Source organism: Mchenga conophoros, linkage group LG18 (assembly GCF_057382185.1).
Source record: "Mchenga conophoros isolate Kocher_MC1m ecotype Shallow Benthic linkage group LG18, M_conophoros_male_GT1.1, whole genome shotgun sequence".
NCBI lineage: Eukaryota > Metazoa > Chordata > Actinopteri > Cichliformes > Cichlidae > Mchenga > Mchenga conophoros.
The window spans coordinates 1,720,449-1,836,596 of NC_140543.1; the positions used below are offsets into that span (position 1 = coordinate 1,720,449).

The following is a 116,148-nucleotide window of genomic DNA, read 5'->3' on the forward strand; positions in this document are numbered from 1 at the left end:
CTAAGCGGAAGGAAGGGGGCCGGGGACTGGTGAGTGTCAGCACCACAGTCCAGGATGAGACAACGAACATCCAAGAATACATTGGGAAGATGGCCCCAACTGACCGAGTGCTCAGTGAATACCTCAGGCAGCAGAAACCCAAGAAAGAGGAGGGAGACGAGGAACCATCATGGAAGGACAGGCCCCTGCACGGTATGTAGCAGCGCCAGATAGAGGAGGTGGCTGATATCCAGAAATCCTACCAGTGGCTGGACAAAGCTGGACTGAAAGACAGCACAGAGGCACTAATCATGGCAGCACAAGAACAAGCTCTGAGCACAAGATCCATAGAGGCTGGGGTCTATCACACCAGGCAAGACCCCAGGTGCAGGCTGTGTAAAGATGCCCCAGAGACAATCCAGCACATAACAGCAGGGTGCAAGATGCTAGCAGGCAAGGCATACATGGAACGCCATAACCAAGTGGCCGGCATAGTGTACAGGAACATCTGTGCCGAGTATAACCTGGAAGTCCCGAGGTCAAAATGGGAGACGCCCCCAAGGGTGGTGGAGAATGACCGAGCTAAGATCCTGTGGGACTTCCAGATACAGACGGACAAAATGGTGGTGGCTAACCAACCGGACATAGTGGTGGTAGACAAACAGAAGAAGACGGCCGTAGTGATCGATGTAGCGGTTCCGAATGACAGCAAAATCAGGAAGAAGGAACACGAGAAGCTGGAGAAATACCAAGGGCTCAGAGAAGAGCTGGAGAGGATGTGGAGGGTGAAGGTAACGGTGGTCCCCGTGGTAATCGGAGCACTAGGTGCGGTGACTCCCAAGCTAGGCGAGTGGCTCCAGCAGATCCCGGGAATAACATCGGAGATTTCTGTCCAGAAGAGAGCGCAGTCCTGGGAACAGCTAAGATACTGCAGGACGCTCAAGCTCCCAGGCCTCTGGTAGAGGACGCGAGCTTGAAGGATAAACCGCCCGCAGGGGCGTGCTGGGTGTTTTTTTTTTTTATATGTATATATGTATATATGTATAAAGCTCTGACTTGTATTATGAGTATGTGGTCTGGTAGCTAGAAAGTTTTTTGCAGCTATGTTTTTTTTTTTAAATGCAGCCAATGCGCTTTAAAATAAACATTTCAAACTATTTACAGAACAATCAGCTGTTCTGCATCAAATCTGATGCCACACAAATTATTTGTGCCACTCCAAAAAATAATTTCTGTCCACTATGAGATGAAGGAGAACAACAGCCTGATACCTGCAGGCCTGACAGCAGCAGATGAATCACTGCTGTAACACCTGTAACACTCAGCAGTCGCCTCATTGTTCTGACACACAACAAAACTACTGACTACACTACACACTAACTACACACTAACTACACACTAACTACACAAGATTTGTGCTAAACGACGCAAATGTCTCACATCTCAAACACGGCGTCACTCCTAAAACTTCCTCCCTTCCTAAGCAACTAAATGTCATGTTGCCATATCATTTTTTGATTGGTCGACATGGTACATTTTTCCACCAATAGGAAAGGCTGGGGGGGGGGGGTTGGTGTTGTTTTTGCTCACAGGCTTTTGAGCGTTTTCCTTATAAAACGCCGTTTTTACCGTTTCTTCCCGCAGTAAATATAAACAACGATAGAGTTCAGGAAGAAAAACAAACATTGCAGGTATTTTTATCATAACTCTGGTTTTACGTGGCCGATCAACACAATTTAAAAACTGGTATAAAGTCCACACTTTGTCCGTCAGTTGTTCCGTCTGTCCTGCTCACATCTCCAATGGTTGTGCACGTTGTCATTAACGTGGCTTCACTCCACATCAGCTGCTTTGCTCGCTAAAACACCGGTGTCGGCACATAAGGACGCTGTCATAGCCTGTCAATGACGTTGAATAGCTGCGTATATACGAATGTGAATCGCGTGATTGGGTGGAGCAGCCAGTCACCGGTCACTTACTGACTCACACTGCAAAACAGAATGAATTGTTAACGTATTTATTTTAATTTCAATTCAGGTTAGATTTTTTTTGTGTGCCACGCAGATCTTCTGTACGTGATTGTGCATGCACGCAGCTTAGAGGGGACATTGTGTACACTGATGATAGACTGTCAAGGTAAACAGGAAGTACACAGAGATGCAGACTGGAGAGAGAGTATGGAGGAACGTGAGGAAGAGCAAAGACACAAGGGGGGAATCTAATAAACAAAAATAAACAGAACACCCTAGGAACCATAGAATAAATCCTTAAAATAACAAATGAAATTAACAGTAATACAAAAACACAAGAAAACTGAGAGCGCTGGGTCAAAATAAACCAGGACCATGGCACCTGTTGAGAGATAAAAAAGGGAAAACATGCAAAAATAGAGCAACACAATACACACAACATCACTGCAATAACCTAAATAAATGTAAGTAACAGTAAATACTAAATATTGAAATTGTTGTGCAGCATGCAAGAGCGACTGCGCACAATGTGCTTTGAGGTAGCAGCCAAGAAAGGTGTAGTTTGTGAACACCCGTGTGTACAGCTGTGTGCGCACCTGTCCGGACGGGCGCACTTGTATTAAAACGGTTTCTCCGTGTAATGGTCTGCTAGAGTGTGTGGGGGGCCACAGCCCCGTCCTCCAGGGTATGAAGCAGGCATGGAGGAGATCCAGGCCCCAGGCACACACAGACACAAACGTGCATTCCCACCCTCATGCACACATATGCAAATACTTGGCACTCACCCAACAAGGAGACAAACAGAAATGGACACAATCACATTCCCCACACATACTCTATACCCCAGGTCCAAGACTCAACATTTCTAATTGAATTGAATTGAATTGAATGAATTGAATTGAATGAATGCTTTATTGGCCATATGCAGGTTGCCCCGCAGAGGAATAGGACCCCCCCCCCCCCCCCCCCGAATGAATGAAAACTGTCTGGATCTTTGGTTGATTGAGAAGCTTTTGTCCATTTAGCACCCTCGGCCTGGAACAAACTGCAGAAGGAATGGAAAATGACTGAATTCATTTCATTAAGTGATTTTAAATCTAAACTACGAATCCTTGAGGCCAAGTCCATAACATGCAACTGTTTCAATTAGATTGATTGTCATTTTAACTGACTTTTTATTTTATTTGAATTTTATTGAATTTTATTTTTATTTTATTTGTATTCTTTCACTTATTGTTGCATGTGTGTTGTTGCTGCCTGTGTTTGAGTAATTTCTGTAACTGTGAGACATCTGCTGCTGCCTATCTTGGCCAGGTCTCCCTTGAAAAAGAGGTTTTTAATCTCAATGGGATCTTCCTGGTTAAATAAAGGTTAATAAATAAATAAATAAATAAGCCTGAGATGAAGATTGCTGCCACACAGTCACAATTTTCAGGTGACTAAGCAGGAATATGTGCTTAGATCGCAAGCATAGTTTTGAATATGAAACAGGTAGAGCTCTGGAGCTAAAAGACTGTAAGTATTCAAGCAAAAAACGTCAGAGGGCAGACAGAACAGATATGGGAACAGGAAGTGCTACTGTATGGCAGTGAGAGCCAACAGCATTTGACAGCTTTCCCACATGCTTCAAGAGAACACGTCTGCTTTGTGCGCGCTACAATGTTCAAGTAAATCTTTCTCCAGTGTCTCGTAACAGTACGATTTCTCACCTTTGACCACTGTTGTATTGTTTTTGTGAGAATAAAATCTTTGTTGGTTTGCTTCTATTTCTTTTCCACTTTCAGCTTAAGAGAAGGACATGATGTCACTATAAATGTCATTTATACTTAGAGGGCTTTGTTGTCTCTCACCACTGTAACAGGTAACAAGTATTGAATACATAGAAACATGAACTGAACCAACACTGCAACACTTCAACGATACAATTCTCAAGCCACAAATAACTGGTGCAGACTGAGTCAAAGGTCAGAATATGACCTAAAGAATACACAATTTTTCAATAACAATTAGTTAAAGACACAGAACAAAATAATGGCGGTCAGAGAGAAAAAAAGTTCTTTGGTTAATTTGTTTCCTTAAGGAGCTGAAACACACTTCTGCAAGGCAAACAGGAGAAGTCTCATTAGAGAATTTGAAAGCTTCATCACTGCCGAAAAACAGATATAATCAGGCTGATCCCGCACAGTGTGACATTCAAGAAATCCACTGAAGCTCTACTTTAAATCTTCATTATTATTTAAGCTTGGCTTTACACACATTATTTTCCCAACCAACATTTCAGCTCTATGACCTCTGACCTGTGGGAATCTTCATGTGGACCACTAAATGATTTCTGTGTGTGAACATTTTCCCGCAGGTTTTACAGTGGTACGGTTTATCACCAGCATGGCTTCTCATATCAAACTACGACTTTCAGGCAAACTTTTGCCACTTGTTTAACAGGAATATGGTTTCTCCCCTGTATACACTGCATTATACCTTTTAAGTGCTGATGAGGCAGATAATCTTTTCCTGCAGGTTTTACAGTTTTACAGTGTTCCTCACCTGCGTGGATTCTGATGTGGGCCAACTCCTTATAGTAAAACATTTCCCACATGTTTTACATGAATATGGTTTTTCACCTGTGTGAGTTTTCATATGGGTCAAGAAATTACTATTTTTACCAAAATGTTTCCCACAAGTTTCACAATGATATGGTTTCTCATCTGTGTGGATTCTTCATGATGGACTTTTTCTTACAGACTTTTCCACAAATGTCACATGTCACAAAGTTTTTATCAGTATCAGTGTTACACTGGCTCTGATTCTACTTAACATCTAAACATTTCTTCAATTTCAGCTGAGAAACTCCTGCTACTTTCTCTCTCACCGTTTTTTCCCCACATTGTGCATCATGGAGGTTGGACGACTGGACTACAGAGCAAAGCACAACCAAATAGTAGCCACTGGTGCCTGTCATTAAATTTTGTTGTCTCAGTGCCACAGCTTGTCTTTTCTCTTCCTATTCTTCCCACCCGACCTGCAGAGGCAGATGACTGCCCCTGTCTTAGCCTGATTCTCTTGGAGGGCTCTTCCTGATAATAAGGAGTTCTTCCTTCAAACTTTTGTCAGGCGCTTCCTCTCAGATTTTCAGTTTTCTTTCTGATACTGTATTGTAGTGTCTTTGTCTCGCAGTAAAAGAAGCTTTTCTGACTTGTTGTGGAGCGGGACCAATGAATTAAAAAAAAAATCAAACTTTTAGTGATCACAGAAAGTAAGTCTGTTAAGAACTACTGTGTAAAGCAGTCTATGAATATCACATTATAGCGGCTGTTTTTATGTATTTCTTCTTCTTCCTTCTGTTTCAGTGACTTCAGGTTGTTGAGGAGTGATTGAGTCTCCAGCTGTTAGTCCTGGAAAAAGAAAGAAGAAAAGTAGTGAAATGCAGTCTGTATATCTGCTTAATGCAGCAGCTTCAACTAAACTTTAATCCCTGTTCTTAAACTCACCTATAATGTGAGATAGAAGCAAAAAGAGGTGCAGCAACATGTCTTTGGAGTTATTAAAGCCAGACAGACAGCACATGAACAATGTTCTTCCACTGCAGCACAATGACCAACAAATAATGTCATTGGATGAGCTCAACTTCAGTGGGCGGGGCCATTGTAATAGCTCAGCCAATCAAACAGTTTTGTGCTTCCACAGCAGCTCTGTCTCTGTCTCTGATCTTTACTGCTTCATTTCTCTGTTGTCTTTGTCATCAGTCCAATGACACAAGAATCAGAGGTTTAACAGTGTGTGGCTCCCTCTAGTGGATGTTGTGGAGTATTCTGTTGTCTTTGCTCCAAAGGTTTTTGTACAGAGTTTTGCTGTTTCCTGTCACTGTGGGCTGCAGAGCACAGTAGTACACAGCAGAGTCAGTCACTGCAGCAGAGGAGATGCTCATCTTGATTTCTTTTCCCTCCACTTGAATCTTCAATCCAGGAACTTTTTCTACTCCTACTGTTCCTGAAGGTGAGTGTGAGATCAGGAACTCTGGAGGTTTTCCTGGATGTTGTCGATACCAGAAGAAATAATTAGCACCTGTGGTGTATTTGTAGGTCAGAGTAACTGTGCTGCCTTCTACACTGGACTCTTCATCTTTGACTGGAGTGAGCTGATCACATGTGACACCTGAAGGAAGAGAGAACGTTTTCAATCAATAATTGACGTTAATGAATCATTTGAGTTGAACATAGTTTCCTGTGTAGGTGAGCAGACCTGTGAGAGTGAGAAGAATCAGAGGAAACACACAGTGATGTAATGACAGCATGTTGAGGAACATAAAGTTTGTTTTGTGTTGAACTCTGTTGAATGTGGAGGTTTTTCTCTCTTCTATAGTTCAGTAACAGCTCAGCTCCTCCCTGAATCTCTGCTCCTCCTCTCTGCTCTCAGTCACTCCTCCTCCTGTGCTTCACACACTTTATAACCAAAATGATTTAAGGGAGCCGTGTGACACGTCACACAAGCAGAAGTCACATTAACGATGTAGACAGAGTCAGAGAGTCGCTGATACTCACACAGTTAAAAAGTCTGAAACTTGAGACATTTGGAGAAAAATGTGTAAGAAGTCCTGAATTCAAGAAACATCTCAGAATAGTTTGTGTATGTTGGGAAGGATTTTTGTTCACAACTGTTTGTTCAAATGAAGCATCATCTTATTTGATTTGATCTTCAAACACAAACCTGAGAGACGTCATGTCTGTGGACACGACATGCAGGAGTGTTGTGGTGCAGCAGCAGTCCCAGTTACAGCTGACACTTTTGGACACAACATCTGTTTTACTTTGTGGCTCCTTGGTCAGTTTGATGGTTTGTGATCCTTCAGGAAATATTTAGTTACTTTGCAGTTTATTTAAATGCTACACTTATATTAAAGTATATTGTTGATAAAGCATATAGTTAGAGCTGGACCAGTGACCCTGAATCCTCCTTTAGTTAATCTGGACGTAGCATTTATGTCCAGATGAACAGAACCAACTTTTGGAGATTTACTTACCTGGATGACTGATTGTGCATCAAGACCTCCTTCAGTTACTCTACAGTCGGTGTAGGCTGCTGGGAGACTCCCATGATGCACTGAGATTTTCTTCTTCACTCACTATGTGTTTATACACCTCTCTGTATTGACTCATTCGTTATTATTCATCTCTGCTCTCTTCCACAGTGGGTCTCTGTCCTGTCTTCCTCCCATCACCCCAACTGGTCACAACAGATGAGCCTGGTTCTGCTGGATGTTTCTTCCTGTTAAAAGGGAGTTTTTCCTTCCCACTGTCGCCAAACTGCTTCCTCATAGCGGGTCATGATTGTCGGGGTTTTCTCTCTTGTATTATTGCAGGGACTTCACAATGTAAAGCAACAACTGCTGTTGTTATATAAATAAAACTGAATCTACCAGAGTGAACATTTATAGAAGAAGAAATAAAGAATAAGACCTGCATCAGTGACCTTAAACAATAACATAAACACAATATATAAAAGTTAAAGAATAAAAAACTAACTTGTCATTAAGGCGTGTGTCTTTGAAACACAGCCTCTGTCAAGTCAAGCGACATGAAAAAGAAAATTTAACTGGTCGTCAGATAACAGAGACCCAGACACGCTCTCGGCTCAGTCATCGGTTACTAGCTGCCATCATTTAACGTAGCTGTGATTAAAGCAGCAGTGGTGTCTTCCAGAGGGAGGGGCTAGCAAAGTAAAATGAACTGGATCATACCTGGATCCTGCATGCATGCAGTCCAACACTGTAGCTTTAGCCCACATTAATGTTACCTTTATATTGTAGAGCTTCCTCTGATTGTGTGTCTTCTGAAACTTTTCCTGGACGAGTAGAGCCAGATACAACTCCTTTCCACAGTCCAGAGCAGGTCTGAGGATAAATCACTGACTAGTAGAACCATCGCTTCAGGAACAAGTGACAAATGCATTAATCTAAATCTAGAATAGTAATAGTACACTGGAAAATAAATGAATACTGAACATTACTCATAATAGTAATGGATTGCATTTATATAGCGCTTTTCTAGGCCCTCAAAGCGCTTTACAATGCCACTATTCATTCACTCTCACATCCACACACTGGTGGAGGCAGCTGCAGGTGTAGCCACAGCTGCCCTGGGGCAGACTGACAGAGGCGAGGCTGCCATATCGCGCCATCGGCCCCTCTGGCCATCACCAGTAGGCGGTAGGTGAAGTATCTTGCCCAAGGACACAACGACCAGGACAGAAAGAGCTGGGGATGGGTTGATGTTTGGTTTTCTTGTCATTTGGAGGTCTTATTAGATCGTTTAGTTTCTGTTTAGTTTCTGGGTCGTAGGTTCTTAGTGATCATAGTTCTCCCTCCCTCTGACTCTAATCTTCTCTTGTGGTTAGTCAGTCTCTCTCTGTGTTTCTTCCTGTCTCCCCAGTCGCTGCGTCAGTTTGTGTCTGTGTGTTTCCTGTTTTATTTTGATAGTCCCGTGTCCTGTGTTTAGTGCATTCAGGTTTGATTCCTGTGTCGTTGTATCAGATTAGTTCCAGCTGTGTTTCCCTCATTACTCTCTTGTATATTTAAGCCCTGTGATGTCTTTTGCCCTTTGTGGCATCGTACTGCCTCATGTGTGTAAGTCTCCTTGTGTTTGGTAAATGGACTCATTCTTATATAGCGCTTTTCTACTCTCCTGGAGTCCTCAAAGTGCTGTATACAGCATGTCTCATTCACTCATACAAGCACTTCTAAACACAAGTGCAAACTAAACTACATTCACACACATTCATACTCTGATGATCGGAGGGCAACTCGGGGTGAGTATCTTGCCCAAGGATAATAGGCATGCAGACTGGGGAAGCCAAGAAACGAATCACCAACCTTCCGATAAGTAGCTGCTCCACCACCTGAGCCACAGCCACACTGTTTCAGTTTTAGTTCCACGTTTTCTCGTTTCCTAGTGTGTTAGTTCTTGTTTCTCAGTGTTCTGTTCCTAGTTTTCATGTTCAGGGTTTCACTTTGTTTTTTGTGAGTTTATGTTCTTGGACAATCCTCCCATCAATAAAGCTGCAGCCTTAAGTTTGCCTTTGGTGTTTGAATCCTGCATTTAGGTCCACTTCCTGCCTGCTACAGTCTCACACGACAGTTACTTTGTGTTTATGTCAGCTTTTGATTTCCAGTTAAAAAAAAATGACCTTTTTAGGAAAAACAAAAACATTTTCAGATTTCTGAACGATGATCAGGAAGTGATTCATTTCACAAATGTTGTTTTCTAAATGAAGTAGACAAAAAGTACAGAAACCCAGGACAGACACAGGTGACAGTGATCATCTCTGCTGTGGGTTCAACTTCAGCATGTACAGATGAGAGAAACCATACCACTGTATTTTGTATTTTTGCACAATGAAGCTGCTTTCCTTTCTTGTTGTATTTTCTTGAGCTGTGCTAAAGATGGCGCCACTATGATTGCAGCCATTCCTCAACTCTCTGTGAATGGGACTCATGACCATTGATCAGTGGTTGTTGATCAATGGTGATGGATCAATGGAATTTGCATAATTAAGATTAAGGAACTGACCTCACAGCTCATTGTTCCTTCAGTGTGCTGGTTTCAGTCATTATGCAAATGTCCTGTTTATAAGATTGAGACCTGCAGTCAGCTGAGACTGAAGAAGCCACTTGGATGATGATGAAATGTTTCTCCCACAAAACGCTACGAACAGAATCAACTTTTGGAGATTTACTTACCTGGATGATTGAGATGCATCAAGACATTTAAACTGGTTATTTATGGTTGGTTTACACAGCTTGTGTAGGTTTGTGTATGTATGTTTAGCTCTATATACGTGTGTGTGTGTGTGTGTGTGTGTGTGTGTGTGTGTGTGTGTGTGTGTGTGTGTGTGTGTGTGTGTGTGTAAATTGTGTTGTTTACATTGCTGTGCTTGAGATTCACCATTTACCGAAACCAAATTCCTTGCATGTGTCTGTGCATATACATGGCCAATAAACGCAATTCTGATTCTGATAATATAAATATAACTAAACACCTGTCTAAGAAGCAACATTCATGAAATATGTGTAAGAAAAACATATAGCAAAAATATCTGAGAAACATAGAATGATGGATGAAGATTAAAAGTCACTAACAGGTCTGCTACCATCAGGCTGTGATCTGCACATCTGATCATGAAGAGACAGTTTTAAAGAAACTGCAGTGAAGAGAGAGAATGAATCATTTATGTGAGAAATCTCTCCTTTACGAAGTGAATTAAAGCTTCTGCTTTTATGCAAAAGACATTTTATTAACTGAGTGAAACAAACCAGAGAAGTTTAACAGTGTGTGGCTCCCTCTAGTGGATGTTGTGGAGTATTCTGTTGTCTTTGCTCCAAAGGTTTTTGTACAGAGTTTTGCTGTTTCCTGTCACTGTGGGCTGCAGAGCACAGTAGTACACAGCAGAGTCAGACACTGCAGCAGAGGAGATGTTGAGATCGATTTGTTTTTGATCATCCACAACTTGAACAGACAGTCCAGAGATTTCTTCTTTCATTACACTTCCTGATCCCAAATGAGAGATCAGGAACTCTGGTGGTTTTCCAGGATATTGTCGATACCAGTAGAAATTATCACTTCCAGTTGCCTTTTTGGAGTATCTATAGGACAGAGTAGCAGTGCTGCCTTCTACACTGAACACTTCTTTGTTGGTTGGAGTGAGATCTTCACAGCTGACACCTAAAGGAACAGAAACATGTTTTATTCTTTTATAAATCATCACAATTCAAATGTGTTTCTTTAAACACACAGATTGTAACGTACCTGTTAGAATGGTGAGAATCAGTAAAGAAAGTGCAAAATAGTCCAAAGACAACATGTTGAATGAAGGTAAAGTTTATGGTTTGTGTTGAACTCTGTTGAATGTGGAGGTTTCTCTCTCTTCTAGTTCAGTAACAGCTCAGCTCCTCCCTGAATCTCTCCTCCTCCTCTCTGATCTGGATTTGAACTTCTCTCACTTCCTCCTGCTTTACACACTAGTAGCAGCATCTTCACTTTCAGGTGGGAGGAGCTCTAATATTTTTTGTAACTTCATCTCAGCCAATCAAATACTTTTCTGATTCCACAGCAGCTTAGTATGATAAACAGAGAGTGGTACTCGTGACCATTGATCAGTGGTTGTTGATCAATGGTTGTGACAATTTGCATACTAATGGTCATAAACTGACCTCACAGCCCAGTGTTCATTCAGTGCTGCTGGTTTCAGTCATTGTGCAAATGTCCTGTTTCTAAGGTTGGAAACCTGCAGTCAGCTGAGACTGAAGACGTCACCTGATGATGATGAAACGTTTCTCCCACTGAAAACATCCAGATGAACAGAATCAACTTTTTGGGATTTGCTGGATGACTGAGCGTGCATGTTGGTGTTCCAGGATATTGTTAATATCAGAAGATCATTTATACTCATTGAAGCTTTTTTTCTGAGGTATTCATAAACTTGTTCACGTTGCCCCTTCATGTGGCAGCCCTGATATCACACCATCATCTTCACACAGGAAATATTCATATTAATTTCTCTCCACTACGATTAATACATGATTTAAATCCCTGGAGCAACCTCTCAGTGTCATGATTACAGGAATGCATCGACTCTAACGCAGCCCACATGAGGCTAAAGCTTTACATGCTTTTATTTTGAGAAGGTTCAAAGACAGGGGGGCAGGTAAGTAGGTTTCCTGCAGAGGGACAGAGCAGGGAGACACCAGAGAACTGCCCGAGAGAACAACTGCTGAGTATCAGTGCAGTCAGAATTGCTTATATAGTATTTATTAGAGTCCTTTCTTGTGTTTCACTTTTAGAGTTTCTGTGTCAGGGAGGTAAGTGAAGGCTTCAGAAGGCTGAGTGGGTGGAGAGTGGATGGGCAGGTGAGTTTTCCAGGTGAGTTTTCCAGCTCTGTTACAAGTCAGTCCTTTCCAAACAGCAGACGATGAGAGAATCCTTCAGGTTTCAGGTAACTCAAGTCCACAGAGCTATGAGCAGACACAAGAGAACATGGTGAGGTAACAGAAGCTACAAGCACAATCTGATAAGTCATAAATTAAAGCTGAATTACCACCAGAATGAAGACAACAATCTGACAAAGAGTGGATGTTTCAGCTGGACCTTTCATTCCCCAAAACACGAGGAGTTAATGAGATCTGGTTAGGAGGTTAGCAACACTACAAGCACCAACCAGCTTGCAGCCAAAGCTCTGCACAGCCCCATCAGCAATGAGTCCCCAGCCTCACTCAGACTGCTGCCAAAGCTCTGCTGGAGGTGGGAGTTGAAGATCACCTGAACCACTTTGATACGCCAGGCCTGTCCAGCATTCTCCCCCACCACCTGACTCAACTCACCCCCAGATGGTGATCAGATGACAGCTCAGCTCCTCTCTTCACCAGAGTGTCCAGAACACACTGCTGCAGACCTGATGATGCAATTACAGAGTCAAGCATCAACCTATACTGTGGTTAGCACACAAGTCCAGTAAAACAGAAACCACCATTGTGTCACTCGGACACATAAAGTCCTCAGAAGCACAATAGAGTTACCAGATGATGCAGCGTCCAGGATCCTGCTCAGAGACCTCAAGAAGGCCAGGCACTCTGAAATGTTGTTCAGAGCAGAAGCACAGAGGAGAGTCTGGACCTGCCAGAGGGGGAACATCACAAAGTACCAGAGCAAGACAATGATGAAGGAGAGCATCATCATCTGATGTGATGAGTTCAAAGAGAATAAATGGAACAAGCATGAGATGGTCTTCCTGGTTGGACTTTTAGCTTCATGTGAGAGATTTTACCTTAAAAAGATAAACCTCTGTTACTCTGTTTATTTTGCTTCTGCTGCATTTCTGCATGTCCTCATCCACTAAATATAAAATAGTGTAAATGAGCAGCTTTTGATGTTTGACAGTTTTTATTGTGTCTGAACGTTCCTGCAGTTGGTTTGTGGTTGATGTGGATTTGCTGCTCATGTGAATCCTCCCACAGTGTTTCATTAGCAGCTGTAACCACAGTGACTCTGATAAAACAGGAATTAGCAGAATCCATCTGATATGAAGCTGTGCTTTGAATACCACTTCCCTCCTCTTTGAAGAGTAGTCAGATATCTGTGTTCAGGTTTTTGTACAGCCTCTTCTACACTTTGTATCACTGTGTTTGTAGAGCACAGTAGTAGAGAGCTGTGTCTGCCAGGGTTAGGGCTGCTATGCTCAGATTAGTTGATCGATCTGATGTTTCTGATCGATATCGATTATCAGGAATATATTCACCTGTGTATCCTTGTCCATCTTTCCAGAGTATAAACTGAGGAGCCTGAAGATCAGAATGATGTCTGTACCAGTGTAGGCGGGGATAACCTGTTGTCTCATAGCTACATGTGAGTTTGACAGATTCTCCTTCTGTTTCAGTGACTTCAGGTTGTTGAGGAGTGATTGAGTCTCCAGCTGTTAGTCCTGGAAAAAGAAAGAAGAAAAGTAGTGAAATGCAGTCTGTATATCTGCTTAATGCAGCAGCTTCAACTAAACTTTAATCCCTGTTCTTAAACTCACCTATAATGTGAGATAGAAGCAAAAAGAGGTGCAGCAACATGTCTTTGGAGTTATTAAAGCCAGACAGACAGCACATGAACAATGTTCTTCCACTGCAGCACAATGACCAACAAATAATGTCATTGGATGAGCTCAACTTCAGTGGGCGGGGCCAGTTTAATAGCTCAGCCAATCAAATAGTTTTGTGCTTCCACAGCAGCTCTGTCTCTGTCTCTGATCTTTACTGCTTCATTTCTCTGTTGTCTTTGTCATCAGTCCAATGACACAAGAATCAGAGGTTTAACAGTGTGTGGCTCCCTCTAGTGGATGTTGTGGAGTATTCTGTTGTCTTTGCTCCAAAGGTTTTTGTACAGAGTTTTGCTGTTTCCTGTCACTGTGGGCTGCAGAGCACAGTAGTACACAGCAGAGTCAGACACTGCAGCAGAGGAGATCTCCAGATCTGCACGTTTCTCTGTTTTGTCAATGTGAGCTGAGAATCCCGACACAGCTCGATGAACTGATCCTCCCTCTGTGATGTAGAGCAGGAACTCTGGTCTGGATCTCTGGTATTGTCGGTACCACTGGATATTGTAGATAGAACCATCATATGTACAGGTCAGGTTGATGTTTCCTCGCTCTGCAACAGCTTCTTCAGCACGTTCCTGCTTTATGCTGTTCATGGAGCCCAAAGCTGCAAATGAATGATTCATGTCAGTCAGTCTTTTTCTTCCTTTGTGAGCATAATGAGAGGAAGAAATCTGCTAATAATAACTCTGATCAAATCTTGTCACAATGAGACTTTTCTGTGTTCTAACACTCACCTATGCAGTGAGAGAAAAGTACAAACAGGTAAAGGAACATGTTTCAGGTGCTGAAGTCACACAGCAGATGAACAAAGTTCAGCAGAATGAAAAGACTAAGCAGCCTCTCTGCTGCACAGCCTTCTCCTCAACATCAGGCTGGCTGAAACCATCTCATTGGCTGAGTTCAGCATCAGTGGGTGGAGCCAGACAGAAACCTGTTTAGGGTCTTTATGAACAGCAAAACATCTGCTGGTTATTTTTACAGCTGTCCTTGTTCAAGTCAATTCTGTTTTATTTACACAATGCCAAATCACAACAAAAGTTGCCTCCAGTTGCTTTGCACTATAAGGTAAAGACCCCACAATAACACAAGAAACCAGAGAAAATCCCAACAATTATATGATTATGAGCGAGCACTTTGGCGACAGTGGGAAGGAAAAACTCCCTTTTAACAGGAAGAACCAGGCTCAGGGAGGGGCGGGGCCATCTGCTGTGACCAGTTGGGGTGAGAGAAGGAAGACAGGACAAAGACATGCTGTGGAAGAGAGACAGAGATTAATAACAGATATGATTCAGTGCAGAGAGGTCTATTAACACATAGTGAGTGAAGAAGAAACACCCAGTGCATCATGGGAATCCCCGGCAGCCTACGTCTATTGCAGCATAACTAAGGGAGGATTCAGGGTCACCTGGTCCAGCCCTAACTATATGCTTTAGCAAAAAGGAAAGTTTGAAGCCTAATCTTGAAAGTAGAGATAGTGTCTGTCTCCTGATTATGAAACAGGAGACAGACACTTGGAACCAGTGCTCAGTCCACTCCTGTACATCCTCTTCAGCTACGACTGTGTCCCCTTCCAGAGCAACACCTCCATCATTAAGTTCATTGGCGACACAGCCATCACGGGGCTGATCACTAGTAAAAAGGAGGCTGCTTACAGGGAAGAGGTGGCTCAGCTGCTGTCATGGTGCCTGGAAAATTATCTCTCCTTAAATGCTAAGACTAAGGAGATGATTATTGACCCAAGAATCAGGAGAGAGCAGCACGCCCCACTATACATCAACAGGACTCGGGTGGAGAGGGTGAAGATCTTCAAATTCCTCAGCACTCACATCAGTGAGGATCTCACCTGGACCCATGACACACAGTAGATCATCAACAAGGCTCAACAACAACTCTTCTTCCTAAGGAAGCTGAGAAAATCTGGATTAACCTCTAAACTGCTCAGCAACTTTCACAAATGCACAGTGGAGAGTAGGGATGGGTATCGTTTAGGTTTTATCCGATACCGGTGCCAAACTGGTACTTTTGAAACTGTGCCGGTGCTTAAACGGTGCTCAAACCGGTGCTTAAAACATTGAGAACACAAAATTGGTCCAAAAACCTCTCATGTTCAGCTGTTTTTTTGTGAAAAGATAACAATGTTAGCCTTTTCTGCAGCTGTGGGGCATATATGGTATCACTCTTGGCTGGAAGCAGTGCTTAAACATGGAAAAAACACAAACTTTGTCCTAAACCTCTCATGTTTAGCTGTTTCCCACTTTTTCTTTGGTCATTTTAGCCTTTTTGTCCAGGGTGAAGGGAGTATCTGCCATCAAACAAGAAGACAGCCGCATGTAGCTATGATGATGTTTGCTAGTTCACCTTACATGCATTAATGTAATAACGTGGTTAGCCTACTCAACGTAAATTACACACGAACATTAAGCTACTCACGCAGAGAAGAACGGCTGCTGCTGCATCATCATCCTCATCATTTCTGCTACACTGGCAGGGCTAGGGGCCAGGACTCTCCTCTTCGGGTTTTTGGGGGATGTTGCTAACTCTGGGTCCGATAACAGGCACCACACCCGCAGTAGACGCACTCGGTGTGAGGTCTCGCAGCAAGCTATCAAATACGGCGCATTTCTCGGCTTTTAAAAAAACGCTATGCGTCGCCAGGTGTTTCATCAGATTTGAGGTGTTACCTCCTTTGACAGCATCACAGTATCAGCTTAAAGCACTTGTTGCTGCTGAGTTTGCATCTTTTGCTGTGAAGTACAGCCAGACTTTTGACCGCTTCGCCTTGGGCCTTTTTAATCTGTAGCTCTGCTCTAAAAGAACGTACATACCTGGACCCGCCTACTATCCTCGGAAACGTAAAATGATTGGCTAGAATCTAAAGTGTATCACAGCTCAGGAAAACAAAGCACCGAAATGTGCGCTGCTTTTCGGTCTGGTTACTACCGTTTATGTCAGAACCGGTGCCATGACACCGGTACCCATCCCTAGTGGAGAGTATCCTGACAAACTCCATCACAGTGTGGTACGGGAACAGCACCACTCAGGACAGGAAGGCTCTCCGGCGTGTAATCGACTCGTCTATGGAGTACCCCTCCCACCACTACAGGACATTTACAACACTCGGGTCATGCAAAGGACTCACAACATCATCAAGGATAGGCCCCACCCACAGCACACACTGTTCACACTCCTGCTATCTGGCAGTCGCTACAGGAGTGTGAAAGCAAGGAAGAACAATCTCAAAAAGAGTTTCTATCCATCAGGCTGCTGAATCACTGACTAATTGTCAAACTGTTATTATCTGTCCTGACCTGTAAATTTGCAATTTTGAACTTTTATATAGAATATAATACAACTTCATAGAATATAAAGAATTTGAATATTTGGTTGGACTCATCTGGTTGTGTCAGGGCTCTGCTTTGCAGTGTCATGTTCTGCTGCTCCTGAGGCTGATGTTCAAGGATTATAAGAGAGGACGAGTGTTACGAGTTCAAAATTGGGGATGGATACAAGAGGAAAAAACCACAATAACAACACTGGTCCGGCCGGGTTGAGTCAAACGATGATTTTAATGATCACACGCGTGGGAGATGGACACTGTATGCAGACAGCCTCAGATCTCAAAATGGTGGAGCATTGCTCAAACTTTTATAGCCTCTGGTGCCCCCACCTTATCATAAAAGCCTAAACATTCACATGCTTTTCTCTCACACGGCGCCTAAGCTACGACCTTGGCTCCCCGTTTATCTGCTCCTGCTGAGATGGGGCAGAAAACTCCAGTATATTCTGTTCTCTTCTAATCAGACAAATAGGCGATGACTTTCTGCGAACAGTATTTTTCTTATAACTCAGCAGTATAATGCATCATAAACAATATCCTTCATTCACAATAAATCAGCAGTTTAATGTAATGCAAATCAGTTTAACAAATGCAATAGTTATCACCTTCTTCTAATTCAGGAAAATAATGCAAACTAAAACTACATAATAATTCACAATCTTTAATTAGGGGTCTAACATGGCATAAAATAATATTATAATTCAACAAGAGGTAGCTGAGAACATTATTGCCGAGGCCACAAAAACGCCAGCTGAAAGTTCATCCCACAAGAATTGTTATTTTATACTTCAAATAGTTTTCATTTTAATCATCACAACCTGCATCCTAACAAATCATAGAGGTGTAACAGTGTGTGGCTCCCTCTAGTGGATGTTGTGGAGTATTCTGTTGTCTTTGCTCCAAAGGTTTTTGTACAGAGTTTTGCTGTTTCCTGTCACTGTGGGCTGCAGAGCACAGTAGTACACAGCAGAGTCAGACACTGCAGCAGAGGAGATGCTCATCTTGATTTCTGTTCCCTTCACTTGAATCTTCAGTCCAGGAACTTTTTCTTCTCCTACTGATCCTGAAAGTGAGTGTGAGATCAGGAACTCTGGTGCTTTTCCTGGATGTTGTCGATACCAGAAGAAATAATCACCAGTTGACACTTTGTAAGTGTAGGTCAGAGTAACTGTGCTGCCTTCTACACTGGACTCTTCATCTTTGACTGGAGTGAGCTGATCACATGTGACACCTGAAGGAAGAGAGAACGTTTTCAATCAATAATTGACGTTAATGAATAATTTGAGTTGAACATAGTTTCCTGTGTAGGTGAGCAGACCTGTGAGAGTGAGAAGAATCAGAGGAAACACACAGTGATGTAATGACAGCATGTTGAGGAACATAAAGTTTGTTTTGTGTTGAACTCTGTTGAATGTGGAGGTTTTTCTCTCTTCTATAGTTCAGTAACAGCTCAGCTCCTCCCTGAATCTCTGCTCCTCCTCTCTGCTCTCAGTCACTCCTCCTCCTGTGCTTCACACACTTTATAACCAAAATGATTTAAGGGAGCCGTGTGACACGTCACACAAGCAGAAGTCACATTAACCATGTAGACAGAGTCAGAGAGTCGCTGATACTCACACAGTTAAAAAGTCTGAAACTTGAGACATTTGGAGAAAAATGTGTAAGAAGTCCTGAATTCAAGAAACATCTCAGAATAGTTTGTGTATGTTTTTTTTTTTTTTTCTGCCTGTCCCATTTGGTTCTTTAGCCGTCAGAATTGTTGTCTGAAGACCAACAAGGATACCCAATGGATTTACTTTGCCAATTGGATCATCGTGGCATTGCCGTATTGGTCCATTTGGTCGATTTTTGTTTTTATTATTTATTATATTTTATTTTCAGATGTTACAGACGGGACAGACATGAGTGAGGGATAGGAAAGGGAGAAAGAAAGAGGAAGGAAAGGAAAAACAGAAGGGGAGAGGGACAGTGAGAGAGGGGGGGAGAAAAAAAATAAGAATCTCCTGGGTCACCTGTTGAGAGAAGAATAGAAAACAAGCAAAAAAACAAAAAAACCAAAGCAACATACTAAACACAACACCATCGCATTAATCTAGCTAAGTGTAAACAGCAGTAAATACTAAATATTCAATGTTGTTGTGCAGCACGCAGGACAGATGTGCTTCGAAGTAGCAGCCAAGAAAGGTGTAATTTAAGTCTACGAGCAGTGAACACCCGTGTGCATACCTGTGTGGATCAGCGTGCTTGTATTCCAAAGGTTTCTCCATGTAACGATCTGCTAGGGAGTGTGGGGGAGCCACAGCCCCGTCCTCCAGGGTATGAAGCAGGTATGGAGGAGATCAAAACTCCAGACATCCAGAGGCCCCCAGAACACAAGAGACCATGGAAGACCAACAGAGGGGCAGCCGCGCGACTGTCCCAGTAAGAGCTGAGGAGAGTCCCAGATGAGGGCTCACTCAGCAGCCGCGGAGCAGAAGCCAGGGGGGGTTGCAGTGATGCGCCCGTGAGCTCCGCCGGCAGCCAGCCGTGCCTGAGTGACCGAGCCCCAGGCCGAGAGGCCGGGGGCACCCCACCTCCGAAGTGGTCCGAGCGAGCCCCAGGCTCCAGGCCCCGATAAGCGGCCGCCAAGGAGTGAGCCGGTGTGTACCTGGACGCCCATCCCCGGACACAAAGAACCACCAACGCACCGACACCTGAGGGAGTCCGCCACTGGCAGGGGAAGTGGTGGTGGGTGGAGATAGGCCTCCAAACCTTGGAGGGCCTGAGATGTCCCCAGAGAGGTGGCGCCTGATACCCAACCTGACATATAGACACAGACATACAGGCACACACAGATACAAACATCCATTCCCACCCTCATGCTCTCACTTACTCCACACTCAACCAACGTGGAGACAGACATAAAGAGACGCTGTACACATGATCACACTCCCCAAGCATACTCTACAAACCGGGTCTAGGTACCCTTGCCCCTGGAGGGGGGAACTGCACCCAGACCCAGGTGGTGTTACCCTTTTCCCTGCGGTGAGGAGAGGCAGACCGCCCCGACTCCGTAGCAGCAGGGAGGCCCCACACTCCAGACCACAGTCGGACGGCCAACTCCTCCTCCTAGCCCCCCCCTGCTCCAGCAGGCCGCAGAGAATGGGGGTGAGAGAAGACTCCAAACCTCCCTCCACCCGCTCATTGTAGTGTTGATGCATGTGTGTTCTAAGGTGCATTTAAAACCCAGGAGGGCATGGAGCTACCTGTAAATTTATTCTAAAATGTTTTGGCTTTGAAATCTGATCAGAGGAAGACGTGTGTCACAAATGATCTCTGTTGTGTTATGCATTGAGCAACAGTAGCGTTTGGCCATGACCCTGTCTTTGGCGTATCTTCTCCGGTAATGTTGTGAACAAATGTTTCAGCAGGAATAAAAGAGGAAGCTCATGTACATGCTCGTGCCTTGGGAAACTTTCATCTTTGTGAGCATTAATATGTTCAGATAGAACGTGGATAAGTCTTTGACACCACCTTTTAGGTCATGTAATGTAATGTGCATGTTTTTAAAGTAGGTTAATTATTAAGTCTGGCATTGACGTGTGTATTAGCGAGGAATTTATTTTTCATACAAAAGAAAAAAGCCTTAAGAAGGAAAAGGTTTATAAAGAGCTTCAGTAAAATGAAGAAAAACAAGACTTGCTCCATTTATCAGCTTCAGCTTCCTGCTTCTCATAAAGCACTTTTCTACTTGAGCGCTCAGAGTGCTTCATACAACAGCCTCATTCACCCTTTCACACACATTTATACTCAGAGCAATTTCAGGTTAATCAAAGCCTCCCGTAAAAATCTGTTTTCTAGTTGTAATCTGCTGAATGAATCATCTGCAAGAGCTAAAATCATCTATTAAAATATTCTTAATATTCTGTGAGCAAACAAAACAGAGAAAGATGAGTGTTTGGTTTGAAACAGGAATGTTCCCACGGCTGTGTTTCTTCCAGCTCTGCTGCTCTGCTGCTGCATGACAGGCTTCACCTGAGCTGAACACTGTGATTACAAGACTCAGGAGACTCGTGACGTTATTGTAGCTGCTGAAGTTCACTGTCACAGCTGTGCCTCATTCTCTCAGAGTCTACAGAGGTTTAACAGACTGTGGCTCCCTCTAGTGGATGTTGTGGAGTATTCTGTTGTCTTTGCTCCAAAGGTTTTTGTACAGAGTTTTGCTGTTTCCTGTCACTGTGGGCCTCACAGCACAGTAGTACACAGCAGAGTCTGTCACTGCAGCAGAGGAGATCTGAAGGTTCAGACCATTTCTGTCATCGACCATTCTGACAGAAAGTTTGGAATTTGTTGTGTTTTGTGTTCCAAAGTTAAAGGTCAGGAACTCTGGTGGTTTTCCAGGATATTGTCGATACCAGTAGAACTGATCACCTCCAGTTGCTTGTCTGGAGTATCTGTAGGACAGAGTAGCTGTGCTGCCTTCCAAACTGGACTCTTCAGCTTTGCTGGCAGTGAGTTGTTGACAGCTGACACCTAAAGAAACAGAAATCTGTAAATATTTTACAAAGAAATCGTGAATAATAATTAAAATATTAGGATGAAGTTTTTTCACATGTACCTGTTAGAATCATGATGATTAACAGAGAAGTTTCATAACAGCCCAACAACAACATGTTGGACTGAATCTTCTGTGTTGAATGTGGAGGTTTCTCTGTCTCGTCTGCTCTTCAGTCGCAGCTCAGCTCCTCCCTGAATCTGTGTCTCCTCTGGTTTTTATTTCCTGATCAAATCTTGTCACAATGAGACTTTTCTGTGTTCTAACACTCACCTATGCAGTGAGAGAAAAGTACAAACAGGTAAAGGAACATGTTTCAGGTGCTGAAGTCACACAGCAGATGAACAAAGTTCAGCAGAATGAAAAGACTAAGCAGCCTCTCTGCTGCACAGCCTTCTCCTCAACATCAGGCTGGCTGTAGTTCTGCAGGAAGAGACCATCTCTTAGGCTGACTTCAGCATCAGTGGGTGGAGCCAGACAGAAACCTGTTAAGAGTCTTTATGAACAGCGAAACATCTGCTGGTGTTAAAAGAAACTAAAGAGGTGCAGTTACAAGTACAAGTACATCCAGACAGTGACTTTTACGGCTGGCTTCTCCACATCAGTGTCTGCACAAGTTTCCCGTTCAGACTGTAAAGTTTGGGGAGGAGAGGATTCCCTGGAATCATCAGTGACAGTGAATTCACTGATAACTACACAATTATTTGACAGCAGGGAAAAAAGCATATCTGAACCTGTCTTTATGTTCGGCTGTGATAGTTGTAGCAGTCAGACAGTGAGTGAGAGAGACAATCTGCTGTGTACTTAGAAGCCATTTTTTCTACTTCTGTTCTGATTCTGAGGTAATTTGGGTTGAACCCAGGACTGTATCGGCGTTGGCTGAATAGCAGTGGTGTTCACCTTGCGGTGTCAGAACACACAGGACGCACAAATAAGGTTATTCCGTCTTTACTGTGATTCTGTAGCTTAACAGCGCAGCACAGCAGCACAGTAATGCAACCGCTGAGTGAATTTCCCCACGGGGATCAATACAAAGTGTGCATTATTATTATTGTGTACAACGTTAGCAGCATGAACTAGCCACACAGTTGAACAGGCCAATACACATTGCACTTCTACATCCACTAAATGCCTAAAAGACTAAAGCTGTCCTTTCCAGGCAGGGCTCCACGTCCACTCAGTTCTTTAGCAACGCGCACGACTCACACTGTGTGTCGACATCCCCCGCTGAGTCAGTCCGCTCAAACTCTGATCCCTGGAACATGTGTTCAATAGTGCACCTGTGCCCTCTCGCCACAAGGGGGCTCCCACACACAGTTGACAGCCTTTCCAACACAGAGGACAGATTCTGTAAAATATCGGCTGCACATGATCTTGGGTCTGATTATTGTAGGGTCTACCTCACCATATAAAGCACCTTGAGGGGACTGTTGTTGGAATTTGGTGCGATTAATAATGTTTGAACTTTTAAGGTTGTTCAACATTCGTAGTTCTGTTTTGCATTTTGGAACATTTAGTTGTTTATTATAATGCAGTCTTAAGGCTTTACATTACATATTTTGACTTTGTGTATCTGTGTTGGTAGGCAGGTTGGACTCAAATATATGATTTGTAAAGTTCATTGGAGGCGTATAGTGCTCCAGGGAGTCCAGGGAGGAAAGGAGTCCACACAACACTCTCTCAACTCAGGGTTTGTCTTACCACACACCTGGGAAGATCAAAACCAGGAGTCTACACAGAAGAAACACACAGCAAATATCTTGAAGCATCAGAAGCAGCACAAACACTGAGCAGGAGGAGCCAGGGCTTCACTAATTCAACAGTCCAGTGAAGAATGACAGCCAGCTCAATTCTGCATTTGAGATCATCGGAGACACGTGGGTCAGGTCAGAGGCAGCAAGCTGAGACGAGGCCCACTCAGGAACACGAACAACAACAAAGGAACACAAACAACAACAAAGGAACACAAACAACAACAAAGGAACACAGACAGAGGAGAGAGAGAAAACTAAAGTCCAGAGACAGACAGCAAACAAACCGAGAAATCAGCTGGAGACGACAGAGACCATCACATTTGGCTTTTAATTCAATGTAGGTTTAATAAGTTTTTAGATTGAGTTTAATCATTTCAGTTTAGTTTGCAATGTTTAAGAATATTTATTTTTAACTGTCATTGTCTGTTTTAGTTTTAGTCTTTATTAATTATTATTGCCTGGATGGCAAACGTCACATAAAGCCTCATGAAGCCTCATAAAGCCTCATCCAAAACTTCTGGATGGATGCAAACTGCATTTCGTTGGCCTGTACCTGTGCATGTGCAATGACAATAAAGTTGAATTCTATTCTATTCTATTCTATTCTATAAAGCCTCATAAAGCACATTTTGAACGTTTTGATCAAATTCACAAATATTGAAACTACGGGGATTTCCACCGTTAATCTTTCTTTTCTTTTTTCCAAGTTCACAAAATAATTTCAGGTCTAGTTTTTATTTTTGTTTTAGTTAACCAAAAGGCTTTTCACATGCAGATTATATTAGTTCACTATAATAACCGTGATATATACACAGTAAAGGTGTTCCTCAAAAATGCACTGTAAGTGTAAGAAGTGGACACGAGTGATGACGAGCAGGTCCAGATGCTTCTAAACACGGAAAGAAAGAAAGGAACATTTTGGCTTCATCTCAGGAGAAAGTAGCGCTGACTGAACTGGTTGTTGCTACTGCAGTGGTCTGAATGCTCCCATCTGTTAATCTACAGCAAAAATCATGACATTTCAAACGTGATCCAAATAAATTAGTTAATCCTGTGAAATTACACTGTCAGAGTGAGGGGCTGCATTAAAATAGGTGACTCTGAAAAATATTTGTAACACAAAGTATTTGCAGTAATGTTGTTCACCTGGTTCAGAGTTTAATTTGTTCCCTTTCCGATCGTGTCCTCTCGTGTCAGCTCCCCTAGTTAAAGGTTCTGACGTCCTGACGGTTGCTGGTCTAGTTTTACCTTCTGTCTCATTGCTTCTGATGATCCTCACCTGCGTCTTGTTACACTCTTGTTTCTCCTGATGCCTCTGACCCTCGGGTGTTTAAATAGTGCTGTTTATTCCTCAGTGTCTGTGTCAGTCTATGTTGACCTACCATCATGTGTTCCCTGGTTGACTGGAGATGAGTTTTCTGGAGTTCGTCTGTTGCTGCCTTCTTAGTCAGCAGTCTTATTGCACCGGTCACCCAGGTCACCACCATCACCGCTGCCACCCAGCATTCAAGCTGTGACGCTGGTGCCCAGCTTGTAAGAGCTCCTGTTATTCGGCATTCCAGACAGTTCCATGAATGAACCAGCTTCATCATTGGTGTGGTTGTGGTGGGAGGATGAGGAGCCATGCTCCCTCTTCCAGGAGGAAGAGTGTTCTTGTCACCGGTTCTCCCCGTGGTTCAGTCCAGATGAAGCCAGTGAATGTTGTGCCTGTTTACCCAGACTAGCTCAGTTAGGCACAACGAGAGCAGGCAAACCCTGAGAGTTTCCTGACCCCAGGCAACCAGCGCAGTGTCCGCAGCCTATCAATAAACACTGTTCCAGGTTTATGTAGACGACTTAGCTGCTGCTCCTCTCATTCAGTATTATTAAAGTGAAATTCTGTAGTCTGCATTTCATGTTGTGCAGCCTCATTTAACTACAGTTGGTGCTACAAGTTGTTGTATAAACTTCCTGAGATTAAAACCACTCGTGGCTCTGATCATGTTAATGACTATTACATATCTGGACTTCATATGATTGCTGGGTTTCTCTCTGCGTGTATTATTGTAGGGTCGACCTTACAATATAAAGCACCTTGAGGCGGCTGTTGTTGTGATTTGGTGCTGTGTAAATAAAGTTGAATTCAATTTAAACATCATGATGAATTTCTCATCTAAAGCTCTCATTGAAAGGCTCCAGGTGAGGAAAAACGTGGTTGTTGTATCAGTGACTTTAAAATACTCGAAGCAGAAGAAACACACTTCACACAAAGCACATCAGTAAAGAAAACTGAAGATCAATATATATTTAGTCTCTATCACACAAAGAACATTGTTCAAGCAGGAATTTCTCTTTCTGATCAGCAGTGCAAAATATTTTCTCAGCCCCATGTCAGAAGAGCTTTGGTGCAGAGGTCAGCACCGTCACCTCACAGCAACAAAGTCCCGAGTCCAGCTTCACCTTCATGTGTGGAGTTTGTATGTTCTCAGCTTGTTTGTTTGGATTCTCTCTGGGTGCTCCAGCTTCCTCTCACAGTCCAAAGACATGCAGTTAGTGGAATGAAGTTAATGTCAGCCCTGTCTCAGATTGGTGACCTGTCCAGCTTGGACCCTGGCTCACACTCTACGGTTGCTGGAAGCTTCAATCTTCAGCGGATTGAAATTAAGAAGGAATCATTTAGAGGAGTTTAAAACATTAAATCATTGAATCCATGAATCTGAAAGTGTTTTTGAGTGCAAGATGCAGACTGAAAGGTGTATTTAGCAGTGCTTCTCAGAGTTTTATACTGAACTAAGCACAGACTGACTGAAGAATTATGAAACCAAGCTTCAAATCCAGGATAGAGGTTGTTTGCTGTGCCGGCAGGACGGTCCACATACACTGCTACTCTGTTGGAGGAGAGCAGTGCACATGGACCGGCTTCATTATTCTCACTGAAGAATTATGAGACCAGACTCCAAATCCAGGATACAGAGGTTCAGTGAATGTGGTGTTGAAGGTGTGGAGGTGGATCAGAGAGTCCAAGAAGATATTGTAGAAGGACAGAGTGCCGGCAGGATGGTCCACATACACTGCTACTCTGTTGGAGACAACGTCTTTGGGGATGAAGGTTTCTGTGTTATTGTGCAAGACAGAGTAAGAGTAAGAGCAGTCCAGGCTCCAGGACTGACTGTTCAGTCCAAACAAGCAGTCATCACTGTGTCCTCTCCGTTTGATTCCTTTGTAGCTCACTGCTATAGAAACATATCCACTCCACTCAACCTCCCAGTAACAAGGACCAGTCAGCCCGTCTGTGCACAGCAGCTGAGGGCGGTCAAATCTCTCTGGATGATCAGGATATGGCTGCTGTGCATTCAAACGCATCACCTCTCTGTTGCTGTCAGACAGCTGGATCCATTTGTATACTGTGTTTGGGTCGATTGTGAGTTGATAGGAATCTGATAGAGAGAACAAATAAATCCAGCTGCAGTTATTGATCGATCATCTATTCGTTGATCGGCTCTTTGATGGTGACTCCTGATATCAGAGATATGAATGAGCGACACAGTAGTTTAAAGACGGTTGGATTTGTTTCCAAGAATCATCATAAAATCAAACGTACACTTCTTCAGATCCGAGCTCACCCGTCGGACGCCATCAGGCTCCACCCTGCAGGGAGAGGAGGGGTCAAACCAGCACAGTCGTTGGCAACATGCTAACATGGACATCATCACTCATACTGTCACAGAGGGAAGACTTCATGTAGCTCTTACATCTGCATAAAACAAACAGGCTGAGTGAAGGGATCTGTTCATACCTGTTTAGAGACTCCTTTCCTGCAGACCACTGCTTCACTTCTTCAGGTGCATCTTGAATCAGAATTGCTCTTTTAAAATCAAATATTACAATTTTCACAACACCTACATGTTTTGTTTTTTTGAATGAAACAGAACAAAAGTAGGAAGTCAAAGTGTTTTTTCCTCATATATCAGTTGAGTGGAAGCAGTAAAGCCACCAAGAGACTTTGATGTGCTGACATTCGTCCTCTGCTTGTCATGGTCATTTTTAGTCTACATAAACTACTGAAGAAGATTGATGGATTCAACGCATCCATCAGAATATAAATATGTGTGCATGTTAGATAGAAAGCTCTTATATAGAAAAGGTGAATGAGGCACGTTGTGTTGAGTTAAATAAGAACCAGTCCATTTACCGTTTATTCGATCTAAGCAGCTTTGGAAGACGGCGACTGGACCTCATGAAGCTTTTTGAAGAGGTTTCTCCTTTGGTGTTTAAACTCTAGTGGGAGTTGTCCACTTAAGAGGATCATAGGCACACTATTGATCATGTGCCTCATCACAAGATCCAAGTTATAAAAAAAGGTGTGGGTCATTATCAGCAGAGCTTTTGGATGAAACTATGGTGAAACCTTGCCTCACTCTATCATGTGACCCATTGAGACGCAAGATGTGAGTAGGGGTTGAGGTGCCTGGGAAGACTCAACATAACTGGAGCACGGATGGTACAGTTGTTGACAGCTGGTGTGTCGATCAGGTGAACTTCACAAACACAATGAAACACTGTGAGCCATGCACCGGCTTCCTCAGAGCCTGGACCTCAATATTGAAGCCCTGTGGGATCATGGAGGACTCTCATATGGACTGATGCCACACAGAACTGTCCACGGGGAAATTACAGTTTTTCTCAGTCGCTTTGGTGCGTTCCTCAGAACACCATTAACATTTGCACAGCAGTTAGTGCATTTCCCAAAACAATTAGTGCAAACTGCAAAACCTAGTGGATAGCCTGCAAAAGCACGTCACATGCACAGAATTGATTATCCATACCTCAAAAGCAAGTATCCATGTCAATGAAACTGTCAGTGCCATCAAAATGAAAAGTCTTGACACCATCTTTATGAACAAGATAGTCAAATGGCATTGTCATGTTTCCACTATGACAGTTTATAATTTCAGTGTTTCCCATTGCAAAAACAATTGGTGACACCTGAAAATGCTGACGACAGCACTATGGCCTACCTGTACAGCCATCTGAAATGTGCAGTAAAGTCACTGTAGATGTTATGGGAGTCTTGGGAGTAACTGAGACACTGAATACGTACGTTTCACATTTCCATTGTGTAGAAGTGTTTGTAATCCTACAGAATTGTGCAAAAGAAAAATATGCTACAGTCACCTGTTCACTGTAGAATACATGTAAACATAAAATCACCCATTTGGTAGAGCTGTGCACTAATGTGAACAATAAACAGCACATGTAACAGTACAGTAAATCATTCTGGCACATCCAGACGTTCCTGTCTGTCTGGCCACATATTTTCATCTACATCACAACAGATGTTATCCCTCGCAATGCAGCGAGGAAAGTATCTCCTGGAGTGGCGAATCCATCCTCTGCAGGACCCTGCTGTGATGTCGTCACATGCTGCATCCATGGCTGCTAGCAGGGCCATTTGCTCATGTGGATTTCATTTGTCTTGAGTACTCTGTCAATTGTTGAAATTGGAACAGATTCAATATTGCCAAATACCGTGTAATTCTCTATGACAGCGCTTTGTATGTCTCTCAGCTTTATTGCATTGTTTGCAATGACCATTGCACAAATGGCTTCTTCTTGCTGTGGGGTAAAAAGGGGCCCTCTTCCGCCTCCGCGAGGTTGTCTTACAATCCTATGTGGTGCAGAGTGAACTTTTTGTGAAATTGCAAATACAGTACAGTAACATGTGATGTGTCTGAGATGGCACAGTACAGTACAGTGTATTACTGTTTGCATACTTGTTTTCCCTACGGAATGTTTGAATGATTGAACTGACAGTAGTTCTTCCAATATTGGGTTGCACCCTTCGACCAGCCTCCTCCATGGTGAGGCTGTGATTGACAACATGGTCCACAATTGTAGCCCTTATTTCATTGGGAATCCGCCTATATCTGCCTCTTCTCCCTCTTCCCCTTCCCCTTCCTCCCCGCATCTTCACCCCTCTTCCACGGTGCTGACATTCCATTTTGTGTCACAGAAGTGTAGAAATGGTACACACTAGCTCCTGCGCAGTTTATATATGCTTGCCAATTGGGGATTCACAGGATTCATCCATAATTGACAGTGAACAAGTTGTTTGTCATTGGTTACAACTAAACTTTCACACGCCTCCTCATGAGTGACAGCTGTAATTCACCCGAGATCAATTGTTCAATTTCGGAGACATTTCCAGGAACAATGATACAGAAAGGTATAGGATTTGCTTGACAGATGGCCAATATTTGGCATGTGATAACTAGTTCAACAATTTTGTGTGTGATGACTCAAGCAATGGATGTATGACTATTAGTTTTATTGGGAACGACTATTCAGCATCCATAGGTATGATTACTTTTGACTGACATGACATAAGCAAATGGAAATGTCAGAAAGCAGCAGGGAAATGTATGGAAGCAACTGATTCATGTCCAAAATCATTTGCAGTTTGTTCAGAGAGAGGAGAAATTGCTACTATGATGTGCACAAATGACTGAGTGTTGTGGAGGTTGAACTAATAGTTATGAGAATTTCAATTCTGATCTGAGAAACGCACCAAAGCGACTGAGAAAAACTGTAATGTTGTGGGATGCTTTTCTGTTTTGTTCATCATCATCATCATCATTGCTCTTTAGTTCCATCAGTCGCTCATCGATGTGAATAAACCAGACTGAACATTTCATGCAGTCTCGTGTGTCCTGTCATCCCAAAACAACACAATATCTTAAAGTCACATCAAAAACCTGTAACACTAACTTTGAAACACGTAGAAGCGCTTTGTCAGAGTGTCTCTCTCTTTGGTTGGCATCTGCTCAGATGGGAATTCTTCAAAGCTTTGCATGACCTGTTGGTTAGACTGCACTTAACATGATTCCACACACAGATAGATAGATAGATAGATAGATAGATAGATAGATAGATAGATAGATAGATAGATAGATAGATAGATAGATAGATAGATAGATAGATAGATAGATAGATAGATAGATAGATAGATAGATAGATAGATAGATAGATAGATAGATAGATAGATAGATAGATAGATAGATAGATAGATATGTATGTATTTGTGTATTCCATATATTCCACTTGCCAAACTTACCGTTCTGAATATTTCCTCAATGTCATCTCTAAGGCAGTGCTTTTTGACAGCCTCACAGATGTGTTGGATGAAGGCAGAACCGTATGTTTCATGAGTGTATGAACCTGTGTCTGCAAGCAAACAGAACCAGATCATATCTGTAGTTAGGCGGTGTTTGATTGTTCTAAATGTTACTTATTGGAGGGTGGTGCACTTACAAGTGGTGCTGGAATGAAAAATGATGAAATCCTTTTCATTGTGTGTCCGAGGACCTTTGACAGAGTTCACTGACAGAGATTCGATGTCGTCTGTGGGCACAAATTGTGTCCTATCAAGTAAATCCACCGATTCCTCCCCCACTGAAACAAACACACAGACTTACTGAAACGTGTCGATCTTTTACCTTTTCAAATGAACAAATATTAACAGTAAATTCATTGAAGATTCATTCATGCTGTTTGTTGGGTGTGTGAGGACAGATGAGAATCACCTCCTCTGCAGGCGTGAATAATGACGATCTTTGGTTTGTCCTTCAGTGCAGGACAGTTCTTTGAGTTTAAGTGCTGAAAGATTTGGTCAATTTCAAACTCCTCAGTTCCCGTGCCTCCATAACACACCAAAGTCACAAACACGCTGTCTGTGAGGGCCAGTTTTGGGTGTTCAGAAAATTCTTTCAGAGGTTTATCGATCATCTGTGAGAAGAAACCAGTCACTGGATCATTTAACCAGTTTGTAAAACTGGGTGCAAGTGAAGAAACATTTTCTGCTTTTAAAAGTTACCTTTGCAGTGATGTCCCCACATCTCACTACCTCATATCCAAGAGTTTGAAGTAGACTTTGCATGACTTTCTCATCTTTCGCAGCTCTACATTTGTATAAACTTGTATTAAACGTTTCAATGTTGATCAGCAGGGCGATGCGATTTGACTGTGATTGTTGAGTCACTGGGTAAATCTGAGAGACCAAACAGAAACTCTTCAGATTATTTTAACACAAGCTGATTTTTTTATGCAGTCATTTGCAGTAATTATTATTATTATTGGTTTGGAAGTTACTACAAGAGGCTAAGATCAAACAATCAACATATCTCATATGAATCATACAGTAACATACTTTTTTACCCTGACTGTCTGTCCACGTCTCCATCTCTGACCTAGAAAGAAATCAGAGGACATGTTGAGCTGGAGGGACAGAATGTGTCACATCACATCAGCTCTTGGGATTTTCACTGTGCATCACATCATCTCTGCTTCTTGTGGATTATTCAGGACTGATTTTTAAAAATATTAATGAGAAAATGTATTGCTGATACTGATTAATAGATAATAAGACTTGAGCCTAATAAACCTGAAGACTATTGAATGTAGACACACGGGATCCTAATCAGGCATCAAAGTGAGATTTGGCAGGTGGGGAAACTCTAAGCCCAGGTGCAGTGGGGCAGCGTGGGGGACTTGGAAATGAGACCCTGTACTGGAAGCTCCACTCAGGTTTTCTTTGTATCCAGGTTGTGATCAGCTGAAGCTGCTCTTTGTGGATTTAGCCGACCGAATTCAGATGTTACATATTTCCAGCTTCCAGCCACTACGAAAACCCAAAAAACCTAGAATTTGGAGAATTAACTCAAACAGCACCTTACAGTTAAACAATCTCTGATTAAATGTATGCAAACAGCTCAGCTACTCTTCACCAGTCCAAGTTTACCCCTCTCAGCTTTACCACAGTACTGCAAACTTAACACTTTCACTGACATAAAATCTGAATAATGTCATTTCTGTCCCAAGATGTTTCACAATAAGAACACAAAATAATCATGTTCCTCTCATGTCTTCTTTCTTTGCAACATCCTCCATCTCTGATGTGACAGATGAAAGAAAAACCTTCTTCAAAGTAAAACAGAAACAACATCTGCTGCTGCTGCTGCTAAGACAAATGAGAAATGAAGAATCAGAGACTTACAGCAGAGATGCTGAGTCCTGGTTGTCCTCTGATTAAAGAGCTCAGACTGCTCAGAAAAGAAGGACTCAACTGTACCTGCACTGGAAACACCTGCTGACTGACTGACTGACTGGATGCTCTTTTATACTGAGCTGGAATCTAGTTAGAATTGTTCTTCTTCATGATAACGTGAAGGCTGAGTTCTTTGGAGCAAACTGGTTTTGCTTTGGCTGTTTGGGAGGTTTCCAGTTTCCTGAAAAGAAACTCACCGAACTGGTTTCACAATATACCAGAACAAACACAGGAATGAGGCTCGCTTTCCTTTACACAGGTGATACGTTTGCTTCTTCACCGATTAACTCATGGACATGTTTAGAGATAATTCAGGAACTACTTGATGTAATGTTCCTCCACGAATCTCCACCTTATCATGGTGGAGGGATATGGTGCCAAATGATACCAGGAGCTCTGTTTTCAATGGTAATTTGCCCCTGGTAGGGTCCCTATATGCACACTGGTCCTGAGAGAGGGGTAAGACTAAGAATGAATCAGAAGACATCCATGCTGCATTGACCAGTGGACCATGTCTGGGTACGTGGGATGGGGTTTCTGAGGCTCTAAGCTGGACCAGGCCCAGGGGAGGGGCTCCACAGAGAGTGTGGGTTAGGTGGCAGCCAAAGTTGGAGGCCCTGGCGATAACCAGGGTGGATACATCTGTTTCCCCCAGCTTGATGCCTTTATGTTGGGATTTTTGCTGGTGGACAGGAGAGTTGCTTCCCTGGAACGGGTTCTGGCTATTTGCACTTTTGCACCAAACCTGGGCTTGTGTTTGGTTGTTGGATGGAAGCTTTGTGCTTTTGACAGTGTAGCTAACATTAGTTGGAAGGAACACTGAAATACTGGAAGAGGTCACAGTTTCAGGCTGTTTGTGTCCTGCTTCACTGTCTTCATGGGACTGCCAGGGTCAAAGTTTGAACTAATAGATCGTTTTCTTTTTGACTCCCAGCAGAAGAATGAGGCCGCTCAGCAATGCTGCGTCAAACCTGGCCTGCAGGTAAATGTTGCATTAGGACAGATAATAAGTGTAGATCAGATGATTTCCTGAAGAAGCAGCGTCAGGGGAAAACCCTTCATTAAAAATCCAAAACTTCCTCATGATCAGTGTGTTAGACTCGGGACATAAACCAGACCAAGAGTTAGCTTTCAAGCAGCACCAGTTTGAGCCGCCAAATTTCAACTAACACAAATGTTTGTTTGTCAAAAGATTATGAATTTAAAAGAAAGAAGACCAACTGTTAATTTCTGCTGCTTGTATCAAGCTCAGGAGCTAAAAATGCAGGACCTGGTTCTGCTCGCAGGCTCCGGGTCATCTCTGATTTCCTCCATCAGGTTCATTGACCATGTACCAGTCACATTATATTGACCACATCTAACTGAGCTGTGTGAATGCCTTAAATATTCTTGTACAAAACAATAAGGTGAGAAAATCCCGTCCCCACTGTTCCAGCATGTCTTTAGTTCAAATCTCACAGGTTGTCACATTCACAGCTTCTCCTGTTTTTCTTCTCTTTACTATTTCCTCATGTTTCTGATGCTTCCCCGTCTACCTAATCCTCTTCATTTCTAGTGCTTTCCTTGTCCCCACTTCCTGATAAATTGGATGTTTACTCTGTGCTTGTTTTGCCTTGTTGGTTTCACACATATACAGTAATGCTGTCAGGTTTCCTCCATGTGTTTTCTTCTTGGTTTACAGCAGCTATGTCGAGTCTGTCTTTGCTGGTTCATCAGATTTAAAGTTTGCTATTGTGGAATCCTGCGTCCAAAGTCATACTTTTGTCTTTTATAATCTCTGTAAGATTATAAAATCTAAAGAGGATGTGATGTTGAAATGTTGCTGCAGTTCCTGTGAAAGAAAATATGTGAACTCATGAACTCTGCTGACTGGAAACTCTCCCTGCTGCTGCAGAAATGTGTGAGCGGTCCTCAGTGTTTAGATCAGGGGGAGCCTGGTGGTGGAGCAGGACTGCTGAAGAACTCAGTGGAAGGACCCACAGACTCTGGTCCTGATGAAATGTGTGGGGGGGAGGAGGGCTGCATCCATCTGACACTGAGAGGGGAAACACTTAAACATGAGAGCAGGACAATGATGAAGGAGAGCATCATCATCTGATGTGATGAGTTCAAAGAGAATAAATGGAACAAGCATGAGATGGTCTTCCTGGTTGGACTTTTAGCTTCATGTGAGAGATTTTACCTTAAAGAGATAAACCTCTGTTACTCTGTTTATTTAGCTTCTGCTGCATTTCTGCATGTCCTCATCCACTAAATATAAAATAGTGTAAATGAGCAGCTTTTGATGTTTGACAGTTTTTATTGTGTCTGAACGTTCCTGCAGTTGGTTTGTGGTTGATGTGGATTTGCTGCTCATGTGAATCCTCCCACAGTGTTTCATTAGCAGCTGTAACCACAGTGACTCTGATAAAACAGGAATTAGCAGAATCCATCTGATATGAAGCTGTGCTTTGAATACCACTTCCCTCCTCTTTGAAGAGTAGTCAGATATCTGTGTTCAGGTTTTTGTACAGCCTCTTCTACACTTTGTATCACTGTGTTTCTAGAGCACAGTAGTAGAGAGCTGTGTCTGCCAGGGTTAGGGCTGCTATGGTCAGATTAGTTGATCGATCTGATGTTTCTGAGTTATATCGTTTATCAAGAATATATTCAGATGTCCCCCCCTTTCCTCTTTTCCAGAGTATAAACTGAGGAGCCTGAAGGTCAGAATCATGTCTGTACCAATAAAGCCAAACATCACTTGCACTTGTCTCATAGCTACATGTGAGTTTGACAGATTCTCCTTCTGTTTTAGTGACTTCAGGTTGTTGAGGAGTGATTGAGTCTCCAGCTGTTAGTCCTGGAAAAAGAAAGAAGAAAAGTAGTGAAATGCAGTCTGTATATCTGCTTAATGCAGCAGCTTCAACTAAACTTTAATCCCTGTTCTTAAACTCACCTATAATGTGAGATAGAAGCAAAAAGAGGTGCAGCAACATGTCTTTGGAGTTATTAAAGCCAGACAGACAGCACATGAACAATGTTCTTCCACTGCAGCACAATGACCAACAAATAATGTCATTGGATGAGCTCAACTTCAGTGGGCGGGGACAGTTTAATAGCTCAGCCAATCAAACAGTTTTGTGCTTCCACAGCAGCTCTGTCTCTGTCTCTGATCTTTACTGCTTCATTTCTCTGTTGTCTTTGTCATCAGTCCAATGACACAAGAATCAGAGGTTTAACAGTGTGTGGCTCCCTCTAGTGGATGTTGTGGAGTATTCTGTTGTCTTTGCTCCAAAGGTTTTTGTACAGAGTTTTGCTGTTTCCTGTCACTGTGGGCTGCAGAGCACAGTAGTACACAGCAGAGTCAGACACTGCAGCAGAGGAAATCTGAAGAGTCATCAGTGTTTTGTCTCCACTCACATTAAAAGTTATTCGAGGGACTGGATCTGATATTTTCTCTCCTGTTCCAAAGTGAGAGATCAGGAACTCTGGTGGTTTTCCAGGATATTGTCGATACCAGAAGAAATAATCATTCCCATCAGCAGCTTTGGAGTATTTATAGGACAGAGTAGCAGTGCTGCCTTCTACACTGAACACTTCTTTGTTGGTTGGAGTGAGATCTTCACAGCTGACACCTAAAGGAACAGAAACATGTTTTATTCTTTTATAAATCATCACAATTCAAATGTGTTTCTTTAAACACACAGATTGTAACGTACCTGTTAGAATGGTGAGAATCAGTAAAGAAAGTGCAAAATAGTCCAAAGACAACATGTTGAATGAAGGTAAAGTTTATGGTTTGTGTTGAACTCTGTTGAATGTGGAGGTTTCTCTCTCTTCTAGTTCAGTAACAGCTCAGCTCCTCCCTGAATCTCTGCTCCTCCTCTCTGATCTGGATTTGAACTTCTCTCACTTCCTCCTGCTTTACACACTAGTAGCAGCATCTTCACTTTCAGGTGGGAGCTCATATTTCAGCTCTGTGCTGCTTCAGTCCACAGATGATTCATGCTGTAAATACTTTGTCCACACTTTTTTATACATATCCTACATCTCTGCTAGTTTAAAAACTCATTTGTTAAATGTTCAGTTTCTATGCCATATGTTAAAACAAGATCTAGTGTGATTAAAGTGGTGGGTGGGTTTTGAGAGAAGCCAATTGAGTCTAATAACAGACTAAATGCCGTGTTGAGGCTGTCATTTTTAGCATCTACATGGATGTTAAAATCACCCACAATAATTATTTTATCTGAGCTCAGAACTAAATCAGATAAAAAGTCTGAGAAATCAGACAGAAACTCTGTGTAAGGCCCAGGTGGACGATAGATGATATTAAATAAAACTGGTGTGCAGCCGTCTGATTCCGCTGGGGGCTCAGGAGAGCCACACCACTCTCAACTGCAAACTCAAACACCATCTCAACCAACCATGGCTGCCATGCCACCACTAGCTGAACTGGCAACTGCCACGCTGCCATCTGGTCAAGCTGTATCTCCACCAGCGGTCAGCACGCTGTCCGGTCCTGCGCCATCTCTGCCAGAGGTCAGCGGGCCCTCCTGTCTCGTCTCGTCATGCCTCGTCTGCACTGTTAAAAAAAACATCTTAAAAATATGTAAGAAAACGATCTATTAGTTCAAACTTTGACACTGGCAGTCCCATGAAGACAGTGAAGCAGGACACAAACAGCCTGAAACTGTGACCTCTTCCAGTATTTCAGTGTTCCTTCCAACTAATGTTAGCTACACTGTAAAAAGCACAATATTCTGGCAGCTGTGGCGCCAAAATACTACCGTAAAATAACAGAAAATAACTTCCTCATAAAAATACGGTTATTTCCAGTAATGACAATACAGTTTGTTGCGCTAATTTCACATGGGGTTCTGCCTTTTCAAGTGCTTTTAGACATTAAATTAGGAACATTTTAACGTGATCAAACAATGAAATTACCTATAAACAAGGTCAATAAATGTGGCAATATGAATCATAATATGTAAATGTTCAGAAATATACAGTCAACAGTTGGTTTTAATAATAATGCATCGCATGCCCTGGGACAGACTGACAGAGGCGAGGCTGCCATATTGCACCATTGGCCCCTCTGGCCATCACCAGTAGGTGAAGAGTCTTGACCACGGACACAATACCGAAGCTCGAACCGGCAACTTTCTGATCACAAGGCGAACTGCCAACTCTTGAGCCACGATCGCCCTAAATAGCAACAATTATAATACTTATGTGATGTAACACAAGCTTATAGGGATCATGTTATATACTTTTCCATAGCATCACATTTGAATTCAACAGTTCAATCTTTCAAATAACGGACAGATATTTGTGAAATCCTGATACATTTGTGAATGTATTTTAACAATCTAAATATGCATATGTACAGACAGATACATTTAATAATCATGACAATTATGTTGTATTACATTACAGTGATTTAACGTTAATTTACATTTGAAATGTGAAATCAGTCTATTTACGTAACTTTAATGATATTCTAGAAGAACAGAACAAAACTGTGAAATGCAGTAAAATACTTTTATATTAGGATGTTTTCCTACAGTGCAGCCATACCCGCGACCTTGTGGTTGTTAGTTCACGTTCATTGGCCGATGCTTAGCGTCATGTTATTATGTGTCCCAACATCCAATGGCATGTCACATTGTTGTCATGGCCACACCCTCACCCCAGGTGCAGAGGCCTATTTCTGTTCAGGAATGTTGGGAATACTTTGAGATTTATATTAATTGCAATTCCTACCTCTACATTTCTTTTTCTAAATATATAATTAGCACAGCGTGGCCGTGCAATGTTTTTTTTAAGTTTTTATTCCTATTAATTATATTTTCACTTGTTACCTGAATTATTGAATCAGACCAAGATGACATGAAATTTTCAGCACAATTATAATTAAAATACTGTTTAATTATTGATTATACTCATTGATTTTCGATCATTTTATATATTTTTCCATAGTATTACATTTGAATTTAACAGATCATTCTCTCACATAACAGAGAAATATTTGTGAAGTTATGATACATTTCTGAATGTATTTTTACAATCTAAATATGCACATGTACTAAAAATATATTTTAAAAAAGTAAATTGTGTTTTACTATATTTACAGTGATGTTATGTTATTTTACCTCTGACATGTAAAATCACAGTCTGCTTATGTAAATTTAATGATATTCTAGAAAGACAGTACAAAACTGTAAAATATACAGTGAGATACTTTGACATTACTATTTTTTGGAACAGTGTGGTCCTGGAATTCCAGCCATCTGCCAAGCTGCCTGTGAGCCTTCAGGCACGTCCATGTCCAGCACGGCCTCACATTCACCCACTGAACCACACCAACACTCGCCACTTTTAATCTCAATCAACTGAATTTAGAAATACCCATCTGGCTAACATAATTTTAATTTATTTTAATTTCTTTATTCCCAAATTGTTATTGAAAATGTAGAAGTTAAATATTGGTGATTGTGGACCATTCCATGAATCCAGATCAATACTTCTGGACACAAATATACTTACATACCTTCAAAAGTACTAAAAGCCCCATCTTACGACTCATATAATACAAAAACTCTCCACAGACGACACTATACAGGACAAATGGTTCTTGTAGACTCAAACATGCACCCACTGCAAAGGCAATACCATTGAGAACTATATCCATGCTTTTTGTTCTTGAATGCCTGTCCAGAGCTTCTGGCAGAGGATATGTGAAGATCTATACAAATGGTTTAGTCGCTGTATCCCAACCTCACCCAAACTGTGTACTTAAATGAACTAGAGATGGAATTCAGGTCAATTCATTTTTTATACTGCACATTGTAAGGTAGACCCTGCAATAATAGAGCAACTATTTCAAGTAAATACATGAAATATAGTTCTTACTGCCTAAAGCATCACAAAGAAAACAACTTTTATTGTTTTCATTTATGTATTACTGAATAGAAAAATGTACTTCTAGATCACCTCAGTTTCGATGTCTATATCCTCAAAAAAACAACAACAACTGGATGAATTTATTTGTTGCTGGTTCCCACTGATCATTTCCATTAGTTGTGGATGGTTGGCTTTGGCCGTGTCTCCCTGTGTGCCTTGCAGGTTCTGTTACAATATCAGATTAAATGAAAGGAAGAAGTCATGTGTCAATAACAGGGCTGCTTTCTCATATTGATGGAGAGCATGTCTGACAAATTTCAACAGTTTTGGCACGTTCCAGATCAACACTAGTAAAACCAAGGAGCTGGTGGTACACTTCTGCAGGCACAAACATCCTCGACTGTCTGTGAAGGTTCGCAGTCATCCAGGTCATCGTAGTCTAAGGATTCTGTCCTCAGGTGTGTGTTCTTCTCTGAGTTGTGTGGATTCAGACTGAGGAGTGTGTGTTTTTGAAGGCAAGGTGTGGAATTTCCTGCGTTGTCTTTCTTTTCCTTTAGAGTGTTGGGCCCGCTGAGCCTTGTCCACAAACTTGTAAACCTCTTCTAAAATTGGAGAGGGTAGAAGGGTTTCCAGTTCCTGCAGAGTCTGGCTAATCTTGCTCTGGAGGGATCTATAGTGAAATGGACCTGTCTTATCCTTTCACTTAGAAGCTGATTTTGTGCTCTCCGTAGAATCAAGTCCACTCTGTATCCCCTGACAGTGGATCCAAGGCGCAGGCTCTTAGGAACAACTCTGCTTTGTCTGCATCTCAGGTTGAAACAGAGATGGTTCCTTATCCTCGACTGCAACCACTAAACATTCAAGGTTGGGACATTGAGGCTGTGGACAGCTACAGGAACCTTGATATTCATCCGAACAATAAACTGGACTGGACTCATAATCAGTGTTTCCTCTAATGTTTCATGTGTCTGAGCGAACACACAAACTCCCTGAGCGTCCCTTGGACCACTGTGAGCAACAGCAGACGTGTGCACTGTGGTCACGCCAGCCTCGATGTTTATTAAAATAATCAGATTACAGCATTTATGTTAGACTACTTTTAATTACCTGCTTTATCACTCTTACAATGAAAATTTAAAAAAAAATCTTGTTCATGACCTGTGCAGCATGCTAACACTATTGGAAGGAAAAATAACTTGAACTCCAATTTTTAAAACACAACTTTCTTTTATATATATATAAAGCTCTGACTTGTATTGTGAGCAGTGTTGGTCAAGTTACTTGAAAAAAGTAATCAGTAACTAATTACTGATTACTTCCCCAAAAAAGTAATCCTGTTACTTTACTGATGACTTATTTTCAAAAGTAATTAATTACTTAGTTACTTAGTTACTTTTTAAAAACATGATTTACAACCTGAAGAGGTGATAAAGTGATAGATCTTTCAGCCCAATTCTACTTTTTCTGCATAATCCATCATACAAAATGTAATCAAATGGAAAAGTCTCTTTTTAAAACTTGTTTTATTAGTTTTAATCTTTTAACTTTATGCATCAAGCAAAAATTTAATTATCTGCAACATTCTCTGACTGGAAGAAATTAGTTTAACATTTAAACGTATTTTCTGCACATTCCAGCACATAAAATAAGTGGAAGTGGAAGAATCCGCAAGTTTGTCTGTAAATTTCCCATTCCCGTCGTAGCGTACTGTCGGTGCTTGTTCGTAAAGTTTAGCGGGGGGGTTTCGCTGTAAAAAGACGTTTTCTTCCCATGCAGTGAAAAACGGACACTAATGTTTTTGTCACTTTATTTTGATTTATGAAATCAAACTCAAAGTAAGGTCAGTACTTCCACGCTTTAATCGCTGCACGCTCATACTCTCTCCGCACTCGATATGTGATCCATTGTTGATCTGCACACAGCTGTTGTCACGAACGTCGCACTCGCTTACATCACTGTCATGAGACATTCTCGCAAAAAAAATCACGGTTTTAGTAACGCAGTAACGCAGTGTGTTTATGGGAAAGTAACAGTAATCTAATTACCTGTTTTGCAATAGTAATCCCTTATATTACTCGTTACTTGAAAAAAGTAATCTGATTACTAGTAATTAGTAATCTTGCGTCATTTTTTGATTGGTCGACATGGTACATTTTTCGATCAATGGGAAAGGGCGGGGTTTTTTTGGTGTTGGTTTTGCTCACAGGCTTTCGAGCGTTTTCCTTATAAAACGCCGTTTTTACCGTTTCTTCCTGCAGTAAATATAAACAACGACAGTATTCAGGAAGAAAAACAAACATTGCAGATATTTTATCATAACTCTGGTTTTACGTGGCCGATCAACACAATTTAAAAACTGGTATAAAGTCCACACTTTGTCCGTCAGTTGTTCCGTCTGTCCTGCTCACATCTCCAATGGTTGTACACGTTGTCATTAACGTGGCTTCACTCCACATCAGCCGCTTTGCTAAAACACCGGTGTCGGCGGATAAGGACGCGTCATAGCCTGTCAACCACGTTGATTAGCTGCGTATATACGAATGTGAATCGCATCATTGGCTGGACTGTGGGATAAGGTGGCATCGTTCTGATCCCATACGGGAGCAGCCAGTCACTCACTGACTAACACTGCAAAACAGAATTGTTAAAGTTTTAATTTTAATTTCAATTCAGGTTAGATTTTTTTTTGTGCGCAACGCAGATTTTCTGTCCGCAGAGACCAAGCCAGCAATTGCGCACACGTGCAGCTTAGAGGGAACATTGCTCATAATTCAGACGCCCTCAGCAAAGGGCAGAGCAGGCTGTACCTGCTGTGGAGACTCAGGTCGTTTGGAGTGAAGGACCCACTCCTGAAGACCTTCTATGACTCTGTTGTGGCTTCTGCTATCTTTTATGGCGTGGTCTGCTGAGGCAGCAGCATCTCTGCTGGGGACAGGAAGAGACTGAACAGGGTGATCCAGAGGGCCAGCTCTGTTCTAGGATGCCCTCTGGACCCAGTGGAGGTGGTGAGTGACAGGAGAACGGTGGCTAAGCTGTCATCCCTGATGGACAACATCTCCCAGCCCATGCAGCAGACTGTGACAGCACTGAGCAGCTCCTTCAGGGGCTGCTGCACCCACGGTGTGGGACGGAGAGATTTCGCAGGTCTTTTCTCCCCACTGCTGTCAGACTCCACAACAAAGACTCCAACTGATCAACACTCACATCCACACATGTGCAATAACACTAAGTGCAATAATCCTTTCTGGCATCGTTGTATTATACTCAGTTGTATATAGCATTTGTATTCTATTTTATTCTATTTTATTCGATTGTATATAGTATTTCATCTTATTCTATTCTATTGTGTAGAGCAGAGGTGGGACCAAGTCATTGTTTTGCAAGTCTCAAGTAAGTCTCAAGTCTTTATCCTCAAGTCTCAAGTCAAGTCTCAAGTAATGTCAGGCAAGTCAGAGTCGAGTCTCAAGTCACTGGTGTAAAAGTCCGAGTCAAGTCACAAGTCTGAAACTTTGAATTTCAAGTCCTTTCGAGTCTTTAAAAAAAAAAAAAAAAAAACGAAAAAATAATGTTGCAGTTATGCTAAATGTAAATATTAGACCATGTAATTTTAAAATCTGTGTTTTTCTCAACACATGACAAAATAGTGAACTTAGAAAATATACACAAATTGTGAAATTGCACCTCTTTAAAATGCAGCTCAATTAAACCTAGCTCCAAGAATAATTTTCACCGACAGTTCTGAGATACGCTGCATGTTATTCTTGGATGCGGTTGTAGGACCAGCTTTGAAATCGCATGACAAAAATATCATACACATTAAAAAAAACTGTATCACCAACGTAGTCTGGACAACATTTGCTAGTTAGATGAAGTCAGTTATCTCATCTTAGCATATTTATATGCATATTTATAATTATACGGTTCTTGGAGTGAGTGCATACACTCATGAAGTTTAGTAACTTCAGGTCACTGCAACAAGTCCAGGTACAGTTTACCGACGGATGGGTGCAGGACCTTGAAATGCACCGTGTAGAACGAAAGACCATCGTACGTATCATAAGTTTACCAGTCTCACAAATTGTCATCATAAATACACATTCCTTAACCGTTTATTAATATGACCTTTGAGCTCAACGGTAATTAATTAGTAGTGGAAATAATTTCTGGTTCATTACAGAAATGTAGCAGTGACAATAATACTGTATGCTGTAATCGTACTGGGCAATTAGTGATACAAAAAACCTGTTTTATCCTGTGAATAAAAGTATATGTTTTTGTCAATGTACCATAATAACAGAAGCGAAACGCAATATTGTGTCAGGACAATTCACTATTTATGCACAATAAATAAAGGAGCATAGCGCGACAATTTCTGTTCAGCGCCAGACTTGCTTGTAACCTATATCACCAATTATGTTATGAAAATGACGCATTAACTACAACAGCAGACTGACCTTCGTGTAAATGCTTGGAGCAGACTAACCTGTGAGCTGGAGGGTTCTAGGACGTTATATTTGATCTTTGAATGGCTGCAATCCAGTCGTGTCTTTGTTTCTTCGGAAACATGGCTCGAACAATTTCTCTTCAACGACGTAATCCGATAACAACCGATCTCTTTACCCGTCGGCTTCCCGTGGCTGTCATGCGACCGGCTATTGCAGTTAATAATACAACAGCTTCTTGACATTTTTGTGTTTCTTTTTATCGCTGTGTAACTGATTTTAATTGAAAGCCTGCGTGCGCTAGTACCGCTTGCCACGAGTTCCCAGAATCCTTTGCGGTTCTACCCGTGAATGACGTCACATTTTCAATCTCTATATAATATGCATGTTAAATTTTATATTTGGGGTAAAATATCAAGTCTTTTCAAGTAAACCGGTTCAAGTCCAATTCAAGTCCCAAGTCATTGGTGTAAAAGTCCAAGTCAAGTCACAAGTCTTAGAACATTTTTTCAAGTCAAGTCTAAAGTCATAAAATTAATGACTCGAGTCTGACTCGAGTCCAAGTCATGTGACTCGAGTCCACACCTCTGGTGTAGAGTATCTTATTTTTATGTTATTCCAGAGTTTTTCTAAATTTTGCGATGTAACTTTGCACTTTCTGCTGTAACAAAACAAATTTCCCACGTGTGACTAATAAAGGTTATCTTATCTTATCTTGTAGTGTATTAATCATTTAAAATGTAATTTGTGGTCTGAGGGTATTTTTCTTTCTGAACTTTTCTTCTCTTGAGGGACTTCAGATGATTCTTATTATATTTAATGTGCTTTTATTTATAAAAAGGTAAAGAAACAATGTTTTGTTGGTAAATCCATGAAAATGAATGTAGTCTGTATTCTAATAAGCTAGAGAGGTTTAACAGTGTGTGGCTCCCTCTAGTGGATGTTGTGGAGTATTCTGTTGTCTTTGCTCCAAAGGTTTTTGTACAGAGTTTTGCTGTTTCCTGTCACTGTGGGCTGCAGAGCACAGTAGTACACAGCAGAGTCAGACAGCTGAAGCTTCTGGATCTTCAGAGGAACTGATCTGATGCTGGAATCCAGTGTGGATGAAAATCTCTCCTTGAACTCGGCTGCTGTGTTTCCATCATTCCCACTAACACGACTCAGGATGAATTTGGGGCTGTTGTTTCCATCCTGTTTGTACCAGAAGAGAGAAGGAACTGTTGTAGTGCTGCTGTTATAGAGACAGCCAAGTGTCACTGTGCCTCCTGCAGCAGCAGTCTCTTCTCCTTTTGCTTGCAGCACGTTGTCTTTTTGTGCTCTGCATTCTGTAAAACACCAACAAACAGTATCAGTGTGCTGTTAAAGAATCACGTCAATGTTGATATCAAAGAAACAGAGTTGTGTTCATACCGAGGCACATAGCAGCCAGCAGCACTGAGATGAACAGAGGCGTCATATCTGCAGTGTAGAGTAACTGTGAGCTACAGCAAGTATAAAGAAGCTGTGATCTCTCTGTTTAGTCTTCATCAACACTAAGTTGGTGGATTAGAAGGAGGAGCCTGATCACAGTGACAGGACTCATTCACAGCCCTGTGTTATTCCCCCTGCTGATATAATGTCTTGTATTCCTGCAAGACATGAAGAGAATGACCATGAAGGCTGGCTCTGTGGTTGGAGTAAAATACTGGATGAAATTGGTTTATTCTGGAGTTCTTCTGTTGTTCTGCCTCCAGCTGAGCTGTGTCTGTAATAAAACCTCACTGAAATTTCCTGATAGCAGTTCTTTATGAGAACAAGAGTTTTCTGATGATAAACATGCGTTGTATTTACACTTTATAATCAGTTGCACTGAAACACTTAACACTGCTTCATTTTGCTGCAATGAATTTAACAAGCTATTTCATTTTATTGTTTTTTACTTACATTTTTATTCACCAAGGCAAAAAAGCATCAAGGTATTATACTTTACTCATTATACTGTACTTTACTGAGGAAGAAGAAGAAGAAGAAAATGAAGAAGTGAAGAGAAAGGACAGTCTTGGTAGATCCTTATCTGAAGAATCTAATTTAGGAGTTAACATAAATCTATAAATCTGATTGTCTGTCACTGTTTCTGTGTTTACTGACTGACATGAAGTTTCTGTGAAATTATTTATTTAAATCTGTGTAATTATTGCTGTAAATAACCTATTAATATTTACTTTATCGAAAATTGGTTCATAAGTGCTTACTATTCAGCTTGGAAACAGTTGATGCTTTTACTTTGAAAAGGTATAGACCGACACAGTTTACATAAACGATGCAGCAACAGCGCGAGCTTGAATGTGGCGTTCTCAGCGGTTAAGAAACAGGAAACAGATGGCAGTTAAGGTGTCACAAATGGTTCCTTAGCGCCAGGTTGATGCGGGAACAAGGTTGGTATCAAAGTTTTGTTGTGTACATGTGTATTTGTTATTTCACAGAGCATAAAGCAGCTGACCGTAAGTGTAAGGGTTTTCACCCACCAGAGGGTGCTAACGCACCACGATAAGTTTGTCATGCTTAGTCGGCAGTGCAAAGGTTTACAATGTTCACTGCTATATGCTGTGCAAAGTCAAAGACAATTGTATTATAGTGTATTTTATTTCATGGCAGCCAAGGCAAACGTGCAGTCTCGGCTGTACCAAAATGACTGGGAAGATGATCTTAGTACCCTAGCAGGGGTGTATGGTCTAAGCCAGGGGTGGCCAACTCCGGGCCTCGAGGGCTGGTGTCCTGCAGGTTTTAGATTTGTCCTTGATCCATCACAGCTGATATAATGGCTAAATTACCTCCTCAACATGTCTTGAAGTTCTCCAGAGGCCTGGTAATGAACCAATCATTTGATTCAGGTGTGGTGACCCAGGGTGAGATCTAAAACCTGTAGGACACCGGCTGTTGAGACCTGGAGCTGGCCACCCCGATCTAAGTCGTTCAATGAGGTGATTTGGCGCTTTATTTTTAATAGTTCTAAAGGTGAGCAGCAGGGTTTTGAATTAAATAGGGTACTTAACGGGAAGACAATGCAGGTCAGCAAGGACGGGGGTAATGGAGACACACCGTACCAATAAGGATACGAGCCGCCGCATTCTGAACAATTTGCAGTCTATGGAAAAGAGTAGAGTTCAGGCCAAATAAAAAATAATAAAAGGGAGTTGCAGTAATCCAACCTAGATGTCACGAAGGCGTGGATGAGCTTTTCCAGGTCTCTATGCGGGACATAATGTCTGGCTTTGCTAATAAGACGAAATTGGTGGAAGCAGGATTTAACAACAGAAGACACTTGTTTGTCGAATTTAAATGAGCTATCCAAAATCACACAGGTCACAAACGGTGCCGGAGAGGTAACTGGCAAAGCGACCAAAGGCGTCACGGAGCTGGCCGCAAGGGATATTACTGTCGAACACGATGATTTCGGTTTTCCTGTCATTTAAGATAAGAGAGTTACCAGAGAGCCAATCTTTGACCTCGTGCATACGCTCACGAAAACAGTACAAGACATGGCAGGATCATCAGTTAATTCGAAATAGATCTGAATATCATTGGCATAACAATGATGTGCAATGTTGTACTTCTCAAAGATTGCGCCTAAGGGAAGCATATACAGTGAGAAGAGCAGGGGACCAAGGACAGATCCTTGAGGCATGCCGCTTTCTTCCTTCTTCTCTCATCGTTGCGGCACGCACGTCGCAAGGCACGTGTAGAATCATTTAGCCAACATTGGGAAAAGGATCTAGGTTGCTTCATTTTAATAGGGGCAAAAGTATTGAGGATGGAGGAGCATGTGAAAAAAAAAAAGGTGCTGGCAAAGTCATCAACCATGGGATGGTTCAGAAGTTCAGAATTACATAAATTAACATCAAAGATAACAGGAAATCCCAACATTGCTTATATCCCTAATGCAAATGTCCAAACCATGTGAAAAAACAGATCGAGAGTATGGCCCTTAGTGTGGGTTGATTGGTTGACTCACTGGGCAAGATTAAAAGAATCAGTTAATGCAAGGAAGTCTTTAGCTAACAGATCGTCCTTACAGCAGATATGAATGTTAAAATAACCAATAATAATCACACAGTCATATTTAAAAATAACAGAACTAAGAAGGTCAGCAAATTAATGAATAAAAGTCTTATTATATTTAGGTGGCCGGTAAACCAGAACAAACAGAGTAGTTCGAGGGGTGGTCATCTCCAAAAGTTGAGCCTCGTAGCTGAGGTAGAAAGGAGAGGTTAGCTGTCGGACTTTGTATTTACATTTAGAGACCGAGGCTAAGCCACCGCCTCTACGGGTAAGCCTCGGAGAGCTAAAAAAGACACAGTGAAGCTCAGGAAGAGGAGAAGACATGGCTGTTCAATAGGTTTGAGATCATCTTTTCAATTGGGGATGCTACAATCATCACAAGGAATGCAGAAAACAGAGAAGTCAACAGTGTGTGGCTCCCTCTAGTGGATGTTGTGGAGTATTCTGTTGTCTTTGCTCCAAAGGTTTTTGTACAGAGTTTTGCTGTTTCCTGTCACTGTGGGCTGCAGAGCACAGTAGTACACAGCAGAGTCAGACACTGCAGCAGAGGAGATGCTCATCTTGATTTCTGTTCCCTTCACTTGAATCTTCAGTCCACGAATTTTTTCTTCTCCTACTGTTCCTGAAGGTGAGTGTGAGATCAGGAACTCTGGAGGTTTTCCTGGATGTTGTCGATACCAGAAGAAATAATCAGAAGGTGACACTTTGTAAGTGTAGGTCAGAGTAACTGTGCTGTAACTGTGCTGTGTGCTGTGACGTTATTTTAGCTGCTAAAGTTCGCTGTCACAGCTGTGGCTCATTCTCTCAGAGTCTACAGAGGTGTAACAGTGTGTGGCTCCCTCTAGTGGATGTTGTGGAGTATTCTGTTGTCTTTGCTCCAAAGGTTTTTGTACAGAGTTTTGCTGTTTCCTGTCACTGTGGGCCTCACAGCACAGTAGTACACAGCAGAGTCAGACACTGCAGCAGAGGAGATCTGAAGATCCATTTGTTTTTGATCGTCATGCACTTTAACTGACACTGTGGGAAATTCTTGTTTCAATATGTTTCCTGATGCCAAATGAGAGATCAGGAACTCTGGTGGGTTTCCTGGATATTGTCGATACCAGAAGAAATAATCGTCACTTCTTGCTTCTCTGGATAATCTGTAGGACAGAGTGAGAGTGTTTCCTTCTACAGTGGACTCTTCATCCTTGACTGCAGTGAGTTGATCACAGCTGACACCTAAAGGAAGAGATAAATGTTGTTAAAGACGATGTTAAACTGTGAGCGCCTGTTCCAGTGATTTCTAGCAAACAGATCCTTTAAAGACATTTCTTCTTCCTGCTTTAACCGACCTGTTAGTGTGATCACAAACAAAGGAAACATGAGCCAGTAATGCAGTGACAGCATCTTCCACACACTATCTGTTCTGTATGCTTCACATATTGAATGTATCTGACAGTGGGAGTCCTTTTCTGCTCTGTGACAGTGTTGCTCCTCCTTCAGCCTCTTCCTCCTCTCATATCTCTGCATGTTACAAACACCAAAACCAAACCTCAACACATGTTACAGCTTTCAGCACAAACTCAGAAACCTCCAGTGGTTTTAACCTTTGTTTTTAACTCCTTTGAACATCTTCATCACTCGCCGACAAATCTTAGGAAACATTAATTTTATATGAAAAGAATTTCACTAAAGAAACCAACACATTTTAATCCATTTGATTTGTTTCATAATCCTATAATGTTTCCAAGCATTTTATGATTTCTTGTATTCATAAAACTTGTTTATGTAAAGTTTTTGTAATTTATGTTTTGAAAACCCCCCAGCACATATCTGATGGGGAACTAACACCTGTGGACTTTAGAGTAAAATACTGAATAAAACTAGTTAATTTGAGAGTTCATCGTTATATTTTTCTTCATGTCTGAACGTTCCTGCAGTTGGTTTGTGGTTGATGTGGATTTGCTGCTCATGTGAATCCTCCCACAGTGTTTCATTAGCAGCTGTAACCACAGTGACTCTGATAAAACAGGAATTAGCAGAATCCATCTGATATGAAGCTGTGCTTTGAATACCACTTCCCTCCTCTTTGAAGAGTAGTCAGATATCTGTGTTCAGGTTTTTGTACAGCCTCTTCTACACTTTGTATCACTGTGTTTGTAGAGCACAGTAGTAGAGAGCTGTGTCTGCCAGGGTTAGGGCTGCTATGGTCAGATTAGTTGATGTAGGTGATGTTTCTGATCCATATCGTTTATCAGGAATATATTCACTTGTGCTGCGTTTTGCCCCTTTCCTTAGTATGAACTGAGGAGCCTGAAGGTCAGAATCATGTCTGTACCAATAAAGCCAAGGAGTATCATCACTCGTCTCATAGCTACATGTGAGTTTGACAGATTCTCCTTCTGTTTCAGTGACTTCAGGTTGTTGAGGAGTGATTGAGTCTCCAGCTGTTAGTCCTGGAAAAAGAAAGAAGAAAAGTAGTGAAATGCAGTCTGTATATCTGCTTAATGCAGCAGCTTCAACTAAACTTTAATCCCTGTTCTTAAACTCACCTATAATGTGAGATAGAAGCAAAAAGAGGTGCAGCAACATGTCTTTGGAGTTATTAAAGCCAGACAGACAGCACATGAACAATGTTCTTCCACTGCAGCACAATGACCAACAAATAATGTCATTGGATGAGCTCAACTTCAGTGGGCGGGGCCAGTGTAATAGCTCAGCCAATCAAATAGTTTTGTGCTTCCACAGCAGCTCTGTCTCTGTCTCTGATCTTTACTGCTTCATTTCTCTGTTGTCTTTGTCATCAGTCCAATGACACAAGAATCAGAGGTTTAACAGTGTGTGGCTCCCTCTAGTGGATGTTGTGGAGTATTCTGTTGTCTTTGCTCCAAAGGTTTTTGTACAGAGTTTTGCTGTTTCCTGTCACTGTGGGCTGCAGAGCACAGTAGTACACAGCAGAGTCAGACACTGCAGCAGAGGAGATGCTCATCTTGATTTCTGTTCCCTTCACTTGAATCTTCAGTCCAGGAACTTTTTCTACTCCTACTGATCCTGAAGGTGAGTGTGAGATCAGGAACTCTGGAGGTTTTCCTGGATGTTGTCGATACCAGAAGAAATAATCAGAAGGTGACACTTTGTAAGTGTAGGTCAGAGTAACTGTGCTGCCTTCTACGCTGGACTCTTCATCTTTGACTGGAGTGAGCTGATCACATGTGACACCTGAAGGAAGAGAGAACGTTTTCAATCAATAATTGACGTTAATGAATCATTTAATTGAACATAGTTTCCTGTGTAGGTGAGCAGACCTGTGAGAGTGAGAAGAATCAGAGGAAACACACAGTGATGTAATGACAGCATGTTGAGGAACATAAAGTTTGTTTTGTGTTGAACTCTGTTGAATGTGGAGGTTTTTCTCTCTTCTATAGTTCAGTAACAGCTCAGCTCCTCCCTGAATCTCTGCTCCTCCTCTCTGCTCTCAGTCACTCCTCCTCCTGTGCTTCACACACTTTATAACCAGAGTTGCTGGTTGCTTCATCATCCCAACAAATGCTAGTTGGGATGATGAAGGTTTCAACTCTTTTGAAAACTTTTCCATTATGTGCAACAAAGAAAATTTGCTCTTTTGAATAAAAATGATTAAAACATGAAAATCTTACATCATCCATGTTTTCCTTCCAAAGCTGCTGCAGGACTTGTTGTTGCTTCTTTTAAAAAGGCTGATGAATTACTAACGACTAACTCTTGCTGCCTGCAGTTTTGCAGTGCAGCTTGGACTTTGTAAAAATCTTCCACACGTCACATTTGCTTACAGAAGTTTTGTTCAGTATACCGATGCACATGAAACACTAATAATAAAAGTGTGATGTGAGCAGTGAGCCTCACATGAACAGAAAGTTTTGACTTATTTCTCTCAGATTAGTTGTCTCGATTTGTAGAAACGCACAGACACGTCACATTAGGCCTATGAGATCATTTCAAATGTCAGTTATTAACTGACGTATGTCTGTAAGTGGGAGCCTTTGTCAAGGCGGCCTTTTGCCAATGGATTTACAGTGAGACCGAGTACGGTGGAAGCAGGGGGTGTTTATTTCCCCACACATATATAACGCCATGGATAAGTAACGGCAGCTCAAGCAACAAAATCATGATCCTGCCTAATGACCAATGGCAGCCTTAAATCATTTCAGCTGTTAAAGGATTAAACCATTACTTACTGTAAATGACTGTGTAAAAACAGTGTCAACGTCCAGCAAACATCATGTAAACAGTTAAATATGTAACTTCTTTGCACTGAGAGAAAGTTTCCCCGGTCTGACCCACTTAAGATCACAGTGGGCTATGTGTGGCCTGTGGTGGTCTAACAGCCCAGCCCGAGTGCTCAGTCCACTCGCTCATCGTTACAGTCTGACAGGACAACACAACAGCTTCTTTCTTAAAGACGTCTTGATGCACGGGCGAATATTCAGGTAAGGAAATCCCACAAGGTTGATTCTGTTCATCTGTAGCGTTTCAGTGGGAGAAGAAAGCAGCAGACACCATGAAGTTATCACTTTTCTTTATTGACAACAATTTCGAATATTTAAATTGAATTTAATATATTATTTACTATTATTGTAATTTTCTTACATTTAGGAAGACATTATGATGTAAATAGATCAGTTCAATTAGTTGCCATAATTGTCTTTAAATAATGATAATAATTAGGGGTGGTTGATGTGAGTTTCCATCAACATCAATGTTATTTCTTATATTTTGCTTCATAAGTGAAATGAATCCAGTCTGTATCCACACAGACTGTTTATAAGATTGAAACCTGCAGTCAGCTGAGACTGAAGAAGTCACCTGATGATGATGATGATGAAACGTTTCTCCCACAACAGATGAAGGGAATCAACTTTTAGAGATATCCACACAGAGGTTTAACAGTGTGTGGCTCCCTCTAGTGGATGTTGTGGAGTATTCTGTTGTCTTTGCTCCAAAGGTTTTTGTACAGAGTTTTGCTGTTTCCTGTCACTGTGGGCTGCAGAGCACAGTAGTACACAGCAGAGTCAGACAGCTGAAGCTTCTGGATCTTCAGAGGAACTGACTTTTCTTGTAGCGTAGCCGTAAATCTGCTCCTCTCAGAGTCTTCATGTTCTGTTGATCCGGAGAAGCGTCGTAGTATAAACTCTGGAAAGCTTCCTACTTTTTGTTTGTACCAGAACAATCTGGGGAAATTGTCTGATGTTTCATATCTACATCCAAGTGTAACTGTGTCTCCTTCAGCAGCAATGACATCTCCTTGTTCCTGGATCACTTTGTCTTCTCCTTTACACTCTGAGGAAGAACAGAACATGCAGAGGAAGAGATGGATCAATAAACATGATTAAAAACTCACCATTAATCAGACTCACACATTTATTTAAGCAGAGGAAACATGTTGATGTTTGTATCTCACCAAAGAAAAGAGCAGCAAGAATAATCCACAGCCAATGTTCCATCTGTACAACAAGGTTTAAATCAACAGGAGAAACTAGCTGATGTTCAACATTCAGTCTGAGAATTGTTCTCTTCACAGCAGCACTTATTATTGACACAATGGTTGAACACAGTGCAGAAGGAGAGCCCCGCCTACTGGATGATGTCGCCCTCTGTCTCCTCTTTGAGTCTCACTTCTCTCACTTCCTCTTCCTCCTGGTTCACAGACTGTGAGCAGCAGTTGAATCCCTGTGAGGAGGGAGGATGGAGCACTTTGCACTGTGTGCACAACGAGCCAAATGTTCTCCATCACTGAGCTCCCACGAGAAGAGCATTGAAAGAAAATCTAAATGGTCACAAACAGAACTTGTTTCTTTGGGTTTCTGGTGGGTGGTTGGACTGGAGCGGTGTCTTGGGTAGATAATGATCACGACATGGATTTGGGCGAGTGGGCACTGGGTCGTCGGATTGTTGGTTTCTTTATAATATTGCAGGGTCTTTGCTCTTTGAGGCATCTTTGATGTTTTATGTGTTTATGCGTTGGATGTGACTGTGGACTTGGTTAGGTTGATCGGTGCTGTGAGTCTTATGGATGTGTAGTAAATACTTCAGCATCGACATGAGCGAGGCAGAAATAAAGAGCATGATAAAGCAGAAATGGTGGAAACGTTGGAAAAGCAGTGGGCGGAGGAAAAAGAAGGATGACGGTGTTACAGGACTCAGAGGAAAGCAGGAGAGAGAGGACATCAGCACTTTGATTTGGATGCTCTGGTTTAAACAGCACATGGTTCATAACAGGAAACAGGACACAAGGACATGTGACAGCGGTGAGGAAACCAAGCATCATCTTACACCAGGCTGTCAGAAACATGCGGCTGAGAGCTGCAGACTGACCCCAAACCTCATTAAAGTCACTGACAGCGAAACTTTCAGGTCCTGTTAAACAGAATCAGTTCTTTTTCTCAGTGACGCGCTCGTTCACACTTCCCACCAGCAGATGGCGCTAATGCACTATTTCCCTGTTTTCCAACCACTAATATCTGCCTTCAACTGACGGAACTTCACATTGTGACACCAGGCGGAAGTAAACAAAGAAAAGGCGGAAGAACCGTTAGCTTTCCTCCCGTGTGTCTGAGCACGAAGTGTGTGAGCTGAGTGTGTGAGCTGAGTGTGTGAGCTGCGGCAGCAACGATGCCTTCAGTTCAGTATCTGAGAGAGTTCATCAACGAGCGACTAACTGCTGCTGCTGAACAAATATTCTTGGAGTTTGAAAAAACGATCGTCCAGTACGAGGAAGAGATCGACCGTCAGCGCAGACTGCTGGATATCACCTGGAAACCCCAAATCAAGCTGCACAGGACAGGTGAGTGTCCCTCTGAGGGAGGATCCTGATCACAGCTCTGCGGGACGTTTCTGATTGTGAGGTAGAAAAACCTGAATGCATCATTTTCACCGAGCCGGTGTGTGTGTGTGTGTGTGTGTGTGTGTGTGTGTGTGTGTGTGTGTGTGTGTGTGAATAACTCTGAGCTGATGGACTCTGAGTTTGTCTTTAATGACAGTTAAATCCGAGCAGCTGCTCAGTGAGATGCAGCACAGCTGCTTCTTATCTGTTTACCTTCAGACAGCTTGAACTTTAAAACTGATAGATGTAAAAACAGGGCTCAGAGTCTATTGGAGAAGCTGGCTGGTGTCATTTGTTGCCATCAGGCTGTGAGCATGTGCTGTTTATATCAGAGATAAACTGAGAACATGACGCACGTATGAAATTATGAGTTTAGAGCTTATCAGTGTCTTAAAATGGAACTGCAGCGCTGGCTAGTGTGAAGCTTCTGACAATAAAAATTCATATATGAACTTTAATTTGTATCATATTTGTTACAGCTGGTTTTTTTCAATGCATTGGTTGCATTTTTATTATTTATTTATTTTTAATTAATTTAGGATTTTCAGTGGAGAGAAACCCACTGATGATGTAAGTCTCAAAAACTCACAAAGACTCACAAATATGATACACCAGGTGTTAAGGAGTTAAAGACTTCAGCAACAGAAACAGAAACAATCAACAGTTTCTCCAGATCTCTGTCAGTGTCAGTGTATCTACAGGAAATGTTGCAAAATGATGATTTGGTTAAAAATGTCTGCCAGCTGAGTTCAAACCTGCAGAAGCACTTTGGTTAACAGCAGCTCTTCTGAATGGAGCTGCTGATAGTTTTTAAGCTGCTTTTACTGCTCAGGGGACGAGCTTTCATGTTCCAGAGCAGCTGACATTAACTTCCACTATGGACCCGCCTCATCTGCAATAATTCAGCAGTCATGAATGCACAAATACAAAAGTCAGCCATTACTTTTATGTAACTCTGGGTATAATCAGCTCTGCTCACAACCTCTTGAGATTCTGAGGAGCGAAGCCGATTTTAAAAAATGAGTCCAACGTCTAACATCATCACTTTTCTTCTTCTTGTGTCCTTTTTTGTCCTCCAGACGACCCACAGCAGCACGTCTGTAAGGAGGAGGAGGAGGTTCTCCCTGAGCAGCAGCTCTGGAACCAGGAGAGGAGCTCCAGTGTGGAGCAGGAGGAACCAGAAGCTCCACAGATTAAAGAGGAAGAGGAGGAACTGTGCAGCAGTCAGGAGGGAGAGCAGCTGGGACTGAAGGAGGAGACGGATACCTTCATGGTGACTGTTGCTGAGGAAGGAGAGCACAGTGAACCAGAAGCAAACACTGACCAGCTCCCCTCTCACAGCTCTGACACTTTTACGTTTCTTCAGTCCAAATCTAAAGAAATATTTGAAGTTATTAATAATTCTATCCAGTACGAGGAAGAGAACGACCATCAGCACAGACTCATGGATATCAGCTGGAAACCCGAAATACAGCTTCACATTACAGGTATGTAAAAGTCTGAATGAAGTCACACATGAATGGGACTCATGTAAGTTATGAATCTGAATCATGATCAACATGTTTGAAGGAGGTCAGGAGAGAGGTCTAACAGTCGGCGTCTGCAGCCTTCTGTTGAACACGGTGGAGGCGCTGCCCTGGTTTGCGCTGCATTTCAGCCAGTGTTGGAGCTCATATTAAAACTGAAGGAATTATAAATGCAGAAAAGTACATGCAGATTTAATCCACCGTACAATATCACCTTGAGACTGGAAATGGCTTCATTTTCAGTCTGAGCATGATCACAAACAGTCAGATGATGCATCGGAAGGTCATCTAGATGGTGCTTTACTGTGTGTTTTTTCTATGAGTCATGGATCAGTCTCCCTGGAACTCAGACCTCAACATTGTTCAAGAAGTGTAGGGTTTTGACAGGCAACAAAACAAAATTCAGTCAATATCCAAAGAATATCTCTAAATCTTTTTCAGGAACCCTGGAGAACTCTTTTTTTCAACACTACCTGAATAAATGACAAAAGCTGCCAAACTGTTCAGTCTGTGGTGAAGATTAAAGGTAGCCAAACCACATCAATCAATACCAAATATTTAAAATTGTACAAACCTTTGCTTTGTATACTGTATAATGCATTTGGTTTTGCACACATTTCAATAAATCTGCCGTTTCATTAACTTGCTACATCATTTCCTCATTTTCCAGGCAAAACATAAATGAAGGATAGCTTTAGACTTTTGCACAGTATTACACTTTTATTTATCTCACTCGTCTGTAAATTTTTACCAACTGACATTTTTAAAATACACATGCAAAATATAAACATTTATTTAAATGTACTGGAAATGTATTCAAAATGAAAGTTCTTTAAAGAATCGACTAAAAGACAAAAACCTGCATGAATGCCATAAAAACGACACAAACACAATCTTTTTATTTTGTTACTGTTAGAAAGTTGGTTTGTCGTGTCATACTGATCATTTATTCATTCAGTATATGTTCACTGCCTGCAGCTTTTCTACCTTGCCATTTAACCTCTCTCTTCCTCTGTTGATTTCTGGAGTGGCAGCCTTTGTGGATGACACTTATTTTCTCTGTAAAAGTCTTATTTTGACAATGTGTTTTCTCGGGGATGTTTTTCTATTATCACATCACTTTTCTTTTTCTCGTGTCCTTTTGTCCTTCCAGACGTCCCACAGCAGCCTGTCTGTGAGGAGGAGGAGGTTCTCCCTGAACAGCAGCTCTGGAAGCAGAAAAGGAGCTCCAGTGTGGAGCAGGAGGAACCAGAACCAGAGGGAGAGCAGCTTGGACTGAAGGGGGAGACTGATACCTTTGTGGTGACTGCTGCTGAGGAAGAAGACCACAATGACCCAGAAGCAAACACTAACCAGCTTCTTTATCACAACTGTCCTATGAATGAGAGCCAAAATCATGAAGGAAGCTGGAATTTAGATTCAGGGACAAATAGTAACTCAGAGAGTCGGTGTAACTCTGACACAGGTAAAAAGTATTTAACGTGTGATTTTTGTGGAAAATCCTTTAAGAATAAGTACAACATGAATCAACATCACAGAATCCACACAGGTGAGAAGCCGTATTCTTGTGAAACATGTGGGAAAGGTTTTTATGTGTCATCATCTCTTAAAAGCCATAAGACTACCCATACAGGTGAGAAACCATATTCTTGTAAAACATGTGGGAAAAGTTTCACACAGAGGGGTAGTTTGACTATACACATGAGAACGCACACAGGTGAAAAGCCGTATCATTGTAAAACGTGCAGGAAAATATTCACATGTAGCAGTCATTTATCAGTGCACATAAGAACACACACAGGTGAGAAACCATATTGTTGTAAAACATGCGGGAAAATGTTCACATACAGAAGTCAGCTGTTCGGGCACATAAGAACGCACACTGGTGAGAAACCGTATCATTGCAAAACATGCGGGAAAATGTTCACATATAACAGTCATTTGTGGCGTCACATGAAAACTCACACAGGTGAGAAACCATAATGTTGTACAAAATGCGGAAGAATGTTCACATCCAGAAGTGTCTGTTTGGACATAGAAGAACTCACACCGTTGTATCAAGCGTATCATTTTCAGAAATTGTAGTCTTGAAACATGTGGAGAGAAGCCAAGCGTGAAAGAAGATTGGCAGATTATACGTGTTCACAGGAGAGCTTTCAGAGTTCAAATATCTTTAGACTGTGTTCCGACAAGCATCATTTATTGCATGATTATTATGTATAAAGCAGAGTTTCATCTAATCTGTTCTCATCTAATTCTTCAGTGAAAATATGGTGACTCTTAAAAAATGAATTTTAGTTTTGGTTTTATTTATTGATATACAGTCTTTATTTACAGGGGGATTGAAACTCAATTTGTATATTAAGTTTTGTATTTGCTGTCTATTAATGGATAACCAATGACTGTTGCTGGTTGGTGTCTTGTGATGTAAAACTGCATTCGAGGTATTTGTTTTTTAATAAATAGAAAATGTTGACTTTTTTTTATTTTGTTTTTTATATTTGAAGCTATTCACTTTATTTGGTTCATAATATCTTTGGTTATTTAGTTCATTTAGACTGACTTTGTTTTGTTGTGTTTTATCTGCATAGCAGTAACTAATGACAATAATAAAGTAGAAAGTTTCAAGGAGATGATTGTTTCCCTTGGACTCCTCCAGCCTTCAGCAAAGACCTCGTTCCTATAGCTGCACATATGTTTCTCTGCTTGAGAGCACAGTGTGAGGCAAAGATGTTTTTCCTGCATCAGGGGGACCTGCCAGAGCTGAGGAAGGCTGGTTTGAGCTCACCTTTCATTCAGCATCGCTTTAAAAGGTCAAAGAGGGTTTTAAGCAGAGTAGAATAAGATGGAATAGGGATAAATGAAGATAAGGGTTTACTTCAATTTTACCTTTATAATGTTTGAATAGATTTTTATAGATTATTGCTGTTAGCCTTCTGCATGCATTAAATAAATTGAATCTGTTATTAAAGTAAAGCCCACCTGTCATTACTTATTTCATTCAATAGTTTCTTTCAGATTGTGTGTTAGAGAAACATTTTTACCCCTTTACCTCCATCATTTTGGTTTGTGTACACCTGAACTTTGTTGAAAACTGTTACACAGGGGTCTATGTCTGTTCCTCAGACTCCTCCCACCTGAATGCTGTCATTATACAGCCACTTGAGCTCGGCCCTTAAGATGTTTGAGATTAAATATCTGGCACTATGGCTCCATGAATATGGACTCTCAGAAGTGGAGAGTCCACTGCAGTCCAACATCAGGCTGGTTGTGCTTTGACTTGTGCAGACAGAAATCATCTCATTGGTTGAGTTCAACATCAGTGGGTGGAGTCAGAAACAGTTTCAGGTCAGTCTGTGAGGTTATTTCTGTCTTTACCTCTGTGTGTTACTCTACTCGATCTGTTTTCTTTTTCTTGTTTCCTTTTGTTCCTCCAGGCGTCCCACAGCAGCACATCTGTATGAAGGAGCAGGAGGAGGTTCTCCCTGAGCAGAAGCTGTGGAACCAGGAGAGGAGCTCCAGTCTGGAGCAGGAGGAACCAGAAGCTCCACAGATTAAAGAGGAAGATGAGGAACTCTGCAGCAGTCGGGACGGCGAGCAACTTGCATTTGAAGAGACTGATACCTTTATGGTGACTGCTGCTTATTAGGAAAGAGATCATAGACCATAATAGGAGTAGCTCCTCTCTCACAGCTCTGCCGTAGCTGAGAGAAAAGATCAGGAAAGAAAGAATAAAGATTTGGGATCATCTAAAAATTCAGAGTCAAAGTCAAAGAAGAGACTTCACATAAACTGACATCACAGCAAAAATGTAAAAGACTCTTCTATCAAAGAGTCAGTGTGACTCTGGTGCAGGTAAAAAGTCTTTAAAATGTGAAAAGGTTCCAAATGAATAAATTTCACAGAATCCGCACATGAAAGAAGTCTTGCTCTTGTAAAGAATGTGAGAAACATTTTACTCACAACAGTACTTTGACTGTCCACATGAGAACGCACACAGGAGAGAAACCATATCATTGTGAAACCCACGGAAAAACATTCAATGTAGGAGTTAGTTGTCAGTACACACAAGAACTCAGACAGGTGACAAACATGAATGTAAAGCATGTGGAAAAATATTCATATTGTGTAGAAATATTTTACGCCAGCGGTCTCCAACCTTTTTTGCACCACGGACCGGTTTATGCCCGACAATATTTTCACGGACCGGCCTTTAAGGTGTCGCGGATAAATACAACAAAATACAACTAGTACCGGTACCGAAAAAAAGATTTATTCATAACACACGTGAAAAGACCCAAGAAAAACGATAACAAAATAATGCTGAAAACCGATAAAAACCCTGAAAGCCATACATTTCACACCTGAGCCTCAACTCTCGCAGCCCGGTACCAAACGACTCACGGACCGGTACCAGTGTGAGGCCCGGGGTTGGGGACCGCTGTTTTACGCCACACTGAAAATCACATGGGTCAGAAGTCCTAGTCTTGACAGTTAAATATTATTAGGGAATCCAGCTTTGGGCAAAACATCCAAAAATGTGTACATGTTTCAGTTTTCAGAGTTCAAACTCCTTTTGTGTTTGAGTTTATTACGTGTAACACTGATCAGTCTGATCTGTTATCCATCTACATCAGGCTTCTCGGTGATATTCAGTGAAGCTTTATTCTGATTAGATTTTGTTGTTAAAAAAAACAAAACATAGACAGTTGTTTAGTTTATTTGGCTCATTTTCAATTATGAAGTTAATTTAAATCAGTTTATTGTTAGCTTTATTTAGGACAGCTTCCTTTGAGCTCATCGTACAGCCATGCGTCACATGATCCCAGGCAGTCATGAGTAGAGGAGGATAAGGTGGAGTAGAGTTGGATGATAATAATGGAAGATTCATTTTTGTCTTCATGCATTTATTATTTTGAACATAATTTCACAGAATATTGCTGTTAGCTTCTGCAAGCTGTAAATAAAGCATTTAACTTGTTGTTAAAGTAAAACTCTTGTCTTTATTTTATTTGACTGTTTCGGTTTCTTTAAAATGCCAGTAGCCTTTCCTCAGTGATCTAAAATACAACTATGTAGTATGAGTGCGCTTGTTTTTAAAAAGTTCCTTCATGTAATGATCTGCTAGAGGGTGTGGGGGGGGGGGGGGGGGGCACAGCCCCGTCCTCCAGGGCATGAAGCAGGTATGGAGGAGATCAAAACTCCAGACATCCAGAGGCCCCCAGAACACAAGAGACCAAGGAAGACCAACAGAGGGGCAGCCGCGCCACTGTCCCAGAAAGAGCTGAGGAGAGTCCCAGCCAGCTGTGCCAGAGCGACCGAGCCCCAGGCCGAGAGGCTGAGGGCACCCCACCCCCGAAGTGGCCCAAGTGAGCCCCAGGCTCCAGGCTGGACAATCTAACACCAGACAATCAAAACTAGAAATACCGATAACTAAGCTACGAACAAGTCACACAGAGAAAACAATAATGAATGAACAAGACTCAAAAAAGCATAAAGACAAAACAAAGAGTCAGAAACCCAAGGACCCTAACAGTTTTATATTTAGACTATTATTTACTCGATTCTGTCAAAAAACAGACAAATATTCACATTGGTTGGTTGAATCTATGAAAATGCAAAAGATTTGACATAATGAAATGAATGAGGTGATTCTCAGCTACTAGCTTGAAAATGGGAATTTTATTTAAATATGAGAAGAAAGAGTTCTTAGTCTTTTATTTTATAAAAGAGAAATTACGCAAAGGAATCAAAAATATGAAAAAAAAAATGACCTAAAGACTTTTAGCTTCATGTGAGAGATTTTACCTTAAAGAGATAAACCTCTGTTACTCTGTTTATTTTGCTTCTGCTGCATTTCTGCATGTCCTCATCCACTAAATATAAAATAGTGTAAATGAGCAGCTTTTGATGTTTGACAGTTTTTATTGTGTCTGAACGTTCCTGCAGTTGGTTTGTGGTTGATGTGGATTTGCTGCTCATGTGAATCCTCCCACAGTGTTTCATTAGCAGCTGTAACCACAGTGACTCTGATAAAACAGGAATTAGCAGAATCCATCTGATATGAAGCTGCGCTTTGAATACCACTTCCCTCCTCTTTGAAGAGTAGTCAGATATCTGTGTTCAGGTTTTTGTACAGCCTCTTCTACACTTTGTATCACTGTGTTTGTAGAGCACAGTAGTAGAGAGCTGTGTCTGCCAGGGTTAGGGCTGCTATGGTCAGATTAGTTGTTGTAGGTGAGGTTTCTGAGTCATAACGTTTATCAGGAATATATTCACCTGTCCATCCTTTTCCTTGTTTCCAGAGTATAAACTGAGGAGCCTGAAGGTCAGAATCATGTCTGTACCAGTGAAGCTCAACACCATCTGCATCTGTCTCATAGCTACATGTGAGTTTGACAGATTCTCCTTCTGTTTCAGTGACTTCAGGTTGTTGAGGAGTGATTGAGTCTCCAGCTGTTAGTCCTGGAAAAAGAAAGAAGAAAAGTAGTGAAATGCAGTCTGTATATCTGCTTAATGCAGCAGCTTCAACTAAACTTTAATCCCTGTTCTTAAACTCACCTATAATGTGAGATAGAAGCAAAAAGAGGTGCAGCAACATGTCTTTGGAGTTATTAAAGCCAGACAGACAGCACATGAACAATGTTCTTCCACTGCAGCACAATGACCAACAAATAATGTCATTGGATGAGCTCAACTTCAGTGGGCGGGGCCAGTGTAATAGCTCAGCCAATCAAATAGTTTTGTGCTTCCACAGCAGCTCTGTCTCTGTCTCTGATCTTTACTGCTTCATGTTGTCTTTGTCATCAGTCCAATGACAAAATCGTATGTGAACTGCTTCAGTCTTTCCAGTCATGTCAAGGCTTCCAAAGTTTACAGTGAAATGATGACTTATGTGATGAATCTTAAATTATCTATTTTCACTAAATGATGATATATAGACAGATACTTTATATGTACAGAAAACCTAAAAAAAAACAAATAAAAGAAAAAAGGAAGTTAGTTAAAAACATTCGTGATATTTAAAGTCCCTGAACTGAATATTCCCTTTGTTTTTTGCCAAGTTACTGAATTAACAATGGAAATGAGTTTATTTGCTCTGTGTTGTTCTAAAGATGGTTTTTTTAGATGCCAAGACAGATTTCTCTCTTTTTTAAAACTGGCTTTCAAATGCATCACTGGCCTTGTCCCAGAGTTAGTGACCAATATGATTCTAAAAGTCAGCTCAGGGAGCCTGCAAACTACCAAAATCCAAAACATTACTTGGTGAGTCCTCGTTTTCTTTCAAATGTCCTCATATTTTGAATAGTTTACCATCTGCAATAAAACTTGCTGATGTTCAACATTCAGTCTGAGAATTGTTCTCTTCACAGCAGCACTTATTATTGACACAATGGTTGAACACAGTGCAGAAGGAGAGCCCCGCCTACTGGATGATGTCGCCCTCTGTCTCCTCTTTGAGTCTCACTTCTCTCACTTCCTCTTCCTCCTGGTTCACAGACTGTTAGCAGCAGTTGAATCACTGTGAGGAGGGAGGATGGAGCACTTTGCACTGTGTGCAAGGACAACGAGCCAAATGTTCTCCATCACTCAGCTGATTAATACTTAAAATTTAAGAATTATATGAGGCTTAAGTTTGACATGAACAGAATTTCACCAAAACAGAATCTCTTACAGAATTCACCTGCTTGCTGCTACTACTGCACATTCACCTAACGTATATACTATATATATAATGTTCTTCCTCTACCCCCCCCCCCCCCCCCCCCCACCACCACCACCACTATTTTTGCACATGTCGAGGAGCGTGTCAGGTTACATTTCACTGTGTGTTATACTTGTATAACTATGCATGTGACAAATAAAGAACCTTAAACCTTGAACCTCTTATGGTTATGATTAGAGAAAAATACACATGGCATAAGTCGAACAGGGAATTAAAAGCAAAACTAAAATTGAAAAGAACACATCATCTCATCTATATGAAAGTATGAGCACCAGAACTTCTGATTTATTAGACAAAAGGCCAAATATTTAAGATCTGAATATAATAAAAAATAATTCATGGCCAAATCGTAATAATAATTAACACATAATTTATTCTGGAAATGCTTTGTGAGTTCCTATGTAATCAAACTGTGTTTGTTGTAGTGGTGGATTAGCAGGTAGCTGAGCTAGCTCTCCTGAGCCTCCAGAACACGAGGAGAACAGCTGGACGGGCTCACCTGAGCTTCCAGAGAGGTCAGAAACTGCACCTGCCGGGGACAACACCCGAGGAGCAGTTTGTTTGTTCTGAACTCACCAAATCCAAACAGTAACTCCTTTTTTAAAAATAAGATTTAAAAATGTCATATTATTCTGCGGTGTCAGTTTAAGGAGGCAGTGGATTCAAGATAGGAATCATGTTAAAGTTCAACCTAAGAAAATCATTCAGATAATTTCAAAACAGAAAACTTCAAATTAAATTTATAATATTTGTGATTTTCTTGTTTTTCATGGATGTAGAAAAACATTGTTTTCAGCTGGAAACTGATTTGAAACAGAGAAATCTTCGACAGCGGAACAGTTAAAGGTAAATGCTCTCTGCCGGAGCAACAACCGTGTGACACCAGGCGGAAATAAAGAAAGGAAAGGCGCGTGTGTGAACAGAGCCGGGAGTGTGGGACCGAAAGAGTCAGCACATCACTGTGGTGTTAGCGGCTTTGCACTGACTCACCGAGCTCTCTGTAATACTTTACATTCATTAATAAGAGAGAGAGAGGGGGAGGTGCCTTAACAGTCCCGCTCTGTCGGAGCTTTATCACGTGACACCAGGCGGAAGTAAACAAAGGAAAGGCGCAAATTGCGTTAGCTTTCCAGAGACTGTTGTTGTTGTGTGAGCTGAGTGTGTGAGCTGAGTGTGTGAGCTGAGTGTGTGAGCTGCGGCAGCAACGATGCCTTCAGTTCAGTATCTGAGAGAGTTCATCAACGAGCGACTAACTGCTGCTGCTGAACAAATATTCTTGGAGTTTGAAAAAACGATCGTCCAGTACGAGGAAGAGATCGACCGTCAGCGCAGACTGCTGGATATCACCTGGAAACCCCAAATCAAGCTGCACAGGACAGGTGAGTGTCCCTCTGAGGGAGGATCCTGATCACAGCTCTGCGGGACGTTTCTGATTGTGAGGACTTTTTGATGTGAGCTAACAAAGAGCAAACAGAGGACAGGACTGCGCTGCGCTCCATTCAAACAGCAGGCGCTGAAACCATTTAAAGCTTTGAAGTCTGAACTTTTTCCTCTTGATGGTTTTTTAGCTAAGGAATCAGATTTATATATAAGACCAAGCTAAGAGAAATCTGAGCATGGATCGTGTGTGAGGCTGCACATGTGTTACATGTACAGGGAGTGCAGAATTATTAGGCAAGTTGTATTTTTGAGGAATAATTTTATTATTGAACAACAACCATGTTCTCAATGAACCCAAAAAACTCATTAATACACTGAACAAAAATATAAACGCAACACCTTTGTTACTGCTCTCATTCCCCATGGGATGGACGTAGAGACCTAAAATTCATTCCAGATACACAATATAACCATCCCTCCCAAACAGTGGTCACAAATCAGTCCAAATGTGTGGTAGTGGGCACATCTGCCATATTGAGATAATCCATCCCACCTCACAGGTGTGCCACATCAGGATGCTGATCTGACATCATGAGTAGTGCACAGGTGTACCTCAGACTGCCCACAACAAAAGGCCACCCTGGAATGTGCAGTTTTTTGCACTATTGGGGGTCTGGGGACCCAGAACCGGTCAGTATCTGGTGTGACCACCATTTGCCTCATGCAGTGCAACACATCGTCGCATGGAGTCCATCTCAATATGGCAGATGTGCCCACTACCACACATTTGGACTGATTTGTGACCACTGTTTGGGAGGGATGGTTATATTGTGTATCTGGAATGAATTTTAGGTCTCTACGTCCATCCCATGGGGAATGGGAGCAGTAACAAAGGTGTTGCGTTTATATTTTTGTTGAGTGTATCAAAGCTGAATGTTTTTGGAAGTAGTTCTTAGTTTGTTTTTAGTTTGAGCTATTTTAGGGGGATATCTGTGTGTGCAGGTGACTATTACTGTGCATAATTATTAGGCAACTTAACAAAAAACAAATATATACCCATTTCAATGATTTATTTTTACCAGTGAAACCAATATAACATCTCCACATTCACAAATATACATTTCTGACATTCAAAAACAAAACAAAAACAAATCAGCGACCAATATAGCCACCTTTCTTTGCAAGGACACTCAAAAGCCTGCCATCCATGGATTCTGTCAGTGTTTTGATCTGTTCACCATCAACATTGCGTGCAGCAGCAACCACAGCCTCCCAGACACTGTTCAGAGAGGTGTACTGTTTTCCCTCCTTGTAAATCTCACATTTGATGATGGACCACAGGTTCTCAATGGGGTTCAGATCAGGTGAACAAGGAGGCCATGTCATTAGTTTTTCTTCTTTTATACCCTTTCTTGCCAGCCACGCTGTGGAGTACTTGGACGCGTGTGATGGAGCATTGTCCTGCATGAAAATCATGTTTTTCTTGAAGGATGCAGACTTCTTCCTGTACCACTGCTTGAAGAAGGTGTCTTCCAGAAACTGGCAGTAGGACTGGGAGTTGAGCTTGACTCCATCCTCAACCCGAAAAGGCCCCACAAGCTCATCTTTGATGATACCAGCCCAAACCAGTACTCCACCTCCACCTTGCTGGCGTCTGAGTGGGACTGGAGCTCTCTGCCCTTTACCAATCCAGCCACGGGCCCATCCATCTGGCCCATCAAGACTCACTCTCATTTCATCAGTCCATAAAACCTTAGAAAAACCAGTCTTGAGATATTTCTTGGCCCAGTCTTGACGTTTCAGCTTGTGTGTCTTGTTCAGTGGTGGTCGTCTTTCAGCCTTTCTTACCTTGGCCATGTCTCTGAGTATTGCACACCTTGTGCTTTTGGGCACTCCAGTGATGTTGCAGCTCTGAAATATGGCCAAACTGGTGGCAAGTGGCATCTTGGCAGCTGCACGCTTGACTTTTCTCAGTTCATGGGCAGTTATTTTGCGCCTTGGTTTTTCCACACGCTTCTTGCGACCCTGTTGACTATTTTGAATGAAACGCTTGATTGTTCGATGATCACGCTTCAGAAGCTTTGCAATTTTGAGACTGCTGCATCCCTCTGCAAGATATCTCACTATTTTTGACTTTTCTGAGCCTGTCAAGTCCTTCTTTTGACCCATTTTGCCAAAGGAAAGGACGCTGCCTAATAATTATGCACACCAGATATAGGGTGTTGATGTCATTAGACCACACCCCTTCTCATTACAGAGATGCACATCACCTAATATGCTTAACTGGTAGTAGGCTTTCGAGCCTATACAGCTTGGAGTAAGACAACATGCATGAAGAGGATGATGTGGACAAAATACTCATTTGCCTAATAATTCTGCACTCCCTGTAGAGGTGACAGTATCTTCATGTAGTTGACTTTATTCCCCTTTTCAATTTTTTTTACTCGTACAAGCTTATGGTTGCAGAGGATATTTACTGATTTGTACATTTTTTTTAATCATCGCATCTGTTTTATTATTTTCATCCCTCCAGACGTCCCACTGCAGCCTGTCTGTGAGGAGGAGGTTCTCCCTGAGCTGCAGCTCTGTGACCAGGAGGAACCAGAACCTCCACAGATTAAAGAGGAACAGGAGGAACTGTGCAGCAGTCAGGAGGGAGAGCAGCTGGGACTGAAAGAGGAGACGGATACCTTCATGGTGACTGTTGCTGAGGAAGGAGAGCACAGTGAACCAGAAGCAGACCGTGAACAGCTTCCATCTCTCAGCTCTGATAACTTTTTTTGTACCAAACCAACAGACACGGAAGACATTAGAATTTTTTTCCAGTACAAAGAAGACATCAACCATCAACAAAGGCAGTTGGCTGTCACCTGGAAACCAGAAATAAAGCTCTACAGAATAGGTGAGTCAGTCTCAGGGAGGATCCTATCAGGAGGATCAGAGGAGCAGGTCATTGATCCATAAAGAAACTGACCACATGACTGAAACTATAGTCAAATGTCTGTAGCTCAGTTTGTAGAGCAGCTCACCTACCAACTAGAAGGTTGGTTTGATCCCCATTTCTGCCACTCAGGTGGGTTTTTGCTGTTTTGCAGCTTGCAGGCGTGTTTCACCTGCATGGAGAGCTCCTTTGACCGCATGTTGTATGTTCACAGCAAAATCTTCCAAATGCAAGCACCACAACTCAGATCAACTGCAGGCCTTTTATCTGCTTAATTGATAATGACATAACAAAAGTATTGCCCATGAAATGGTATTTGAGTCAATTGTCCAATTACTTTTGGTCCCTTTAAAAAGAGGGTGGCACATGTTAAGGAGCTGAAACTCTTAAACCCTTCATCCAATTATAATTGGAATAAAATGTTTCATTTCATCTGACCAGCTCCTTTGCTGATTAAAATGAGAATCTTGGGCTTATTTTTACTATTTTCTATCCAGAAAAGAACTCAGGGTGTGACCACTGGATTATCAGACTGGACTGGTGGTACTGTCTTTTAAGAAGGGAGGGTGTGCTCCAGCTGTGTGGGGGATCACACTGCTAAGCCTACCTGGGAAGGTGTACGCTGGAGTACTGGAGAGGAGAATTCATCCATTAGTCAAACATCAGATGGAGGATGTACAGTGCAGTTTTCATCCTGGTCATCGAACGCTGGCTCTTTATCCTCTTGAGGCTGTTCGAGAGTGTGTGGGAGTTTGCCCAACAGTCTACAGTGCTTTGTGGACTTGGAGAAGGTATTCGACTGCAGTCCTTGGGGTGTCCTGTGAACGGTGCTTTGGAACTATTGGCTATTTTGCCGTTGTCAAAGGGCAGTTAGTCCCTGTACAGCTGCCCTGAACTTGGTCCATGTTGGCAACAATAAGTTGGACTCATTCCTGGTGGAGGATGGGTTCCAGCAGTGCTGCCCTTCATCACCAGTTCTACTTTTATATCATCAGGACTTCTTGGTACAGCAAAGTGGCAGAGAGTCTCAGGTTTGGTGGTCCCAGAATCTTAACTGTGTTCAACAGACGACTTGTTTCTTTTGGTGGTGACTTGATGCACTTTGCAGCTGTAAGTCACCTGGTGCAGAGTGTGAAACAGCGGAAATGAGAATTTAGCATCTCAAAGTCCAGAGCCATGACTCTCAGCTGAAAAAGGGTGGCGTGCCCAATTCCAGGCAAAGGCAGATCTGATATCCTTAACTGCTGTCTTTGCACAGTCATGTGGTTGATTGTCGATTATTGCCATTCCTTCAGCCATGTTGAATGTGTGCCATAGGTGATATGCAGCTGTGTAAGCGTGCTGGAGATCTTTGTCTTCCTGGCTGGTGTCTAAATGAATGCACTTGAGCTCAAAAATGCCACTACTCCATGGTTTGTGTTGAAATCTCTCATGCCAAAAGCCACCAACCGACACCTCTGCCAGCATTCCATATTGGGACAAATCGTGGTCCTGGCTGCTGTTGCTGTAGCTTTGGTTCACGCTCAGGCTGTGCTCGTGTAGCCAATGCAGCAGCCACAGATTGTTGTATCTCTGTTTTTAAGTCAGCTGATACAGCCACCATTTGTTTAGCTTTTGTTTTGTTCATGTTAAACTCTGAGTCCCTTTCTTCCATCTAATGTTTAAGCAACCTTTTGGTTAATTGTTTAATCTTTTGCTCTGGTTTCTCTCCATGTCTCCTGACATGATGTTGCAAGTACTCTCTCCATAACGAGTCTGTCATAGCACTCAAGTCGACCACCCCATCCAGCGAGTCTTGTACAGATCTTGGCACTGATTTCTCCACAAGAGTAAGGTTGCCTCACTCGTATCAGGCCGCACACCTGTGTGATGTTTTCAGAGTTTGGCTGCTTGTTCCAGATATTCAGCCAGAGACTCGTTGGCTTCCAGCTTCAATCATTTGAGTGCCCTTTAGGGCTGCCACAAATGATTATTTTCATAGTCGACTAGTCACAGATTATTTTTGCGATTAGTCGACTAATCAGATTATCATCCATTGGACGTAAAACGTACAGCTTATTGCACCAACATGAATCTGCTCTTATATGTGATTAGCTTACAGCTTTAAGTGTTTAGTAGGGGTGCAACGATACACAAAATTCACGGTTCGGTTCGATACTTTGGTGTCACGGTTCGATATTTTTTTCAATACAAAAAAATGTTCATGCCTTTTTAATTAACATTTATTAAAATTATAAATATATATTTTAACTGAAAAGTACAGTTTTTAATTTAATGTTGCTGAAACTACAAAGTAATTTAAAAAATCTATCTGATTGAGGAATCACTCATCTTTGGAAAAGAGAGTTTATTACAGAGAAATGTCTCTTTCCAAAATAAAAGCTACACTATCCGCTTCTTCTGGGCTATATTCTCAGCAGCATATTAAACATATCAGGTCCCCATAAGGAGAATCCTGTGCTAACGGCTGTCTAAATGACTCGGGTAAAGTTTGTAGCATGCTGCTTGTTGTTTTTGTCTGCTTCCACTTGTCTTTGCACTAGGATGATGTCGGAGTAAATGTGCAGTCATATTCGTTGTGTTCCCACTAGTGCTGTCAGCGTTAATCTCGTTAAAATGACGTTAACGTCACAACACGGCAAATCTCCGTTAACGAGCTACCGTGGATCGCCCCGTGCGTGGGGCTGGACGGCCAACACGTTAACAAGCTAACTGCGCTAACACACTAGTTCCCACCCATGTAATTGAGCATTGCGTGGCACATCCAACATACTGTTTTACTTTAGTCCATGACGCGCTTACCTTCAGGGTCATACGTCACATGAAAACCAAATTAGTTCCAAACGCCAGATCTGAATGAGGGTGGGGGAGGTTCAATTTCGGGTAGCGTTGAGGCAGTTGCCATGTTGCAACGAGCTTAGTTTCTGTCTTGCTAGCTTGTGCTGTGCTCAGTGGATCTGCGCTCGACAGTGCAGCCTAGGCAGAGTAGTCGAACGCAGATCCACTGAGCTCTCAACACAGACAGCATCGTCAGGAGAAAAGTTGATAAAATAAATGAAAAATTTTGTATTGTTCGATACATATGCGTACCGAACCGAAAGCAGTGTATCGAACGGTTCAATGTCGATACGAGTATCGTTGCACCCCTAGTGTTTAGGTATGTACTAACTAAAAACAAAGACAAGATGATAGTTTATTAAGTTTTGATGATATTTGCAGATTGTTTCGGTGGAGTTTAATAAACTCACCCGTCTGATCCTTGCTATCTAAAATATAACAGGACACCGGAGTAAATTCTCGAGCATCTCACACTTCTGATAATCAGCTGTCTGCTTGACGTTTATTCAGCTGTGTAAAAACTTTAATCTCAGCCAAACCGATTTACTCAGGAACAAATAAAATACTGAAAAAAGCCAAACAATAACATTTTTAAGTTATCTAAGTGACTCATATATCCTGTTGAACCAGAGTGGCAAAAAATCTTGAGGGGTTTAAAACGATTTGCCGGGAGTCCGGTGTTCTCACGGCTCTAGTGACCTAGCCCCCGGCTCGCTATCGAGCTAGTGGGTAACAGACGTCTCTGAAAACGTCGGAGCGCTTTTGAAAATATGTGGTGTCTTGATAAACTGAGCAGATATTTGAGGTTTACACAGCTACATTCTCGCCTGAAAATATGTTAAACGTTTATTTTGTGACCCAGAAAGAATAATAAGAGTAATATTAAAACAAACTAGCTGCCGCCATTGTTGGAAACTGAGCTGGGCCGCGCTATGAATTCTGGGGCAGGTTGGGCCACGAGGGATACACCCAACCCATCCTTCAAATCTGGGGAAATGAAGGACGCATTTGTCGGCCGCGTTTGTCGGAGTCTTTAAATTTGGACAGTCTTCGTTGTGTAGCTGTAACGTAATTGGCCTACAAATGCGGGCACAGGAGGATGCGGTTCCTCAATTTGGACACAGCTACGATACCGGACACTGCTTCTTCTTCTTCTTCTTCGTGGATTAACAGCAGCTGGCATCCTTGTACATGCAGTGCTGCCATCTTCTGTTTCAGTCCGATATTACACTCTTAAATCCTGCTACTTATTCCTGCGTCTTTTGGGATCTTGCAAAGCTTCAAACGACGCGTCGACTATTAAATCAGTCGTCTACAATTTTGATAGTCGACGTAATCATAACTAAATGACTAATCGTGGCAGCCCTAGTATTAAAATACACCAAATGTTTTCCTTTTAAGCACATTTTATATAAATCCGATTTTACCAGTAGGCTACCATTGTTATTAACTTCTCAATGCACTCTGGGTAATGATGTCATACGGTTGCACAGCATTGAGTTCACAGTTAGCAGCGCACTGAAAATGGGTTCTGTTCAACCTTTCCAGTATGAACCAGTGCAAACCGAGAGAGGATGAAAATAGTCAACCATAGTCTATGCGGCTGCTGCTTGCCAATGGCAACGGTGACTGAGAGCATAAAGAGCTCAATTTTATGGCAGCAGCTATCCATGGTATCGCATAACTGCATGATCAAACCATTAACACATTTTAATTTTTATTATATAGTGAAATTACGATATTGTTGTTCTTACAGATTCTCCATGCAACACAGTGCACCAAAACTTTGAAGCCGTATGTCTTAATACAGATGTTCTTTAGGCAGCCCTCGTTAGCCTCCATGACCGGCATAGTACTGGTTTACCAAGTCGTAACCAGGTCACTAGTAGGCAAGTTAATTAACACCCTCGCCGACAACCAATACGTGTCATCGTCCCAGAATGCATTGTGTACGAAAAAACATGGCCGCTCCCACGGCTCCAAAAATAGTTTTAAACAACAAAGATTTAATGGAAAAACAAAAATTGTAGTTATTCTCATCTATGTTTTTATGTAGTGAAGATAATTTGTAACATATTTAGAGTAACTTGTCATAATAGCCGGGGGTCCTTCTAAGGCGTTAAAAAATTCAGCAAATGAAAACGAAACGATCAACAGTTTCTGCCAGATCACTGTCGCCAAAGTGCTGCTCATAGGGGGTCATATGATTGTTGGGATTTTCTCTGTATCTGTTATTATAGGATGTACTGTACAATATAAAGCGCCTTGAGGCAACTTTTGTTGTGATTTGGCGCTACATAAATTGAATTGAATCGTCGGCGTCAGTGTATCTACAGGAAATGATGATTTGGTTAAAAATGTCTGCCAACTGACTTCTTCCCCTCTTCTGTGGAACCAGCTTCCAGTTTGGATTCGGGAGACAGACACTATCTCTACTTTCAAGATTAGGCTTCAAACTTTCCTTTTTGCTAAAGCATATAGTTAGGGCTGGACCAGGTGACCCTGAATCCTCCCTTAGTTATGCTGCAATAGACGTAGACTGCCGGGGATTCCCATGATGCATTGAGTTTTTCCTTTCCAGTCACCTTTCTCACTCACTATGTGTTAACAGACCTCTCTGCATTGAATCATACTTGTTATTAACCTCTGTCTCTCTTCCACAGCATGTCTTTATCCCGTCTTCCTTCTCTCACCCCAACCAATCACAGCAGATGGCCCCGCCCCTCCCTGAGCCTGGTTCTGCCGGAGGTTTCTTCCTGTTAAAAGGGAGTTTTTCCTTCCCACTGTCGCCAAAGTGCTTGCTCATAGGGGGTCATATGATTGTTGGGTTTTTCTCTGTATCTATGAAGCGCCTTGAGGCGACTTTTGTTGTGATTTGGCGCTATATAAATAAAATTTAATAAAATTGACTTCTTCCCAAAGCCCTATCAGCTCGCTGATCACATGAAAACCTGCAGAAGCACTTTGGTTAACAGCAGCTCTTCTGAATGGAGCTGCTGATAGTTTTTAAGCTGCTTTTACTGCTCAGGGGACGAGCTTTCATGTTCCAGAGCAGCTGACATTAACTTCCACTATGGACCCGCCTCATCTGCAATAATTCAGCAGTCGCGAATGCACAAATACAAAAGTCAGCCATTACTTTTATGTAACTCTGGGTATAATCGGCTCTGCTCACAACCTCTTGAGATTCTGAGGAGCGAAGCTGATTTTAAAAAATGAGTCCAACGTCTAACATCATCACTTTTCTTCTTCTTGTGTCCTTTTTTCCCCTCCAGACGACCCACAGCAGCACGTCTGTAAGGAGGAGGAGGAGGTTCTCCCTGAGCAGCAGCTCTGGAACCAGGAGAGGAGCTCCAGTGTGGACCAGGAGGAACCAGAAGCTCCACAGATTAAAGAGGAACAGGAGGAACTGTGCAGCAGTCAGGAGGGAGAGCAGCTGGGACTGAAGGAGGAGACGGATACCTTCATGGTGACTGTTGCTGAGGAAGGAGAGCACAGTGAACCAGAAGCAAACACTGACCAGCTCCCCTCTCACAGCTCTGATATTTTTGCGTTTCTTCAGTCCAAATCTAAAGAAATATTTGAAGTTATTAATAATTCTATCCAGTACGAGGAAGAGAACGACCATCAGCACAGACTCATGGATATCAGCTGGAAACCCGAAATACAGCTTCACATTACAGGTATGTAAAAGTCTGAATGAAGTCACACATGAATGGGACTCATGAAGCATCCTGATCACAGCTCTGCGGGACGTTTCTGATTGTGAGGGCTTTTTGGAGATGTGAGCTAACAAAGAACAAACAGACTGCACTGTGTAAGTTATGAATCTGAATCATGATCAACATGTTTGAAGGAGGTCAGGAGAGAGGTCTAACAGTCGGCGTCTGCAGCCTTCTGTTGAACACGGTGGAGGCGCTGTCATGGTTTGCGCTGCATTTCAGCCAGTGTTGGAGCTCATATTAACCCTTGTGTGGTGTTCGTATTTTTGTTACTCAGCCAGTGTTCATGGGTCTGGTGGACCCGCTAGAGTTTTGGCTTTCCAAATTAACCCTTTAAGACCTACCATAGAACCAAGTCCGCCAGAGCTTATATTATATTTTTACATGCTGTGTAGCCATTTTTGGGAGCATTTCAAGTTGCTATACATCAATACAACCATTATAGCCCAAACTTTAATAATATGTCTGCATTAGGTGCATAGTAATTACATAAATTGCAAAAAAGTGCAATAAACTACAAAAAAATTGAAAATCGTTTTTGTTTTTTTAACATATATTTCTAGTTAGAGAAATTTAAGAGGCTCATCCCTCAAAACTGTAAATACAAAAAAGTTGCACAAACTAGTTTCCCACCACAGGAAATTTATTTTGAGTGTCTTCATAGTTTTATTTTTGAAATACACCAATTTTTATACACTGCAGGAAAAACGAAAATAAATATTATAGTGCAAATTTGCAAAATAACAGCATATGCATCAAAATAAAATATTTCCAGCAGTGCAATATGAGTCCTCAGCATCCCAGAAACGACACAGAAAGTCATAAACTCAAACATAACTTTTTAAAACACCAGTATAGGCTCATAAGGCCCCGATCGTAAAAAAACTACATTTCCGCAAAATGACGTCACTTCCGGTTTCGGGCAGGTCATGCGGTCATGTGATAGTTCGCGCTGATGGACGTAGGAAGTGTTACAAACAGCTGATCAGATCGGCGAAGCGTGTTTCTGGAATATCATGTTTTTGTTGCTGCAAGTGATTTTTATGCAGTTTTTGCAAAGCTATATGTGGAAGGAAACTGTGACCGAGGACAAACTGATGGCATAAGATGTAAGTACAACTCCTCCAGTTTCATATGCAAAAAAAATTATTGCGCTAGCTTACGTGGTTGCAGAGCTACCGGGATTTAAAAATAGTTACGCAAAACAGAGCGTGCCCGCTCCGATCGGCTGTAAAGGGTTAACACTATCAAACAATTTTATGTTAAATTACTCAACAGATGTTTACTTCATCCCAATTACAAGACATATGAACAGCAAACATGGTTAATTTTTTCCCTTTACCTTTGTTAGATCACATTTATGAATTAATGTGCTTCTCGTTTTTCTTTTATATAAAATGTTATAAATAAATCAGTTATAATCAAGTGGAGTGAGTGGAAAGACACAACACATTTACACGTGAAAAAATAATTAATTGTTTAATTTTTCTTTTGAAAAAAACTGAACACGGGTCTCACAGACCCGAACACCATACAAGGGTTAAAACTGAAGGAATTATAAATGCGGAAAAGTACATGCAGATTTAATCCACCGTACAATATCACCTTGAGACTGGAAATGGCTTCATTTTCAGTCTGAGTATGATCACAAACAGTCAGATGATGCATCAGAAGGTAATCTTTGTTAATGTTGTTGTTACTGTTAGAAAGTTGGTTTGTCGTGTCATACTGATCTTTTTTTTTTTTTTTTTGCCTGTCCCGTTTGGCTCTTTTGCATCAGAATTGTTGTCTAAAGGCAAAGAAAGATGCCCAACGGATTTACTTTACCAAATTGACCATCCCAGCCTTGCCGTAATGGTCCATTTGATTCACCTTTTATTGTTTATTTTATTTTCACTTACTGAATACGGGACAGACTTGACTGGAGGAAAGAAGGGGAGAAAGAAAGAGGGAAAGAGAAACAGCTGAGAAGAGGGACGGGGGAGAAGGGCAAAAGACAAAAACCAACAGAACGGGCAGAGAAAAAAAAATGCATATATCAATCACCTGGATCACCTGCTGTGAAAGAAAAAAACAGTTTTGATCTCCTCCATACCTGCTTCATGCCCTGGAGGATGGGGCTGTGGCCCCCCCACACCCTCTAGCAGATCATTACATGAAGGAACCTTTTAAATACAAGCGCGTCCATGCTCACAGGTGTACACACGGGTGATCACACCCACAAACTACACCCTTTTTGGCTCCTACCTCAAAGCACACTGTGTTCTGTTGATCTTATGTGCTGCACAATAATGTGTAATATTTAGTATTTACTGTCATATTCCCATATATCATTGTGATGTTGTTTATTCTATTACTCTTGTTCTCTTCTGCTTGCTTTCTTTTTTCTTTCTCAGCAGGTGATCCAGGTCATACTGATCATTTATTCATTCAGTATATGTTCACTGCCTGCAGCTTTTCTACCTTGCCGTTTAACCTCTCTCTTCCTTTACTGCTGCACGTCTGCTGATGTTCCTCTGTTGATGAGCTTATATCTGGAGTAGCAGCCTTTGTGGATGACACTTATAGTCTCTGTAAAAGTGTTATTTTGACAATGTATTTTCTCAGGCATGTTTTTCTATTATCACATCACAGAGGGAGAGCAGCTTGGACTGAAGGAGGAGACTGATACCTTTATGGTGACTGCTGCTGAGGAAGGAGACCACAATGACCCAGAAGCAAACACTGACCAGCTTCTTTATCACAGCTGTCCTATGAATGAGAGCCAAAATCATGAAGGAAGCTGGAATTTAGATTCAGGGACAAATAGTAACTCAGAGAGTCGGTGTAACTCTGACACAGGTAAAAAGTATTTAACGTGTGATTTTTGTGGAAAATCCTTTAATGAAATGTACAAAATGAATCGACATCTGACAATCCACACAGGTAATAAGCCGTATTCTTGTGAAACATGTGAGAAAAGTTTCACAGTGAAGGGTAATCTGACTGTACACATGAGAACGCACACAGGTGAGAAGCCGTATTCTTGTGAAACGTGTGGGAAAAGTTTTCATTTGTCATCATCACTTAAAGACCATAAGAATGTCCACACAGGTGAGAAACCATATTCTTGTAAAACATGTGGGAAAAGTTTCAGAAACGGGGGTAATTTAAATAGGCACAAGAAAGCACACACAGGTGAGAAGCCGTATCATTGTAAAATATGCAGGAAGATGTTCATTCGTAGAAGAAGTTTATCTGAACACATAAGAATGCACACAGGTGAGAAGCCGTATTCTTGTGAAACTTGTGGAAAAAGTTTTTATTTTTCATATTCACTTAAAAGACATATGACTGCCCATACAGGTGAGAAGCTGTATTCTTGTAAAACCTGTGGGAAAAGTTTAACACAGAGGGCTAGTTTGACCATACACATGAGACTGCACACAGGTGAGAGACCGTATCGTTGTAAACGATGCAGGAAAAAATTTATAAGTAGTAGTTGTTTATCGGTACACATGAAAAAAGCACACAAGTGAGAAACCGTATCATTGCAAAACATGTGGGAAAATGTTCCCATACAGAAGAAGTCGTAGTCTTGAAGAATTTAGAGAGACTGACATCTGAGAGACCTAGCGTAACAGAAGATCTAAGGATTTATACAGGTTCACAGGAGAGCTGTTAAGAGAATATTTATCTACCGGGTGGTTGAAACTCAATTTGAATATCAAGTTTTATATTTGCTGTCTATTCGTTGATAGCTGATAGCTTTTGCTGATTTGGAGTTGGTGTCTTGTGATGTAAAAGTGCATTTGAGCTATTTGTTTTTTAATAAATAGAAAATGTTGAAGGTTTTTTTTAATTTTGTTTTTTACATTTTGTAGCTATTCAGTTTATTTGGTTCATATCATTTTTGGTTATTTAGTTCATTGACTTTGTTTTGTTTTTGTTTGTTTTTTACTTTTCAGTTTTGTAAGAATGTAGACGTTGTTATGCGTTGTTATCATCAGGTTATAACTGTACCAGCATTGGGGAGGGTCTTTGTTTTGTTGTGTTTTATCTGCATAGCAGTAACTAATGAAAGAATATTTTGACAGTGATAAAGTAGAACATTTGTTTCCCTTGGACTCCTCCAGCCTGCAGCAAAGACCTCGTTCCTATAGCTGCACATATGTTTCTCTGCTTGAGAGCACAGTGTGAGGCAAAGATGTTTTTCCTGCGTCATGGGGACCTGCCAGAGCTGAGGAAGGCTGGTTTGAGCTCAACTTTCATTCAGCATCGCTTTAAAAGGTCAAAGAGGGTTTTAAGCAGAGTAGAATAAGCTGGAACAGGGATAAGTGAAGATAACAGTTTACTTAAATTGTATCCTTTATAACTGTTGAATAGATTTTTATATATTATTGCTGTTAGCCTTCTGCCTGCATTAAATAAATTCAATCTATGATTATATTAAAGCCCATCTGTCCTTACTTTATTTCATTCAGTAGTTTCTTTCAGTAGTCTTTCCTGAGTGATGTAAAATCCAGATTGTGTTAGAGAAACAGTTTTCCCCTTTACCTCCGTCATTTTGTTACATGCCTATTGTTACAACCTGGTGCCCTCGTGGTTTACTGTGGTGAAGCTCGCTCACTGTGAGAAGCTGATCATTGCATCCAATTCAAATGTTCCTCTACTCTGGAGAGGTTTCTGAAGAAAACAATACTGATGAAGAAAGGCATGAAAAACATTTATTTATTTTTTTGTTTTATCTTTTTTGTGCTACAGATGGTCAGAATCCCCTTTGCAGTAAAGACTTGCACCCATACCTGCAGAGGCAACTGTTTGTTTATAGTTTCTTTAATTTTCTTTATTTTGATATTTTTTTTGCATCATTTTAATACTGATGCTGTGCATTGGGGTTTTGTTAAAATCTAGACATGACTTTAGAATCCAAAGATGGGTAAAGGGCCACCATGCACTCGGGAGATTTTGGGTTGCTTTTTTTACACAGCGGCACAGGAGTGCAGTTTCTTCGCTTGTCTGTGTCAAAGATTTTCAAAAAGCAGATGCTGATTAAAAATCCTCACGGGCTGTTTTTGGTCGTTCGTACTCCCTCAGCCTGTTCCTGGACCCACCTAGATGTTTGGAGGCCTCTGGTCACTTAGCCAAGAAGCACAAATAAGGCCACAGCCTGAAGTAAAGATGCTTTTTCTCCTTCATGGGGACCAATCACAGCTGACAACAGCTGCCTCATTCAACTCATTCCCAATAAATCCTTCAACAATTTTTGTTTCAAACAAACAACTTTCACTTCAAACTATTTGTAACTTTTGTCACTGGACTGCTTCATTAGTTTGCTACACTTCTTCAAAAAAGCAACAAGTTAAACAGAACGTGAACGTGGCCAGACATGGGAAAGAAAGTTCAGTCTTATAAAATAAAATGTGGTTGGGTCTCGTGCCCCAGTCCTGGGTTTCGGCACCACTGTAAAAGATGCACAACAGACCTGACCACATGATCGCACTTTTTAGTACACTCCTTTATTGAAACTGTCAACTTACACACGTGGCCGCAGCTTTTCAGCAGATGCTTAACATGCGCAACTAGGGATGGGTATCGAAAACCGGTTCTTGTTGAGAACCGGTTCCCACTGTTTCAATTCCTTGGAATCGTTTGCCACTTTTAAAAACGATTCCCTTATCGATTCCAGTCGCCCCGAATGACGTCATCACGTTGAGTAGCGTCTTTTACCCAGTAGGAAACACGGCGCCTGAGCGGCACAAACGCTCAAAAGTTTGGTTACACTTTATGAGAAAGGATGACAACAGGGCAACGTGCAATACTTGCAAAGTAGAGATTTCATCAAAGGGAGGAAACACTACGAATATGCAAAAGCATTTGCTCAAAAAACACGCGATTGCTTTCAACGAATGTCGTGTTTTTGATCTGCTCCGGACTAGCGAAGCTCAACCCAGCAGCAGCGGTAGCGTTTCCACGTCCTCTCCCGTTAATACTGAAGGTAACTAATCAATTAGCATTGCATATTATGTTAGCACGATTTACCTTATTACAAAACCTGCTATTACTGTGCGTTGCATTTAGTTAACCATGATGAGAGAGACAGAGTCTGGCTGGCTCAGATGCTGGCAGTTCTCGCTGCAGTCTACCGGTAGCGTCTCCTTTCAGGCCAGGATAGACGAATGTCACCCAGCAGTGTCTAAGTTTGTGGTCAAAGGCTTGCACCCATTTGCCACAGCAGATGCCCCCGATTTCACTTTGGTAATGGTAAATGGCCTGCATTTGTATAGCGCTTTTCTAGTCCATAGGACCCCAAAGCGCTTTACACTACATTCAGTCATCCACCCATTCACACACACATTCACACACTGGCGATAGCAAGCTACATTGTAGCCACAGCTGCCCTGGGGCACACTGACAGAGGCGAGGCTGCCGGACACTGGCGCCATCGGGCCTGTGTAAGTGAATGTGTTTAATTGTAGGCAGGGACATTACTGGATATTCTTGTGTAATTGCTACAGAATAATTTATGTTAAACTTTGTTATTGCTACAGGAGAATATTTATTTTATTATTTTACATATACATTTTTTTTCCTGGGGACCCTGTGACACCCCATTGAAGAGCCGTAGGCTGGATCTCTTAAGATCTCACTGTTGGGTTTGTAAGGCCATGTTACTCCTAAATTTCTATCTTGTTCAAAGAGAAGATATAAAACACAGTTCTAAGCTAATCAACTTTAGTGTTCTCCTTTTTAAAAAAAAAGAATCGATAAGAGAATCGATAAGGAATCGAAAATGGAATCGAATCGTTAAACAGAATCGAAAATGGAATCAGAATCGTTAAAATCGTATCAATACCCATCCCTATGCGCAACTAATGTTGAACGTTAGTTATTTATTTGTTTTTCTGCCAGGTAACTGGTGCCCCACCTGTCAGAACCCCACCAGTGGCGCACGCCACATACTTTGAGAATAACTGTTTTAAGCTCATCTATTATCCAGCCATGTTTCAAGATCCAAGGTGGTTACAAGTACAGGGAAAGAGAACCAAGGACAGATTAGAATAGTTGACTTTTTTTTTTCTGAATGCATTTATAACTGCTGCAATAAAACAGAAAACCACTGGTTAAAATAAATCTCCCCTGCTTATTGTATCAGTGGTTTCTTTAAAATGTCAGTAGTCTCTCCTAAGTCATGTAGAAATACAGATTTTGTGGCTAAGTCAGATCCTTAGTTGAAGTTTCTAAACAGTTCCATCTAAATTGCACATAACTTAGTACTAAGAACATAAATTCACATTTTAGTATTAAATGCATAAATATGTATTTAAAGTCAGTGGGTTTTGAATTTCAGCTGTGTGAATTTGCTTTTTTATTTCTTTGTGCTTGAACGTTCCTGCAGTTGGTTTGTGGTTGATGTGGATTTGCTGCTCGTGTGAATCCTCCCACAGTGTTTCATTAGCAGCTGTAACCACAGTGACTCTGATAAAACAGGAATTAGCAGAATCCATCTGATATGAAGCTGTGCTTTGAATACCACTTCCCTCCTCTTTGAAGAGTAGTCAGATATCTGTGTTCAGGTTTTTGTACAGCCTCTTCTACACTTTGTATCACTGTGTTTCTAGAGCACAGTAGTAGAGAGCTGTGTCTGCCAGGGTTAGGGCTGGTATGGTCAGATCAGTTGTTGTACGTGATGTTTCTGATTCATATCGATTATTGGGAATATATTCATTGCCACTCTGTGATCTTGCTCCTTTCCAGAGTATAAACTGAGGAGCCTGAAGGTCAGAATCATGTCTGTACCAGTGAAGTAGAAGACTGCTTTCACTCGTCTCATAGCTACATGTGAGTGTAACAGATTCTCCTTCTGTTTCAGTGACTTCAGGTTGTTGAGGAGTGATTGAGTCTCCAGCTGTTAGTCCTGGAAAAAGAAAGAAGAAAAGTAGTGAAATGCAGTCTGTATATCTGCTTAATGCAGCAGCTTCAACTAAACTTTAATCCCTGTTCTTAAACTCACCTATAATGTGAGATAGAAGCAAAAAGAGGTGCAGCAACATGTCTTTGGAGTTATTAAAGCCAGACAGACAGCACATGAACAATGTTCTTCCACTGCAGCACAATGACCAACAAATAATGTCATTGGATGAGCTCAACTTCAGTGGGCGGGGCCAGTGTAATAGCTGAGCCAATCAAACAGTTCTGTGCTTCCACAGCAGCTCTGTCTCTGTCTCTGATCTTTACTGCTTCATTTCTCTGTTGTCTTTGTCATCAGTCCAATGACACAAGAATCAGAGGTTTAACAGTGTGTGGCTCCCTCTAGTGGATGTTGTGGAGTATTCTGTTGTCTTTCATCGCTTAGAAGTAAACGTGGAGGTAAATGGACTGTGTGGAAATGAAACAACCTTGCCTTTGATTCAAAACAATGGCGATGAGCAAGCTAGCACACAGCTAAGGAGCACAGATAACATGACCAAGAAAGTAGACTCTGTGCATTATTATAAATCCTCAAGTGATAATCCCCCCTTAGACTGTCTTGGTGCAAAACCAAGACATAAATCATGTCTCCTGGAAGGGGGAGGACGTATCACAGGCAGGGCACAGCGAGCTGAAATCTCTGAAACCGACTGGCCTTCACTTCCTACGAGACAGAGAAGCTCTTCTACCCCTGTATACGGGAGGAAACAGGACTGGACAACCGTGAATAGGAAGGTTAACAACAAACCTCCAAAACAACTGAATGTGAAACTGCAGAACAGATTTGCTCCACTATCAAAGGACCCTGGATCTATATCGGACAACCATCCATCTAAAAGCAGCAAAATAAGGTCTGAAAATCTGTTGAAAAGTGAAAGGCCACAGGGAAAGCTAAAGGCTAGGCCTGAAACTCTGATTGTGGGTGACTCTGCCGTAAAGGATGTACAAAGGATGTGCGGTAAGAACACTAAAGTCCTCTGCTTTCCTAACGATATGGTCAACAACCTGAAGGAGAGAATTCTTCAAATTGCAGATGAACATCCAACTGTGACAAACATTGTTCTGCATACAGGGTCAAACGATGTGTCCAAACAACAGTCGGAGGTTCTGAAACGGGACTTTACTGGATTATTAAATACTGTAAACTCTCTGAATGCAGCTGTATTCATCAGTGGACCTGTACCGCCGGTCAGAGGAGGAGACGAGAGATTCAGCAGGTTGTTTACACTGAATAAATGGCTTATATCAGCATGTACTGACCACTCAGTGCATTTTATCGACAACTTTAATATTTTTTGGGAACGCAGGCATCTGTTCAAAGCAAATGGATTTAATTTTAACAAGTCAGGGGTGAAACTGTTCACCTCCAACTTGTTTTATTCCATACGTCATCCATCCGTGCTTGGTGCCAAGGCTGAGATAAACGAGGAGTTATCTCATAAAGAGGAACAAACAGTACTCCAAGAACAGACAAAGCCCAGCAGAAACCTTGAGGAGGAGTTCCATCTGCCCCCACCCGGGAAGAGCCTCAGAAAGGAGAGACATCCATGGCATCTGAGGAAGAGCCTCAGAAAGGAGAGACATCTAAGGCAAGAAGAGGGGTCCCTATTTGCCTCCAACTCTCTCAACAACACCAACGACCAGGACAAGGGACCACGACCTTCCCCAGTCCCCCAAACCCCTGACAGGCCATCACCCTCCTCCCCCTCCCTTTCTCCCTCCTCCCCACACCTGAAATTCACTGAGGAGATGATGGAGCGGGTCAATGCTGGGCTCAGATCTACCCCCCGTCCCAATCCCTTTTTGTCCCCCATAAACCCCCCACCAGAGCGGCCAAAGGTTCGCCATCGAGCCCCACCCTCAACAGAGCAATCGAAGTCACATTGCCCAGCCTCGCCCCCCTTAGTTCCTCTTCATGCCCTGTCTCCGCAGTCTGATGCGTGATGTGTGAAGGGTCCGGGCTGTGAGGATTATGGCAGTGATGACTTTTCCCAGGAGAAGCTGGGACCCTGTTTACTAGAAGGTTTTAAAATTTCTGTACTTTTAGGTGACAGGAGACATGTGGCCTGGTCAAAACACAGAGAGCTGCACTCTAAAAGCTCTTTAAACATAGTAAACATACCTTGTGTGCCACAGACTGCTCCCAAACACGAGGGGACAAGTAATACCTCTAAAACACTTAAGTTGGCTTTATTAAACATTAGATCTCTAGCTGGGAAAACATTTTTAATTAATGATTTAATCACTGAGCACAGCCTTGATTTTATGTTTTTAACTGAAACTTGGTTGGACCAAAGTAACAGTGGAGCTGTTCTCATCGAGACGACCCCTCCTAACTACAGTTTTATCAGTGAGGCCAGGGCGAGCAGGAGAGGAGGAGGGGTCGCTGTCTTATTTAATGAATCATTTCAATGTAAGCAGCTATCTCCTGGAAGTTTTCAGTCTTTTGAATATGTGGCTTTACAGCTGAAGGCCCCATCCAAAGTTGTGTTTCTTAATGTTTACAGGCCTCCCAAATACTGCACAGACTTTTTTAATGACCTCAGTGAACTGCTGTCTGTGATCTGTGTTGATTTCGACTGTGTAATTATTGCTGGGGATTTTAACATTCATGTGGACAACCCTCAGGACAAAGGGACTAAAGACCTGAGTAACACTCTGGGCAACTTTGGGCTGACTCAGCATGTAACAGAGGCCACACATAATAGAGGACACACTCTTGACCTACTGATCTCCAAAGGCCTGAGCATTTCAAAGGTTACTGTGTCTGATGTGGGCCTGTCTGATCATTACTGTGTTTTCTTTGAAAGTAAAATCTCAGCCCACACAAATATATCAACAGCAGTGATAACAAAACGGTGTATAACTGAACACAGTAGTGCAATTTTTAACCAGGTCTTCCCATTAACACCTGACCTGTCCGGAGGGTCAGTCAATGAGCTCATCAATAGCTTCAATGCTAACATGTTAAATGTAATGGATACAATTGCTCCCATTAAGGTGAAGGTTATCTCTGGAAGGAAAAAGTCTCCATGGAGAAACTCCACACTGGTGAAAAATGAAAAAAGAGAGTGTAGGAAAGCTGAGCGCAGATGGAGAAAAACAAACCTCCAGGTTCATTATGACATCTATAAAGAGAAACTTCACAATTATAATTTACAACTGAGGAGTGCAAGAAGGTCCTACTTCTCTGACATCATCACTAAAAACAGCCATAATGCTCGGGTCTTATTTTCTACAGTTGACAGGCTAACAAACCCTCCTGTGTCAGTGGCAGCTGAACTTCATTCGACCATGGCCTGCAATGACTTTGCCAAATTCTTCACTGAAAAAATCCAAAAAATTAGACAAGCAATTGGTACATCAACAGCAGATCCAGGATATGTACTGTGTCCACCGAAAAACTGTTTAAACACCATGAAACAGTTTCAACCTATTAACAGCAAAGACCTGGAGGACATCTTAGGTCAACTGAACTCCTCCTCTTGCTGTTTAGATGTCCTGCCAACAAGTTTTTTCAAAAAGGTCTCAAAGACTTTAGAGTCAGACCTGTTACAGATCGTCAACTTTTCCTTAATGTCAGGTGTGTTTCCAGAATCACTAAAAACTGCTGTAATCAAACCTATACTGAAAAAGGACAATCTTGACAAGACACAAATGAACAACTACAGGCCGATCTCAAATCTCCCGTTTTTAAGTAAGATCATTGAAAAAGCAGTTTCTCAACAGCTCAGTTACTTCTTAAAACAGAATAATTGCTACGATGCCTTCCAGTCAGGTTTTAGACAGAACCACAGCACTGAAACCGCTCTGACCAAAGTGTTTAATGACATATGTCTGAATACAGACAGTGGAAAAATGTCAGTCCTAGTTTTACTGGATCTCAGTGCAGCATTTGATACAGTTGACCACAACATATTACTCAAACGACTGGAGAACTGGACAGGTCTTTCAGGAACTGTACTAAACTGGTTCAAAACATACTTAGAAAACAGGAAATACTTTGTATCAATAGGTAACTTCACATCTGAGCAGACAAGTATCACATGTGGAGTTCCCCAAGGTTCCATCTTGGGACCCCTTCTGTTTAACATCTACATGCTCCCACTGGCACAGATTATAAAGAACAACAAAATAAACCACCACAGCTATGCAGATGACACACAAATATATATCACAATGTCACCAGGAGACCGAGGCCCTGTACAGGCTCTTGGTAAATGCATTGAGGAAATTAATGACTGGTTGTGCCACAATTTTCTCCAGCTAAACAAAAACAAAACTGAGGTAATAGTCTTTGGCGCCAAAGAAAAACGATTACAGGTCACCAGAGAACTTCAATCTATACATCTAAAAACCACAAACCAGGCGAGAAATTTGGGTGTAGTGATGGATGCAGACCTAAACTTAGAAAAACACATTAAGACAATAACAAAATCAGCTTACTATCACCTCAAGAATATATCAAGGATAAAAGATCTGATGTCTCAACAGGACCTGGAAAAACTAGTCCATGCATTCATCTTTAGTAGGCTTGATTACTGTAACAGCATCTTTACAGGTCTACCTAAAACATCAGTGAGACAACTACAGCTCATTCAGAACTCTGCTGCTCGCGTCCTCACTAAGACCAAAAAAGTGGACCACATCAGTCCAGCTCTGAGGTCTTTACACTGGCTGCCTGTCCGTCAGAGGATAGACTTTAAAGTTCTGATGCTGGCCTATAAAGCTCTGAATGGTTTAGGACCAAAATACATCAATGACCTCCTGACCCAGTATGAACCTTCCAGATCCCTCAGGTCATCTGGATCCGGTCTTTTATCAGTTCCCAGAGTCAGAACCAGACACGGAGAAGCTGCATTCAGCTTTTATGCTCCTTATATCTGGAACAAACTCCCAGAAAGCCTCAGATCAGCTGAAACACTCAGTTTATTTAAATCCAGGTTGAAGACTCACCTGTTCTCAGCTGCATTTGAATAAAGCACCAAATCCACACTTTAAGCTTAAATTTCAAAACTTACATTTAACTACTGATTTTATCTACTGTTCTGATTTTATCTGTTTTGATTTTATATACTGTTGTTTGTTTGTTTGTTTGTTTGTTAATTAGTTAGTTAGTTTATTTGCTTGTTTTATTCAATTTTAAATCATGCTTTTTATTTGTTCTTGTTTCTAATGTCTCTGTAAAGCACTTTGAATCACCTTGTTGTTGAATTGTGCTATACAAATAAACTTGCCTTGCCTTGCCTTTGCTCCAAAGGTTTTTGTACAGAGTTTTGCTGTTTCCTGTCACTGTGGGCTGCAGAGCACAGTAGTACACAGCAGAGTCTGTCACTGCAGCAGAGGAGATCTCCAGATGAAACTCACTGTTGTCTTGATCTTTTCTAAACTTCAGCTTTTCGTTTTGCTCTGAATATTCATTGATGAGAAACTGTGGAGATAAACTGGACTTTTGTTTGTACCAGAAGAAGTAACTGACAGAGCCTGAATAGTTGCAGGAGAGAGTCACAGTGCCTCCTTCCAAACTCGTCACTACATCTTTAGATGGTGTCAGTAAATCCTCAGAGGATCCTGAAAACAACAAAGACATATTTCACCATCATGTTTCTGCATCTTTAAACTTAGTTTATAAAAAGTGAATCAATTCAAACAACATCCAGATATTTTCATGTCCATCATCTCCTTTTACATCTCACTCCATCTTTTGATGACTCACCAGTCTGAAAGGAGACTATCATCATCCAAATGAAAAGCAGCAACATGATTTTCTCTTGGACTGAATGAACAATAGAGAGAACACAGCAGCTCTTCAGCTCCTAAATGAAGCCGTTCATGTTTACTGCTGTAGCTCCTCCTCTTGCTGAGCTCTGTTTCCTGTCACTGTTTCCTCATATCTGCAGAGCGCAGAGTCCAACACCCACCAGGAACAAATTCGCTTTCTTTCCAGCTATGTGGATCAAGCTCTTATTTCTTTGCTGGTTGGGGTCAGTGATGAATCAGGTGAGGAGGATTCAAGACTGAGGCGAGAGATAAGAATGTGCACTGAATGTACTCAGCTGCATGAAGAGTACATGAGATTTTCTCAGACACAATTAAATAAAACCTGAGGAAGGTCAAAGGTCGTCACTTGTATGTTTAACTACAAACTTGTGATCTGGAATTCTTTCACTGTTTTTTGACAGTAGCGTGTTGTTTACCATAAAGTAATTCAGACTCATTCATACCACAGTAACCAGAGATGATAATATATTTGTAAATATATAACTTTCTACAGGACTGAATATAATATCTTTATGTAAAAGTCCGGAGCCTCTGAGGAGTATCCGAGTATTTATAACATTACACAAACATCTCCATCACAGTGTTCATGAAATGCTGAGTTTATCCATCTTCTGGGTGGGCCTACGGAGGAGTTTTGAAGATTTCCCTGTGAGGGAGCTGCTGGTGACCAGCACCAGGGGTCCGTTCTTCGTACCTCGCTAAGTGAGTTAGCTGGATTAGATTGTTGACGATTTCACGTGATCCTGGATCAGTCGGTTCCCCGAAGCTCATCCGGGACTTGCTGTCATAGCAACAGAGCCGTAAGCGTAAACCTGCTCGCGAGCAGGGGCCCGTTCTTCGTACGTCGCTTACTACATCCAAGATCAAATGACACATCCAAGATCAAATCATCGCGCTAACCGTGAGCTCGCTAATCCGGTTCCCCGAACACACCTGCTGTTGACGATTACTACAGCTGGACGCAGGAATGTGACATCACTGGGTGTCGTAAAAGGGGCTACGCATCGATAGTAGAAACATTGATCGGCAACCCGCTGATTGGTCGGCGAAAATGTCCAAGGGGCGTGCTCGGTATTTTCCGGCAGCAGAGCAAGAACTCATGATTGAGGGATTTCAGGAGTTTCAGAGTTTAATCAAAACGCAAGAGAACACTGCAAAGGCTGCAAAAGCAAGGAGAGAGGGCTGGCAGAAAGTTGCTGACAAATCAAACTCGTAGGTAATTTAATAATAATAATAATAATGGATTGGGTTTATATAGCGCTTTCCATGGCACCCAAAGCGCTTTACGATACCACTATTCATTCACTCCCACATTCACACACTGGTGGAGGCAGCTACGGTTGTAGCCAGGCTGCCATATCGCGCCATCGGCCCCTCTGGCCAACACCAGTAGGCGGTAGGGTAGATCTATCATATGACACTATATTGTCCAATATCATATGGCATTATATTATATTATAATATGTTATATTATATCCCCTTTCACATTAGAGCCACAACAGGACCCACAAGAACATGGGAACAAGTAAAAGTGGAATATAAGAATATTCTACAGAATGGTAATATTTATCTCTTAGATTGCTTTGCGTCTCTTGGCAAGGTAATACTGGCCTGTAATACTCTGTTAGTTTGTTCATAACAGCAACCAAGAAAAGGGCAGAGCAGAAAAAAGACAGGTGGTGGTCCTGCACCCCCTCGTCAACAAGTTGGTTAAGTAAATAATACCCTCACGGGAATATCGATATCTCTCTATGAGCACACTGTCGCGCTGAGCTAAAGGATCCTGTCTGTCCCGCAATATACGCTGAATTCTGAGGACTCTCCTTATCAATCTTGCACCTTCCGCAATGGGTGGCTCGCGTATACGGACAGGACATGGCTGCGACAGGCTTCCCAAATCCACCTTCGCTTTTATAGCCGTGGTCTCTCATCTTGATTACACGAAGTAATTTACAATTACTACTCTGAAATATGAATTACATCTGTAATAATCACATACATGTAATAGAATGTTAATAGTACATTTCCCTTTTTTAGGAAATGACCTGTATGTATCTGTGTGACATCAATAAAAGGATCAGGTGCTGCATTATCTTTAGTTACATTGATAATATTTATTTATGGTGAAACAGTGGTGGAATATCGCTGTTGCTTTCGTATAAATGAAGCGGGCATACCTGCGTGGCCGCGATCTAATCCTGTTTACATAAAGTAAACCTGCTCCCGAGCAGGTTTACGCTTACGGCTCTGTTGCTATGACAGCAAGTCCCGGATGAGCTTCGGGGAACCGACTGATCCAGGATCACGCGAAATCGTCAACAATCTAATCCGGCTAACCTACTTAGCGAGGTACGAAGAACGGGCCCCAGGTTTACTTTATGTAAACAGGATTAGATCGCGGCCACGCAGGTATGCCCGCGTCATTTATACGAAAGCAACAGCGATATTCCACCACTGTTTCACCATAAATAAATAACATCAATGTAACTAAAGATAATGCAGCACCTGATCCTTTTATTGATGTCACACAGATACATACAGGTCATTTCCTAAAAAAGGGAAATGAACTATTAACATTCTATTACATGTATGTGATTATTACAGATGTAATTCATATTTCAGAGTAGTAATTGTAAATTACTTCGTGTAATCAAGATGAGAGACCACGGCTATAAAAGCGAAGGTGGATTTGGGAAGCCTGTCGCAGCCATGTCCTGTCCGTATACGCGAGCCACCCATTGCGGAAGGTGCAAGATTGATAAGGAGAGTCCTCAGAATTCAGCGTATATTGCGGGACAGACAGGATCCTTTAGCTCAGCGCGACAGTGTGCTCATAGAGAGATATCGATATTCCCGTGAGGGTATTATTCACTTAACCAACTTGTTGACGAGGGGGTGCAGGACCACCACCTGTCTTTTTTTGCTCTGCCCTTTTCTTGGTTGCTGTTATGAACAAACTAACAGAGTATTACAGGCCAGTATTACCTTGCCAAGAGACGCAAAGCAATCTAAGAGATAAATATTACCATTCTGTAGAATACTTCTGTATTCCACTTTTACTTGTTCCCATGTTCTTGTGGGTCCTGTTGTGGCTCTAATGTGAAAGGGGATATAATATAACATATTATAATATAATATAATGCCATATGATATTGGACAATATAGTGTCATATGATAGATCTACCCTACCGCCTACTGGTGTTGGCCAGAGGGGCCGATGGCGCGATATGGCAGCCTGGCTACAACCGTAGCTGCCTCCACCAGTGTGTGAATGTGGGAGTGAATGAATAGTGGTATCGTAAAGCGCTTTGGGTGCCTTGGAAAGCGCTATATGAACCCAATCCATTATTATTATTATTATTAAATTACCTACGAGTTTGATTTGTCAGCAACGTTCTGCCAGCCCTCTCTCCTTGCTTTTGCAGCCTTTGCAGTGTTCCCTTGCGTTTTAATTAAACTCTGAAACTCCTGAAATCCCTCAATCAAGAGTTCTTGCTCTGCTGCCGGAAAATACCGAGCACGCTCCTTCGACATTTTCGCCGACCAATCAGCGGGTTGCCGATCAATGTTTCTACTATCGATGAGTAGCCCCTTTTACGACACCCAGTGATGTCACATTCCTGCGTCCAGCTGTACTAATCGTCAACAGCAGGTGTGTTCGGGGAACCGGATTAGCGAGCTCACGGTTAGCGCGATGGTTTGGTCTTGGATGTGTCATTTGATCTTGGATGTAGTGAGCGACGTACGAAGAACAGGCCCCAGAGGTTCTAATTTAATAAACAATATGCCGAATGTTTAACAACTGAATATAATAAAAATTTATTTGTGGCCAGTCAAACAATAATAATAATTAATAACTTATTCTGGCATTACTTTGTAAGTTTTTAATCAAACTTTATATATTTTGATCAGAAAGCACATTTTTGTTTGTTTGTTCTGAGCTCACCAGATCAAACAGTAACTCTTTTTATAGGGATCATGTTAAAGTTCAATATAAGAAACGTATTCAGATCATTTCAAACCAGAAAGCTTAAAATTCAAATGAGAATATCTGCGATTTTCTTGTTTTCCGTGGATGTAGAAAAAAAATTGATTTCAGCTGGAAACTGATTTGAAACAGAGAAATCTTCGACAGCGGAACAGTTAAAGGTAAATGCTCTCTGCCGGAGCAACAACCGTGTGACACCAAGCGGAAATAAAGAAAGGAAAGGCGCGTGTGTGAACAGAGCCGGGAGTGTGGGACCGAAAGAGTCAGCACATCACTGTGGTGTTAGCGGCTTTGCACTGACTCCCCGAGCTCTCTGTAATACTTTACATTCATTAATAAGAGAGAGGGGGGGGAGGTGCGTTAATCACGTGACACCAGGCGGAAGTAAACAAAGGAAAGGCGCAAATTGCGTTAGCTTTCCAGAGACTGTTGTTGTTGTGTGAGCTGAGTGTGTGAGCTGAGTGTGTGAGCCGCGGCAGCAACGATGCCTTCAGTTCAGTATCTGAGAGAGTTCATCAACGAGCGACTAACTGCTGCTGCTGAACAAATATTCTTGGAGTTTGAAAAAACGATCGTCCAGTACGAGGAAGAGATCGACCGTCAGCGCAGACTGCTGGATATCACCTGGAAACCCCAAATCAAGCTGCACATGACAGGTGAGTGTCCCTCTGAGGGAGGATCCTGATCACAGCTCTGCGGGACGTTTCTGATTGTGAGGACTTTTTGATGTGAGCTAACAAAGAGCAAACAGAGGACAGGACTGCACGAGTGAAGTTGCCCCCCACCTTCTTCAAATCCAGCAAAAGTGGTATCTAACGTTTGTGCTGCAAACATTTTCGTTTGTGCCGCTGTCGTTTTAAAGATATTATTATAAGCTTCTAAAGTTCAACCAGCCACTTCCTTTACTGTAAAAAACATTGAGAGATATTAACCAGCATTGGATATTTTTTTCTCATGATCACACTCTTAAACCTAGTAATCAAACTGCTATAACCTATTTAAAAACTAGGTTAAATATAGCATTTAAAATAATTAATGCATTCTGTTGGAGAAACAACTTTATTTGCTGGTAACAAAATACAAAACTACGAGAACAACGTGGTTTATGTTTCCTGTTAGAAAAGGTAAATACATTGACCTGTCTGAGCCTCACAAGTCTAATACAATAACTGAAAAATAACAGCTATTTCCATCATCTAACTCACAAACTAGAAAAGGACTTTCTTTCATGAAATCTTGCCATCACTCCTTTGTGTAGAGCACAGCGTGCGGACATGCGCTGGTGTTTTCAGATGCTATGGTTACATCCTTCCTTAGGTCATCATACATCTCCCAGATGTACGGGGTCCTGTTACAGAATGTCATATAATGCCCGAGTGTTTCTGGTGTTGGGCCCTCCTGAAATGTAATGACTGCTTTCAGTGTGAATTTCTCTCCTTGAAGTAGCAGAGTGGATGGGAATTCAGTAAGCAAAAACCTTTTTGGACTGTGAAAACTGTGCTCCAGAGTTTCTGTAGAGCCTTTTCCAAGGGGCCTGTTCTTCGTACCTCGCTAAGTAAGTTAGCTGGATTAGATTGTTGACGATTTCGCGTGATCTTTGATCGTTCGGTTCCCCGAAGCTCATCCGGGACTTGCTGTCATAGCAACAGAGCCGTAAGCGTAAACCTGCTCGCGAGCAGGTTTACTTTATGTAAACAGGATTAGATCGCGGCCACGCAGGTATGTCCGCTTCATTTATACGAAAGCAACAGCGATAAATAAATAACATCAATGTAACTGAAGATAATGCAGCACTTGATCCTTTTATTGATGTCACACAGATACATACAGGTCATTTCCTAAAAAAGGGAAATGTACTATTAACATTCTATTACATGTATGTGATTATTACAGATGTAATTCATATTTCAGAGTAGTAATTGTAAATTACTTCGTGTAATCAAGATGAGAGACCACGGCTATAAAATCCAAGGTGGATTTGGGAAGCCTGTCGCAGCCATGTCCTGTCCGTTTACGCGAGCAACCCATTGCGGAAGGTGCAAGATTGATAAGGAGAGTCCTCAGAATTCAGCATATATTGCGGGACAGACAGGATCCTTTAGCTCAGCGCGACAGTGTGCTCATTGAGAGATATCGATTTTCCCGTGAGGGTATTATTTACTTAACCAACTTGTTGACGAGGGGGTGCAGGACCACCACCTGTCTTTTTTTGCTCTGCCCTTTTCTTGGTTGCTGTTATAAACAAACAAACAGATTATTTCAGGGTCTCTTTCCAAGAGACGAAAAGCAATATAAGTGATAAATATTACCATTCTGTAGAATATTCTTATATTTCACTTTTACTTGTTCCCATGTTCTAGTGGGTCCTGTTGTGGCTCTAATGTGAAAGAGGATATAATATAACAATATAATATAATGTAATATAATATTGGATAATATAGTGTGATATGATAAATCTACCCTACCGCCTACTGGTGTTGGCCAGAGGGGCCGATGGCGCGATATGGCAGCCTGGCTACAACTGTAGCTGCCTCCACCAGTGTGTGAATGTGAGAGTGACTGAATAGTGGCATTTGGGCGCTTTGGGTGCCTTGGAAAGCGCTATATAAATCCAATATATTATTATTATTATTATTATTATTAAATTACTTACGAGTTTAATTTGTCAGCAACTTTCTGCCAGCCCTCTCTCCTTGCTTTTGCAGCCTTTGCAGTGTTCCCTTGCGTTTTAATTAAACCCTGAAACTCCTGAAATCCCTCAATCAAGAGTTCTTGCTCTGCTGCCGAAAAATACCGAGCCGAGCGCGCTCCTTCGACATTTTCGCCGACCAATCAGAGGGTTGCCGATCAATGTTTCTACTATCGATGCGTAGCCCCTTTTACGACACCCAGTGATGTCACATTACTGCGTCCAGCTGTACTAATCGTCAACGGAAGGTGTGTTCGGAGAACCGGATTAGCGAGCTCACGGTTAGCGCGATGGTTTGATCTTGGATGTGTCATTTGATCTTGGATGTAGTAAGCGACGTACGAAGAACGGGCCCCAGGTCTGTGTCAATCCATACAAGCTCTCTCAGGGTGAAACTGTGACAAACAGTCCCTGTGCAAAGTTGCTTTCCTGATGAATCTGTTTTAAATGCTGTTGGAGATGCATCAGGACTTTCGATTGGTCTTAGGCATGGCGATGCTGGAAGGTTGAGCCCTTGTTCAACAGCAGACTGAAGGTGAGCTATGCCAGAAGCTGACAGATCAATGGAAACAAAAGGGATTTGCCTTGTGTTTGGTGTGTAAAGTTTGCAGTACTGGGAGGAACACTGTCTTGTGAAGTGAACACTTGGATTTTCCGTCATTGTTTTTTGAATTACTGTGGACACATGGCACTGTGCATCAACACGATGAACAGCAGTCTTCAACTGAACAGGGCAGAATATTGAGCTCAGCACCTCTGCCCTCAATGAATAGGCATGTTGAGTGACACCCTTTGAAGCAAGGGATTTCACAAGCTGGAATACTTTGTTCTCCTCTGAACTATTCAACATGTTTTGAGCAGTAAGACTGTCACAGAAAGCGCAGCACAGACTTTGACAGAAGGCATCAAAGGCACAGGTGTTCATGACACAGTATTGTCCTTTGCCAAGTTTGACTGGCTGTTGATTATTTCCATTTTTTAACAGCCATAGCTTTACTTTTTTCTTTTTCACAGCTGGATCTGAGTGGAGCCATTCAGGACAAGGGGAGAGGTATGGTTTGGTGGAACTGCAAGGCCTCTCCAGTTTTCCAAAGCTGCTGTTTCTTCAATGTCCATGTCTGTGTCAATTTTGGGCTCCTGAGAGGGGTTATCATCCACTTCCTGCTCCACAAAGGCTTTGTGTGGATCCTGACGCTTCACTGTACCATCCTGTCTGGCAACCTCTGCTTCTTTTCGTATTTGTGTTGCAGAACAGATCTGCATGTTTCCTTCAATGAAACCAAGATGTCGTGCAGTGAATTTATCTATCCTTATAGGGAGATTTTCATGCTTGAACAGACCATGTTTAATGTTCTTGAACTCTGCTTCAACATTAGCTGAAGTTATCTAATGTCTTCTTCTTCCTTGTCATCAGAAACAGACATAGTCTCATCTGCAATCTTTCTTTTCAGATTTGATTTGGACACTCCTGACATAAGGGGGATTTTTTTCCGAAGCAAGACACCAAAGCATTCATTAATGTAGCTTCAAATCTGAATGATGTGTTAAAGCCTTAACTAAAGCACCAAGTAAAGCTAAGGAGAAATCACAGATGGCCTCCTTTGGGATTGGTGCTCCAGCACGAATCCATTCCGATAACCATCTTGTGATTGCCTGGACATCATGTCTCTCTGACAACATTTGCACCACTGGGACGTGAGAGTTGTCCCTTCCTGTTAACACACCTTGATACAGGAAGATGTTTCCAGATAAACCATTAGGCCTGAGAAGCTTTTTTTACAGCTGAGCCAGTCGCATCAAAGGCGACTATGGGTGCTTTGCAGTCTTGTACAGCATTTGAGTTTGACTCCAGTAGTGACAGAAGAACTTGTCTAATCCAATGTCCCAAATGCTTCCACTGGGAGGGGAACTGTATTTTAATGAGTGGAGAGACAGTATTGGGTTTTTATGAGCAACTTCTAGTTGATTTTGTTCGTGTTTGTCTTTGCGCAGAGTTGTCAAATTTGGTAGATGGCTTTGCTCTGGATCACCAAAGTCCATCAGCTTTGCTGCCTCTGATGCTCTCCACACATGGGGCTGCAGTCTGCCTTCACCAAGTTCTTTTGTTACTTGTGCCCTCAGACTTCCGGGCATGGCTCTCTTAGAAAAGCCAGTGTGCATGGATTCATCCGTGTTTGCCATTACACACTTCAGCACCATTGGGCAGTGATTTTCAGGTTCCTTTTCACATGTAATGTACAGCTGGCCAGCTTCCCTTTTCTTGAAAGTATTCTTTTTGTATGTGACTTTATGTGGAATCATATGTATCCACTGTTCAAATGGGAGCTCCACAGTCTTGCAGTCTTTGTTTTGAAAAGGAGAGCTGCTTTGTTCAAAATCATTATCATTGTCACTGCTGTCTGTGTCAGTCTCTATTCGTCACTGTAATCCAGAGCAGCCCATACATTGTCTGTTTAATTTAACAAAAGTGTAAAGAGCTTTTGGTGTCATCTTTTTGCCAAGTTGTTTGCATAGATTTTTCTATATGTCACTTGGAGTTGAAACTTTTCCATTTTTTTATGACTGCTTCTTTAGAAGCACGAAGGACTTCAAATACTGCAGTTTTGTCCACCACTGATTTCTTTGGCATCTGTCAAGCAAAAATGACAAATGTGATATATTACTGCCATAATTTGGTTATAACTTTAGTTCTACATCTTTAAGTGGACATAAAATTACTTTGATACACTGTTTTGACGTAGTGAATTGAAGTGTTGATGATTGCTGTTGCTCATGGAAGCTAGCTTAAAAATGCAAATGAGAGAGCTAGCACATGTTTTCTTCAACTCTTGTTTTTTTCTCTCAGAAGTAGAATGTGTGTGATAGCACCCCCTGGTGATCACAAACCGAACACAGGTCGCTATGTTTGCTTTTTTGGCAGAGTTGTACCAGTTTATCCTTAACAAGATCTAGTTCAAAATTCATTTGATCGGCATAAAAATGAATTTAGTCAATGTTCATAGCTCATCATCAAAATACTTGTAGATAAATCCAGGCTCTGAGATAAATGTGTGTCAATGCCACACGTGTTTAATAGCCCTTTGGGACCATGGCTACAGAAGTTTGGCTCTTTCAGGTAACATTGACAGTTACCTGAGATTCACAGTTCTGCAGGCTGTTTGGAGCCGTTGAGCTCAGATTTGCTGAATCACTGAAGTGCACGTTAATTTTATACAACTTGCTCATGACAGCCCACATACAAATGACAGCACTTTTGTTAATATTAGCATTTGAATTAAAAGCTACAGTTCACATATTATTAGGTTAATGTTTTAACAACCATTAGCATTTTAGCATATACCCTGCTGGTAGCACACTAGATGGAGTAAGGTAATGTTAAGAAACATGGTAGTCAGTGATCCACAACCAGCTTATTGGCTCAAAACACCATATCTAATTATAAACTGATACGCACCTACGGGCATGCCCCTTTAAATTTCTTCAGATAGGCTCCAGCGCCCCCGCGACCCTTAAAAGGATAAGTGGAAGCGAATGGATGGATTGATGGAATTTTATAAATATCTTTAAAATGAAAGCGGCACAAACAAAAAATTTGCAGCACAAACGTTTGACACCACTTTTGTTGGATTTGAAGAAGGTGGGGGGCAACTTCACTGACAGGACTGCACTGTGCTCCATTCAAACAGCAGGCGCTGAAATCAGCCTGGATTTGAGTTTTCTTTATGCAAGTAACAGCATAAAGTTAGAACTGTGAAAGTATCGCTTTAAAAGAAAGTGTAATGTAAAATACCCTCATGTATGAATGCATTAAGATGCAGATGCAGATACAGCGATAGAAGTCCTCCTGTGGGTCTCCAATAATATGAACGCATCAGTGTCATTTCAGGCAGCTCATGGTCATTTTCATCACAGACATTCTGCTGATTGTGTCCTCAGTTCTCAGTGGCTTGGTTTGTAAAAGTTCAGACTCAGTGTGACTTAGCGTTGCTAAGTGCATCATATAGGTTGTTGCTTAGTTACAAGGCATCAACTCCGTTGCCTTTCTTTAGCCCATCCATAAACAGAGACCAGTACTTGCTGAGTGTTTGTGTCGTGCGCTTGATTAGATGTAGGAAACATAAAACAGGTTTTCATCTTCAGATGTTTGAGCACTGAGGATGCAGCCTGGTCACATACAGGTAGATCCACCCTCTCAGTGTCAGGGCCTTCGTGCATCAGTATAAAACAGACACACACTTTCTTTGGCTCTTGGAGGAGGCGGACGCACTTTTCTCCTCTCCCTTATCTTTCCTGCTAGTTCTTATGTCCTTGTCTAGTCTCGTGTCTTTTTTTGTATTACTTTCCCTGGAACACTCTCTCACAGTCTGTGTCTAAAACCTAAAAGAGAATTATGGATTTGATCAACTGGTCTCTGAATGCTATTGACACCCTTTAACGTGAAGTCTGGGCTCGGGAGAACCCGAGTGCCCTGGAGGGACTTTCCCTGCCGGATACACGATGGACGGGTGGCAGAGGATCGTGTGCCTGGCGGGACTGTCGATCGAGGACGCTGAAGATATCTACCTATTCGGAACCACGATAACAGGGTTCTTGCTGATCGGAGCTGGCTTGGCCCTGACTTATCGGAGAATTAAGAGAGCGGAACCGGCTGTTCAAACCCCACCAAGGCTGCCCGCTGGGATTGGAACGACAGGTGCGACTTCTCAGAAAGGGCTCACTGAAGGCAGCATGGTTAAGAGCTTGGAGGCGCTAACGGCTGCAGTGAATGCTCAGAATAACACCTTTGAGCGTATGTATGTTGGATTATATCAGGAAAGAATCAACTCAGAACAACATCTCTGGGTGGAGCTGGATTACACCTCGGATCAGTTGGCTGCGGTCGTGAGGTCTCAGAATCTGCTCTGTGAGCAAAAAGAGTGACAAGACCACAGAATCGACGGCTAATAACATCACGGAGAAGCTCGCAGCTATTAACGGGAGACTGAGAGACCAGTGTCGGAGTGTTAAAAAACAGCTTGAAATTCTCAATTACCATCATAACCTGGCTACCCCTTCGGCGCCAGCTCAAGGCTGGAGCCGAACAACAACTCCCTGATAACGACTGTGTTGAGTCTGTTCCTTCCCATTCCCTACAAGGCCACCTGGGTTGGCTGGAAGACTGTTTACTTAGCCTGGCAGGGCGAAGGACACTGTCTCAGCTGAACTATAGACACGCACACACATACATATACAGGGAGTGCAGAATTATTAGGCAAGTTGTATTTCTGAGGAATAATTTTATTATTGAGCAACAACCATGTTCTCAATGAACCCAAAAAACTCATTAATATCAAAGCTGAATGATTGTGGAAGTAGTTTTTAGTTTGTTTTTAGTTTTAGCTATTTTAGGGGGATATCTGTTTGTGCAGGTGACTATTACTGTGCATAATTATTAGGCAACTTAACAAAAAACAAATATACACCCATTTCAATTATTTATTTTTACCAGTGACACCAATATAACATCTCCACATTCACAAATATACATTTCTGACATTCAAAAACAAAACAAAAACAAATCAGCGACCAATATAGCCACCTTTCTTTGCAAGGACACTCAAAAGCCTGCCATCCATGGATTCTGTCAGTGTTTTGATCTGTTCACCATCAACATTGCGTGCAGCAGCAACCACAGCCTCCCAGACACTGTTCAGAGAGGTGTACTGTTTTCCCTCCTTGTAAATCTCACATTTGATGATGGACCACAGGTTCTCAATGGGGTTCAGATCAGGTGAACAAGGAGGCCATGTCATTAGTTTTTCTTCTTTTATACCCTTTCTTGCCAGCCACGCTGTGGAGTACTTGGACGCGTGTGATGGAGCATTGTCCTGCATGAAAATCATGTTTTTCTTGAAGGATGCAGACTTCTTCCTGTACCACTGCTTGAAGAAGGTGTCTTCCAGAAACTGGCAGTAGGACTGGGAGTTGAGCTTGACTCCATCCTCAACCCGAAAAGGCCCCACAAGCTCATCTTTGATGATACCAGCCCAAACCAGTACTCCACCTCCACCTTGCTGGCGTCTGAGTGGGACTGGAGCTCTCTGCCCTTTACCAATCCAGCCACGGGCCCATCCATCTGGCCCATCAAGACTCACTCTCATTTCATCAGTCCATAAAACCTTAGAAAAACCAGTCTTGAGATATTTCTTGGCCCAGTCTTGACGTTTCAGCTTGTGTGTCTTGTTCAGTGGTGGTCGTCTTTCAGCCTTTCTTACCTTGGCCATGTCTCTGAGTATTGCACACCTTGTGCTCTTGGGCACTCCAGTGATGTTGCAGCTCCAAAATATGGCCAAACTGGTGGCAAGTGGCATCTTGGCAGCTGCACGCTTGACTTTTCTCAGTTCATGGGCAGTTATTTTGTGCCTTGGTTTTTCCACACGCTTCTTGCGACCCTGTTGACTATTTTGAATGAAACGCTTGATTGTTCGATGATCACGCTTCAGAAGCTTTGCAATTTTGAGACTGCTGCATCCCTCTGCAAGATATCTCACTATTTTTGACTTTTCTGAGCCTGTCAAGTCCTTCTTTTGACCCATTTTGCCAAAGGAAAGGACGTTACCTAATAATTATGCACACCTGATATATGTGTTGATGTCATTAGACCACACCCCTTCTCATTACAGAGATGCACATCACCTAATATGCTTAACTGGTAGTAGGCTTTCGAGCCTAAACAGCTTGGAGTAAGACAACATACATGAAGAGGATGATGTGGACAAAATACTCATTTGCCTAATAATTCTGCACTCCCTGTACTGATACTGATAAGCACTCACTGACGCATCACCCTCCCTACCCCGGATCCAACGCCACCTCCAACGCTTACCTCCCCCATGATGTGGACATCGAGTCAGCTGGAGGCGCAGTCGAAAGATTGTAGCGGTTCCAGATCAGATGTCCACACTGGAACTCTTTCCCATGTTGCTTGTCTGTGTTTATTGTGCTGTGGTGTGTTGATATCTGTGCATTCCTGTATTATCCTTTTGTGTTGCACATTTCAATGTTTTTTTTTCCTCGCTACCTGGCCTGACCTGTCTCCCCAATGTGATGTTTGTATTGTATGTACGGTCGGCAAGGTCTGTCATCTCGGTTGTGGCCAAAAGACCTGCAACTGACAAATAAAGGCTATCTCATCTCATCTCAATGGCTGTATCCCAATTCAGGTTCAGGCCGCATTTTTTTTATTTTATTTATTTATTTATTTTTTTATTGCTACTGCTGTTCAAAATCCCATAAGGCTGGCTGACATGATAGACGATGGGCAGGGCTGTGAGTACTCAGACTGTGTTTTGATAAGATCTTGGAGAAGAACAACGGGAATTGAGATAATTGGTGACCAGTGACGGACATTAGACCAACTGTAAAAATTGGATGCAGTTGTTCGCACTAAACCCAAACATTCACCATCTTCACTCATGCAGCTATCCCACTGGCGCCAAGGTCGAAGCTGACTGGAACAACAAATTGTTCCCATGATTACAGGATTGTTGTCAGAACTCTTTGTCCCTCCTTCAAGGCCACCTGCGTCCACTGGAGACTGTTGACCTTTGCTTAACCGGGCGTGGTGACACTTTCTCTCAGCTGAACACGGGATACACATGCACACGCACGAAACATGTACACTGATACTGATGCGCCCTCACTATCACCCTCCTTCCCCTGAATCCAACGCCTCCCATCCAATGTGGACGGATCAGCTGGAGGCGCAGGCGAAGATTGCTGCGGTCCCAGATCAGCTGTACACACTGGAATACTCTCCCATGTTGCTTGTCTGTGTTTTATTGTGTTATGGTGTGCTGATATTCCTGTATTATCCTTTTGTGTTACACATTTCACTGTTGTTTTTTTGTTTTTTTGTTTTTTTTTTTTCCTCACTACCTAGCCTGACCATCCCCAATGTGATGTTTGTATTGTATGTACTCTCTCTGTCTCTCTCTGTCTCTCTGTCTCTCTCTGTCTCTCTCTGTCTCTCATAATCTCATTAGTTGTCTTTTTTTTCCCCTCCAGACGTCCCACAGCAGCCTGTCTGTAAGGAGGAGGAGGTTCTCCTTGAGCTGCAGCTCTGTGACCAGGAGGAACCAGAAGCTCCACAGATTAAAGAGGAGCAGGAGGAACTGTGCAGCAGTCAGGAGGGAGAGCAGCTGGGACTGAAGGAGGAGACGGATACCTTCATGGTGACTTCTGCTGAGGAAGGAGAGCACAGTGAACCAGATAATGATCGTCTCATCACTAATAACGCCCCTCTTGCTGAGAGCCAAGATCAGGGAAGAAGCAGGAGTGCAGATCCAGGATCATCGAGAAATCCAAACAGTAAAAATGCAGAAAGCTCTGAAGGACTGAAGGAGGAGACGGATACCTTCATGGTGACTGCTGCTGAGGAAGGAGAGCACAGTGAACCAGATAATGATCATCTCATCACTAATAACGCCCCTCTTGCTGAGAGCCAAGATCAGGGAAGAAGCAGGAGTGCAGATCCAGGATCATCGAGAAATCCAAACAGTAAAAATGCAGAAAGCTCTCGTTCGTGCAAAAATCTCTGTAAGACTTGTGGTAAAATGTTTTCTAGGCCATCAGTACTTAGAAGGCATACACAGATCCACACAGGTGAGAAGCCATATTCCTGTAAAACATGTGGGAAAAAGTTTCGTCGAACTTGTCATTTGACCGTCCACATGAGATATCACACAGGTGAGAAACCGTACTCTTGTCAAACATGTAGTAAACAGTTTTCTGCGTCATCGTCACTTAAAGAACACGCAAGGCTTCACACAGGTGAGAAGCCGTACTCTTGTCAAACATGCGGTAAATTGTTTTCCAGGTCATCATCATTTAAAGAACATGTACGGCTGCACACAGGTGAGAAGCCGTACTCTTGTCAAACATGCGGTAAAAGGTTTCCCAGGTCATCGTCACTTAAACAACACGCACGACTTCACTCAGGTGAGAAGCCGTACTCTTGCAAAACATGCGGGAAAGGTTTTTATCACAATAAAAGTTTGTCTTTCCACATAAGAACTCACACAGTTGAGAGGTCACATGTTGGTAACACCTCCAGTAAAAAGTTTTCAAATTCAACATCACTTAAAAAACACACAGAAATTCATTCAGGTAAATAGCTGCATTCCTGCAAAGCGTGGGGAAAGTTGAAATCCTCATTTGACTGGCCACGTAAATGTTGAACATCAGCTGTTTCCTCCTGCTGAGAGCTCACACAGGTGAGAAGCTGTAGTCTTAACATGTTTTTAGAAAAGGTCAAATATTTGGAGCCAAGTTTGACACAAATGTACAAATTCATGCTGGTTCAAATGTTTTTGCTTTTGGCTTGAAAACCTATTCAGACAATGATCGTTTGACTGTATTACATGTCGCAATGTGTGAACTAAATCTGATGATACCTATCATGTTGAAGCTTTTTCATTCGTCAGGGAAAATATGATAAATCTTTTTTTTGAAATTGATGGCAGCACCAGGTCTCAAAAAAGGTTTGATAGAGGATTCTAGAGGCTCAGCAGTCCCCCGGCTCTTTGTTGTGTTTTTGATTTTCTGATGCTCCAGAGATTTCGATTTGTCTTTGATTAGTCAACGATTATTTCAATAAATCTTGTCTCCGCTTCCTGTGGGAAGACTTCCTGTTCTAGGCTTTAGTACCTCACCTGCTCAGGTCTGCCCACCTGTGAGTATCACCCTCTCGTCTCGTCCCACAGAAAATTAAAACAATGACCCAGGAGACATGAATTTGAAAATAATGTATTTTTAACATCAATACTTAAATATTTAGTCCTATTTTACTCAATAAGACTGTCCAAATAAAAATGAAATAAATACAAATATTAAGTAATATGAATTAAATTCTAGTAGTATTTGAACCAAAAATTCAGCTTTAAAGTAAATAAAAAAAGATTTTGTTTTCCAGTCCAAAATAACAAGTTTCCAAAGTTTACAGATGATGCTGTTTTGCTGTTCCACTGCATTCTTCGTCAGTGTTGAGTGCAGTGTTGGCAGACAACATACAGTGGGGCAAAAAAGTATTTAGTCAGCCACCGATTGTGCAAGTTCCCCCACTTAAAATGATGACAGAGGTCAGTAATTTGCACCAGAGGTACACTTCAACTGTGAGAGACAGAATGTGAAAAAAAAAATCCATGAATCCACATGGTAGGATTTGTAAAGAATTTATTCGTAAATCAGGGTGGAAAATAAGTATTTGGTCAATAACAAAAATATAACTCAATACTTTGTAACTAGGGCTGAACGATATATCGCGACATGATCAAGTGCAATTTTCTAACCGCAAAGGCTGCGATTATACTCTGGACATGTCCAAATTCATGGGCTGCATCCTCCTGAGGCCGCATTTGTAGACCGATTACATCACAGCGACGTGCCGAAGGCTGTCCAAATTACTACCATATCCCAGAATTCATAGCGCGGCCCAGCCAAACTCCAGTTTCCAACAATGGCGGCCGCTACTAAGTTTTAAAATTACTCATACTAATCTTTCTGGGTCACAAAATAAACTTTTAACATATTTTCAGGCGAGAAAGTAGTTGTGTAAACATCAAATATCTGCTCGGTTTATCAAGATATCCCATATTTGCAAAAGTGCTTCGACGTTTTCAGAGGCGTCTGCTACCCACCAGCTCGACAGCTAGCCGGGAGCTCGAGGGTTACTGATGCGGCCGAGAACGGCACAACTCCCGGCACATCATTTTCAGATCACCGCGGAGTTTCGCTGCTCGGGTTAAACGTGATATATAAGTCACTTAGACAACCTAAAAATGTTATTGTTGGGCTTTTTTCAGTGTTTTGTTTGTTCGTGAGTAAATCGGTTTGGCTGAGATTAAAGTTATTAGATTAGATAAAATAAAACTTTATTAATCCCCCGGGTGGGTTCCTCCTTGGTTTTCACACAGCTGACTAAACGTCAAACAGAAAACTTATTAAACAGAAGTATGAGACAGTCGAGAATTTACACCAGTGTCTGGTTATATTTTAGATAGCAAGAAGCAGACGGCCGAGTTTATTAAACTCCACCGAGACAGCGGTGACGCTAATCAGAACTAGACCGTCCAATTTCACGCCTTTAAACTTTAAAGGCGTGTTTGTGTGTGTGTTTATACAATTGCTATTATGTTTGCACTTTATGTGTAATGTTACTGACTGCAGAGATCAGTAAGATGTGTGTATTTTTTATTTATTAGTTTTATTTATTTAATATTATTTTTTAATTGAATGACTGTCTAGTAGTTCACAGATGTCGAAAAACTGAGTGTGGTAAAGCCACTGATTTTGTTTATGTATATTTCTGCAATCTGCACATTGTACTGACTTTCATTTTAATGTTTACACCAGGGTTCCTTGTCAGCACTTTATGCTCAGATGTTTGTAAGCTAAAAATAAACTATTGTGTATGTTCAAATATACTGTTGTGATTGAAGAAGTTAAATAAAAATGTCAGTCATCAATTCATGCATCACCTCATGTCATCATAACAGAGGTCTGTCTTCCAGGAAAGAACAGTTTAAAATTAATGTAATATAGTATTGGCCATACTATATGATGTATTGCTTGTCTTTGTTTAATAATACAGAAGACAAAGACCTTAAAAAATAATCGCATATCGCATCGCAATCGCAATATTGGGGCAAAAAATCGCAATTAGATTATTTTCCATAATCGTTCAGCCCTATTTGTAACATAACGTTTGTTGGCAATAACAGAGGTCAAACGTTTACTATAGGTCTTTACCAGGTTTGCACACACAGTAGCTGGTATTTTGGCCCATTCCTCCATGCAGATCTTCTCGAGAGCAGTGATGTTTTGGGGCTGTCGCCGAGCAACACGGACTTTCAACTCCCGCCACAGATTTTCTATGGGGTTGAGGTCTGGAGACTGGCTAGGCCACTCCAGGGGCCCGTTCTTCGTACGTCGCTCACTACATCCAAGATCAAACCATCGCGCTAACCGTGAGCTCGCTAATCCAGTTCTCCGAACACACCTGTTGTTGACGATTAGTACAGCTGGACGCAGTAATGTGACATCACTGGGTGTCGTAAAAGGGGCTACGCATCGATAGTGGAAACATTGATCGGCAACCCTCTGATTGGTCGGCGAAAATGTCGATGGAGCGCGCTCGGCTCGGTATTTTTCGGCAGCAGAGCAAGAACTCTTGAGTGAGGGATTTCAGGAGTTTCAGCGTTTAATCAGAACGCAAGGGAACACTGCAAAGGCTGCAAAAGCAAGGAGCGAGGGCTGGCAGGAAGTTGCTGACAAATTAAACTCGTAAGTAATTTAATAATAACAATAATAATGGAGTGGATTTATATAGCGCTTTTCAAGGCACCCAAAGTGCTTTACAATGCCACTATTCATTCACTCTCACATTCACACACTGGTGGAGGCAGCTACGGTTGTAGCCACAGCTGCCCTGGGGCAGACTGACAGAAGCCAGGCTGCCATATCGCGCCATCGGCCCCTCTGACCAACACCAGTAGGCGGTAGGGTAGATTTATTATATTACACTATATTATCCAATATTATATTACATTATATTATAATATGTTATATTATATTATATTACATTATATTATAATATGTTATATTATATTATATTACATTATATTATAATATGTTATATTATATTATATTATATTATATTACATTATATTATATTATAATATGTTATATTATATCCCCTTTCACATTAGAGCCACGACAGGACCCACTAGAACATGGGAACAAGTAAAAGTGAAATATAAGAATATTCTATAGAATGGTAATATTTATCACTTATATTGCTTTTAGTCTCTTGGAAAGAGACCCTGAAATAATCTGTTTGTAACAGCAACCAAGAAAAGGGCAGAGCAAAAAAAGACAGGTGGTGGTCCTGCACCCCCTCGTCAACAAGTTGGTTAAGTAAATAATACCCTCACGGGAAAATCGATATCTCTCTATGAGCACACTGTCGCGCTGAGCTAAAGGATCCTGTCTGTCCCGCAATATACGCTGAATTCTGAGGACTCTCCTTATCAATCTTGCACCTTCCACAATGGGTGGCTCGCGTATACGGACAGGACATGGCTGCGACAGGCTTCCCAAATCCACCTTCGCTTTTATAGCCGTGGTCTCCCATCTTGATTACACAAAGTAATTTACAATTACTACTCTGAAATATGAATTACATCTGTAATAATCACATACATGTAATAGAATGTTAATAGTACATTTCCCTTTTTTAGGAAATGACCTGTATGTATCTGTGTGACATCAATAAATGGATCAGGTGCTGCATTATCTTTAGTTACATTGATGTTATTTATTTATGGTGAAACAGTGGTGGAATATCGCTGTTGCTTTCGTATAAATGAAGCGGACATACCTGCGTGGCCGCGATCTAATCCTGTTTACATAAAGTGAACCTGCTCCCGAGCAGGTTTACGCTTACGGCTCTGTTGCTATGACAGCAAGTCCCGGATGATCTTCGGGGAACCGAACGATCCAAGATCACGCGAAATCGTCAACAATCTAATCCAGCTAACTCACTTAGCGAGGTACGAAGAACAGGCCCCTGGACTTTCAAATGCTTCTTACGGAGCCACTCCTTTGTTGCCCGGGCGGTGTGTTTTGGATCATTGTCATGTTGGAAGACCCAGCCTCGTTTCATCTTCAAAGTTCTCACTGATGGAAGGAGGTTTTGGCTCAAAATCTCACGATACATGGCCCCATTCATTCTGTCCTTAACACGGATCAGTCGTCCTGTCCCCTTGGCAGAAAAACAGCCCCATAGCATGATGTTTCCACCCCCATGCTTCACAGTAGGTATGGTGTTCTTGGGATGCAACTCAGTATTCTTCTTCCTCCAAACACGACGAGTTGAGTTTATACCAAAAAGTTCTACTTTGGTTTCATCTGACCACATGACATTCTCCCAATCCTCTGCTGTATCATCCATGTGCTCTCTGGCAAACTTCAGACGGGCCTGGACATGCACTGGCTTCAGCAGCAGAACACGTCTGGCACTGCGGGATTTGATTCCCTGCCGTTGTAGTGTGTTACTGATGGTGACCTTTGTTACTTTGGTCCCAGCTCTCTGCAGGTCATTCACCAGGTCCCCCCGTGTGGTTCTGGGATCTTTGCTCACCGTTCTCATGATCATTTTGACCCCACGGGATGAGATCTTGCGTGGAGCCCCAGATGGAGGGAGATTATCAGTGGTCTTGTATGTCTTCCATTTTCTGATGATTGCTCCCACAGTTGATTTTTTCACACCAAGCTGCTTGCCTATTGTAGATTCACTCTTCCCAGTCTGGTGCAGGTCTACAATACTTTTCCTGGTGTCCTTCGAAAGCTCTTTGGTCTTGGCCATGGCGGAGTTTGGAGTCTGACTGTTTGAGGCTGTGGACAGGTGTCTTTTATACAGATGATGAGTTCAAACAGGTGCCATTCATACAGGTAACGAGTGGGGGACAGAAAAGCTTCTTACAGAAGACGTTACAGGTCTGTGAGAGCCAGAGATTTTCCTTGTTTGAGGTGACCAAATACTTATTTTCCACCCTGATTTACGAATAAATTCTTTACAAATCCTACCATGTGGATTCATGGATTTTTTTTTTTTCACATTCTGTCTCTCACAGTTGAAGTGTACCTCTGGTGCAAATTACTGACCTCTGTCATCATTTTAAGTGGGGGAACTTGCACAATCGGTGGCTGACTAAATACTTTTTTGCCCCACTGTAGGTGATACTGCCCCCACAGCTTCCTGTAGTGTGTTGTAGTTTAAATAAAAACAAAAAAAAACATTTATGTGGTTTTAAGATGTGACAAGAAATTTCTATGTCGTGTGATCGATTATGTCGACGAATCATTGTAGCCCTACAAATGAACCTTACTGTTTTCAAAATGCTCCTCCACCTGTTTTCTTTAGCACCACTTAATTCTCCAGCCTTTGTTGTTCCATCGTGAAACATGTCGCTGCATTAAAGTCAAAACAAGTTCATAGTTTTCTTATAATTGTAGTTTTTTCCACATTTTGTTTTTTCTGTCCTATTTTGAATAAAACGTGTTTCTGAGATGTGCATTCTGTTTTTATTTCCATTTTACACAAAGTCCCAACTTTTTTGGAATTGGGTTTGTATAACTGCTGAAGGACAACATTCAATTGTTGAGAACATGGTTCGATCCTGGATTGTAGTCCAGGAAAAGACAAACAGTTTCCTCTGTGTCTGCCTTAGTGTCCTGAGATAAAATCATGCAGTGAATTTAGTTTTTCCTTTATATTGCTGTAATAAAAGTTTGTTTACTTATAATTTTGTATTTTTTATGTCTTCGTGTCTGAACGTTCCTGCAGTTGGTTTGTGGTTGATGTGGATTTGCTGCTCATGTGAATCCTCCCACAGTGTTTCATTAGCAGCTGTAACCACAGTGACTCTGATAAAACAGGAATTAGCAGAATCCATCTGATATGAAGCTGTGCTTTGAATACCACTTCCCTCCTCTTTGAAGAGTAGTCAGATATCTGTGTTCAGGTTTTTGTACAGCCTCTTCTACACTTTGTATCACTGTGTTTGTAGAGCACAGTAGTAGAGAGCTGTGTCTGCCAGGGTTAGGGCTGCTATGGTCAGATCAGTTGTTGTACGTGATGTTTTTGATTCATATCGATTATCAGGAATATATTCATTGCCACTCCATGATCTTGCTCCTTTCCAGAGTATAAACTGAGGAGCCTGAAGGTCAGAATCATGTCTGTACCAGTAAAGTAGAAGACTGCTTTCACTCGTCTCATAGCTACATGTGAGTTTGACAGATTCTCCTTCTGTTTTAGTGACTTCAGGTTGTTGAGGAGTGATTGAGTCTCCAGCTGTTAGTCCTGGAAAAAGAAAGAAGAAAAGTAGTGAAATGCAGTCTGTATATCTGCTTAATGCAGCAGCTTCAACTAAACTTTAATCCCTGTTCTTAAACTCACCTATAATGTGAGATAGAAGCAAAAAGAGGTGCAGCAACATGTCTTTGGAGTTATTAAAGCCAGACAGACAGCACATGAACAATGTTCTTCCACTGCAGCACAATGACCAACAAATAATGTCATTGGATGAGCTCAACTTCAGTGGGCGGGGCCAGTGTAATAGCTGAGCCAATCAAACAGTTCTGTGCTTCCACAGCAGCTCTGTCTCTGTCTCTGATCTTTACTGCTTCATTTCTCTGTTGTCTTTGTCATCAGTCCAATGACACAAGAATCAGAGGTTTAACAGTGTGTGGCTCCCTCTAGTGGATGTTGTGGAGTATTCTGTTGTCTTTGCTCCAAAGGTTTTTGTACAGAGTTTTGCTGTTTCCTGTCACTGTGGGCTGCAGAGCACAGTAGTACACAGCAGAGTCAGACACTGCAGCAGAGGAGATCTCCAGATGAAACTCCTGTTTTTCTTTGTCATGTATAAACTTCAGCTTTTCTGTTTGCTTTGAATAGTAGGCGATGAGAAAGTCTGGATGTGAATTAGGTTTCTGTTTGTACCAGAAGAAGTAAGTGTCAGAGCCTGAATAGTTGCAGGAGAGAGTCACAGTGCCTCCTTCCAAACTCGTCACTACATCTTTAGATGGTGTCAGTAAATCCTCAGAGGATCCTGAAAACAACAAAGACATATTTCACCATCATGTTTCTGCATCTTTAAACTTAGTTTATAAAAAGTGAATCAATTCAAACAACATCCAGATATTTTCATGTCCATCATCTCCTTTTACATCTCACTCCATCTTTTGATGACTCACCAGTCTGAAAGGAGACTATCATCATCCAAATGAAAAGCAGCAACATGATTTCCTCTTGGACTGAATGAACAATAGAGAGAACACAGCAGCTCTTCAGCTCCTAAATGAAGCCGTTCATGTTCACTGCTGTAGCTCCTCCTCTTGCTGAGCTCTGTTTCCATTCAGGCTGATGAAGCTTTGACAGTGATGCTGCAGTCATCATCATCATCATTATCATCAAGAAGGTCAGACTGAAGGAGGAGCCTGCAGAGCTCCGACTGCATCCTGCACACATGGTCTAACTGAAACATGTTCGAGCAACAAAAAGAAGTTTACAAAGTTAACAGCACAGAGCTTCAATTATAGTTTTAAAATGAGCAACAGGAAAACTTCTGAAACTCCTGACAGTGTTCTTGTTCTAAGACACCAACTGTGTTTGGTGAGACAAACTTACTCTTCTCTGCGTTTAATCATTAGTTGTTAATCTCTGGCTCTCTGCCACAGCGTGACTTTGTCCTGGCTTCCTCCTCTCACCTGATGACCGCCCCTCCCTGAGCCTTTTCCTGCTTGAAGTTTATTCCTGTTAAAAGGGAGTTTTTCCTTCCCACTGTTGCCTTTGCTTGCTCATAGGTGTTTATGTTATTGTTGGGGTTTTCTCTCTGTCTCTGTTCTTAATACTCCACTGAATGTCTGTTTGGAAGTTTCTCCTAAGATTTGCAATGATTTTCTGAACTTTTTATTGAAAAGGTTGTCACCACCAGGGCTCTTATCACAGCTCCTGACTGTGAGCCCTCTGTCTCTGTCCCTTGCACTGCTGTTTTCACTCAGTTTGAGCTTGTGACGCTCTCCACTTTAGAGGATGTGGTTCGCCATATTAAGCCCACAGGTTCCCCTCGTGGTCCTTTCCCTCCACGATTCTTTAAAGAAAATTTTCCTGGTATAGGGCAGTCTGTCCTTGACATTATTAACAGCAGTCTGTCTTCTGGTATGGTTCCTCCAAATTTCAAACATACAGTAGTGCAGCCACTGCTTAAGAAACCTGGCCTTGATCACACAGTTTTAGCGAACTATAGGCCTATTTCCAAGCTGCCTTTAGTCTCCAAGGTTTTAGAGAAAATAGTTTTTAGTCATCTGAAAGATTTTCTAGATGGTAATGGCATCTTTGAGGTTTTTCAGTCAGGTTTTAAAACACTTCATAGCACAGAATCTGCATTATTAAGGGTTTTTAATGACATCCTTCTGGCATGTGATTCTGGTAGCCATGTTGTTCTTGTCTTGCTCGACCGAACTGCTGCCTTTGACACCGTAGACCACAATATTCTAACTTCTCGATTAAGTGATGTAGTGGGTATTGGTGGCACTGCACTTAATTGGTTTAGGTCTTATTTGTCAGACAGAACTTTCTCTGTCAGCCTTCTCGGTTACGAATCGTCTTCTGCTCCTCTGTCATGCGGCGTCCCACAGGGCTCAATTTTAGGGCCACTACTCTTTTTACTGTATCTTTAGAAGGCCCGGGATCTCATTTCACTGTTATGCCGATGACTGCCAAATTTGTTTGCCACTAAAGCACAAGGATGGCATCTCCATAAAACCTCTCTTGACATGTCTAGATGACATTAAAGCTTGGTTGGCTCTAAACTTTTAAAATTTTAATGAAAAGAAAACAGAAGTGTTGGTGTTTGGACCCAGTGGTCCCTCTGAGTCGTCCTCTGTAGATTTGGGATCCCTGGAAGTCTATTTTAAATCTGTTGTTTCTGACCTTGGTTTTAAGTTGGACAGTGATTTTAAATTGGACAACCAAATCAGAGCAGTGGTGAAGTCCAGTTTTTATCATTTAAGGCAACTGGCAAGAGTAAAATCTTTTCTTTCGAGGCAGCACCTTGAAACAGTGATCCATGCTTTTATTTCTTCCCGCCTGGACTGTAACTCACTTTATGTGGGGGTCAGTCAGTCGTTGCTCTCACGTCTGCAGCTGGTTCAAAATGCGGCTGCACGACTCCTAACAGGAACTCGAAAAAGAGAGCATATAACCCCCGTGCTGGCCTCTCTGCACTGGCTGCCTGTGTCTTTTAGAGTTCATTTTAAAATTCTCATGTTTGTTTTTAAATGCCTTCAGTCTTGCCCCGCCTTACCTCTCTGAGCTTCTTCATCCCCACATACCCTGTCGGTCTCTCAGGTCAGCTGACCAGCTGCTCCTGGAGGTACCGAGATCCAGGAGGAAGCTCAGAGGGGGCGGGGCCTTCTCTACCGTGGCTCCTAAATTATGGAATAATTTGCCCATGCATGTTAGAGAGGCGCCTTCACTGTCCACTTTTAAATCCCGTCTTAAAACCCACTTTTATTCCTTGGCTTTTAACCTCAGTGAGACTTAGTTTCTCTTTTAATTGAAGTAGTTATTTAATTAATGATTTCACTCTTTTATTTGTTTTTATTTATATCTCATGTAATTTTATTTTACAGTTCCAGTGTACAGCACTTTGTGTCAGCTGTGGTTGTTTTAAAGTGCTTTATAAATAAAGTTGATGATGATGATGATGATCTTTACCTTACAGTGTTCAGCCCATTGAGGTGACTGTTTGGTGCTATATAAATAAACCTGAATTGAATACAACCATGTGTTACTCCCTCTACAGCACAGAGTTCCTGTTGCACGCTGAGAAGTGGACATTAGAGATGAGCAGTATTGCAAAAAAGTAATTAGATTACTGTTACTTTCCCGTAGCCATGCTGCATTACTAAACTGTGATTTTGTTTGTGAATGTGTCTCATGACAGTGACGTCCGTGGCAGCAACAGACGTGTGCAGATCAACATGTATAATATGGTGTGATGGAGAGAGTACAAACACGCAGTGTTTAAAGTGTGGAAGTAATCGCATTACTTTGAATTTGAGTCTGTAAAGAGTGACAAAAATATTAGCGTCCACTGTACACTCTGTGTGGGCAGAAAACTTCCATGGGAGGAAGCAATTGAGGAAGCATTTGAGCGTAAGAAGCTGCGCTATGCCAACAACAGCTGAGGCAGAGGAGAGAGGCTGGAAGATCATGGTGGGCCCGGTGGAAGTGGGGTGCAGGGGCTTTGTGGCCAACAGCAAAACTGCTCAGAGAGACTGGGATCAGAGGACAGGCGCAACAGCAGGCTATAAGAGAACTAGCTAACAGTGCTGAGAGGAGCAGTCACTGGCCATGGTTAAAAAGGGCTGACATCACTTGGGGAGCTAAGGCAGTCAGCTAACCATGAGAAAATAAATATTCTGTTCTTCTTCCCTTTTTTGGGAGGCAGTGGGGAGGTAGAGCGTACAGCCCGATCCGGCGGGGAGGTGTGGGAAGCCAGACCGGGCGCCCCCCTTCCGGCTCTTCTCTCTCCTATCTTGTCCCGTTTGTCTTACTTCTCTCGATCACCTTTTCTATCCCTTTGAAGAAGTTAGGCTCCATAAATGCTAAAGAGGTAAGTATTATTTCTCAGTTGCAGTAGATAGAAATAGATAGAAAATAAACTGTAGGAAACTAAACAGAAGAAAGAAGGAGAGAAATAACAATTTAACACAAACCACTGACACTCCGGGGCCTGACCAACCCTGGCAGGGCCTCCTTGGATGAGGGTGTCTGGTGATAATGGCCGAAACACCCGATGAATCCAAGGTCCACAACTGATGATGTGTCCCAAATTTAAAATGATAATCTAGATCAGATCTCTAATCCCTAAACCTAACCAAGGAAGGAAAATGGCAGATTAGCCTGGGTAAAAGACCGAAAGTTGAGGCACAACGATGCGTGCTGCTGACAAAGTTTCTGGGCTTTCCTCATAACAGCCGTCCCTCAAGAGTCTCTCCATCTGAAGCAATGCATTATCAGGGACCGTAACATCGAGTCCTTTTACTGAATCTACAGCAAAAAATTAAACTTCAAATCTGTGCGAGCACGCTGCCACGGGAATGTGACATTCACAGACAGACACCCGGATGCCCCCACTGACACGACCGCTGTGGGAAAACCTCCACCCGCCCCACTCCTGCTAAACAGGTGACAATAGATTTAAGAGCGACAGGACTCAGTGCTGCTGAATCTTTCATTTTATTTATTTTTGCTGTGTTTTACTTGCATCTATTTGAAAAAGTGTAAACACAAAACTTTATTTTATGCTGGAATATGCAGAAAATAGGTTTAAATGTTAAACACGTTTCTTCAAGTCAAAGACTGTTGCATATAATTTAATTTTTGCTTGATGCATAAAGTTAAAAGATTAATACTAATAAAACAAATTTTAGAAAGAGACTTTCATTTGATTCAGTTTCATATGATGGATTATGGGCTAAAGGTCTATTTCTTTATTACGTACTGAGCTT

General features: G+C 41.8%; 4 protein-coding genes and 1 long non-coding RNA gene across 7 annotated transcripts; 3 read left to right on the plus strand and 2 right to left on the minus strand.

Moving 5' to 3' along the window:
- Positions 1-21,290: 21,290 nt before the first annotated feature.
- On the minus strand, positions 21,291-24,454 carry LOC146552821 (uncharacterized). Its single transcript, XR_014889483.1, has 3 exons — positions 24,349-24,454; positions 21,512-21,721; positions 21,291-21,426 (listed from the first exon to the last, which is right to left on the minus strand). It is a non-coding gene; the product is annotated as an uncharacterized LOC146552821 (long non-coding RNA).
- A 1,610-nt stretch (positions 24,455-26,064) lies between these two features.
- LOC146552822 (uncharacterized) lies at positions 26,065-45,064 on the minus strand. Its single transcript, XM_085255062.1, has 11 exons — positions 45,019-45,064; positions 44,642-44,933; positions 31,388-31,427; positions 31,055-31,228; positions 30,765-30,966; positions 30,493-30,633; positions 30,296-30,405; positions 29,950-30,037; positions 26,978-27,029; positions 26,783-26,829; positions 26,065-26,618 (listed from the first exon to the last, which is right to left on the minus strand). The coding sequence occupies exons 1-11, from the start codon at positions 45,062-45,064 to the stop codon at positions 26,065-26,067; spliced, it is 1,746 nt and encodes a 581-aa protein (XP_085111188.1).
- Positions 45,065-54,165: 9,101 nt separating this feature from the next.
- On the plus strand, positions 54,166-58,989 carry LOC146552823 (uncharacterized). Of its 2 annotated transcripts, XM_085254298.1 has the most exons (4): positions 54,166-54,448; positions 55,567-55,974; positions 56,455-56,539; positions 57,167-57,300. In XM_085254298.1, the coding sequence occupies exons 1-3, from the start codon at positions 54,277-54,279 to the stop codon at positions 56,496-56,498; spliced, it is 624 nt and encodes a 207-aa protein (XP_085110424.1). In that variant the 5' UTR covers positions 54,166-54,276; the 3' UTR covers positions 56,499-56,539; positions 57,167-57,300. The 2 variants fall into 2 exon arrangements, with proteins under 2 accessions (XP_085110424.1, XP_085110423.1); XM_085254297.1 differs by lacking the exon at positions 56,455-56,539 and having other exon boundaries at positions 57,167-58,989.
- A 5,636-nt stretch (positions 58,990-64,625) lies between these two features.
- On the plus strand, positions 64,626-79,053 carry LOC146552824 (uncharacterized). The gene is made up of 4 exons (XM_085254218.1): positions 64,626-65,118; positions 67,653-68,021; positions 74,174-74,581; positions 77,255-79,053. Exons 1-4 carry the CDS (start codon positions 64,947-64,949, stop codon positions 78,136-78,138), a joined length of 1,833 nt encoding a protein of 610 aa, XP_085110344.1. The 5' UTR covers positions 64,626-64,946; the 3' UTR covers positions 78,139-79,053.
- Positions 79,054-91,949: 12,896 nt separating this feature from the next.
- LOC146552825 (uncharacterized) lies at positions 91,950-106,132 on the plus strand. Of its 2 annotated transcripts, XM_085254319.1 has the most exons (3): positions 91,950-92,995; positions 103,075-103,755; positions 103,886-106,132. In XM_085254319.1, the coding sequence occupies exons 1-3, from the start codon at positions 92,824-92,826 to the stop codon at positions 104,077-104,079; spliced, it is 1,047 nt and encodes a 348-aa protein (XP_085110445.1). In that variant the 5' UTR covers positions 91,950-92,823; the 3' UTR covers positions 104,080-106,132. The 2 variants fall into 2 exon arrangements, with proteins under 2 accessions (XP_085110445.1, XP_085110443.1); XM_085254317.1 differs by having other exon boundaries at positions 103,075-106,132.
- The last annotated feature ends 10,016 nt before the right edge of the window (positions 106,133-116,148 follow it).

Excerpts from the sequence above, each read along its gene's own strand:
- LOC146552825 (XM_085254317.1), top strand. The coding sequence starts at position 92,824 with ATGCCTTCAGTTCAGTATCTGAGAGAGTTCATCAACGAGCGACTAACT. Across the intron at positions 92,996-103,074 it reads AATCAAGCTGCACATGACAG|ACGTCCCACAGCAGCCTGTC; the intron begins GTGAGTGTCCCT and ends TTTCCCCTCCAG.
- LOC146552823 (XM_085254297.1), top strand. The coding sequence starts at position 54,277 with ATGCCTTCAGTTCAGTATCTGAGAGAGTTCATCAACGAGCGACTAACT. Across the intron at positions 54,449-55,566 it reads AATCAAGCTGCACAGGACAG|ACGACCCACAGCAGCACGTC; the intron begins GTGAGTGTCCCT and ends TTTGTCCTCCAG. Across the intron at positions 55,975-57,166 it reads AATACAGCTTCACATTACAG|ACGTCCCACAGCAGCCTGTC; the intron begins GTATGTAAAAGT and ends TTGTCCTTCCAG.
- LOC146552824 (XM_085254218.1), top strand. The coding sequence starts at position 64,947 with ATGCCTTCAGTTCAGTATCTGAGAGAGTTCATCAACGAGCGACTAACT. Across the intron at positions 65,119-67,652 it reads AATCAAGCTGCACAGGACAG|ACGTCCCACTGCAGCCTGTC; the intron begins GTGAGTGTCCCT and ends TCATCCCTCCAG. Across the intron at positions 74,582-77,254 it reads AATACAGCTTCACATTACAG|AGGGAGAGCAGCTTGGACTG; the intron begins GTATGTAAAAGT and ends ATCACATCACAG.
- LOC146552822 (XM_085255062.1), bottom strand. The coding sequence starts at position 45,064 with ATGACGCCTCTGTTCATCTCAGTGCTGCTGGCTGCTATGTGCCTCG. Across the intron at positions 30,406-30,492 it reads TTTTCATTCCAGCACCACTT|ACACAGGTTCATACACTCAT; the intron begins GTAAGTGCACCA and ends GTTTGCTTGCAG. Across the intron at positions 26,830-26,977 it reads GGAAAGGAGTCTCTAAACAG|GGTGGAGCCTGATGGCGTCC; the intron begins GTATGAACAGAT and ends CTCTCCCTGCAG.